Genomic DNA, 114,593 nt, shown 5'->3' on the forward strand with positions numbered 1-114,593 from the left:
CAACGAAGAACTTCAGAAGAATCCTGCTAACTCCAAGTTCTATTTCAAGTACAAGCTGCCATTGTACGCGGCCTACGGTGCTATCTGGTTTGCCCTTGTCAAAGCTATTGGTGTCAAAATCTTCAAAATCATCATTATAAAGTACATAATATTGTACCTTCCGAAGCTCAAGTATATTTATGAGAGATTTGGACTATTCAACTTCTTCGCTGACATGCTAGGTTTCGGGAACCAAGTGGGCGGAGGTAAGTTGATTATGTTCTTTGGAAAGTTTGAATTGTTTACGTGTAAAAAATACAGTCTTCTCCAAGATTTGTGGCTGAAATTCTGCATCTACTATTTGTATACTTTTCATAATTATGAATTCAATTAAAATAATCTCATCCGAAAGGCATTTTAAGTATTTAGAACATCTTGTCTGTTTTATCATAGTTGCAAGCCTTCTCGCCTTTGCAGTTTGTTGAAATCACTAATTCATTGATATTTAAAGTCCCACGAAGGCATTTAGAATATTATGCTCCAATCAGATTTATGCACGATTTCTGTAATCATAAACACACACACACATGATGATTGATTTTCTAATTTTTTCGGTTTTGTTTGAAGAGAATTACGAACAGTTAACTTCGTCTGGACCAAGCACACCTGCGGTCTTTTATTTGCAATAATAATAATATTAATTTCTAAACGCTCAAATGAGAAAGTTAAAAATATGTATTCCGCACTATTCTTTGAATAACATTAAATTAGAAAATAAATTGTGCGTTTTGTGGTCTGTACGTGTGCTGTTTGATCTTGATTTTCTATGATATAATGTAGACATAATCTGAATATTAAAAAATCATAGATTAATAGATACCTTATACATGTTCGTTTATTGAAGACAATCACAGCTGTCCGCCATTTTCTGATCATGAATTATAAATATAAACCTAGCAATATACCTATATAAGTCTAATACAAGACTAAGCCTGCAATCCATATCAAAATTTGCAAGTATATGTACCCACCAAATTTTTACATATTCAGGAATCATTGAAGGTATGTCAATGTTAACCTTAAATTAATATGTTCAATCTCCATTCCCACAGATTTGTTAATTTGACTGATTAGTTTGATTTTGAATTTTAAGTCCATTTTATGCACAGAAGACTAATCGGAACTGGACCTTCAGTTTAGAGTGGGATCCGAACTACTATATGCCTCCACTGGATATCGAATCCGGAAACCATCGATCACATGGCGACGACGTTACCACTAAGCCATCGGGGAGGCCCACAGTTTGGTTAATCTAACACTATTTGGTAGAAAGACAATGAAAATTAACGGACAGGAGAGGGGATGAATATTTTGTGGGGGGGGAGTAATATATAATAATATATCCCTTAAATATTGTTGTAAAATGCGTATTTGGACTAAAAGAGAATTTCGTTATCTAGCATTTCTTTGCTGTGCCAAGAACCTTTTGATTGGCTGGAGAACATATCTCCTACTTGTCCTCTGACCTTACTACCGACTGTAGGTTAGTAGCAACATTAAAATTACTCAGGAAAATATACACGACATCATTAAGAAAATTTTGGAAGTACAGATGTGAAAAAAGTAGAAAAGCATGCTTCACACATATTACAGGAAGAATACGTAGATAATGTTTACAAAACATGCTAAATGGTAAAAGAGGACATGTTTAGTGCTAAGTGATATACAAAGTATGCCAGTAACTGTAGCAAAACAGCCATAATGAAGCTAAAAGAGCCGCCATATTTATTACCTTGGTGCCAAATCAGAAAGTGAATGACGACTCAATATTATTTCCCACCCTTCAATCTATCTGTAAAAACAGTCTGTGCTGTGGTTGAAATACGTGAGCAGGAACAATAGCTTCTTTCCAGATACGATGTCGAATCGTTTGTTACCATTGCTCTTTGTAGTTTGTGCATGGATCACTGACGTGAAAGCCTACAGTACAATTAATGAAGTCCCGGACAGAACTTATACATCTGCTACTTCACCAAATGAACTGCTCTCAGAAAAGCTATTCGAGGAAATCATTGATAGACAACCTGTTTTCTTGAAGTTAATTCACGAAATTAAGCCACATTATGTTGTACATGTTTTACCAAAGATCATACTCATAAAGTTCATATTTTGGTCAATACTGAAAGTCATTTTCACCGTATATGCGGTATTTTATGTCCAGAAATACAAGAAGTATTGGATCAAGTATTCCATATTTCAATACTTTTTCGCAGGAGGTAAGCTATCTTTGTTTATTATTTTTCTGTTTTAAATTGTGCATCTAATGATCTTGCATTTATTTAGGTTATTTAACGTCTCATTTCTTGCACTTTTGGCTAATCGCGACGAGATGTTGCATTGAATATAGACTTCTTACTTAAATGTATTACACAATTATAGGTGTGTTTCATGTGACGTTAGGATGAGCTGAGTCGCCATATTTGCGGCCAGTTTTATTTGTCGTTCACAAGGAAATATCAACCACATAGCGTTCGTTACATCTCCACCAACTGCACGTTTGTTTTAAATCACGAATGTCTGGGTTGGTATCTCCCGCCCGCCCGCTTGAATTCCGTATGCTTACAAGAACTGGCCTCAATCATGGCTGCTCGAAGCCACAATGCAACAGTTTGTGACATAGGTGAAACACATCTATAGGAATACATGTTAGAACAGGAAGTACAACTTAACACAGTTTTCCCCATGATATTGATCAATGTCAGTCTATTCCACGAAACAGTAGAAATATTTTAATTAACTTAAAAGTATAACTAGTTTCATAACTTTTTAATCAGACATTAAGCTGAAAGTTTGTTTTTGAAAGTTCGTGCCTAGCGTTCATCTTAAAATCGCATGTGCTACGTGTCTGAGAGAATTCAAACATTATTCATGTTCCACAATGCAATTGTTTGTTTGTGTGTGTGTGTGTGTGTGTGTGTGTATATATATTAATTAATTAACTATATTTTATTTTATGGCAACATGCTATGTCATTAGATTCTTCCAGTGTAAGAAAAATATGTTGGATGATAGCACCAATAGCGAGGATTAGGAAATGAAAATGTGGAGAAGGAATGAAAAGGGATGAGAGAACGACAGGAAGAGAGAAAATGAAAGAAACTTTAAAAGGAAGAAATAAATAGAAGAGGCATCGAAGAGAAAGAATGACAGAGAGATGTGTATATCGGCCAAGACCTTGGTGATTATCTATAATTATCGACCAGCAACCAAGTTGTTTGTGTACCATTTACATTGGCGTCTGTTTTGTTTTGCTAATGTCATGCGATCATTGTGAGTAAGCCACTGCACACCATTTCCGTGCCAGACTACACATTAAGTGCAACATGTGGCTGTGGGGAACATTTAGTGGCATATCTCCAGCGTTAACGTCATCGGACACTCTTGAAGAACTACAGCCTCCTAAAATCAACGGACTAGCTGTGAGGACCTCCTACTTCTCGGGACTCCGCACCACCTTCTGGATTCTCGATGAGGTGTTGAGAAGGCAACCGGAGTTCGCCAGGATACACTTGCTTCACTTCCTGCTCCACGACATCCCCAAACTTCTGTTTCTGATCACGGCGGCTTGGGGCGTTTTCAAAATCATTGTTCTTGTGATAGTCCTCAAGCATTTCCCGAAATTTGTCAAGTACTGGAAGGTATTTCCGTACTTTGCTGGCGTTGGTGCGTATTTTCAAGGTAAGAGAGTGCGTTCTGTAGTTTAAAATACTTGATGTTGTGCTGAATGTTCAGATAATACATAAGGAACACATGTGCAAGTCTGCGTGAGTTTCCATTGGCTTTCGTTGGAGGGGATAAGCCAATCATATCAACAAATAGTGAGATGTTCTGGAATGTATGTGACTTAATAACACTGATTAGGCTAACTTTATTGTCTTTCCAAATAAGCCATTTCTTACTTCTCTTCGATGACAAGGATGCAAATAGCTTCCGTACGGACACATCTCCATTGGCTATTACATTTAACAGCAAAGAAAAATGAAATGCCATACGTTACTAAGTGTGTGTATATTTGTATTTATTATACTATTTTATTTATATGTATTTATATATACTATTTATATACTAGTATAATATAATACTATTATTTTGCGTTTGTATTCTACAGTGGATTCTTGCTAGTTTACATGTTTTTGAACTTACCGTGCGTTTCGTAAAGATCAACGTATTTTCGTGTAACATCTGAAGCAGTGGCGTGCCCAAGGGGGGGTTGGTGGGGGTTATAGCTCTCCCTTTTGGTCCAGTATTTTAAAAAAAGGAACGTCAAAGGCAGGAAAATATGTCAAAATGAGGACTGACTACTTAAAAATGTAGACATAACCCCTCCCTTTCGAAAATTCTGGGCACGCCACTGATCTGAAGGGAAACAAAAGACGTAAAACAAGTCAGCACCGAGTTTGTGCTCTGATATTAAAAGCACTCACATACTTTGTACGGTTCTTAAATGATTTATTTATAATCCCTCTAGTACTGCACGAGCCATTTTAAACTGGAGAGAAACAATTATGTGAAAGTAGACCAACTAAAAACAAAGAAGACAATAGCAAAAGCAAGATATGACATTTTTTTAAAATTATTAGTGCATTAGTTATGTACAGTTTTCTTCAAGTTGGTCACAAAAGTTGAGTAAGTGATGAAAATGTCAAACTATACAAGTAAACTTATTTCAGTGCTTTTTTCACCTCTAACTTCCTGTCAAAATCTGTTCTGTAAGATCAAACATTTCTCAACATTGCAGTTTTCTTTGTAATCATTTTTACAGTATTTTATTTTATGTCGACACTAAGTTGTGTCTTACTTTAAACATTTTAAGTTTGGTCGATTGTTAACCCTCCGCTATCCGTGTCCTCATATTAGCACAAATGTCCCGCGAGCCGGACTCAGTGCCGCCGCATCAAAACCAATATTATTTACGTAAATTTTTTATGCAAATCGACATTTAATTACACTAGCACTTACTGGAAATGAGGCAAAACATACATGAACGCAAACATGTCCATTTCGGACATTTTTATTTGCTATTATATTAAAAAGACTTTAATGAGGATATAAAAAAGATAGCATGCTGGTTTGTCTCGAAGATATATGTGCATAAAAGCATCCCTATCTGTTTCATTACTACCATGTTGAACCATACAAATAATTTCCCACCTATAGGGTATATCACCACGGAAGGAGCAAATATCCCTACATCTAAAAATTTCCACTAGAGAGCTGGATAGGATAATATTAGTTGTGCATTAATTTGCCATGCTCACTATTTCCTCCAATTCACTTGTTTCTAAATTAATTGATGAAGAAGTGTTAGTTTTAACAATTGGATTTTCAAAACAACCTTTGTCAGTAGGTCAAATGAAAGTCACGAATTAGGTCGTGAAAGAGTGACATCAATTCCTGATAATTATTTACTGTGCTACTTGAATAGAAAGACTTAAACAAACCATGCAAGTGGATGGAAATAAGGCATTAGTGTTCTGAGTGCAAGACGAAGCAATGCTTTCTTTTATTTGGTTCACAATGTATCGATATATTTTAGTATTTTACACATGTCTTTTGATTTCCAACGTAAATGGAATCAAGACTGCATACCAAGCTGAAGGAGAGACTGTATCATCTTTGAATGTCAGTGAAGGCACAATCGCTGAGCAATTTCTGAAACCGACAGTCATTGGAAGTAATATTACTGGGAAGGACAATGTTCTCCTTCAAAATCCTCTTGCGTTGACGGTCTTTGGTTTTAAACTACCTATTATTCTTAAATTAATTTCAAAGATCATACTGTACAAGTTATTCTTTGGTGGACTGATGAAGTTCTTCGTTGTTATATATGTCCTGTTATCGTTTCCAATTAAGTTCAAGATAACTTTACCTCTTCGAAGGCCTGAAAGTTACTTCCCAGGTAAGATTCTTTGGATAGTTTTCTTTTCTTTGAAGGATTGGATTGGATTGATTTAGTTTATTTTACTTCGCGTTTTGTGCCTCTTGGCTAATTTGCGAAGATGGGGATGAGTTGTGAAATGATTAAATTGATGAATGGACAATCACAAACAACCAAGCCCGAGCGGGATTCGAACCCGGGTTTTCTTAGAAGGATATGTATCATAATAATGAACACAGGTTTCTATTATTCAGTACCCAAATTTGACTTGAAGTAAGCTAGATAATTATTTTGGTTACATAATATTTTAAATGTAATTTGAAAAACGTAGTCGTGTGATTCTAATGAGTATGCAGTGTGAGGGTAGGAGACACTTGCACCAACTTAACATTAAAAGATGGTGTGAGTCCGTCATTCCAACAGACGCAGGCGCATGATAGATTTCCACTTACGGCAGATCAATTTCGTTATCGCCGACCTCCGTGTTGGAGTGGTTAATGAAGCCAGAGGTCACAGGTTCGAGTCTTGCTTAAGGCATGTGTTTGTCCCATCATCCATTTCATCATTTTATCATTCATCCTCATCGTCGCGGTTAACCTAAGAGATGGACACGCGACGTAAAATAATCGAAAGAGAAACAATTGCGTGATACAATTGTAACATACTTGGAGGAAATAACAAGTATAAAACAGAGCTCATCTCACAATATCTCAGCCATCATTGCACTCAATCAAACAAAATCTGATGGCGCTATCGTCTTTGATATGTCCAATGATTTTCCGTACATGAACGTTTGTGTGCACTCTTCAAAGAGTCCGGATGTATATGGTTATGGTCCAATTGTTGCCGTGTTTTTTCTCAGGTAATCCGGGCAAATACTGGGATACAATCGTTAACGAAAGACACGGGAACTTCCTTCTCTGACCTTGTACCTTTATTTCCATCTTTCTTTTACCTTTCTTGTCAAGATTAACTAACAGAAGATAGTAATGGAGGTTATCTCGTATTTGTATTTTGTTTACTTAGCGTCACTTTTCTGCCACTTCTGGATGCCACAATGAGGATGAGTGATGATTAGCTGAAAGCGATAAAGGCACACTCACAAAGAATACCCGTGTCCAGGCCGAGACTCGAACCGGGAACTTCGGTGGCGAGCTCAAGAGTAGACAACTGAACGTGTGGTTGTCAGATAACATTTTAACACATTTTATTATCCTATACACGTCCATTATGTGCGCTATAAACTGCAAACGTTATTTTGTTAATATTTTAGAATTAACACAGGCTACTAACTAGTTTTTACTTTTTATGCCGTGCAAGATAGCAGCACGAATAGCTTGACGTCTCTAAGGGAGATTTCAGACCGGAGCAACAAGCGACACGTGTCGCTTGGGAACGAGCCAATCAACAGCAACATTTTACAGGTAGCGGCATGGCAGGCCGCACAAGTCTGTGTTTGATTGGTGCGACACGTGTGGCGTGTCGTTTCGGTGTGAAATCTCCCGTAGACTATCATCACAATTTAAGACGTCATTACCTTGTGTAATTCTCTCATTTCTTCTATTCCCAGATGGCCAGAGATCGCTGAACGATTTGGCTCGCTCTGTTCTCGAAAGCATAGAGCAAAGGAGCAGGGACTACGATGGCTGCGGTTTCCACTGCCATCTACAAAGAATTCTAAACACGGACTCATCAACGTACAGGTTAGTCAGATAATTACATGCCACAATGGCCAATGATCTGTGTACGAGGTCCTCAAAATTCATGTAACTTGAAAATTACTGTGAGAATCTATCACTAAAAGATATCGATAATTAATCTCTTAATACAAATCGGTATGCATTATCTTTTCTGCAGACTAATCGTGAATTACCTAACTATTTAACATAATTTATTTTTGACTTCGTACGCAAACTTGATATCGTCCCTCCCACTATTAACGCCAAATCACGAATGTGCAATTTTTTACATTTTACGTAAGTGCACTTTCTGACTACTTTTTGTTGATAGATTCCTATGCTAACTTATATGACCTAATCAACAGTCATAAGAAGGTACACATTTTACCGATGGCAACATTTATTCAAATGTAAAACCTGTTTTTTTCCCCAGGAAATTGAATATTAAAATGTTTTATCTCAAAGTAAGATGTAACACATTCGTGATTTTCGCATTGGTGCGAGAATATGCATAAATAATTTATTGTGTGCTTATTACTTTATTGTGTGCTACATATGTAAACCTCACTAAATTTGTGTCCTCACAAATTCTTTCCTTTTAATATTTTTGCTAATTTTAGTAATTAATAATTTTCGTTATATTTTATTTCTGACTCTTGACAGTTGTTATTTCCATCTTGTGTTGCAAGCTTGCTATCGTATCAGCTATCTGTTGGTGATAGCTTCCCACAAGAATTTTGAGGATCTCTTATGCAGAAGTATACATGAATATACTTGATAATTCATTTCTGAATTATTAATTTTTGTTGTAGCATTACAAAATAACGAAGTTTTCATGTCTAACGTAGTCACATACAACTCTTTAATAAAGTTTATATGAGTATCAACGCCGTAATACCAAGACCACGTGTGTCTTTAGCTAGCCAATTTAACATGTACATTATTTTTTTAGTAAACTCGTTAATGTTAATCAAGGTTCTATAATTTCACAGCTCTCTTATCTTCAAATATATTTCATATTTTCTTTTGTGTCATTCCAGGTACCTACAGTCCTTACGGAGACCCAAGAGAAGCAGAAAGACTCGTTCAAGACATTAGCATCATGATAAACTATATCGAAAACTTTTATACATAAGTGTGCAATGATGTGATACGAGATATTTATTTATACTTAAATTATATTTATATTATTTATACTATGTGATATGAAATATTTATTTATATTTAAGTTACGTTATTTATACTATATTTATTAATAAAAAAATTGTGTTGTTTGTTATGAATTATATTATTACATTAGCCCTGCTTTGTGTGGTCCATTACGCAGGATAAAAACAACCATTCTGATAGTTAAGCAACACTTTTCTTACAGTTTATGTGCAATGAAATATGAAACTTAACGCTATTGATTATACATACATTATACCTTCTAACTTAAGCATGCAAAATACTTGAATGTTTATGCAAATGATAATTTTAAATTGTTTTCTCAGAAGATAGGATAAGTTACAGCATTTCATTTAATTTTAAAAATTGAGATTCAGGGTTACTTACTTTCACATGGAATGCCCCTTTCTTAAATTTTATTTTAAGCTGCTGCCAAAGTCAAGGCGCATTTTGCTAATTTTCACAACATTTTCTGAAATGGAGTTAACGCCTATTGGTGTAGCAGGGTAGAGTTAGTCACAAACACAAACAAATGAGTGATAGTTGAACAACATTTATTAGATATGTATAACTTTATTACCCTTTCTGACATTTGTAAGAGCGACGTTGTTGATAATACAGAAGCTAAACGTATCGGACTTCCAATAGGAAGAAAAAAAGCTTGCGTACAGTCACAATTCTTTACGAAACTTCAAATAAAAGAGTGCAAAAAAGAAAAATGATGATATGACAGTGATGACTCCGAGATTCAGTGTGGCATGTACTGGGGGTCAATTTCCCGTTTGTTCCGGCATCTTCCCATGTACTGGAATACATAATCTGAAAGAAAATAATAATCGAATATTAATTGACATTGCATATCTATATACTAATTTAAGTTACTAGTTAAGACGATGGCCTCGTAGTCGAGACATAGCCCTATTCATTCATTTCCCTGGCTTGGAAGGGACAAGAGGGGGTGGTTGTTAGTACAATTATTTTTACAAAAGCGAGACTTTGGTATCATATTTGAAAAATGTACTTAAAGCAAATTTACTCTACATGTTCTTCAGATATAACAAGCAGATATATAACTGATTATTTATAGATAAGTCACTTTCTCTTTAATTAAAATTATAGTATCATTGACAATGGTGAGCCTGTGTCGATTTTAGAGAGTGCGTAGCACCAAGACCAGGCGTCCTAAATGGAATTCTAGATCAAATGTTCCTTATGTTTGTGGCAGTTTATCCTCTATTCTGTAGTCATTCTTAATTCAAATAACGTAGAACAACTGTTATTTTACAAAACGATATGTCATCACCTTATAATCAAAAAGTCATTGGGTTCGTCTCGATTAGTTTATTTGACCATAAACTGGACATAAAACGACCCATTGTAATACTCTTGATGTGAATATTATATATATATATACGTATATATATAATATATGGTGTTTATAACATGCTGTAAAATCTGCACATCATATTTTCAGCGTTACATTTTCACATTCACATACTTACAGCATATTCTCTGCCCTTCCCAGAAAGAAATCTTTATCAGCCTGATTGTGGTTGAGTTGGTGTTTTAAGTCCACTTTTATGCATAGTAAGGCTAATCGAGACTGGACCTACAGTTTAAAGTGAGATCCGAAACAGTATGTGCCTCCACCGTGTATTGAACCCGGGACCCCTTGATTTCAAGGCGAAGACGCTATCACTGCGCCATCGGGGAGGCCCCAGCCTGATTGTGTATGCTGTTTATCAGTAGAGCCTTTACATACATTTTGAGGGGAAGATGGACATACTAATAGTATTTTATACATGTAATATATAGTACTCCTGAGTGGCCGACCGCTTTAAATTGTCGCCTTTAGATCTCGCCACAGAAGTTTCCTGGTTCGAGTCTTGACGAGGCATGAATGTACTTTGTGATTGTCCCTTCTCATCCTCATCGTCACCATTAGGCAAAAGTGGCAGAAAAGTGAAAGTAAATAAACAAACTACAAATACAATTCCCCTGAGGATTTGGGGAGAGGGAGGGCTCGGCGCCTATATTATTTACACCAGGGGTTTTCAAACTTTTAGCTGTCATGACTCCCCTGCGATGCCAAAATCTGCACGCGCCTCCCCTCAATAATATTACACATGATGTGACCATGAAAGATCAACACAAATTCTCTTCATGTGTTTATTTACTGTTGGTACATATACAAGTAATGAAAATGTAATGTTTGTGATTAATACAAGTGGTGAACAATTTTTCAATGTTCATAGTAAGCTGGTATCATTTCATTCAGCGATACGATATTCATGAGATAAAAAGGATAAATAATAAATGCAGACAGTAAGAAAAGGTGGATAATAGATGTTAAAAACAGGCATACAGCAATGTTTGGATTTCTTTATTGAATTGTAGTCCTGTTTCTTCTAACATGCTCAATGTACGAGAGCAATGCTTTAATCTTTCTCTTACAAAGCATCAACTTCCTTTTGAAGGCTGACACTTTGATAGTTGCAGGATACCCTTCCGCCTTGTAGGGATACATTCAGAACATTCAGTTTGTGGAAAATATCAGAAAGATATGCCACTTTCTGTACAAATGCATTAGCAATTAGGTTTTCAGCATTGGCATGGTTTTCTTCTACAGTACGAGTACAGTTTCTCAGTTCAAAAACATGGGAGATGACATTACCGATATTTTTTTATTTTGGAGGGTACAAAGTTCAATATTTGCTTGAGACGTATGTATGGACCATTCCATTTTAGAACAGGACGCATAGCTCTAATTTATAAAATAAAATGTTCATGAACTTGTGCTTCAAATAAAAAAAAAAAAATCAGAAGTTGGAATTTTAATAATATGGCTATTTTCAAAATAGTTTCTAATAGTTTTTTTTAAAAAAACAACATGTACGTACAGTTCAGGCTTTATCCCATAAATATACACTCCATTTAAGAAGCTTATACTTTCTTATAAAGTTTTTCATAGCACCCAGCTCAAGTGAGGTAACTACTGTAATACCACAGTTCAGTGCAATAGGTTGGATAGGGAGATAATTTAGTCAAGAGAAACTCTTTGCGTTTAGCTACTAAAAATGAGATTTTTTGAACAGCAGCATCTTGCGTCTGCCAAATTATTTGAAGGGGGGGGGGTACAAGGGATGCAATTCAAGCAAGTAACTGTTACTTGAAACTAGTTACTTAAAAACAATGCAATGTATAGCCCCGATGAAATCTAACAGAGAATATCGCAGAAACTAAACTTTATTTCAAAGGAAGGAACTTACTTTTTCTTTTGCACTTGTTTACGCAGTTGAGCACGCATCTACTGGCGAACCATCTGTATGTGCTGTACTCGTTCCGCGCGCAGACAGGTACGAACTCGAAGACGCAGCCGCAGGTTGGGCACCTTGCGACGGACTCCGCGTTCTGACACACCACCAGAGCTGTAACGAACACATCAATGAATCAGAACAGTCTGAAACTACATCTCAGTCAAACTATATGTTGCTATATATAAAATTAAATGCTATTGTTTTCAATTAATTAAACAAGTTTAGCCACTACGAGTACTATCTTGTTGTTTCAGTTCAATTTATGCTCAGACAGGCTAATCGAGACGGGACCTGAAGTTTAGAGTAGGATCCGAATCCTCCACCGGTTATTGAACCTGGGATCTCTTGATTACAAGGCAACGACGTTACCACTACGCCATCCGGGAGGCACTGCTTTGCTTTAATTTATTAATATACCTAGTACTCTTTCTGAATGCGCTTCTTCTTTCTTTCTTTATTTAAAACAATACTTACAGTGTGGTATACAGATAATTCCAAAGTACAGTACTTTTACACATACACTCATAATCAAATATCACAAAGTAAAAGGGAAAATGAATATAACAATAAAATAAAAAAAAAATGTTTGACAAGGACAAGATAGATATAATAATCTGAAAAGTAATATAGTCAAATCCTAAAGACAAATATAAAAAAAATCAACAAATACAAATAAAACAGGTACACATTCAGTTATTTTGGAAACATTATCTTGGGTTATTAAATTATGTAAAAATGATTTCTTCCCATTATTTTTATGTATTACTAATTATGAACACCATATACTGGAGTTTTTAGACCCAATTTCATAAGAATATTGAGGCATGATATCTTGCTGTTTACAATATTATCTACAAAGTTGATTTCAAGATTACTACTATCTGATAATGACCTGAGGTTCAATCTATGTAATATATTTTCATAGTCGTAATAGAGACGAAACAATTTAAATTGAAAATAAATCAATCAATCTAACTAGCGTTTTCTGTACACTCTCTAAGAGTTATTATGTAATTCCAATTCCAAATAACAGTTGCAAATTTTAATATTGGTTCAACTTTTAATTTGAATAACATTACAATTAGAGATATACACTTTAGATGTGACCATGAACGTATTATGTTTCTCAGAATAACTCTAGCATTTTTAACACATTGTAAAACATGCAAGTTTAAATTGAGACGAGAGTAAAATACTACTCTACATAGTCAACCTTTTCGATTTCGAAATTAGTTGTAAAATATTTGGAAAAAATCTGGTGAGATTTTCTAACGAAAGTTAAATGTTTGGATTTATCTTTGTTCAAATTTAACCCATTAAGTGATAACTAGTTATTAAATGAGTTAATATCTGATTGAAGATTTCTAAGGTCTTCATTACTTATGATTTATTTCTATAATTTTAAGTCATCTGCAAGCATTAAATAGAATAGTTAGTATCCTTATTTGTGTTACCCATGTCATTTTATAAATAAGGAATAAGATTCCTGTGGAATACCAGATTTTATCACACCATCCTTAGAAAGTCTACCATCAATCTTAACTCTAAAAGTTCGATGAGTTAAGTAATCCTCGAACCATTTACCGAAGGCCTACATGATAGCGTTGTGGTAACATTACCGCCTTGTAATCAAGAGGTCCTAGGTTAAATACTCAGTGGATGCACGTATTGGTTAGGATCCCGATTTAAACTGCAGGTCCAGTCCCGATTAGCCTTTCTGTGCATAAAGTGGATTTAAAACAAACTCAAGAAAGTGTGTGTGTGTGTGTGCGTCCATATATACGTATACCCTACATACACGCACAAACACACATTGCTGCTCGAAGCGATAGGGGAATGCTGGGGGATGGTATCCCCCACTAATACAATTTTGCAAAGCATACCCACAGCTGTCTCATTGTCACCATGTTAAACTATAGGCGCATCCCATCTCCAGAATCCCAAGGTCGAACATTCTCCACTTCAGGCGCTGCCACTGGGCTGGTGTTCACTTTCAAAAATATTATACATTTATTCAGGCTAGTGGTTAGTGAACTTCTGGAACGGCTTTGTACTCGTATAACATTTTTGCTGGTTGTACAGTCATGGTCACTAATGATCCCACTGAATGTTGTTACAACACAGAAATGTACGTGACTGTATGTACTTTTTTGTGATAGACCTACAGAGTTTAAAACACAGCACCACAGTTGGCTCATTTCTATCCTCAATGACGTGAGAAATATTATTCGTGGGGGAGGATGTTTCACATTTCCGAAGGAAGTGTCATGCCGTGAGAGCCAATGGGTTTGCCATTAACAGTTCCATCTGTCATCACGAAGATTAACCTTGTACACTTTGTGAAAAGTAAGCGAAAAAAAATGCACGTGACTGTGATCTTGATCGTGTTCTCATGGTTTTATTCCAGTCGTTTGTTTTGATATTTATTTGAAAGCAGTTTTTTAAGTAAAACAGGTGCCTGTCATGGTCGTCTAGTAAGCTTCAGTGGGGAGGGAGGAATACATGTGAGTGTCACGTGATCGTCACTGGTGGCTTGATGATGTCATTACTTAGTCGCGATACGTTTGAAAATTGGAGCTTTACCGTTATGAAAAGAAGCCAATGACTTGTGTACAGTGATTATCACACACACTCATAACACCTAACGCACCACCACTAAATTTAACTCCACACCCCTCAAAATACAGTTACACCCTTACATTTTAAAATCTGGACAAGCCTCCAAACAAATTAATCATATTTTGCTTCAAAATATGATGTTTGTGAGGATACCTTCTCTAACAGTTGAATTGTTCAGGAATATGAACTTTCACTTTTTGTAAACCGTAATGTTACTAATTACTATAGGCTTATGGCTACAGTCTCACCGAAAAGGATTTCCAATATTTCAAACTTAGGTATAGATATTACCACCATTTTTTGTGTGTAACCTCTTGTATTGTATTTAATATTTTATTTTTTATTTTATGTCTACTTGCCAGCCACCTCTGTGACCGAGAACTTTACGTAGTCGACTTTGATCTCGCCACCGAAGCTACCAGCCTAGGCATGGATGTTCTTTGTGTCACTCATCCTAATGAAGGGTTTGAACTTTGTTTTAAGTCCACTTTATGCGCAGATAAGTTAATCGGGACTGGGCCTACAGATTAAAGTGGGATCTGAACCACTGTGCCTCCACCAGGAATCCGCGAACCCATAATTACGTTATCAACGCAAACAGAGATCCACTCATTCTAATGGTCGCGATTGGTCTCGAATTTAAACTAAACAAATCTCTCAATGTGTTGTGAGTGCATTTAAAAGAAAAGTAGGCACTATTTTCTCAACATCACACGAGGAAGACCCACAGCGAAAGTGGAGGTGAGAAAGTATCTTGATTCCTCCCACCTTGGACAAAGGAAAAAAATCTTACTTAATATGCCTTCATTGCTATTAGGATATTATATAATTTTCCTTCTTTAGTTAGGGTCTTCATTTATTTCATTTTTTTATTCTCCCTTTGCTACTTTTCCCCTTGTATTTCTATACAAATATTTATTTGTATTTCCCCTCTCATTCTCATAATGTATTTTCTTATCTACTCATTGTCTTCCTCATCATTTGTTTTTCATTCTCCCCTCTCTCTTTCTCTCCCTTATTTAGTCCTTAATATGGTTATTATTCATGCCTTTTCTTCTGTTCTTTACGATTAGCCAAAACACAAAAGTGACAGAAAACTTAAAGTCAAATAAAGCAAATTAATCAATTTTCTTTCATTCGTTATTATTCCTTTCCTTCACGAATGAATATTTTAATGACTCTTGATTTGTCTGGATTTCTGGAAAAAGTTCCAATTGATTATTCTTGAAAAGGAAAACAGAACTCGGTATCCATTGTATATTTGAAACACATTTAATTATAAATAATTAAAGCAGCATCTTCGTGATTCAAACGCACGGCTCATAATGACAAGTAACGTCATGTGGATTTCAATATATCGCAGAGCAGGAGGCAACTTCGATTATCACATCCCGTGGAAAAATCTACAACGTGACTATGGCTATTACTACGTACGTATTTGAGCTGTTTGACATACTTCTATGAAATTTTAGATGTAATCAAAGTATGTGATGAGCAAACACATGCTGATTATGTATTACATGTAAACGTGTTGGATATACCAATAAATTTCAGTTTTAAGTGGCCATTTTTAAAGATCCTGCGTTTTATCACGATTTGTAGTGATAGATGAAGAAAAGTGTGTTCGTTTGTGATGATGGAAATTAAATTTGGATACACTTCTTTGTTACTTTTCTTCTTATTGTGGATTTTAAAGTTGTATCTGACGGCTAATTGCTAGATTAATTAAATAGGGGAATACTATCTTCCAATCACTGCAAAACACGTAGCTCGTTAACTTTGTTTTAGTGCTAATATAAGACGTGTTATTTGTATGTATCTGTGGGAGTGTTTCAGGCGAAAGGTTTCGGCTTGACTAGACATTGTACCTAACCGGCTCTGATTTCAAATGAATTTGGGAAGGGATAAGATTGCCATAACAATATATCATCTGCTCCTCGTGGGCAATTTGGAAAAAACAGAGTGTACCTTGTTCTCCTAAGGTAGGCGCTTATGTACCCTAGATATACAGAAATGTGTTGTGATGGCCCACAATGAAAGTAAAAACTGGATTTCAACACGAAACGCTGTATTATTTATTGTTTGGCAACGATGAGTATGAAGCAGGAAATTTATAACGTGCACAAAAGAATTCCTGGTTTACACGTAACAGCTGTCCGCGCGAATTGTAAGCTGTTAAGGTCACTCCGATGTGGAAGGAAGTGTCCCATCAAGGCAATTCTGCCAACACCTACAACACAGCGAAGCAACGCTGCATCTCAAGTAACTCCCCGCCTTGCAAGGAAGCTGACCAGCGCGAGGCTAGGCACTAGATATTTGTTTACTTTTCAAGGCACCATTATTACGTATGCTTAGTTTCAGTTTGATTGTGGATCACATAACAATTGCACACGGACAGACAGTTCGATTCTAGTGATACAAGTGCTTCTTTAATTCGTGAGTATTAACTAAAACATGTAACATCTATGTTCATTGTCGTGAGAATTGATTAAATGTTTCCATAGAACATTATATAAAAAAAAACAAATAACTATCTACATTGGTATACAAATTAACTTCTCTCACAATATCTTCTCTCACAATGTCGTTATCATTCTTTTCGGATAGATTTTGAAACGTGAAAGTGTTCATATTTTGGTGTTACGTTTTGCACACTAGGTAATATTCCTTTTTCAAGCCACTAAACAGATGCAAGGGCAAAATTAGACATAGGTTTCCACAATAACAGTCAATAAACAATGACTGTTAAGTTTTAACAACAGCTAAACAATCTAAAATAATCTCGAACTCTGTTTAAACCGTGTATGAAGTTGTCAATACTAAGTTTTCACACAGATTAACGACAGTCGGGATTAAAACTTGACACACTCGCAACCTAACCGTGCATAAGAACTTTGTTTCGTGCAACTTTAAAACGCAGTAAGTGTTTAAGGACATTGAAACAGCTTTAAAACATCACAGCACTCTCTTAACCAGCATCGTTTATACATAATGGTCGAAGTAGTAACAATTAAGAGAAAGACTTACCAATTAGACTTAAGGATATGAAAATCCGATTCATGTTGCAGCTGTTTTTTTGCCAGACGTGGACGTGGTTAGTCGCACGCACGTGCAAGCAGCACTCCGTCCTCCTCCGCGCTTCAGAACAGAATAATTAGAATGGATCCGAGCAAAACTGACTATATAGCCAATCGCGTGGACATTCCCAACGGAACATCCCGCATTTCCTCGTGTGCTTGTTAACAAAAAAGACGAGCTTGAAAAGACGAAAGAAAAAAAGACTGACTAACGAAAGCAATATTGCAATACCACGCCAGCCTTTCGCGACAGTTTTGTCTGTCCTTTTAATCTGTTTAAAGACGGGACTGCGCGATCGTTCATTGCGCATATGGCTTATTATTGTAGTGCACCCTTGGGGTCAGCGTGAGAACTCGGACACGACACATCGCCAGTTACTGGACTGTAATGAGATGCTAACGCACTGCTCCCGGAGGTGCGCCAATTCACGCTTGTCACGCGTTTATTACGACAAAGTGCGTACATATTAGCAAAGTAAGGGTCCCCGCGATCCTAATCACTGAATTTGTTTACAGTAGGGAGCTTCATGTAGCTGATGTAATGACCTAGGTGCAAGGAAGTGGGAGGTAAACTGGATTAAAATAGAATGCCGACGTCTTTCACAGACGATACACTGAACTCTCACCAACTCTTTGACTAATCGCGACGATGAGGATGAATGATGACGAGATGAAAGTGTCGAAGGGATATTTACGGAAGAATAGCTAATCTAGGATTAGAATCTGGAACCTGAAGATAATTCGTGAGTGTACTTACTACTCGAAGCGTTCGGCCACCTGAACGATGATACGAGTTTCTTTCTCGCACCTCATATTTCACATTGAAGAAACTCGCATGGCTAATTCTTTGGTCCATCTAAATTAGGCAAGATATGGGGTTTATAGGATAAAATTGTGTTTTAGAAATAGCGTACATATTACTTCGACAGTCCCACAAAAAATTGTCGAATAAATCTACCAGTAGACATGTAAATTACCTTGCTTCTTTTAGCTTTCTTTCTTTTCCTTTCTTTCTACATTTTTCTTTCTGTCAGTTCTTCCATCTTCCATCCTCCTCTCCCTTTGTATTAATTTCTATCTCTTTATTTATTGTTTCTTTTCTCTCTGAAAATTTACTGGTGTTTCTGTACGTTGCTTCCGGGAACAATCACTTTTTTTAGACATAAAGAGGGCTATTTTATTACGTGTGACCATTTATTGTTATTGTTAGTGTTAGATGACGTTTGCTTAATTTTAGAAACAGAGAAATGAGTTATTATACAAAGTGTTTTAAAAATCGTGAAACCCTAAATTTGATCGCTAAGAAAACTGTTTTCTGCAGCCTTGTACATCGAGATATTTTTAATACTTTTGATTGCCAGTTCATTCCACGCATAAAGTTATAGTAATTAATTAAGCTGGAGTATGTTTTTTAGAATGCCAATGTTAAAACAATGGATGTCCAAACATATTCGGATTCCGGAGGGAAGGTGTTTATAATAATATTGACACATTTTTTTCAGATAGAATGTGTTAACAAAGTTCTATTGTTCTTTATTTTAACTTTCGTCTTCCTCATTTTACAGATCATGTACTCTAAGGCCTGTTGTATGGCAGTATTTCAGGCACGGCAATATGTCTATAATAGTGGTATTACACTTTAGTATGAGTACTTTTTGTTTTTATTTAAATGTGTGAGATTCAGTTATAAATACGTATTTTATTACTCCCTGTGATTGCATGTCTTTGAAGGTAAAGTTATTTACTTGAACATAGTTCATTGTCGTGCTGCACTAAGTACGAAGTTTAGAAGAGTTATTTTAAAACGATTGTAAATAACCAAATTAAAATTATTATTATTATCAATCTCTCATACTGTGTCAACCATCTCTCCATCGTCCGACAAGAACCTGTGCAATCGCCAGGCAGGGCGATATAGTCCCAAACTCCCCAAAATATTGCTCATATGCACAGGAGCTTATTCAGAACTCTCTTTACTCAAATTTCTCTAGCAAGGTTGCGGCTCACAAGAATAATGGCGAGTGCTGGTGCAGACTAAATCAAAATCCGATACCCGGTTCTACTCTCCGCATTCTGGATATTAAATACTAAATACTTTAGTATTATACGGACTGGACTACCTCCAAGTAGTAAGCCATAAGAACCTAACCTAACTCAACCTAACCTTCATATCTAATTAGGTTAGGGTTCTTATGGCGTACTAATTGGAGGTAGTCCGTATAATACTAAAGTACCATTAAAAACTGTAGGTCCAGTCCCGATTAGCTTATCTGTGCACAAAGTGGACTTAAATTTAAAAAAAAACAGTAAAATAATCCGGATTTGGCCATCCACCTGTTTAAACACCGTTTAATTGGGTTATAAAAATACATAGTTAAGAAGTACATCAAGTGTTATAATGACTGATTAATTTCACATTGTATCACTTAAATCCACTGGCGTAGGCAGGATTTTTTTTCCGGAGGGGGCTGGAATTATAAAGGTAGATATTACATACCTGCGTTCTAAAGGGGGCGGCATACACTATAAAATATTTCATAATTGTCATTTTTAATTATCATCTGATAAGTTGTTCAAGGACAAAGAATTGTAATCGGGGGTCACTTTAAGGCGAGGTTTCAGTTACCACTTTCATTCGAAAATTTTAAATTTCTCAAAATTTCCGGATAGGGCTGTAGCCCCATCAGCCCCCTCCATGTACGCCAGTGCTTAAATACGTTCGAAGTTAATCGCTCAAACTTTCGCTTTAGCTCGCAGGAAGCGCAGTGTATGATGGAACCTGTGACAAGTATGTGTTTTAAACACGCAATCGTTGCTTACCTGGTCGGAACAGAATACGTCACCATCGACGCGATACCTCTTCCCGTGCTATGCGATTATTCAACAGATAATTCGAAAAGCCAGGAAATGCCTTTATTGTTGTACATTGTTGCGAAAATCACAAGGCGTTTGCGATGTCCTTTCCGTGAGCGCCAATCCGAAACGACATGCTAATGACGTGCTGAACTATCAATACAGCAACCGATGCCAGGGGCGTAGACATCCATCGTGAATGGGTAGAGTAAATAGCACCAATAACACTAATGAGATTTTAAGACAATGTTGCAAAAACTTGGTTACAGGTTTACAGTTGAATTCAACACCGATGTTTGCTTGTTTGTTTAGGTTCACTTTATGCTCAATTAGGCTAATCGGGACTGGACGTATAGTTTAAAGTGGAATCCGAATCACTGTTCAATGTGCCTTCCCTTCATTGTAATCATCATAAGGCGACAACATTGCCACTACTCCATCGGAAAGGTCCGCGTCGTTCTTAGGAAATGAGATAAAGTGTTTTTCCAGTCATTTCCCTGTTTCTGCGCGGCTCTGAGGCGCACCCAGCCTCGAGAATGGGTACCTGGGAGTAACCCTGGGGGAGTGATGCTGATCACATCATCCCAACAATGGCCGAGATCAAGAATATATGAAGCTCTATACCTCCACATCACCCCATATGCCTTTGCCCTTTGGCTTAGGAAATGAGAAGATTGTTGTATACAACTTCTATCTTTTCGCATGAAAGTTCAGGGTAAAATCAATGCTATTATTATCTGAAAAACTAAATATGCTGACCAAGGCAGAAATTTATTTTATTATAAAATATAAACTAAACGTAACGTTTCAACCTTCTAGCAAGGTCTTCTTCAGACTCTGCACCAAGTACAAATGTAACAAGGCACAAAAACAGGAAGATATATATACACACAAACATTACTCCCCTCCAGACTATTAGAAAGTTGTTCTGGAACATTCTAGCAGGTGGCTTTCCCTTGTCAACTGTACCTTTACCTAAAAGGCTAAACATATTTACTTCCATCTAGAATGTGGTTGGACTCTTTTTATCTCACGCTCTTTTTCCTTCATTCTTCTTCCTTCTTCTCTCCTCTTTCTCTCTTGTCCTTTCCACTCTTTTTAACACCTTCTTCCATTCTATGTTTATCTCCCCATTCCAGTTCATTGTGTCTTCTTCATTTTTCTTCTCTATTTCCTTGGCCTCCTTCCATTTTCTCACTAGTATTCTCTTCTCCCTTCCTATCTGCTTAGCCTCATCCCACTCTATGTCATGTCCTGATGTGTAGTAAAGTGACACAGTGTCTGGTTCTTCTCTATCTTAATTCTGTCATTCCTCTTCCTTCTCTGTCTCTTTCCGCCTGTCTTGCTTCTATACTTATTTTGCTTCTCTCTTTCCCCTCTCTCTGTTGATTTTTCCTTACTTCTCTCTCATTCTCTCGCTTTTCTATTTCTTTCTTTCTTTCTCTCTCTCTCTCTTGCTCGCTTCTCTATTTCTCTATCTTTCTTTCGCTCCCCTATTTCTCCATTTCTCTCTCTGTCACATCTTTATTACTCCTCTCACCCGACTGGGAATTTTTTTGCGGTCGCTCATGCCTATTATACTATACAACGACAACAGGAGTCCCGGGTTCGAATCCCGGCCTGGGCATTCTTTGTGAGTGTCCCTTCATCAAATCCATCATACATTCACTACATTCCTCATCATAGCAATTAGCCAAAAGTAGCAGAGAAGAGACGCTGAATAACAAAAATACACTTTCTGGTTATGAATAAGCATTAAAATGCAAAACTTACAGGTGAAGTTTTAGTTCATTCAGTTCGAACTGCATCACAATTCAGAAAAGGGAGTCGTGGCCTATTTTCTTGGCGAGACATATGTGGTTACATCTTGACAAGGATAACCAAGAAAGACAACATTCAGACCAGACGGTCAAGGTTATTACAATATACAACTTCTTGGGGGAAAAAAGATATGTTTACAAAAGAACCCCCATCTTGCTGTATTCATTAAGAGCATGACGTCTTCAACGGAGACTACCAAATTGGTTTTAATCGTTTGCAATTTTGCAATTACACTTTATAAACAACTTCCTCTTTTCTTCCTGCTCTTATTCTGTTCCTGCGTCATGGAATAATCGAGCCTTTGTAACGCCATGTTATCCAAAATCAAGGATTTTGACATAGCTATATACAAAAGCTAACCTATTGATATTTTTGTTACCAGTTCAGCTCTATGGGGTGTACGAGGTGACATTCGCTGAAGGCATCCTGAAGTCAGCCTCACTTCCACGTAGTACATCACGGTAACTGCAGTCATGCAAGCCAACGAGGCTCTGGCGTCTCAACCTACGAGCAGTATAATCCTTTGTAGGGTTGTGTGTTGTCCTGTGTCTTGTCATGTGTGCTGAGTGCCCATTTACAGCCTCAGCTTTTAACCTGGATAATGAGGGACTTGGCCTTGTATAATATGACAGGGCAAATAGCTTACTGTCGGATTAAAAATTATAGATACTCGAGTTTGGACGTCAATTAAAAATTAAATAAGTAAACCTACATAAGAACGAGTTACATGAAAATTTAGCTTATTCAATTCTGCGTTCATCTATGCTAACCAATTTATTTTTTCGAGTATGCCGTCTTTTTTTTATTGTCGTGAAAACAATAAAAGGGCCTGGTTTTTTGAGTTTTAAAAACTGATCGCCATTTTTGAAATTCTGTAAATAAATAACGGGTTATCCGATCGTTATGAAATTTTAGTAGGATGCAGGCAGAAAGGTTTCAAATCCAATTAATAATTTTCAGGTTTTCAACATTTCTCAAAAAACTTCCTTTAGCAATTTTACGAAGCAATGTTTTCTTAGTATTGGGTAGTCCTACAAATACAATATTGGTCTTGTTTTCAAGCTCTTTGCATCTATTTTTAAAATGATTTATCATTGTCATTTTCACATTGCGAGACTGATTTTATATAGATTTTTATTCAGCGGAGTAAAGCTGTACGATGAACGTGGCTACACCGGAAGGATCGACTCCCAGAGCTCGCCGGCAGGTTCAGCTGTTCAACGGACATTGTTTCCAAAACTCTAAAAACCCGGCCCTTTTTTTTGTTCTCAGGACGAAAAAAAAAAATAGAAGTCATACTCGAAAGAAAAAAATTGGTTAGCATAGATTAACGCATAAGTGAATAAGCTAAATGTTGATGTAACTCGTTCTTAATTGGAGTTCAAACTCCAGTATCTATAATTTTTAATCTGATACTAAGTGCAGACGCACCCACAATTTTCATTTCAATCAATCAATCCACTAGCGCACGCAGGATTTTTTTTTCATATTTTGATTATTTTTTTGGACGGGGCTGGCAACAGTGGATATTACATATAGTGCGTTCTAGGACGTCACACATTACAAAATATTTTGTAATTACTATTTTAACATTCGTTTTGAAAGTTTGCGAAGACAAAAATGGCAAGCAGGATCATTTTAGTCTTGGTTAACATTTACCACTTTAGTTTTTCCTGTTTTCTTTACAACTTTCATTTGAAAATTTTGATTTTCTCAAAATTCCTAGGGGGCTGTATGCCCATCATCTCCCCCTTGCGTACGTCAGTGAATCAATCATTTCAGCTCTATCAGTGTAAGTGTAAGTGTACATAAGTCGAACTTGCAATTTCTTGTTACTCCACGATTTGAAATTCACTCTTACCGTCAAAATTCCTTCCTTATTAGTATAAGAACCGCATTGACAGAATCCGTTTAAGGTACACCAAACAAGTAGAGCCTTCTTTTTTGATCACTATACTCTGTCCCAGCTAACTGTGGAGCAAGGCAGCGCATAGCGTCAGAACAGCGAGGGAAATTGAGTGGCCAGAGCGAAGGAGTACACGCTGCTGGGAAGGCAGTCTCTTTCCCCCATTCCACGCAATTCCGGTCCTCTCACGTGTTCATTGGTGGAGCCGTCTCGCGTCACTACTTGCGCAGAGACTTGGATTTCGTTTGCTTGCTCTACAGATAGCTGGGACAGAGTATAAGTTCGAACTTCCCAATTATAATTTATTGTCCACAAAAAAAGAATAAAAATAATCTTGTGTTTGGCGCAGTATTATAAATGTATTTAAACACAATTTGAAACTTGAAACTGTTTAAGGATCTTAATGCTTAATTTTTAGTAAGAAGAATAAAATAGGCATGTCTCATAAATCGAACAAAAAAATTGCTCTTTGTATTTCCAGTTGCAAAAATCGAAATCATATTCATCTTTGCTCATAGATATTAACATAGAAACGAACCATATTCTCTGTAATGTAACCAATTTTAATGAATTGGACTAAAAGTGGTAAACGTTGTAAGTGCCAAAAGCTAAAGTGTTGGGAAATCGCATCGTTCCGCACATCAGTCGTAAGAACGTGCACAGTGACCTCTTTACTCGCCCTTTGAACTACTTAGAGGGCTACCAGCCACATTTCACGTTTACCACATTATAAACCATGGCACATTTCACAGTTTAACGTGGAAAACGCTGTTTGAATTATTGTGGCACTTACAAACAAAGATTTTGGATCAGATTTCTTTTTGATATTCAGTGCTGCGTCGTGGAACATGAACACAAGGGAGGGAGGTGGTTGTTGCTTCTTTACACACACACACACACACACACACACACACACACACACACACACACACACACACTAGTCAGTGCTATAAGTTTGAAGTACGGGACATATACATATATATATATATTTTAAAGTAAGTGAAGAATGTTAATTAATTGTTGTACTTATAGTTTATAATCCGAGATTTGAAGAATGATATATCTTAAAAAGTTCCTTAAGCTTTAAACTTGTAGTAATCTTAACAAGTAAATTAGCACACCATATGCTAATGAAATATTCAGGGAGAATAACATTAATTTTTAATATTGGATATTTTTTGTGACTTTTACTTACTTGTATTTGATCTTACTGAATATTCATCTACGAAAAGTGTAGTTCTTGGTAGAAAACCTAACAGAATTTGACACTCTTTGCTTTTAATACTAGAATATTACCATCTAGCCTAGACAACATGTGTTTAGGAATTAACATTGCTTGCAAGTAGCATTATTAGAAATGATGATGCCAAACTTTGATATATCTAAAATACATATGCAAATTGACAAATTGTTTAACCTTACTATTGAAAACGAAAAGCAAATATAGTCAAAAGTAGTAATATTAATGAATGATAAATTTTATTTACAGAAATATGAAGAGAATAGAAAATCAGAGGATGAGCGTAACACGATTTAGGATGGAAGACGATGACATCTCTTGAGTGGCGATTTGTTATTTATTGCTTGACAGAGGAATTGCTAACTTTTCTTCTTAACGCGGCCTGTCCTTTGGTAGAGCATGCCCCTCTACGTCGAAAACGAAATTCTGGAACAGAAGGTACATATAATATTAATAACCTTTATAAGGTAAGAGTGTAGTTTCTAGGTTAATAAAATATTTATAATAAAACGAGTGATAGTGAATTTCGATCTCGACAAAACGCTAAATAAAATAAACCGAACCAATTATCTACGTATATTTATTCCATACTCGAAGTCTCGTTGTCGATTCATAAACGTTGGAGCCCTGCCCTTCGACTCCTGACGTCAGGCAAAATGCTTTCGTTGTTAGGTTAGGCTTAGACAGGGAAACAAAGGAACTGTCCTAGCTAAAAAGGACGTCTAGTAACTTTAGTCTCTTAGCATAGATAATAGCCCTTGCTCAAGCCTCGATAAGCTGCAGCGTATTCATGCTAAGACAACTAACCCTAACAACGAAGTAATTCACAATTACGTCAGAAGACGAAGGGCGGAGCTTGATCAAAAAGATGTTTGAGTCTTGTGCGATCAGTTATACCTGTCTACCTCTTTCCAAATATCGAGGATAGACAGAGAATTGTTTTGTCTTCATACTACCCCTACTTGAGAGAACTAACTATATACCTGGCACCAGTGTTTTTGGAAGTAACGGTCAGAAATAACGAAATTAATAGTTACTTTTCTATGCGCTCCAACTGTAATGAACATAATTATGATTCACTAAAATATAGTAATAAGATGTTCACCTTCATATATAATAGGCCTACATTATTACGAGAATTTTTTTTGTGACGTAATTTTAAAGTTCACTTTGAACTTTGTTGCATCTGCCTAAGTTAATTAAAGTTAGTGTTAATTTTAGGAAAGGAACACCATGTGTAACACATTCTACGAATTCTAGAATAAAGTTACTACAAATATAAAACTCACGTTAGTTTTTATTTTTTGCAACTGAGTTACATTTGCAAAAGAGTAACTGTAACTGAGTTATATTTCCCAAAGAGTAACTGTAACTGAGTTATATTTCCCAAAGAGTAACTGTAACTGAGTTATATTTCCCAAAGAGTAACTGTAACTGAGTTATATTTCCCAAAGAGTAACTGTAACTGAGTTATATTTCCCAAAGATTAACTGTAACTGTGTTATATTTCCCAAGAGTAACTGTAACTGAGTTATATTTAAAAAGATTAACTGTAACTTTAACAGTTAGTACATTTCCAAAAAAGTAACTGTGTTTTATTTTTAAAAAGGGTAATCGAAACTGAGTTATATTTTCCCCATAATAACTTTAACCCTATGTCACTTTTTGAGCAAAGATACTCTAACCACAACTCAAGAAGTATCCAAAGACTCACCTTCATTCTTGGCCTTGCATTGGTTATTGCATTTCATCTCACACACGCTGCTGAACGACCTCCACTCTCTCTTTGAGTTCCTCGTGCAGATTGGGTTGTACATTGGCAGACATGTGCAGAAGGGACACACTTGGGATACGACAGATTCGACCAGGAACAAGCCTAGCAAAATAACAACATATCATTAGGAAGTTTCGATGCGATTCTTAGTGAAGTGTTTTTAGAGCTTCTCATATTATTTTAGCACTATATCATTTTCTCGATACTTTCGTAAAACTGCTTTGGATCTGTTTCGAGCACGTCATGTGTAAATGTAAAATTTTGTATGAAAAAAATGTATGAACATGGCCCTTTCTTTCATATCGCAATTTTTTTTTAATTTTAATTTGAATTTAAAATTTTGGGTGCGTCAGCACTTAAGGTATTTGCACCCGTCACGTTATGCGGGGTCCAGCCCCTTACCATAACATATAACAAAACTATAGTGTCGCATAACTAAAATCTTAAAATATTCTGACCGGTTAAAAGCTGGGGCTGTAAAGAGGAACTCAGCACACATAAGGATAACAAACAGGACAACACACAGAATTATACTGGTCATGGGGTCAGTCGCCAGAGCCTCGTTAGTCTGCAAAATGCAGTCCAGGGTGTACTACGTGGAAGTGAGGTTGACAATTGTGTTTTCTATGTGGAAGAATCACCCTTTATCCCCCTGATATCGCAATGTATTATTATTTCTGTTGCCTCGATTTTAAAGATATGGAAAATATCAGATTAATTAAGAATTAACAATTTAACATAGAAATATTCTTTTACGCAATCAGATAAACATGGATGAATAATGATACCAATTAAATAATCAGTAAAAGGAGAGAAAGTCAATTATTAGTTAAGGATAACTATTGAAAATTATTTTGATAGATATATATATTAATGTTATAGTTGAGGTCATAATTGTTAATGACAGTTTATGTATATATATATATATATATATATATATATATATATATATAATATTATTGTTCTAATACTAAATTTAAGTTTTGGTAAATAAATTGTCATACAATTCTATCCAGTGAAATTTATATTCTAGTAATTAAAATACTTGATGTAGGGTGTACCACGTACCTATGGAGGCCCAGTATGTAGGTTCATAGCTATCTTTCATCGGTCAATCGGAAGGGTATATTTAATCCCAATTAAAAACAAATAATCTTAAATCCGAACCAGAGCAAGAAAGAAAGGGCTTTACCTTAACCATACCTTTCTTTCATTCGGAGAGAGAGAAACCAAAATCTTACACAGGCTATAACAATCAATTATCATAATATTAATATGTTTAAAAGAGCTTGTTCTCGTTCAATGACTCACTCAGCGCACACCCTGGACCTAGGTTGAGTGTTTAGGGTCGTTTTCCTCTAATGACATAAACATCTACTAAGAAGGGTTTTTCCAAAATTCAACCCCTAAGGGGAGAAAGGTATGTTAAACTTTTTTTTATACGTTTACAGCCCAATCCCTGCACATAGAAACAGAGTAATAATTCTATTATAAACAAAGTCCTCAATTAAAGGCGTTGTGTGTATTACACATCTCAATATGGTGGTGCTTTACGAAACAAACTAGTGAACACACCTAACATGTACGTAATACAACATGGGAAAACCCGAGTGTGAGTAGCTAGTTATATAATAATGGACTGTTTTTAGTAATACAGTTACGGCCATCACCAGTGTTCAACGAAACTATTATTCAAAAACAAATATCAGTTGTTAAATGAACAAAAATAACATAATTTTAAATCAATACAATATAATTAGCTAACAAACAATGGTCGCCGTAATGCAATAAGAAAGTATGTACAGTGGGATCCATGAGTATTACCGTGCAAATTGTACATGACTATTTTCATTAATTTTCCCCTTGCATCCTATGTGTTTTTAAGCGATGGGTTCTTATGTATGCTGGTGCAGAAGTTGTCAACAGCTTGTTTTGAGTTTTGTTTCAATGATTGAAGTTCTTATTGGGACAAATAAAGTGCACGAACATGGTGATGGACAATTTGCACGGTAATACTCTTAGATCCCACTGTACATCCCGTATTTTCGTGTAAATATAATAATAATAGTTTATTGTTACTTATGTTACTTAAAGCAGAGCACAGTAATGACCAGATACAGCACCACGTCCAATATTTCTACAATTAGTTCCTAACACATGATCTCTTAGAGTTTTTATAAATCCATCACCATTGTTACTATTGACTAAAATAAGGAAATTGCGTTAGTCCTATATTTAGGAACCTTGTAAGCAATAGGTCTCAAGAAATAGTCAGTATGAACCTTTGATGAGAGCATTTTACGTACAATTACACCTAATATTTTACTCCTTAAGTAGGATTGGTAAATTAAAGAGATTCCAACCACTCCTCATATTTAAATGTTATATAAAGAGATTTTGAGTTTTCATACACAGTAATCTGACAAATAGTTTCCGAATTGGTTCTGTTTTATGTGTGTGTGCATGTAATGACAATTATGGATCTGTCCAATCCCCTCCCGAATCTTTTTCCTGCGCATGCTCATGACCACAGCCATTGCAAGCATTGTATATTAAACAACAATGTAAAAAAATGTACTTATTTCCTATCGACTACAAGAAGTACATTTTCTGCACGTAGTGGCGGCGATTAGGGGGGCGAGAGGGGGCAGTTGCCCCCATTTCTTGCCACTTTTGCCTTCGCACTATGCTATAACTTATCTACAAAGGGAAGTATTCTGTCTTTGCCCCCCCTCCAGTTTGGGAACCTTGCCCCCACGGTTTTGGAACCCAATCGCCGCCACGTGCAGAAAGTGTAGTCCTCTATATATATGTAGTCCAGGAGCATATGTAGGCCTAATCCCGTGGGTTTTTGAATGAAGGGAATATATGACTACCTGTGATACGTTGCTAGGATGGTACACAATCATGTACTACCAGGTGTTTTGCCCGTAAATGTGGCATATGGCCTGTGTGACGTCATAAATCCAAGATGGCTGCCGCTTCATGCACTAACAAAGAAAATCGATCATAGCTCCTTTAAGAGTGGTTTCTGACAAAATGTTATAGATACAGTTTTTGTTTAGAATTGAAAAAGAAACACAATTGATTGTTACAGTTTTTTTCGTATCTCAAACTGTTATGGAAATATATACAGTGAAACTATTTTGTGTCCTTTTCTGCAAGGCTTCTAAGCGTATTTTACACTTTACTCGACATTCTGGCATATAAAGGGCAAACATTACTGGCTGTGATATTTTGTTGATGCCTGCTATCGTGGCGTATGGCTTGTGTGACGTCATACATCCAAGATGACTGCCTCTGCACTCTGCAGACATTATCAAAGAAATCAACCATATCTCTTTGTCTCCTTGAGGAGTCATTTTGACCATTTGTAAGTTTGTTGGGTTTTTGCACGAAGGGAAGACATATGTATGGAGGATGCCTTCATTTGGAGAGATGCAATCATGTTTTACTACAGGTGTTTTGTTGAAAAATGTGCCAGAGACCATACATGACGTCCAAAATCCAAGTTGGCCACCATGGAGGTTCTACACATGAAATATTGTGCATATCTTGATTTAGAGTTCTATTATCAATTTTTTCCAGAGGCATTTTATGTTAATAAATAACAAGTGAAAAATATACCACACTAGCAACGTATCGCCGGTAGTCATATATTCCCTTCATTCAAAAACCCACGGACAATAGAAATATTGAAATATGCCCCTGGACTAATAGTAGCTCACAACTGTTCTAAAAAGTGTGTTCAACTGTTTAAATTGAAGATAAAACACCTGGAACATGTACACTCACCGGAAATAAAAGTGGGACAACCTAGATCCTGAAGTACCTTTCCTGCGAGGCGTTAAGTGTGTTGCCTACTTTACGGCGGTGGTAGAAGATGCCATTGAAAATTTGCTATTAAAATCCACTTATCCCCGTAGAGTTAGACAACACACATAACACCTTGCAAGGAGCGAGTATTTCAGAATCTAGGTTCTCCCATTTTTATTGCCGATGATTGTACATACACTTTCAAAAATTTGAAGATTCACTTAAAAATTCTGCAAGCATTGGATGATGTTCAGCGAGCAACTTCCCCCACAATTCAATGCGCGAAATCACGCTCCATCGCCATATTTCGGAAAAACAGATCAGATACTGGTAAAACATGTGAATTTCCCAGGCTTGCTCCAGACCTGTTGCAGAGTTTCCACCCAAACATAAGAGTATGAAGGTCCAGGTTCATTTCGTAATCAGCACCATGATACCATGGTATCATCGGGGCAGTACGACCTTACTCTGATGATACCATATGGTATCATCGGGAGAGTAAAGGTTAACACGTGCGAATCTGTTTTCCCGACTTCATGCTGCTGTTTCCTCTCAAAGTGCACCGTGTCATGACGTCAAGTTGAATATCATCCATTCTTTAGACATGCAATTTTCTATGATTTCGAATATCGTAACAGTTATTGAATAAAATAAATATAACCCATGGCTCGACAGCACTGGAAGGGCCTTGGCCTATCTCCCGACTGCCAGTCTTCCTCCTACAATCCTACCTAGAGGTCTGGAGATCTTCAACCGTTAATGGGATGACGTGAGGTCAGCACGTCCAAACCCCAGCCGTTATAGGAGAATTCCGAGACCCCAATTTCCTCACGATGGTGGGTTGCCACCGGTCCTATACACAGGCCGAGAGCCCAGAGACTGAACCCAGGTGGACTCGAACCCATGCCGTCCGTCCCGCAGTCGGAGTCCAAAGCACAACGCATTAGACCGCACCGTCACGGAGGAGGACAACAGTTATTGAAATTAGAGAAATTTTCGAAAAGATCTTTGCTCATACAGTACAAATGGGTAGCAATACCTTATGAGAGTGACCCTGTTGCTTCTGATCTTAGCTTTAATATTCTATCACAGTAGACGAGAAGGGAAAAAAATATGAAAAGTAACATAAGTTATCTGAGCATTTGAACTCACCTGCAACCAACACTAGGAAAACCCTCATCGTATTGTGATGTGCTGCCTCAAGTCCCCTTCTCTTCTCGCAAACAATCCACCTTTCACTTCCAACTCTCGGACGATCGCCAAACGTTTTTATAACCACCTGCTTGACGCATTCGCCCAGTGGCGGGATTCCAAAGCAGCACGTATACTCGATCCGGTTTCCTGTCCTATCTCATTCTGTTCAGGAAGTGTCGTCGACGAATTTCGTAAGGAAGAGCCGAGACGAAGGAAGCGAGTGATTCAAGCATGAAACGTTTCCTCGTACGTAAGATGCATGAATCATAGCAAATATTTCCATATTAGATAAATGGAAGAAACATGTGTTGACAAATAACGAAAATGCCCCTTCAACATAGAATGAATGAATGAGGTAAAAGTTTTAGGTGCGTCGGCACCACTTATAGCGTATAGCTTCTGGTTTATAATGTTGTTCGTACAGATGAATGTCCTCCCTGAATACTGGACACCCTTCGTTATCATATTTCGCCAACTGAACACGTCCAGAGGGGTTTCATACAATGTATACAGCCTGTACGAACAAGTATGGTACATACTGTATAGACATTTGCTAAAACAGCCATCATCTCCCAACATGGATGTTAAATCGTTGGGAAGGTTGGAACACTCTCTGAGGAAAGTAATATCGAGAAGAATATGCCGCACACTTAAAACCGTAACGTAGTGTTAATACTACGTTGAGATCGAACCAGAGACCCAGAGTTGTCTCTTGGTTGGCGTAGCTATTCATCAATCATCTCCTGAAAGTTATTACTCGCTTGGCCTGAAAGTGAGATGTGCGAGAGATTTCGTTCCAAGGAATGGCAAAATATTTGACTTGAACTAGAAATGGGGTTTATACTCTCCACGACTGAATCGATATGATTGTTAGGAAAAGGATCTTACTTGCCTCCCGTTCGGGTGATGATTACTGCCACAGGTTGCAACGTACTCCAGTTGGACACTAGTCGTTACAAAGTTAGTCCGCTACTCCTTGTGTCGGGAACATGAGACTCTTTATCATTCATCAGGGCTTGCTGGGTAGAAAAGAAAGACAACACGGTATTCAAAGTGAAACGCAGTTTTATAATCACTTATCTCTCTCATAATCACTTATGTTTCCTATCGTATGTGGACTTACAAGCAAGATCAGATTTGCTTACGTTTCTGCCTTTAGAGACGTAAAGAACAATTCTATAGCATATTAAATCACATCACAATCACTAAACACACTTGCATATAGAATTAACGTTGGACAAGACAAACGTAAATACACGAAAGTTTCTGTACTTAATTATTATTTCCGAGTATAGCTAGAATGAAACGAAATTAATTACCAATTATACTATTCGGGCATTCCATTAACCGTTATTACGTTTCTGTTGATTCCTCTACCTTCGCCTATTTTTCAAATCAGTCCGTCGTCAGGAGAAAACATTCAGGCGGGTTGATACACTTCCTCAGCCGAGATAGAAAAGTGACGTCAATGCGAGCAGATTATGACGTATATATAAATATATATACAAGTTCCAAACAAAACTGTACCAATCTAACTATAGTCGTCTGTGACAGCTTGCACATTATTTGAAGTAACAGCCATTTTAAAATCTTAATAGCTTACAAATATAAAATCTTAAACGCTCAGGTTCGTTACAAGGTTGTCCTTTCAATAATGACGTTTGTCACATATCTGACCTCCCTCTCGGATTTCACTCCGCACTCCCATCACTGTCCCAAAAACTCTCTTACAGCTCTCACCTATTCCTCACCACCAACACTCCTCGACTCCCGCCTATCACCTCCACATCTACCATCCAACACCCAACGTTTACGTAATTTCTTATTAAGCATTCCTTTGTCTGCTTCCTGTTAGGTTTAGGCTAACAACAAACTTGTCAGTTTTACCCAACACCTTGGGTACGATACGAAACAGCATAGGCATATTATCATTATACTACAGGGCCATTGAATACCCAAACACCAGAAAAAAAGGGGGAAATTTACGACCACCCTAAAATTTTTGACCAAATTTGCAGCATTCTTCTTAACATGCATGTAAAATTTGGCTCGAAACACGCACATGTCTAGGACAATTGCAACTAACGCAAAATCGGTGACAGTCGCCATGACTTTTCAGAAAATGCACTTTTAAAAGTTGCAGGTAGGACAATAGCGAACAGATTGACTGACCTTGGAGGGTGACGAACTGGAATTCCCATCCCACCCATACCATTCACCCAGTGGAGCAAACACAGGGGGGCCAGGGGGGCATTGCCACCCCTCCCAACCTTGGACGGAAACCAATTCTAGCGGGGGAAAGCAGAAAAGCAAGGCTAACAGAATCTAAGAGTAGCAGGACAAAATGATACTCAAAATGGAATTAGTTTTTATATCTCTCTTGCATTTTTCTTCCAGACGGCCAAGATCACCTGCAGGGGGGCCACATAGGAGCAATTGCCCCTTTCATTTCAAATTTTATCCAAATAAAAATAAGTTTTGTAAAATTTGCTTGCTCGCTTCGCTCGGAATGCCTGCTTTATTGCAGTTTTATCAAGTTCAGAGCGGCAGGAGTCGGGCGACCCTCCGCACCAAACGATCTAAATGAAAAAAAATGCAAAAGAGATAATGCCATGGAGCCCCGTGAAATTATTTGCGGCCTGTTATATCAATATAGTTTTCAGTTTGCAAAAATTGGATCTAAACAATGTCTTGCTCGGTTCGCTCGCAATGTGGTTCTTTTCTGTAATGTATTGTAAATTACTAGAAAAAGAAGTAAGACCAAATATGTACTTCGGACTGTTGCTGTTAAACAGTTTTGTTCTAAATGTATGAACAATTATTTGGAGAAAACGGAGCAAACATATGCGAGAGACAATTGATGTTATTTTTGCTGTTGCTTTGTTATGAACTGGATGAATTGATTATGTGATGTATTTAAATTATACTGGGTGAGTCTTTTAAAAGAGGCCCCGTGGAAAATGCGCTCCTTGCATATAGGCAACCTTGGTACACAGAAGAGAAGAGCGGGTTAGAGAACAGTCCAGGATATCGGTGCCAAGCATATTCGACAACATGACAGGACATGACATATCCTGGACTGTTCTCTGCCCCGCTCTTCTCTTCAGTGTACCAGGGTTGCCTACAAGCAAGGAGCACATTTTCCACGGGGCCTCTTTTAAAAGACTCACCCAGTATATATATATATATATATATATATATATATATATATATATATATATATATATATGTGTGTGTGTGTGTGTGTGTGTGTGTGTGTGTGTGTGTGTGTATGTGTGTCTGTGTGTGTTACAGAAACATTGAATACTTGTACAATTCAGTGTTACATGTTTCTTTCTTATTTTACGTCGCTCCATGTTGCATTATGTGTAAAACATGTTCTACATGGAAGTTACACATGTCATATGTACGAAAATAATTATATTCGTCACTTTCGTCTTTCAAAAATACAGTTCGTGTGCTTGTTTTCCATTATTAGCTAATGTGAAATTGAACGTGCTGAAACAATTCCATGAAAAATTGCCAATAATAATTATAATAATGCCATTATTATTATTATTTATATTGTTATTATTATTGACACGTTTAACTTCCTGGTACTTGCCCTGTCCCCCAGACAAAAAATCGTGGCTCCGCCTCTGCCATTCACGCAATGTTGCAATCTCACTCGAAATTTAGACTATTCAGGTCGTGTATAGAATTGCATGTGCAATTTCACGGTGTATTTCCAACAAACTTGGATGAAACCTAACACTAATAATAAAACTGTATTATAATCTTATAATTGTACGCGGTCAGTTTTGACTTATCACCATGCCAAGCATGACAGCAAAAACCTTTATGCCTGCCCTGGTACGAATCACCCTCGCGCTATCAGTTTTGTCATGAAATGAATAGTCGAAACTGACAAGCCAGGCATGACTGTGTGTGCCGATCGTTGCACTGAAATGAAAGAATGTTTGTTCAGAAGTGGAAAGCAGGGAAGAAATAATAATAATATAAAGATATATGAAATAAATAAGAAGTTAAAAACAAAATTAATACAAAATACAAGATTAGAAAGATCATGTGTTTATTATATTGTGATTTTTAAGATATAGTACAAGTTTCAATATTGTGAAATTTGCAAGGAATTGATTCATGAGTCTAAGCAACGAACTGAAATTTGGGTGAGTACATTTGTAGACACATTCATCGTTGCTCTGTGGCATGCCATGGAATGTCCCCTTAAGTCCTACTCTCTCAGCTGTACTATTCCAACTCGCACTTGCCCTTGTGCAACAGCGTGTAAACTGCAAGAGAAAGAATGCATTCTGATGTTACCTAAGTGCATAAAAGCACGGTTACTTCATCGTACATTTAGGAGGAAATTTCCGTTACTAACTAAACAAAACAGACTTGAATTTATATATTTTATTCCTTTTTGGCTGAAAAAAAAGATAGTGCTAAAGATTACGAAGAAATGTTGTTTTACAGGATTAAGTTGTGTAAATATTAGCGGGATTTTATTTTAGTAAACCCCTAACAACGGCTTGTGACTGCACAAAATGCGATGGGGGAATTTTTTCACTTTCGCTTTGATTGAGTGATTGAACTAGAAGTTTGGGTGCGTCTTTAGGCCATGTTGCACCCTTCAGTGTACAGGGAGATACTCCCTTACCCAAAATTCTTACTTAAAAAGTTTAAAAAAGGGGTTTAAAAAGCTCCTTGGGAAAAATTAGAAGTGCAAGGTTGTAAAGAAACCTGCACAAGACAAACAAAAATCATTAAAAAGTAAGAATATATTAAAAGCTTCCTCACATAGAGTCATCAGCCAACAGGGATGACAGACAGCTGGAAAGAGTGATATAATAAATTCCGGGATTCTAAACCAGCAGCTGTGGCCAATGGCGTATCCAGGGGTAGGTTCAGGGGGTCCAGACCCCTCCAAATTCCTTTCTTCTTTTTGAAAATACTATGGTAGATTCCAGCATACTTCTAGTTGACACACTTGATGTAGCAGGTATTGACATTTATCTCTGTGTGCACGTTTTGTGGATTCTGAAAATAACACCCACTAAATGTGTTTTTTTAGTTGCACACTGGGTATCGATAATTTTATATCAGCTGAAAATCTGACTTCAGTGTGAAACTATTTTGGTACAGTACGTGAAGTTTGTGAAATACTAAAAACAAATATATTGCATTATGTACAAGACAGTAAAAACAAGCTATTTTCAGCATTTGAAACTCGATTTCTAGAAAAAATTATTCACTTCATGTTTTTGTTAAATTTCTTCAACCTTGTTAGTTAAGTGGGGCTGTCCGAGTGAACCAAGCAAGTGATCTTCCAGCCGCAGTTGAAAAGGGGGACTTTCTTAATTGTACACCTTATCTGTGAAAAGGTTTTCAGTTTTACTGTACAGTTGTCAAAGTATTTAGAGCCCTCATCACAATTTAGCCTCTGCTCTTTCTTACCCAATATACGTCAGAACTGTTTCAGAGACTTTGGGAGATTTCACATGAAGAAAACAGCCAAATATTTTAAACTGCTTCTGAAAAGTGGACAACAGACATTCAATTCTGAAATTACGATTAGAGGAATAACAAAACACGCACACACACACACAAAACGACAATACTAACCTCGTACTATTATAGATGGAAGACGTGCCATTGGCCTGGGGGGATGGGCACCCCTGGCTGGACCCTCCCCAAATTTTCTTTCTGAGGTCGACGACAGCGGCAGAGGGGTTTCTCTACTTGGTATAGACCAGTAGGTATGAAATTGTTGGAAGTGAGCTTTGCAGCTCCTCAAATAAAATGGTGTACGTACCTGAAACAGATAGAAACATGGGTGTCGGGAGGGGGAGGGGGGGTCGAACGGGTCGGTGGAGCCCCCTGGAAATTGACATTGTTCATTCAAAGATACAAGAAAGCCGAAAGTTTGTTACTCTTATTCTTAAGAACAGAAATATAGTTAATTTAGTTAGTATTGGAACAGAATAATCAAAGTAAAAATTCATTGGATCGAAATCATTGAGTGAAAAATACAGAAACAAGGTTATATTGTACCATTTCATCCAAAGAACAATTGGTTCCACACTTTTCAAAATTCTAATAGTTACAGTTGTAGGTGAGAGGCCACACAACAAACTTTATGAAAAAAAAATCCCCCTTCTCTTGAACGAGACGTGAAAATGTTAATGCCAAAATGCATTCAGGTACTAACTGTATAAAATGCCAAATATATAATGGAATATAGTTGTGCTCTTATTCACTCGTTTGGTGGAGCTTGTCTCTCTCCCCATTTATATAATAATGATAATAATTATTATTATTATTTGGAAAAAGAAATTATTATTGTGTTTATATTATTTATTATTGTATAATAACATTTATAACCGTGGTAATAATACTTATTATTTATCTACTATTCAAGTTTATCATTTGCCCGACCCCTCTGCAAAAATTTCTGCCGACGCCTATGGATAGAAAGGTAAAATACAAAAGAGGGGTGAATGACAGAGACAGAATGAAAAGAAAAGAGGGATATGTAAAGAGAGAAGCAAGTCTATTCGGACTTACACGCATCGACAGTACAGGCTTCGCAATTCATGGCGCATTCGTTGTGAAAATTCCTCATTATGCCGTGGTCCGTCATTCCACACACCATGTTGTCCGATGTGGTGCAGTTGCACTCTTCAACGCACTCGTCTTCACCTTCGCTCACGCTCTCTTCGGCGAAAACCGCAACACGAACCAGACGACCTGAAGACAATAAAACTTGTATCGAAGAAACTACAATCCGTCTCGGGAGTCTGTGAAGCAAGGACGCGCATAACGGCAGAGAAGGGGAGAAAGCGAGTGGGCGGAGCAAAGCAGTGCGCGCTGCTGCGAACGGCTGGTAGCTGCAGCCACGTTTCACCCTCCATACACGCGCTTCCACTGTCAAGCGTTCATTGGTCGTACCCTCTCGAGTTGCTACTTTGGGCCTCCCCGATGGCGCAGTGGTAGCGTCGTCGCCTTGTAATCAAGGGGTCCCGGGTTCGATTCCCAGTGGATGCACATAGTGGTTCGGATCCCACTTTAAACTGTAGATCCAGCCCCGATTAGCCTTACTGTGCATAAAGTGGACTTAAAACAACAAATCAACAACAAATAGAGTTGCTATTTGCGCAGAGACGTGTTCTCGTTCGCTTGCTCCATTCCTGGGATAGTGAGGTCGGGCCTCTGCTAACGTTGTCGTATCGCTGTCACTAGCCCCGTCTAATTCGTTGCACTTTTGACACTAGGTTTGGTGCAGTGTCAGGACGGTGAAAGAAAATCGTGTTAAACCAAATAGACGTTGCACGCAAGAAGAGTCAGTGTTCAAATCGAGAGGACTGAACAAATGTCTGCCTGCTGCTTTCAACGTACATTGATTGGTTGACACGTACCACGCAGGCTGCGACATCCTGGGGGGACGGGGGGATTTCCCCCTCACCATCAATCTTGGCCTCAAAAATCCCCCCCACCAAAAATTTTCCGGGGGGAGAGTTTTTGTTACAACAAACAAAAGATAAGCAATTACTTTTAATTTCAAATATACTGTACTAAAAATAATATCGAAAACTTACGCAAATTAGTGTAATTGTGAGCGTTCGCTGCTTTTTCTCTCTCAAGAGATCATTAACAAATCTCCATCAATACGCACAATAAAAGTAAAACAAGAATGCAAGAAAATAATAACTACAAAATCTAATTGATTTATATTAACAAAAAGCACAAACTTAATAAAAGTTACACATAATATAACCACTTCAACTATTTCATAATTTATTAACATCTTTAACTAGTTAGTAAAGGACGTAGTTTGCTACTTTATAATATCTGATATATTTAAAAGTAAAACAAATTTATTTATTTTTGGGTAATTAATAATAATAATATATTTTTAATTTAGTAATTGTATTTAGTATTTTTTACTTTTAATAACATTATAAATATGTATATCTTATAATTTATATGTATGTTTGTGGGGAAGGGGGTTTGCAGATTTAGATATTCCCCCCCACCAGTCTTAAATGATTTCGCACCACGACCACACTAGCGCTCCGGTAATTTGAAACGTGTTCAGTTCATTTAATAAAGAAGGTTCAGGCTAAAAATTCTCTTATAATTATCCCAATGCCGGCCCCCCGTGACGGAGTGGTTATCACATCGAGCTACGACGTCACGGTTCTCGGGTTCGAATCTCGGCCTGGGCATGGATGTTTGTAAGGTGTCCATTCATGAAGTTCGTCATATCATCCACATCTTCACAAATTAGCCAAAAGTGGCACAAAAACGATGTAAAATAAATCAAATTAAATTACCCGAAAGTTTCCTGTCCGGCCTATAAGTACTTTCTGTCGTTGGATAAGGAGTTCCATATCATCTGGACAAGGTGTCGAACCTTGGACACCGAGTTTCTTAGCGCATTACTCTCAATCAACCCTCCAATAACGGTCGGCAGATTATATACATTTAACCTGTATCCACAGTAGTCTCTCTATAATCCAATGTTTCGTATAATCCGTGTCAAAAAAAAAAGAACAAAAATTGAAATTAATAAACCAAACAAAAGAAAACAACTTCGCTGTGTTGGAATCCACCTGGTGACGAGAATTTGCACTAGCATTTTTTTGTCGACGTCCGCTCCTATACCATAACGCCACCCGTTGCTTCACATTCTGTAGTTTTTCTTGTTATATTATTTTTCTTTCACTTCTTCGGATTTTCCTATTTATTCTGTACACGTCCGTTTCTTTTTGTTTTTTTTTTGTAATATATTTTTTTTAAAATTCGAGGTAGTTTCGGTCCCGTAAGCCTCGAATTGTCAGGACGCTACTGTAATCTGTTTCATAAAACATGCTTGAATACGTAGTGCCTTGTGAGTGCATACAATACTGTCAAATCTAGGATCCATCATGACGTGACACCCACCCCCAGAAAGTTGTTTCTGTCTACGATCATGCGACTTACGTCATGAAAGTAGCCAATCAAGACGCGACGATTTAACCAATCAACATCCTGTTGACACCAAAAGATAAACAAAATATTGGAACACTGGCATGTCACTGATGATTCGTCACGTATCTGCGGTTGTTGTCTTTCCAGGACGTACTGAGAATCTGTTCATGACTCATGGAGAGGAAAGGGTACCTGTGGTACTGGAAAAATTCTTTCTCTTCCATGAAGCGAGGCTTTGAAGTGGAATAATAATAATTAGGTTCGAACTTTTGTGGTAAAAAGGCACGTGTACTTTCATCTGCCCATTGAAGACGTATTCCTGGCTTTAGGCGTCACCTGCAGCTCGACCAAGAAGCGAAAAACCCTCTGGCGCTGTCGTGGTGATGTAATCAGCTGCTTGCCATGTAATCCTGCCCCTGTGTTGCCAAAATGTGGGACAGTTTTCAACTCAATGTCGTTACCTTAATTCAGTTCCAACTGTTTATATTACCATGAAGGTGAAAACCGTACACAGCGAAAGTAGAGACGCAATGCGTGACGTTGTTGAATGTTTATGACAGCGAAACAAAGGGGGGGGGGAGTTATGAATATGGCAACACTGGAGTAATCTGGCGCAAGCGAAGGGGAAACGAAAGGAGAAAACAGATTTGTTCGCGAGTTTGCAGGTTTTTTTTTCTCATCTTGGTAGAGCTGTACGGAGGAATCTCGTAATTTTAGAATATGAAGGGTCCGATTGGATCACCAATTAGCCCATTACATTCATTGGTACTTTAGTATTATACGGACTACGTGGTTAGGTTAGGATAGGTATTAGCCCCAGTTTCAGGATCGACAAAATCATGTTTGCGAGGGGAATATAACCTAGCCTAACCTAACCTAACCTAATACTAAAGTACCCATTCATTAATGATTAATTGTTAGTTTTGGATGTCTCGGGGTGATCACGCAAATGTAGTGTTTCCGGCGTTGCTTTTAATATATATCTTGTTTGTCTCTTTAAGTACACTTTATGAAGAGATAGGCTAATCGGGACTCCACCTGCAATTTAAAGTGGGATACGAACTACTGTCTCTCCACTGGGTATCAAACCATTACTTCTCAATCTGAAAGCCTGATGGCTTGCTCCGGTCACGTGACTAAACGTCATCAACTGGAGGCGAGACAGCTGCCATGTTTGATTTGCTTCTTCGGAATCAATGTCGGACCTTTTTAGTGAATATGGAATTGTAATGCAAATTTAAGAACTGTAATCGAGTTTACATGACGTGTAAATATGCTTAAATGTGGAAGAGGTATGGTGTATAAGTCTTGTGTACTCAATTGCAGAGGCAATTACAATGAAAAAGGTAAGAGTAACATTCACATTATTTTAAAATGTTGTTAAAAATGAGAAATTTTTAGGGCAATTCCATGTGATTCAGTCACTACGAAAATATACAAGTAACAAATGTATTATACTAAGAAATAAATAATAGTAATAGTTCATGATGTAAACATTTCATGTGTCCGAAATAGGCATCAAATATACTCGTAAATGTGGACAACATGTCAACATTTTTTTAGAATTATCAAATAATTTACCCTGAATTACAAACGTTGGTTAATATTACGTCTACCAAAGCAATTTGTTAGTGTAAATTTTATGCAAGCATTCGATAAATTATTCATATTATTTACACAAATTTTCAGTTTCAAAATGTGCTTAATGAAAGAAAGCTATACAACGGGGCAAAGTTGATACATGTGTAAATTTATTCTTATTTTATCCCGCTTTATGTTTCTTTAGGCTAATCGGAGGCTAATGGAAGATATGTTGTACATTTAAATACAAAGGTGCGATGTGTAACAAGAACGTCGATGAAATATTCGTGTGTAAAACTATCCAAGAATATATATATTACTTATGTTTCAAATACAAATGTTTTCACTGTTTCATATGAACTGCTTTTTATTTTTTGTCTTTGTGAAGCTTCAATGTTCGTAACTTTGATTATTAAATCAGTGATAATGTTTATTGTTTCATAATTTATTAACATTCTTCACGACTTTTCTAACGGAATGTAAAAAACAGTGTAAGGAAATATTCCAAATTTTTATTTCCCAAGTGAACGTTAAAATGGAAATATTAATCTGCTTCTTTTCTCAATGAAACTCTTAAGTTATTGCCACAAATCTTACTAACGACAATGAAAAGATTCAATTTGTTTATTATCTTTTGTTCAATAAAGTCAATAGGATCGAAATTACAATGTGACAAATTATTTACGTTTAGTCTTCATACACAGAAATGTAACATTGCCCTTGCACCAATTTCTTTCGCTTTTGCTGCAAGAATATAGAAATTAAGGTTTTGTATTGAGATTGTATAGCTACACAAAATATCTGCATTATGTGGTTGATTAATTTTGGGTAAACTTAAAGACAATTTAATTGATTAGGTAACTTGGAAAGTTTACGGTCAACCTAACATGTTTTTTATTTAATCAATTGATTTTACATACAAAAGTTCATACAAAAGCGGTTACGAGTTTTACTGTAGCTGACCAATATTCCCGATAATATTTTTCAAAGATATACAATGTTTAAATATTTCCGACAGGAAGTTTCTAACGGTTTTCAACTCTTTCTTTGTGCTATGGTAGGAATTTTTGTGGTGGCCATAGTGACTTCCTGAATGAAAATTTTGGTGTAAATATTCAATATTATACATTTTTCTTCTAACTATATTCGTCGGGAGGGTAAATGTCAAAATTTAACTTCATAAGATAAATAAATATACCTTAATTATCTACGGTAAAATTACGTCAAGGAGTTTACAGCGTTAAGACGATCGCCTCCAGATGATGACGTCTTGACTGAGCGCTGTGGCCTGAACCTCAAGATGGTCTTGATCAAACCCGGGACCCCTTGATTACAAGAACTGCCGGATTAAGGTGGGTGCTATTGATTCTGCAGCATTAGGCCCATTCCTGAAATAGGCACAGATGAAAACAGACGAGAATTTTCCGAAAGCTGAACAGTTTCCTTTTGCTACATTAACCTGAAAAGAAATCTTTGAATGAAATTTGGAGCCCCCAATTACGGACGCCTAGACACAGCGTTACTTACAGTTACTATTATTCTTTGCGCTGTGACGTAACTATAACGTCGTTGTGTTTATTGTTCACCGAAGATTTCAAGTTAATGCTATCAATTTTACGTTAAACAGTTTACTTAGTAAATTAGCTGCGTTTTTTGCAATATCTTGGCGATTGCTGCCACTTTATTATTGTTCGGTAAGTGCGACGTAGTAAATTTTTCACCTTGAAAGCTAGTTGTACAGAAAAAATCGACGGTATTTCATTGTTAGGCTTTGACGTGACCTCACATTGTTATATTGTTCATACTGTTTCGCGCACGCTCAACATGGCGTCTCAACTCAGTGGGTGGGATAAAGCCAAAAAGAAAAGGAAACAAGCCGCAGAACAAGAAAAGCTTTTGCCGAAAATATCAAAATTGAGTTCATACTTCAGAGTACGAACATCTTCGTCTCAATCGTCTGCGTCGGATGCGATTGCGAGTTCGAGTGCTCCTGAAGGCCAGGCCAAGGAAGATGGACCTGTCGAGGCAAGAGAGAATAAAGAGCGGGAAAGTTCAGGGGAGAGAGAAGAGGTGAAAGGAGACGCTATCGCTGAAGCACTAGCGCCGACGCTGGAGGATTTCACCAATGATTTGGGACAGTGGGGTGAAATCAACGATGACACTCGAGAATACTGGGCCAAGAAAAGTCCAAAAGACTGCCAACACACTGAATCCAAGTTTGAAGAAAGTGCCAGACGATACCCAGACGAGTCGTAATATAAGTAAGCATCACTAGTGTACCTCACATAATCATTTCATGGTACATTATCATAATCACAATAATAAGAATAAAAAAAACCATTAAAATAGAAAAGCAAAAAATATATATGTTAACCCTGCAGAATCAGGCCCAATTTCGTCTTAATCCGGCCCTGATTACAAGCCGACGACGCTAGCACCAATGCCACCTGCGAGGCCCACTTCTTTTAATGGTCGCGAGTATTGTCGGATTGAAAATTATGGATACTCAAATTCGGAATCCAATTAAAAATTAACCAGTAGACCTACCCGGTAGAGGCACATAGTGGTTCGGATCCCACTTTAAATTGCAGGTGAAGTCCCGATTAGCCTTTCTGTGCATAAAGTGCACTTAGAAATAAGCTGGAACAAAATTAAATTTAAAATGAATTTCCTTCATTCTTTGGTGGCTGGTGCCTACTTGCACTGCTTTGAAATTGTTATATATATATATATATATATATATATTCGACTGTTAGGGAGTGGGGGTTCCCAGACATCCCGTAAAACAGGGATTTGTCCACTCATATTCTACTAACCCCTCTCAAAATTTTTGTGATACTCCCCTAAAACTGTTTTGCAAACATTCGACTTATGGTTACCGTCATTGGGTGCTAAAATTATCACTACACGACCGCTGTATTCGCCCTTAGATTCTCCTGATTGTAAATTCTTACAAACCCCTACCGTAAAGTCCCATTTTTCATTAGGGTGTCCCTTTGCTGAGACAAGAAATTCTCGGGAACATGTTCTTGTTCAGTGTTTCGAGGTTTGAGATTGTTGAGCCAGAGATAGTTTGTCCAGAAATATTTAAATTTAATGTATTGTATATTACAACTAGGGCATGAATTTTTAGGTGCTAAAAACATGCATAATATTTATGTATTTATGTGCTGAAATAGTGAAAATACGCACTTATAAAACAAGAATATGTTACTTTTTTTTTTAAAAAAAAAGGAAGGAAAAATTGTCTTACCTTTACAAGGTTGCATTGCAGTGAGTGGTGAATATCATCCTTAGGTTGTCAGTTGTAAAAGAGTGATGATTGTCCCGGAACAAGGTTTTGTAACGCGAAAAGTTGCGTTCCACATCACAGGTTGCCAACTTTGCATATTTAAACGAAGCCAATTGTTTCACTGTGAATCCCTCTGGAAGCGATGCAGATGTGTCACAGTTCAAAGCAGCAGCTACAGTACGCATAGTTTGGAAAACGTGGTTTCCTTCAAATACGGAACGAATTTTTTGTATAATTGTGTCGGCCTTCTTCCCGTCTACCTTTCCGAATGCTTCGAGGATATTATCAACCTCATTTACTGCATCAGTCAAAGGCAAATCAGAGGTTTCTAAAGTGTTGATTACTTATACCAGAAATGTAAAATTTGATTTTATGTACAGCAACTGATTACAAACTCGTATTGGAATGCAAAACCTGCAAAATTTGGATATAAGAGGGATCCTCTGCTGTACAACAGTAAAAAACAGCTCGGAATTGTCAGCAATATTCAGCTGCACTTAACGTATCTAACCATGTCGTGAAAAAGTTGAATTCTGGATGGTGCTTTAACAAAAGCTTTTTACCCGTCGGAAATCAGTGTATCAACATTGGGAAACACAATCCGTATTTTCTCACAAACACGATGCAACATATGAACCATGCAGACTACGTGAATCATTTTAAAGCAGTGGTTCCCAACCTTTTTTTGCTCACGGCGCACTATGCTATGTAGTGAGATCCCGCGGCACTGACGTTCTCCAGTTATAAAGTTGCCGAAATAGTAGCGAAAAAAATTGCAGCCACACGCTATCGCAGATGTAATTTTACCTGCCTGCAAAGAAATTGTGAAATCGATGTTAGGTGACAGCGCCGAGAAGGAAATATCCTTAGTTCCTTTGTCAAACAATACTATATACCGGCGGATTGATAACACGTCTTCAGATATCCTGAAATGTTTTTCGTTAAGGCTTTAGCTTAGCTGTTAGCAAATACATCACCTGTAAAATAGGTTAATTTCTTGAATATTATTCAAATTTATATCGAATATTATTGACTTGTTCTTTGCGTAACAATAAATATTGTTTTATCGAGTGAAATTATTCTAATAATTTTTACCAGCAATATCACAAAGTCTACGAAGTATTGCTGCACACCTGGAGATTCTCGCGGCACACAAGTTGGGAACCACTGTTTTAGAGTATCTACTATGAAGTCCCGTGGCCGCTTTTTGACATACGCGGCCCCATGAATTAAAGGCAGAAGAACACTATCGTAGCGAATACCATTCGGCCACAATAATTTCATGGATTTTTTCTGAAGTCGAGCAATGGACGAATGGTTAACAGTTTTCTTAATAGGAGTGGTGGAGAATTTGTCCCCATCCTCTGTCAATGTAGCAATAAAAGGGATAATATGTACTAAACATCCTCTATCGTTAAGTAGCTATTTGATTTTATGTAAAAACAACAAAAATATGTAATTTTATGTCAGGAGTTCCCAAAACATATGGTCGGTGCACATACAAATTCTCTGAGGTCTGCTAGGCGTTTTAAAAAAAATATATGTAAATACATAGAAATCCATGTCCTAATTATAACAGTTCTATTTCTTGTGGATTTTAAAGGAACATTGTGTAAAAGATATGGAGACTTGAATGCCCTTTACGTGCATAACTTAACACTATACATAATGCATTTGTTGTACAAAATACCTAAAATATTTTCTAAAATTATTAATTTGTACTTGAAATTGAACAAGCCTTTTGTATTTTTGTTATTCAGCATCGCCACCTAAAATTTAATAAATGCTGGAATTCTTGGAAGGGGGTGTTGAAGCCCAGTGGTCTCCTTTTAGACTACTCCTACTGCTTCAACACACCACCACACTAACCATCCGTGGCAGTAGGCATGTATCCAGGAATTCCTTTCGGAGGGGGCTGTACACCATCTCTTTAAGGGGTATAGATAGAACCTCACAATTGTATGCTTAAGGCCAGTTCAAAAATGGGGAAGGAGGGGTGCAAGGAAAGCTTACTTATCTTGGTAGACAAGGCTTAGCATTAAGATGCCATAGTGTGGAGGCAAACAAAAAAAATGGGAGCAACTTATCTCCTAAATCGTTGTCACTGTTTAAGGCTGCCATTTTAATCAGAACATGAAATCGGAACCTTTTTTAACACTCGACTATCGGCACGAAACAAAGGAAAGTCTTGTCGAAAACAGCTGAATCGCGAAACAATTAATGCACAGTGAACCATGAAATTCTCGGACTGCATACACGAAATTTGGTCCTGGCACAACTAAATCATCACTCAAAACTTTGATTTTCAGTTGATCTGTGCAGCTTATTTATTTTTTAATAAACAGCTCCAATACCCGGTACTGTTGAAATATTCGCTTTAGAGAGAGACCTTCGATCTCTTCGGCCCTCGACCCGAACTAGACTACACTGAGGGTCCGGAAGTTCCGCTGTCGTCAATGACTTCAGCTTTGGACCCGAACTGGAACTAGTAGAAGACTTCGTTACTTTACGGTGTTTAGTTATTTTCATTTTCCAATCACTAGATCTTATAAAGCTACCAATGGACACTGACAGATCGCTAATCGAATGTATGAACTGTAACATTTAACTCTGAAGTCTCATTAACCGATTCTGTTGTACAGATCAACCGGGAAATTGAAGCCGCGTATTTATCAGACCCGTTGCCAGGCAGGGGCCAGGAGGGGCTCGCCCCCCCCCCCCGACAGGGTCGCCAGCTCCCATGGCACTGGTAAAACTATTTTGAACTCTAATTTGTTTGAGGTGAAGAGTGAAAATTTAGACGGAATATATTATTTTGTTCACAACTTCGTTCGTTCATCTTGTTTATGAGCAGAAGTCTAAGCAGCGGCAAGTGTTTAGAAGATTCTCTAGACTTTAGAAAGTTCTTTCATATGGAGTCTTCTTTATCTGTACCTTCCCTCCCCATGTTGCAGCCTCTTGTTTGACAGAAATCTGTGACTTTGATGTTATTATCCACATTCCTTCCGCACCTGCGTCAAATGTCAACAGATCCCAAGTTTAATTGCTTTGGCCGGGGGTGGAATGTACGGTAGGCACTGTGATTGAAGTGAATATTGTACATTTTAACATGTATGATATAAATATCTGTATCACCAAAAATAGTATGGAGGGATGGTGTCAGTAGCAGTCATTGGCACTTCAAGAGATGTTTTAGAAGATATAAAAAAACAACCTGTAGTATTTGTATGATATTTCTAAATTTTATATTTTATATTAACATAATGACTCCGACACACATAATTTACCTTCATTTAATACTATTAAACTTTTGAAAAATGGACTTGGTTTAAAAAGCACCCCCTGATTACCTGTGACCCCCCCCCTCCCCCCCGGAGGTCAGTTCTAGCTACGGGCCTGGTATTTATATCCTCATTATATTCTAGAACGTTTCGCAGATAAAACGATGCGTTAATATTGCCAGTAGTTTGACTCCTTCTCTTATTCAATAAGGTTCCCTCTCGCGCTTCCCAGAGATTAAAAATTACAAGAAATTGTCCTACTTGTGGCGCTCTCTTTGTTGTGCAGCCTTCAAATGCTGACAAGTCTTTACGTAGTGCTCTAGTTCGCTGTGACAGCACCGAAAGTGCAAGAAAATCTTACGTGCAATATTATCAACAACAAAGCTATAGAACATTCTCCGCCTTGCTTTGATAATTATTTCTCTCCTTAAATTATCGACACATTACTCGAGAAGACAAAAACCTAATTTTATCTAGTGTAAACTGAAAAACTTCCTTAAGAGAAGGGGGGCTCCAGCCCCCTGATCCCCACCTTGGATACGTAAATAACAAGGTTATGGAACATTCTCCGTCTTGCTTCGATAATTATTTATCTCCTTAAATTATCTTCACATTATTCAAGAAGCCAAAAACCTAATTTTATCTAGTGTAAAGTGAAAAATTCTTGGAAGGGGGATCGAGCTCCCTGTACCCCACCATCGATACATGTTATTATCAATAACAGGATTACAGAACATTCTCCGTCTTGCCTCGATAATTATTTATCTCCTTAAATGATCATGACTTTATTTTATTTCACACCATAAGAAACCAAAAACCTAATTTTATCTAGTGTAAACCGAAAACTTGAATCCGTGCCTGCATGGCAGAGTGGTTAGCGTAGCGCATTATTGACTCAGGAGTCCTAGTTTGAGCTTCGAATATGTGTAAAACATGGACGTTACATTGTTTCTTTTTTTTTTTTTTATCTATTTCATCAATGTATCGTTCATCGTTAAGGTGCAGATTACTTAGAGATTTTAAGAAACTTGTTAGTGAAAAAATACAAATGCTATGATTCTACTGTCTACTATATTTCGTTTTTTTGGTAATTTTTCAAGCAAGTCTGTTCCCATCAACGAGACTCCACAGATCTTTCTATATCATTTTTATAAGTATGCATTCGTGGTGCCAAGAGAATGGTTTTACTGAACTTAAGTGTTCTGTATTTAGTCTTAATAATGTAATTCTGCCCTTAGCCTTATGCGACATACTCGAAAAGCGAGAACAAAGTTCTTTATATTGACGAAAGATGGTGCTGCAGTTGCAACTGTCTTTGTAGCCATCTACTGGCAGAAACTAGAATCATTTGCGGTTCAAAGTTGTCTCAGGCCTCCCGCACTGGTGCAAAAATCCGAATAAGGTTAATTTCGGAATTCATTTGTTCGTGCATGAATTAACCAGCTACCAGTCGGCACCACCATCGATGCTAAATCCTAATTTTCTCATTAAAAATTTAGTTTATGTATCTATTAATCAATGATGATCACTTGTACGTGATTTTGTATTTTATTAAATGCCTTTCCCTTCTTAAACATGTATAAGAAAAATCGTATTTTTAAAGTCACTACTTCTACATGACGTAACATCGTTCCATATGATCTGTCATGGACGTACACTAACTATTTTAATAAGGATGTAGAAGAACAAACAATAAAAACAATGGCTTATTGTGCAAATTTTTATTGTATAAACTGTCAGAAGAGGAACCTATTTCTAATCTGTGCCCAGAGCTGTCTTTTTTTCGTGTTCCGTCAAATCCTGAAAGGTTAGTTATTTATGAATTATGTTCGCTCTTTATGTAAAAATAATTCCATAAAGTTAATTTCCACGGAGAATAATTCCTAGCATGTCTTCGTATTCTGTATTTTGCTTCATTTAAGTAAAAGGCCATGTGTTAAAAAAACGTCTGAAAGGGTAAAGGTTCGATTTTGTAACTTAATGCTATTTATAAGTTACACAGGAGGATAGGAAGCCAACGAGAATAGTGGGAATGACTTGAAGTTTGTTTGAAGTTCAGAAAAGCTCATTTGTGCATGTTATAATGTAGAAAGTTGCAAGTTATCGCGCTCCTATTCGCTTCTGCATGAAGTTTATTTCGTCTAGCATATAAAACTTTGTCAACATGTACAGGAGATGAAAAAAAGCGTGTAAATATTAAAGCGATGAAACCTAAGGTAACTGTTCCTATCGTTCTATGATTTTTTTAAAAATTCTCTTAGCAGGAAGACTGACTGATTATCGTAGAATATTAGCAATCATTGTCACACGAAATTTGAACCTTTCTTAAAGTAATTAGCACTCTTTGGATTTTTTTTTTAAAAAAATATTTATTTTGAAAAAACAACTTAAAAATTACCTTACGCAAGCTTGCACGCTTCTCAAGGACAATGTATTTTCCATTGACAAGGGACTGTAAGTATTGTAGACTAGTGGGAATTAATGTAGAAGTAACTCGGAACCTAAGTAAAATGAATTTAGGGAATTTATTTTTAATGCTAAGAGAACCAAACCTGGCCTGCCTAACCTAACTACGAAGCATACATTGAACCAAATCATAAGTAATCACTAGTTTTGGAAACGAAATGAGTTTAACTAACCTACATGTGCAATATATGCAAAATCATCTAATTATACCTGTAGTTAATATTATTGCTGTAATAGCCCTTGTTGCTGGTCATGGGCTTTGATCTACTAGATGGTATGGGTGAATTTGATTTGTTGACATATTTCCTGTCCTGGTATCTTCTTCAGAAATATGTTGTGTCGTAACATTTTTCTTGAAAACACTCCCGGGAGTAGATTCCATGATCCATTCAGTGACAAAAATTGCATTGTTAGCCAGTTGTAGGTTAGGCAGTAAGCTTGAGGGACTCTTTCTAAAAGATAATGTGGTAAAACTTTGCTTCATATGTTAGGAAGTTTAGTGAAATATCTATAATATTTTTTTATTTGTATTGCCACACACTGTATAGTGCCATAAGAATTTGTTACGATGAGAAATAATGTGAAAATTGAGTAAAAATGAATGAATTGAATGGTGAAAAGCTCATAAGATTTTCCGCAATAGTTGAAGGAGCTATCATAGAATGGACCCTTATACATTGACACTATTATTCAACACATACAGATAGTGATCTACATATTCATTTTCAGTAACTTTTCTTTGTGATGACACGCTTTGACCTTAACTCACAAACAACTCTTGCATCATGGAATTTATCTTTCTTGAGTGACATAAAATGCAGAATGCTTTGTCTTGCATAGTTATATGTTTCTAAAATAATTTTTCATCTCTTATTTTTCTCGTAGAGCTGAGATATGGTTGGAGAAAATATGGCGAAAGGACTTGAGGCACAAAACGTACAAAAGTTACAGAGTTTGTGGAGACAATTTTTCAGAGAATATGTTTATGAATTCTAATAGAAATAAGTTAGTGCATGATGCATACCCAGATGTAGAACCAAGTAAGTATATTTATTGCATTTCTTATGGAATAACATTGTCATCAGTTATGTGGCTCATGCTTAAGAAATTGTATTTTCCCTTTTCTGCATTAAAAAAATATATGCTTTAGAGATAAATTTTGCTTAAAGTACATAACACCTAACAACACAATACATTGCTTGAGGATGTTAGAAACAAATGTATTTAATGTTTCGCTAAATATTCCAAGCAGGGTGGATAAAAAGCACACATTTTTCTGTTTGAGACTGTACATATGTGAACCTACTATGGAAATGTTTGTTGAGTGTGTTAATGATGCTTTAATAATTTCAGTAACTTCTATTCCAGTGAAAGTCTGTAGGACCTCAAAGAGATTATCATACCTTATGCAAAATATATTAATTACTAGTGATTTAATAAATATATATATACCTGGATAACAATGTGTTTGTTTATTTTCCCTTACATTTGTTATTAGCAATAGAATATAATGTTTTACATTTCCACAGTATGAGTACTAAATCATTAAGAGTAATGTACTTACTCTGAAACTGTTCTCTTCTTCTGGAGTATTTCAACATGTAAATTCATTCTTGGTGAAGTATAACATGTCACCATAGTGAGTGTCCGACCAAGAAACCTATCAGTATGACTATGAATGGTTTGTCTAATGGAATTTCATTAACAATATTATAATAATATTCAATACAGTGGAAATTATTTGATGTAGGGTTTTAAGGATTTCTTATAGTCTTTTACTCTATATTCCATATGTTTAATGCTAACAATATAATTTATATATGTAATTGGAAGTAAGATGCTTGAAATACATTTTGGGACTTGTAGGCATACTGACCATATTGGGCCATTCAATGTATGTGAGGAAGAATCATCTTGAGTTTGAACTGTTCTTTTAGGTCTACTTTATGCACAGAAAGGCTAATTGGGTTGAGCCTACAGTTTAAAGGGGGGTCCGAAATACTATGGGTCTCCACCGGGTATCGAACCCATACCTGAGTTAAAAAATGGGTGTGAAGAGCCCCTTGAGAAAGGTTGAAAGTTAAATGTTATAAATACTTGCAAAGGACATACACAAAACTACGAACTTCCTCAGAGACAGTATAAGAGCCCCGCTCTTCTCAAAAAGGTAATGCAATTTATTAAAGTGCTGTCATTATCTCAAAACCTCTGGTCAATAATTGGTAAGATCAAAAGTTTGAGGAAAGTATAATCTACACATTAGGTAGGAATAAGCCAATCACTTAACATTTAGACATGACACATTGGATGGTCTAGCCCTTGCAGCAAATCATCATGAGTGAGACACCTATGTTCGATACGAAGCCAAGTTAAATTTACTTCTTGATGGAAGGGATGGTATGAGAAACATCATGCACCAATGATCGACCTGATAGTGTGAAGCTTGAAAGAATGATTATTTATTAATTCTTTATGTTCACTTTATGATGCATTGCCAGAGACAATTACAATTATAGCATCCATGAAAATCTTCGAGGAATCTATGCAGAAGATGATGGAAGTGCCAGGGGAAAAGGGGTCAGCTGTTGCGGAAAAGTGCAAACGGGTAGTGAGTGCAAATGAGGACTTGAAACAATTGAAAACAATTTGTGATATTCTTAAAGGTGAAAATGCTGTTACCATAATGAGTCCAGCTACATTAGCTTGTTTTATGTATGCTCCAATAACTTCTGTCGAAGTAGAAAGATCATTTTCTATTATGAAAAACATTCTCTCTGACAGACGACTATCAATGAACGTTGAAAACTTAAAAAAGCACCTTGTAGTTATGTGCAATCAAGACGGAGAAAATTGAAATGCTCTTCCCAATTTAGATTTTAACATTTTGCCAGAAATTATAGATAAAAGTAAGCGACTTCCAAATGTGCCTTTTTTCGGTTTATTTTGCCTTTTTTCATTTTAGTGCCTATTTTCCACATTATAAATGCCTTTTTGCCTGCCTATTTTAACGAAAGTAAATGCCTGAACTTCCGGGCTCTACTTATGAGTGATATTTTGTCAAAATAGCCTAGGAATACTTCATGGACAATGAACAAAGAATTGGTTTTCCGTGTGTGTTTTAAATCATTCCTAATAAGACGTTCATTTTAATCCAAACATGCAGTGGCGGCGATTAGGAGGAGCGGGAAGTGGGGGATGCAGTTCCCAAACCAAAATTTGCCAATTTTTTCTCCCGCACTATGGACTCTTTATGCTAAGCCTTTTCTACAAAGAAAAATATATTGTCCTTGCCCCTCAAATGTTGGTACCCAATCGCCGCTACTACAAACATTCACATAGATTTGTCAGATTTGTCCCCAAAGGAGTAACAAAAACTCTTTCAGTCAAAAATTCATACAATGAAAGTACTATGCTCAGGAACATGTCTTCAATTACGAGAAACTTCAGGATTGTCTACCATCGCACTTTCTATCACTGTCGCTCCGGCTCCCGTGGCAGAGTGGTTAGCACATCGCGCTACGACGCCAGGGGTTCTGGGTTCGAATCCCGGCCTGGGCATGGATGTTTGTGAGTGAGTGTTCATTCATCAATTTCACCATGTCATCACTCATCCCCATCTTCGCAAATTAGCCAAAAGTGGCACAAAAAGCGAAGTAAAATATAGCAAATCAATCAACCAATCAAATCTATCTATCACTGTCGCCGAATACATAAAATCAAGTATGTGCCTTGTATTTGCAAAACAAGCTTAAACCAAATTCACGCGTTAGGGTTGGCGTGAACACTGTATTAACATGCATGAAATAATGTGGTTAGAATGTATGGCTGCACAGGCTAAACACTTCCTTTAAATAATTGTGTCCATCAGAGACAAAGCGAAAGGAAATGGAACAAGATGGGAGGATAGATTAGAAAAAAAAATGAGGAAAACAGGATAAGGAAAGGGAAAGGGAAAAGAAGTAAGAGGAGAATCGGGAGTGTAAGAGAGAGGGGGAATACATACGTCTTACATACTCATATATACTATATATGGTCTTACATGTATACTGCCCACCCTAATCTATCAATATGGCACTTCTGCGCACCCAGTCGAAAATTTCTGGCGCCGTCCCTGCAGATGAATGGAATTTTCTACGTTGGTAAATCAGAAGTGTCTACATCTTGCGATTGAATATGGTAGGCCTACACAAGAGAGAAACTTACAGTGACGGCACCAGAAACAGTTGCTGATATTAAATGTGCTGTATCCTGCAGATTGCCACCCACGTTAAACTGTGCAGCAATTGTTATGAAGAGAAAGATACAATTTGGGAAATGTTGCAACATGGCTCGAGTGCCCTTTAGAACACTTTGGGTAGCGCAATGATCCGCTCACCCCACCCTTCCATTCCTGCTTTTATTTTCTGCTAATAATTCGGGACATATCTCGTAAGGTCGTAGTATTTATTTTATTTAAGTGCATAAAAATGTTCTACAATGATAAATACCATTGTTCAGTTAATACAGGTGTCATGGGTTCGAATCCCTGTTAGAGCTTTCTTTGTGTCATCAATTTATCATAACATCGTCGCGATTAGCCTAAAATTGGAAAAATGCGACGCTAAATAAACAACGACGAGGGAGGGGTAAAACGCATTGATCAACGAACAAAGTAATCGCCGTAGAGTTTACACAAGATAAAATCGCGATTTGCCCAAAATGTCAGAAAAAGCAACGCATAATAGGGAGAATACGAAATAAAAATACTTATTACAACAGATAATACACGGACCATTTTTCATGCACAACGGAATGATTTACGTGCTGGAATTTCAGGAACTTGAAATTATTTTCCTATGTTGTGCTTCTGGGCTACTAATTCTGCATATCTCGTAACTTAGATGTAGAAATCATTCAAACGTAACATGCATTAACTGAACAATGGTATTTATCCTTGTAGAACATTTTTATGCACTTAAATAAAATAATTAATTCCACCTTACGAGATATGTCCCGAATTATTAGCAGAAAATAAAAGCAGGAATGGAAGGGTGGGGTGAGCGGATCATTGCGCTGAGACGCATTCAACTGTCACTGCCAAGAGTAAGATATGATTGGCGGAGAGGTTGCTATGGCAACGTTTTACGTTTCGAAACAGCCGTAGGGTGGCTCCACATGTCCGGTTTGGTATACGCACAGATTACAAAGGAGAGATAGGAAGTAAGCGATCTTATTAATCTGTGGTTGTCTGGTTGGAATGGAACTTGCTGCATTCATATGTTTTTTAATGAATTTATTTCATGAAGTAACTAGCAGAGAAAGGTCTTTGCTAGTTGAACCAATTTGAGCGGTCCGACCAGTGACGACATAAAAAGGGGACGAGGTGAGTGTGTTGCGCACCAGTCGATCAATCTTCTATCCTGCTGTTTATACAGAAGGGTAAATTTATAGCCAAAATGTCCATATATCAGGTCTATGTGAAAAATTTTATGGGGTGTTGTGAAAATTTTGGGGTAGTGTTAGTAAGGTGTTGGGGACCTGTGAATAAATTACTGCTATGATCCAACCAAAAAGTACAAACGCTCTTCTAACCAGTGATCGACGGAAAGGGCACAGAAATATGTGAGTACATGAGTACGTTGTTAACAAGGAGTACAGTAGCCTCACAAAGCACATTTTCTGACAAGCTACAGTTGACAGAAGTTGATTTTAATAATATAAGGCATTTTTTGGCCCACATTATCAACAAGAGTCCGCATTTCCCATTAGAAATATTATTAGTTTTTTTTAATAAAAGTTTTGTCATATTTTCAATTTAGTAATTTTTGCGTAAGAGGTTTCAGTACATCTAAATTTCCAAAATAAGCAAATAAACACACACAAACACACACACACACACATACATACATATATAATAGAGTCTGTATATGAGATTTTTTCAAGTAAACTTTGAACCTGAAACGAAATGTTTCTGCAGCACTGCTCGGTGGATTGGGCCTGTGGATGCCACTCCCGCTACAAGATGCAATAATTTGCGTGCGACATGCCTTATTTGTTTTATTTATACCATGTTGCATGCAAGAAGGTAGTCAGCGTGACTGCCTAAATCGAAAATCTATGGAGCCCTGTATTAATGCTTCACATGGCATGGAGTAAAAGCGTGGTTGTATGTGGCAATTTCTATTAAACTTTGTGTAGAGGGGATTTAAAGCTTTCAAAGATGTCAAGTAAGTATTTACAAGTACAAAATATACATAGGGTACCACTAATTAAAGAAATCACGGTAACAGATTATAAAATATATATCTTACTTGTTAGTATCACCACTATTGGCATCCACTTCATTTCAGAAACGTTTATAACTTTTGCATCAGTGATAAACCATATTTGGCTTTATAATATTCAAGATTAACCTTACACAATGACCAAGGATTATCTATTATCCTTCGATGACAATGAATCCAAGATTTATTTAAAACGAAAAAGTACCTAGGGTCTGCTAAAACGCAGTCATTGGTCGATTCAGCGACGTCATTCTGGGAAACATTCACTTCATGTTTCACTAAGACAATAAGCTGCTTTTGTTTTTATATTTCTACTACTACAACATATTGCAATATATGTACAGTGATCATGACCAATAATAAAGTATAAAAATTAATAAATTAAAATTGCTGCAAAAATATTATATCCTATGCAACATTAGAGAAGGATGATCAAATTATATAATCACAGAAAATTCGAGTCCATCAGTTTGATATAATTTTAATTTAATATTTTTGTTGATTTTATTTTTTCTATAGAGCCACGCATATTATATTCCAATTCCATGCATCAGGTAGCAATCAAATAATAGTCAATTACAGTTTCTTACCACCACATAGCCACAATTCTTGCGTGCGGAACTTGATTAAACAAATTGCTTTATAAAAATTATTGTAATATTCCTTACAGTTTAACATAATGATCAGTTGTGTATTATTTGTAAATTATAGTTTCTGTATTTTATGAAAGAGAATTGGCATTGAGAATTTTGTGTGACATAGGAATCTGTTCCAACCACATTAGAATTCCTCACAAAATGATGTCACTGTATTAAAAAATAGAAAGTTGTGTTCCTAGAATGTGAAAGTTACCTATTGTTTTTGAGGGTAAATTGGATATCCAGAATATTTAAACTCTACAGTAATAGATCCATTAACAGGAGGATATGTGGAAACGTCAGGGCCTTGAGGTTCGCTAACTTGGTATCTGGAATCTTGTTGATCTTCAAGATGGCTGCTCGTGGTAAATGAAGTTTCACCGTTCACAAAATCGGTACTTTGAGTTTCAGGATCGGTTACGGCATTATCTACAATGTTAAGATTTGAAGATTCAGTACCTTGAGAACCGGTACTTCCCGGTTCAGTGCTTAGAGTAACATTTTTGTTGTCAGGGTACTGATTGTTTGGCATACTCTTCAGTTCCAAACTCTTCTTATCCGTGTACTGATTTTCTGTCAATCCCAGCTTCTGAGGTTCCACACTTTCGAAATTAGGCATTGTGGTTGTTTCTGGTCCCTGCTTTTCAAATCCTTCAGTAGTAGGATATGGAGTCGTATTATTTACTGTTTCTAGATTTGGATAGTCAGTGCTCTGAGGAGTATGTGGTTCCTCACTTGGTGTTCCAAGATTTGCAATCTCCTGAGTATCTTCTGGAATTTGAGCATTCAGCAACCCTAAAGTCTGGTTCACCGAATACTGATTCTCTGTATTTGGTAGTGGTTGGTTACTTTGAGTTTCTAAGTTTTGTGGTTGATTCGTTACTTGAAACTGGGTTTGAGTAGTGTAGGATATGGTGCTTTCGCTGTCAGGGAACTGGGTTACATACTCTGAAGTCTCAAGGTTTTGTGATATATCTGTAACTTGATACTGCACGTTGGTAATCTGGAGTGTAGCATTTTCAGTTTCGTTTTCGGGGTGTTGGTTTTCAGTAACTAAAATATCGAGGTTCTGTGGTTGATCGGTAAGTTCATATTGCATCGTTGATGGAATCTGTGGTGTTGTGTTTTCAAAATCAGGGTTCTGAGTTCCTTGTTCTGCAGTATCAAGGTTTTGTAGCAAATCAGTAAGTTGATGCTTACTTATTTGTGTAACGTCCACGGTAATGTTGTCGTTGTTAGGGACAATAGTTTCATTATTTGTAACATTGAGGTTTGGTGATTGGTCAGTAAGTTCATATTGCATCGTTGATGGAATCTGTGGTGTTGTGTTTTCAAAATCAGGGTTCTGAGTTCCTTGTTCTGCAGTATCAAGGTTTTGTAGCAAATCAGTCAGTTGATGCTTACTTATTTGTGTAACGTCCACGGTAATGTTGTCGTTGTTAGGGACAATAGTTTCATTATTTGTAATATTGAGGTTTGGTGATTGGTCAATAAGTTCATATTGCATCGTTGATGGAACCTGTGGTGTTGTGTTTTCAAAATCAGGGTCCTGAGTTCCTTGATTTGCAGTATCGAGGTTTTGTAGCAAATCAGTAAGTTGATGCTGTACTTGTGCAACTTGTGGGATAGTATTTTCGTTGTTAGGGAGAATGGTTTCACTACTTGTAATGTTGAGGTCCTGTGCTTGATCAATAATTTGATATTCCATTGGTGCAAGCTGTGGTATTGTACTTTCAAAATCAGGATTCTGGGTTACTGGATCTGCAGTACCAATGTTTTGTGGTACATCAGTAAAATTATACTGCATATCTGTAACCGGTTGAATAGGGTTTTGAGTTTCGTTATCTAATGTGTCGAGATTCTGTAGTTGATTTGGAATCTGATGCTGCATTTGTGAGGCACTGTTTACGTTACCAGGATACAAAGTTCCATTATCTGAATTTTCAAGGTTTTGTAGTTCGTTATCCCGTGATCCGGGGATTTGAGTATCAAGAAGGTTTACAACTTGTGGATACTGAGATTGATTTGAAAAATACCCGAGTAAAGGTTCTATGAGGTTTGGTGCATAAGGTTGACCGAATTCAGGTATGTCTGGTTCCGATTCTACAACCTGATACTGCGTATCAACGAGCGGTTCTCCTTCTTGGATACCTAGAATTCCGGCAGGTTCCGCTTGTGGATTCTGTGAGTCGATTGGCTGATATTGCATCTGCACAGGAGATATGTCCAATGGAGATGATTCTTGAGGTTGACCTAGCTGCGGAGTATTTTGAACGTCGTTTGAAGAGACACCAGCAACATCCATGTTACCATTAGACCCTGTATTTCCGTAAGATGCTTCAGCAGCATGATTGCAATCTCCCTCAAATGACTTGATCCATTCTGAAAACAAGAAACATAAGAGATTAATCGTATCAATGGCAGGGAGATAACATAAAGTGAGAATGTTACGAAGTGTTCATAGTCAATTGACGTAAAGGATAAGATGAGACTAATAAATTAGAAACGAATGGAGATACAAACAAACAGGTGGCAATGATAGATAGATAAACTAAAAGGGTTTTATGCCCTGTATCAGCACACTTCTATATGCGCTCCTTTTGTCGCACGGAGAATGTCAAGACGATAATTGATTTCTACCCACGTTCGGGTCAGCATGCCGACATCAACGGTCGCTATTATGTTGTTTATTCTGGTTTTCAGTTCATCACATTTGCTTAAAAACAATGTCTGCCACATATCCCTAGAGAAAAAAAATCCAAATGGGTTGTGCCGTGTGAACTTCGGGGCAAAGGAATTGGACCACCACATCCAATCCATCTTCCCGGATAAGCATTCGTTCAAAACACGACGAACAACAATGACGAAACCTCACATTATTAATAATTGAAATGTGTCAGATACTTTGTGTACACCCTATATATTTAAAAAAAACGGGGAGGATCGTGTGTAAATTATATATGAAATGTCTTTAAACTTGTAACAAGGTTCATATTGATGATTTATTCTGTGTCTATACATACTTATAGGCTCTAAGGCGCTGGGCCTGAGTATAGGACCGGTGGCAACCTACCATTGTGAGAAAATTGGGGAGCTAGAGTGAGTAGCGTTTCGGTCTCGAAACACTCCTCTAACGGTTCGACGTGCTGACCACACGTAACCCCATTATTGGATGAATATCTCCACACCTCTAGGTAGGAGTGTGGGAGGGAGACTGGCAGTCGGGAAATAGGCCAAGGCCCTTCAAGGGCTGTCGAGTCACGGGTTATTATTATTATTATTAGATACTTTGTTAATATAAACTTCATCACAGTGTAAAATAGGGCAAGTTGAGAGTTTAGAGGACATTTGAAGGGTCAGGGGAGCATATGCTGAACCTCGCTCGGTGAATAAAAATATATTATTATTATTATTATTATTATTATTATTATTATTATTATGCTTACCGAGACTGCCATCAGAACAGGAGACACAATCGAATTCGCATTTGCTTTGGAACGTGGCGTTTCTGCCATCTTCTAACACCCCGCAAAATGGCACCTGACTCTCCTCGGCGCAATCGCACATACACCTTTTCGGGCAGAACTTGTGCCATATTTTTTGAGTTTTCTTCTTCCAACCTTGAAAATGATGATAAAAAAGGTCAACTTGCATGTCCGCTTGAAATTCGCTAACAAATTGTAATGACAAATTCAGGCATTTCACAGACATTCTTGGATGTACGGTACATGATAATATACAATAGAAATATGTGGCATAAGGAAATACAATACGAGGGTCACTATTTATATTTTGAGCCTTGGCAACACTGATTGAAGTTAGGCGCGATTTGACGTTTGCACGGAATCGTCTGGCATTATTGACCATAACGTACTTCAAATGTTTTGTCAATAGCTTCATTTGTGTTGTTTATGTTGCCTTGGAAATTGCGCGACAACAATAAAATGGAATTAACTCGTGAACATTTTCGTGCGATGATTTTTTACGATTTTCGACGTGGATTATCAAGACAAGAGTGCATCGATCAACTTACAGTACTTCCACATTTGGCGATGAAGCCCCATCCTTTGCCACTGTGAAACGCTGGTATAACGAATTTAATCGTGGCCGCCATTCGCTCACCGACGAGATTCGCGAAGGTCGTCCAAAATCAGTTGTTGTTCAAGAAAACATTGATGCTGTGCAAAACCTAATACTGCAAGATCGTCATGTGACATACTGTGAGATTGAGGTAACAATAGGCATTAGTTCCACCAGCATATATAAAATATTACATGATCATTTAGCTGTGAGAAAGGTATGTTCTCGTTGGATCCCACACAATTTGACAAAAACTCAAAAAGACGCTCGCGTCAATTGGTGCAAACAAATGCTCAATAAATACAATCGTGGTGCTTCAAAAGACGTATATAAGATTGTAACAGGTGACGAATCATGGATATATGCATATGAGCCGGAACGTAAACAGCCGTCGTCTGTATGGGTGTTTCAAGATGAACCCAATCCAGCAAAAGTTGTTCGCGCTCGAAGCACATGGAAACAAATGGTCGCTTGTTTTTTCGGGAAAACTGGTCATGTGGCAACTGTGCCTTTAGAGGAACGTAGAACGGTCAACTCTGAATGGTACACAACAATTTGTTTGCCAGAGGTCTTCGGTCAAATACGGAAATCAAACAAACGCCGTCGGATCATTCTTCATCAAGACAATGCCAGCTGTCACACATCTCGTCTAACAACCGACTTTATGAACAGTCAAAAAATCGAATTGATAGGTCATCCGCCATACAGTCCTGATTTGGCACCCAATGACTTCGTCTTGTTCCCGAATGTCAAGAATAAATTGCGTGGACAACGATTTTCGTCGGCGGAAGACGCCGTTGATGCGTTCAAAAACCATATTATGGAGGTGTCTCAAGAAAACTGCTTTGACAAATAGTTCGAACGAATGCAAAAGTGTATTGACCATAAAGGAGAATACTTCGAAAAACAATAAAGCAATTTTCAATGCCAAATTCCTGTTTATCATTGTTAGGCTCAAAATATAAATAGTGACCCTCGTAGTACGTAAATTATGTGGGTGGTTATTAGCTATCTGAGAAAACAACGTGTCCGCCTTAATTCTTAATTTCATCCGCCCTCTCACACTCTTTCTCTCTCTCTCTCTTTGTATGTACACACACACACACACACACACACACACACACACTATATATATATATCTATATAAATAAAAACAAACATAGGGGCAGAAAAATTCAGGGCGCCCGGTCGCCATGACGCCTGAAAATCTAAACCTGGCGCCCTAATTTTGAAATTATTCAGCTCTATTTTTTTTTAAATATTTGCTTTTGGAAACTTCCATTGCCTTTTTTTAATAATACGTAGGTACAGTATGATTTTTTGATAATATTTGTTTGTTTCTGTTTGTTTTCACGTATCAATATATCAGAATAATAAACATGCCATTATAAATTTTTACATTATTATACCGAATTTTAAAATCTGCATCGATATGGTAGAGTTAGCCATATATTAGAATGTATGGCCTCGTTGCTCATACTGTTACGGGTAGATCTTTATGTAGGAAGGCCAATCCGGTGCAAGAATGAATTACTTTTAACTCAGTCTTGTATTAATTAAAAATTAAATGCTTTATATTCCAATAAGTGTGGCCTTCTTAGTGGATATTCGAAAAGAAAAAGCCTGACGTTAGTTTTTTTTCAAACAATACAGTAATTTTTGCACTGAATTATGTGTTACGTACCCGCACATGTAAACCAGATGGCCAATGATTGAAATAAGGAATCATAGATGGCAGCACGCGGAAGAAATATTAGGATCGCAGATTATAGTAACAATGCACACGCGAATCGAACGAAAGTGTTTGGTAGAACTGAAATTAATTGTGCTTACATAAATTTATGAACTGAGATAAACAATGGAGATGGATAAAGGCGAGATAAAGAAATGATCGACACATGCAGCATATGTGATTGTATGTAAAGACTAGTGAAGTTAAAAAGCGATTACAATTTTATATTTCTACTGTCTTAGTGGGAAGGAGTTTTCCCACTAGACCTTTTTGGTTGTTTTCCCTGGTGCGGCGCCAACTCAGTGGCGGCCCCCAAGCACTTCCGTTGCGGCGCATATATTGCTGATCCGGATCGAGGTCGAGAGCGGGACAAGCAACGCCCCTCGATTAACCCCTTTTCTCTGCTTGTATTAAGCCGTTGTGCAGAAAAATATTGTTTTGAATTATTGTTGTATCTTTGACAAAGCCCAAAAAGAAGGGAATAAAGCAGGGAAGATACGGGAATGAATCCAATGTTTAATAAATGAAGGGCTTTGGAATGGGAGCTTTGGTAAATAAATGATATATTTACTAAAAGAATAAATCATATGAAAAACATATGATTTCATCGATATAAGAAGAAGTATATTAAATAATAGAAGAAGAAGAAGAAGTATATTGATTAGTAGAAGAAGAAGTCTACTAACGAATAGAGGAATAAAGTATATTGATTAGCTGAAAAAGAAGTATATTAAATAATAGAAAAAGAAGAAGTATATTGATTAGTAGAAGAAGAGGTCTACTAACGAATAGAAGAATAAAGCATATTGATTAGCAGAAGAAGAAGTTTATAGAAGAATAAGTATATTGATTAGTAGAAGAAGTCTACTAACGAATAGAAGAATAAAGTATATTGATTAGCAGAAGAAGAAGATTATCGACTAGTAGAAGAAGAAGTCTAGTAATCAATGCTAGAATAAGTATATTGAAGAAGTACTATAAGAAGAATTCTATTAATCAATGGAAGGATAAGCCTATTGATAAATAGAAGAAGAAGCGCATTAGATAATAGAACAAGAAGTTTATAGAAGAATAAGTATATTGATTAGTAGAAGAAGAAGTCTACTAACGAATAGAAGAATAAGTATATTGATTAGTAGAAGAAGAAGACTACCGACTAGTAGAAGAAGAAGTATATTAACCTATCAACGATGGAAGAAGAAGCCTATTAACCAATCGATAGAAGAAGTCTATTAAACGATTGATAGAAGAAGAAGAAGTCAATTAACCAATACATGAAGAAGTCCATTAACCAATAGAGAGGGAAGCTTATTAGTGAATAGAAGAAGAAGCCTATTAAATAATAGAAGAAGAAGAAGCCCATCACGTATCCATAAAAAGAAGAAGAAGAAGCTTTCCAGTAAATGAAATATGTTTAATAGAGATATATGTGACCAAGAAACAAAGAGACAGCCTTAAATACAATCCTGTATATAAATTTGATGTAATATGAAAATTAAGAATATACGGTGCTTTGTACCTTCCGTAGTAGGTTAAACAAGTTCTTTCCTTTCGTTGTTTTTTCCTCAAATAAGTTATCATTCAGTTTTGGTAGCCCTGAGTATCTCATGCTTTACCCTGGCCTAAGCCGAACTGGTGTCACCCTCTCCGGGGCGTGGCATATGTCAATATATTTTCAGATACCTCAGTTAGTTGTAACTTCGGTTTAATATTAATCCAAATTGGAAATATTCATAAAGACTATTACAAGATAAACAATTATTGCGAGAAAACATCCCCCCGGACAAATAATTTTTTAAAATAAAAAAAACTATTTGGGAAAGCGCATAATTGCAGACGTAAAAATGGAAAGAAAGGTTTAACTAAGGAAATATAGAAAATGAGGAAAGTTTGTAAACAAAGTTTCAAACATAAAATAATGTAGGACATTAGTTACAGAAAAGAAACAAAAACGTTTGAAAACATATCATAATTTTCAAACTTCTGGGTACTTTAATTCTATAAAACAAAGATAGTACTTACATCCCTCTCCGATTTTCTGTGAAGTACTGCAGAATTTCAAGACAGTTGAAGCTAGAATAAATGAAACCATTGATTTTTTTTAGTTTTAAGAATCACTAATTCATTTAAATTATGTAATACGTTATCTGTACGTGAATAAAATTGGGTTAAACACTCACTATCTGGCCACCGAAGACTTCAAGTTCGATGCCTGGCCTAGTCATGGATGTTCCTTTGGAAAGTAACTTCATCAATTTCATCTTTCATCCTAATTGTCGTGATTAGCCAAAATAAGTACAAAACGACGTAATATTAAACACAATACAAAAACATAAGATCAAACTGACGTAACCTTATTATTTCCTTGTGAACAATTGACAATGAAATATATAAAATAAATACATATAATCTCGTGTACTGTATCTAATATTGCATGCTTTGCAAGAATTTTGAGTTTCTTGTTTTAAAATCAAGTTAAACTCGCTGATTTGTATATTGATAATAATTTTTGAAGAATGTGCAATACCATATCGCATAGATCGCACAGAGAGATAATGCTAAATACTTTATGCACATAAAATAAACTATTTCAAACTTTAAATAGCCCCATTTTGTTATTTGAATTCCACACTACCTCTATTTCTTATAACTCTAATTTAATTTCAGTTTTGAAATCTCTTTTAAGTTATTGCTTTAAGCATATAACGTGTTATACTTTATTGTTATTTACGATAATATTCACAGGACTACAAAAAGTAAATATTGATTATAAATTGCAAATAGTGGACATCTCTCTCTTACTTTTTAATAAATTAATTGATATATGATGATCTGGTTTTTCAAATATCTATCTTAAAGAAGAAAATATTTCCCAAGAACTTCCACAGTGTAAAATAAATATGATTATTACTAAATTTCACCTAAACTGAGTATGGGCTGGATTTCCTACGCGATTGCTATTAACAAATATTTCAATTTTGTTAAACATCAAATATAATCCAGCTCATTACATGCACCAAATAATTTATATTAACTTTGCAAACAGTTTGTACTTTATTTTTAATCGTTGTATGTAGCATCAACGTATTATTATGTGTCATGAACTATTTTTATCCACTTAAGTGAGCTAGTACATACTAAAAATCACGGTGGCACAAAAAGGTCTTATCTAATCTCTGGTGAGACACAGTTGTTTCTACACGGTGGTTTGTTTGACTGTTTTATAAATTTTATAAGTTCATCCGTAAGCCTTTTCATCACAACAGTTCGGAGAGGTAGAAAGGTTAAGAACTAAAATACAATTCAGACACATAGTAAAACAATTTGTTGATAAATTATTTTGAAGTTAATGTTAATGCCAGAATAACAGAGAGTTTAACAAAGTTTTTTGGATAAGCATGTGTTATATGTGAATAGATGCATCCTACTAAATTATCAAAGTTCCCTTATGATAACTTCCCGTATGTTGTAATATGATAGCAATTACAAATGGATCCTTTTTTGTACTAAGTACATCAAACCATGTCTTGAAATTTTATATACAAATTAAACATCACGATGAAAAGCATCAGAGGGCAGTCAGAAGAAAATAATTCTACCTTGATTTCTGGCTGAAAACCCTTGAACAGGAAGAAGGTTTTCAAAAGAAATGTACAGTACAATTGTGAAGATAAGTAATTGAAGTGAAATCTCGTGCAAAACAAACCTGTTACCTAGAACAATATAGAATAGCTTCATCTTGTTCCGCATTGGTTGAACCTGTCCTGTTTTTAATTACAAAACATAATGCCATTGCTAGATCTTCCTATAGAAGAAACAAAATCAAAAAGTATAAGAGATAACAACGAGACAAGCAGCGACTGAATATAAACCAGCAATAAAAGAAACTGGGAACGTGTTCCGAAGCTGTTCAGGCAGAGGGAAAAGAATGATAAGAAACAACTGTTTATTGCTTTGTTGCGTTTTTATTGACCTTCTTCAGCCTTACTTTAATATCAACTCAGGAAACACGTTGAAGTTCTTCTTGATGGAGCGTGCATTCAATCTACGAAATGTGCTATAACTCTTGTACAACCAAAGTGAGTGACATTCCAATTCGTTTGTTACCCTACCTACTCCATCAAACGTGGTCAAACATTTTAAGTACAACATAAAACTCAAGGATTCTGTATTGAGTGGAAGGATGCCGGGTGATATGGAATGAGTATAAATTTCGTGACAGCAGTAAAAAGTAAGGAGAGACTGATATCTAGGAAAGCGATTTTAAGGTGCAAAATTATGGTCAGAAAAGGAAATAAAAAGTTCTGAAAATGTTTTATAAAAGGTGCTGATAAAATGTCTTTATTCAATGCTCTCTTTTCCTGCGCCTTCTGTATATAATGAGCGCGGACCGCAGAGAGAACTGTGGTTTTGCCGGAAAGGTTTTGTTGAAGTTTGTGTTTTCCCTCGCGGGTTTTGCTACATTATCTTGAGAACTATTGGGGCTGCAAAGATTATATTATACCATTTTATAGCTCTCGTTCTGCTCTACAAAATGAAACTATGGGATTTTATGTAGCTGCTCAAGAAGAGTAAAAATCATTTATTTTTCTGTCCAATTGTTTAACAAAACATGAAAGAAAAGGTAGGAAAATGGTGCTGAAGCATCAAAGAGGAGTTAAAAATGGGGATAAATGTGCTAATCTCACACGAAAAGGCGCAAGAAGGTGCAACAAAGTGTGTTCACTTTACTTGATTTCATGTCCAAAAATACATAACTCAAACGATCAGTATGAAAACAGCTATATGTTTGGAATGGTTCTGCACCTTAACATCCGTTCCCAACTGATGTCTATCCGTACAACTGAATCGCTGTATCGTGATAAAGTCGTGTCGGATCACTGTGCCGATTGTTGAAAACTGCAGCTACTACACGATAGCTCCGTTCTGCAGATATAAGGATGATTGTCCAATGTACAGTCATATGCAATAAAAAAAAAATCGACGGCGATAAGTAGATTTTTAATAGTAAATTTTCAATGGCAACTTCTACAACCGCCGTAGAGTTAGGCAACACACATAACGTCTTTCAGGCTTGCAGGGAAGAGAGTATTTCAGTATCTAGGTGTTCCATTTTTATAACCGGTGACTATACATAGATATGTATTCATCGTCAATAACTTTGCATAAAAATGTAAATAATTTTCAAGTTGATGATTTCGTTTTTGTTGAGTAAAAATTCCTAAAGTGGAGATGGAGTGTAAACATATGGATTAGCTGTTTAGCCCCACTACCCCCCCCCCCCGGGCTGTGACGGATTAAGGTGGGTGCTATTGGTGCTGCAGCATTAGGCCCATTCCTGAAATAGGCCCAGATGAAAACAGACGATAATTTTCCGAAAGCTGAACAGTTTTCTTTTGCTATATTAACTAAAAATAAATCTTAGAATGAAATTTGGAGCCCCAATTTCGTTGCAGCATCAGGCCTGCCACCGGGGAAATCTGTAATTCGCACACTGAAACTGTGACGAGATTGGCTTTCGATGTGTCACGTGAAAACGTTCTTAGTTTTATATAGAAGCACTACTTACTTCTTTCACCAGGATAAAGAAAAGGAAAGCATTTCACTCGGGGAATCACCACAAAACTCTAGACTCGATCGTCACACCTGCTGAACGTCTTGACCTTGTAAAATATCCGTAACCACACCATGAAAAAATACTAATAGAAGGGAACGAAAAGATGTGTAGACTCTTTGTGGATGAGATGATGATGCAAGTTTCTTTGATAACGTGAAGAATGGTTTTAAGCTGACCTTCATTTATTTTTCTGGCGAGACAAATCGATCCAATCGAGAGAAAACGAGAAGAAAATTTGAAACAGATTTCTTCCAACGCCTATTTCTCTTCCCACCGTGGAAAGTTTCACAATTAATTTTCAAAATACATTTATCTGGGCCAGCTCTGTAACTGGATACTTTGGCGCCCTAGGCAGGATTGTGGTTTGGCGCCCCTCTCCCTTCCTCGCGAACTTCGATATTTTCTTTTGTCATGGTTTGTGATATTTACATCCCATAAACTTTGAAATGAGGAAACAAAGAAAAATTCATTAAAAAATAATATAGTTTACATTTAAAGATTCGTAGTTTGCATATCTGATTGTTAAAAAGTTTAGCATATTTAAGCATATTTCGGATATGTCTTAGTGTCTGAAGAGTATATTTAAATACTTAGTGGAAGTGTACCAAATGTGGGCCCCCATTTTGTTTTTGCCGTATATCAAGGAAACCATCAAGCCAAAATAAATTGTACTTAAGCCTGAAATAGTACGTTATGTACTTACTTAGTATGTCGCCTCACATAGAGAGAGAAAAATGACTTCATTGTGAAAATCCTATTTTTTCGAAGATATTCAATTTTCAACATTGAAAAGAAACGTTCTTAAAGTGGGCCCACCTTAAATTTAGTACAATTAAGAACAGAAACAGCATAAATTTTAGTGATATAAGCTGAAATACAACATATGGAAGGTTGTGGGATAAAATAAAATGTTTTCTGAATGTTAAGCACACTGTATCACAAGAAACTTAAAAAAGGTAACCTGAACGAAAGAGAAGAATGGAGTCCTCAAAGAATACTCTCAAAGAAAGAAGGGCATGTTACACACAGTAATCACAAATCCAAATGTCTTTGTCAGCCCCTGCACAATCTACATGAGGCCAAAGAGAGCACAGAACACGCTGGAACGATATGGGGATCCACTTTAGGACCACACGTGATTATTTTTTCAATGCTAATTATTTCTCACGCATTCCCGTTCATTACTTTCGAATTACTAACAAAGATAATACAGAAGAGTTGACGCATTTACCTGTCAAATGACCGAAGTACGACAATTAAACGTAGAAGTAATAAAACTTTCCACTTGGCCAAAATTACTCACGAGATGATTGGAGAGCAACAGACGCAGTAATCAACATGGCCGAAAGCTCTACAAACGACAATAAACGTAAACTTCCAGCGCCATGTATTTCCGCCAGGCTACAGCATCATCCAGAGCAAAAACGCAGTGTGGAAGGGCGGGGCCCGCATTTGTTTACATTTGCCCTACTATTACTGCTACATTGGGAAACTGAAAATTCGAGCAGTGTATTACCAGAATATACCTCTGCCTAGTGCATATTTCTTCGTTGCATATTCTGACATTATTGCAGGGGTTTATTCAGAATTTTTCGAGAAGTAAGTTCGTATTTATGTGGTGTCAACATTGGAGCCAACATCGCCATAAATTGGGATTTGTAAAAAACATTAGGGATCATTGAGAAAATTTTGGGGGGATGTTACGGATGTGTTGATAAATCACTACTTTGTTGTTTTTCTGTGATATTAAAATATTTATCTCCTGAAAAGGGTTACGAACGCATAGTATTTATGTTTGTTTTAATAACGCAAGATACATAACTTCATAACAAGGGTACGGAATTGCTTGTGGAAGAAAATAACCAATGCTTTGATGTTTTGCTTTAACCAATGAACTCTGGCGATGGATAATTCAATTGCTGTCAACACGTAGCAAAGGGTCGTAACAAAAAATTGAATTTTTATGCATCATCGATGCTCAACAAACAGAGATACAATTGTAACTCGCAGAACTCACCGGCGGTAGAAAGATAATGTTAAGTGTAGTACATGTATTCACTTATCGCGAGCGTTCAAGTATAGTTGTAGTGTCTAATAAATATTGCTAGTTTGTAATACCAAAAGGAGTTAAATATGAAACTTGCATGGATCTGTGTTACTGGTGAGATAAAATTGCAGTTTTTGTTAATTTGTGTTCGGTTTCAGTGGGGTTTTTGTGATAGAATTTTCAAATATAAGAATTCTAAAATCAACAATTGTACACAATCAACTTGTTTGGATGCTTTTGAATTCTTGTACTTTTTTTCATTAATTGATTTGAGAGTTAAACTTTATTGCACCTGTCAAAATATTTGGGGAAATTTCCTCATCTAATCTTACCTAAGATTAAAAAGTGAATGGTATGTATAGTGGTATGCACGAGTATTGCAAACTCGTCACCATCCCTACAAAATTTCTATTAAGTTATTTAATAATGGGTCCGATACCCGGTGGAGGAACATAATGGTTCGCATTCCACTTTAGCCTTCATGTGTATGAAGGGGAATTAAGAACAAACTTAACACTTAAATAATGAACAAGGTGGCCGGGAGCTTATCTTTGAGGATCATTGCCCACCCTTGGCACCCCCTTGAAGAAGAGTGAAAGGTGTGTGTCGTTATGCAAGTAGGTATTAGACCGCCTAGACAGCAGAGCGGGTAGATCGCTGAACTATACTTCTAGCACGATGGAGCTCCTCCTCATTATAGTGCATGTGTTTGCCAAAGACTTACAGAAAAAATATACCATTTTTTTCACAGCTATAGCCATCGTAGCATGTCAAGTGGTTGAAACCATGCAGTGCCAGTGTGACTGCCCCTCGAGACCAATGCCTGTGTGTGGGGTCAACGATATGGGAGAGCTCCAGCAGTTCCTCAACTACTGCTTCCTCAGTTGCACCACGAATTGTCCACCAAGTAAGTTTTCCTGTGGCTTCCAAAGTATCAACCAACCAAGATAAGTCAATGAACAAGAACAGAAACTTAAAAACTGTTAGAAGAATATCTTGATACGCTTCATCGAATAGTAACATTAAAACCCTAAATATTTGCTTCATTTATCACGACTTATTTCTGACAATGTCCTCTTCTGAACATAATACACCAGATAGCACGGAATCTTGTGACAAGCTGGAGGTAGCTTGCCTGTAGCTTGTGAGAGTCAGTTTGATATAAGTGTGATGCAAGCTTGTTTCAAGTATGCAGATTTCTGTAACAAGCTTGGTGCAGTTTTGTCACACCGTAACTAGTTGACTTGATTCAAGCCTGATGGAAGCTTACAGCCTGCCAATATATGCTTGCGACAAGGTTGTTCACTTTACATGAAAAACTTTGTTTCAAGCTTGCAGCAAGCTTACTGTGTTATCTGGGATAGCTACTAATACATTTAGGACAGATTCTGATATTTCGTGAATCATTGAAGCATGACAAGCAAATGTATTCATATATTAAATTTGAAATATTCAAATAAAGAATTCGAGTAGGTGTATTGTGACTATATTACTTTTAAAGTCAGAAACATTCAAGAGATTATAATGAATTGTAGTCTGGAATTTCACGGACCAACTTTAAAAACAACAAATGCATAAAGCAAAGTCTAATGTACATTTAAAAATAGTAACAAACATCATTCGGCATATTGACTGAAATATAAAATTACAAGAAAATATAAATTGCACAGAAGATAGAGGTATATAAACTTAGGCGCAAAGACATCAAGGTGACAGATGTCAGATAATGAAAGGAACTGTACAGTCAGTGCTTGTAAGTGTGTGTTTCCAGGTGTCGTTGATGGGAACGAGGCAAGTGGCACTTTTTGCATAAAACTTGAGTCAATTGTTTCGAACCTGCCTGGAGATGCTATACATACAACCTTATCTGACTCTTCGTTTAATAATTTTATAACCTTTTCGCTTCATATAAGCAAATTAAGATACAACAATTTATGCGTGCATAGGTTTAAGGGAAAGGAAAACGAAATCTTCCAATGAACTGGATTAGAACTTCGGTGTTTGAAAGGAACGCCGAGGTATCCAATCGGTCTTCTTTGTCATTCATAAGAACAAATAGTAAATAGGAAGTTCATTTAGATAAATCCTCATAGCTATCATATTTTTGTATTTATTTCTAGGGTACATTCTGAAGAGGCCTGGAATGTGTTGAAGAAATACAGTATCTTTGAGTTCGACACTTGCGATGACTCATGGATTGTAAAGGAAAACGCAACATATAGTAATCCTTATTCAAGTAATCCTTATTCAGTAGAAACCAAGTTTTTTTTGGGCTGCAAAGAACGAATAAATACAAAAAAACTTTCAGTTTTGCAATCCTGTAATTTGTTATCCAGAGGTTCTCACATAATAATGTTACTTGTTTTGCAGTTTACTCATTAGTGATAAAATAATAAAATAAATTTGCATCGAAAATTATTAAATTACAGGCCAAAAGGAAAAATACTTTAGGAAGACCATATCGAGGATGGAGTGATCAATTTTTGTAGTCGCAGAGCGGGCTTTGGTTGCCCAGACCTGCAAGAGGAAGACGAAGAAGAATGAGTGGACAAACAAAATAAAACTTCTATGACTTACCCAGGATTCGAACGTAAATAATGTAGTTTGTAGCAAGCTACACAAGGGAAACTGTAGGAATATACTACCCTCTTCTGTATGTTGTCAGTACTATTTTATTTGATGAACGGTGATTGGATGATATTGATGAAAGAACGCTCACAATGAAGCACCCATGAGCAACACCAAGACTCGAACCTGGCACCTTCTGTTGACGAGTCCTGCTCTTGGCAAGACGACATTATTCCTTAAAAGGAGGATGGGTGGGTAATATATTATAAATATTTTCTAATGGTAATGTGCATAAAGAAAATAATGGACAAAGTGTAAACTTCACTGGTAGCGAGACCATGTTAATAATATACAATAGTCCTGTTGTTTAAGTGCATTTCATGTGCATTCACACTGTAAAACATTTTGGTGTGAAAGTAACTGAGTGGAATGTTGTAAAATGGATAGTGTTATAACAGTAATTCAGAGGTCCCGGGTTCGAATCCTGGACTGGGCATGGGTATTCTTTGTGTGTTCCTTCATAAATTTCATCATATCTTCAATCACTCATCCTTATCATCACGATCAGCCAAAAGTGGCAAAAAGAGAAGCTAAATAAACTAAATCAATCAATCAAACAACAATATTCATTGCCTGTGAGAGAGGAACAAGGGAAGGAAATTATTGCTAGGGCGAAAGAGAAACAAAGAGATCAAAAAGAAAAGAAAGAAATAGAAAGAGAGAACGACAGCAAGAAAACCACAAGAGGAGAGAAAGAGATAAACAAAGATATCGAGAAGAAAAGAAAGAATGAAGAAAACAACATAGGAAGAAAGAGGGAAAGGACACGGGGAACGAAAGAAAGAGAGAGGGAGAGAAATATAGCCAAAGGAAGAAACAAGAAGGCAGGAATAGACCGATTAACGGAGGAAAAAGAAAGAAGAACAGAGGAAGAAACATGAATAAACAAAAAGAGAACGAACGAGATAATCTTAGCAGTCATGGTCATCGAATCAGAGACCACCTGAATGAACAGGGTGGACCATAAGTCACGAAGGGGTTTCAACATAGCGTATAAAGTCTAAATATTAGGGGATCGTTGATAGGCTATGACCGCCTTTAGCCACTCGCTTGCTAAGCGAGAGGAACGTTGTAAGAGATAGGGGGTAGCTCTGAAGAGCTACGTCTACACTTAACAAAGCAAGGGGGGCTAGCCCCTTGAAATAAGAACTACACTCACGATTAACTTTAAACACTACAATTGACTGGTCTGGCAGGGGTGTGAGAGAATGATAGACAAGGATTTTAGGAACGTTCGTTACCTGTATATCTCGAAGTGACGATCGACTCGCTGGTTCGCAGATAAAACTCTTCTGAAATAAAAACTCCTTTCCCATAGCGCACTACTCCTCGCTGTAACTCCTTTAGTAACGTTCGGTAATCCGACTATAAGTCGGAAGCAACAACTATTCACACCATAACTTTCTTAGTTCAACAACTTGTATAATTCCGACGCACCGACTGTGCACGCGATAGATTTCAGATACCGACTGTTTGAAGAAATATTCTCCAGAGCTATTTAAACGAAATTCGAACTTCGGCCGTTGAGAGACCGCGTCCCTCAATAACGGTGCTTTCAGCGTAAAGCTGTGTTTGCAGTATCTTTCCTGCGATTCCGGAAGAATTCCTACCAGCGGATTTTTACATCCGCTGAAGATCGCAGGTGGCATTTGCTTGAAAGAGGCTCTTTCCAGCTTCTTTCATACTCGGGCCCTTTTTATGAAATAATTAGACTATCGGACGATGGCGCCCGGGGTCCCGGATTCGAGTCATGCCTTCGGCGTGATACGATAGCATACCTTTGCCGCATGATAGAGTAATTTATTGATTTCCTGGTATTATGTACAGTACATATGGGTGATTTCTTTCATCTATGTGCGAACAATTATTTCACGTAAATGTCCACCATTATTGACTCTTCGCACGAAGGAGCTCTTGCCACAATTCCACGTGTCAATGTTGCTTGCCTAGTCTGAGGTTGCTGGCGTTATGACTAGTATTTCTGAATGGTTGTTCTCCTTGAGCTGCTGTACAGATGTATTGCCTGGGATTAGCTAACACGAACCTGTTCTTTGAGATATCCCGAAAGAAAAAAGTATGCTGATGACAAATCTGTCGAACGTGAAGGCCAATGAATGTCTGCATTTCGTGAAATGAATCGGTTCCCAAAAATAATCCGAACGAGCGCCATCCTGTCCCTGGCTGTGTGTGTTGTGGCTCGGTTTTGCTGAATGGCGGTCAAAATATTTTCCCGTGCGTCTAGCTACTTTCTAGATAAGAAACAAATGATATATTCCCATAATTGATTGATTCGTGTTCTAAGTCCACTTTATGCACAGTAAGGCTAATCGGGACTGGACCTACAGTTTAAAGTGGGATCCGAACCACTATGTGCCTCCAACGGGTATATCGAACCCGGACCCCTTCATTACAAGGCAACGACGCTACCACTGCACCATCGGGGAGGCTCCCCATAATTAACATGGTAATTATTCAGTATTAATGCAACCTCTTCGTCAATTATGGCAACCCACCCACACTTGAGCCCTCCCGAAAGCAACTGTCAAGCGACAATCTCCTCTCCTATGACATCTTAAAATATATTGCCTCCTCCTTGGTGTCTAAAATTAAGTAATAACTCACTAATGCGGCTCCGGGGCACACCCAGCCTAAAGACAAGTTTACATTGGTCAAGTAGACAGGAGAGTAGCTGGACCGAGTAGGGTAAAGCGACCTACTCTCCTCGTGTAAACAACTGGGTAGAGTACTGGAGCCAGTAATCGCCCCAGTAGTCAGGACATTCGAGTGGCTGTCCAAGGAGGACAACGACTCGATCGAGTTGCTTCCTCCACCATCGATTTTTTCACTCGCACGTAAAGTCGACAGACACTCGATCAATGTAAACGCTTTTTGAGGAGAGTATAGAGGCTCTGTCCGAAAGGTACAAGGTACGGACTTGAAGTATGATCTAAGCGGAAGTGACGTCACCTAGTACAGTTCCAAAGCGCCAAGAACAGAAGTACGCAAGTGCACAGCTTGCAGTAGAGACGGGAGCTGACTAGGTCACGTGATTTCCACACTCGTTATTCGTTTGTTTCAAATCACGGAGGTAGAAAGCCAGCAACACAGGTTAAATATACGTTATGGGCCAGCAAGTTGTTGGTTAAAGTTCTTATAATGTGTAGAAATGTATGTGTACGAACATTTGAAAAGGCTATGTGATTTCTATGGTGGAAAGCAAGTGTTTAAACCGTGGGGAAAACAACGAGTACTAAGTTTTATCTACTGATCGTATTTGGCGCTGCAGTCGAAGTGCAATTCGAAAGACATTCACTTCCAGTCCACGACTTGAAGACCGCACTCCAAGACCATACTCGGAGGATGATCGCTTCAAGAACGGTCTTGCACCTTTCGGACACGGCCATAGAGTCTGTGCTGTCGTAGAGTGTTGTGAATTTTCTCTTATTGTTAAAAAGTCAAACCTGAATAGGTGCTCCAAGAGTGTTCAAGGAAAAGAAACTACGGGCGTATGAGGCCATAAGTACAGGAGATGAGACTTGATGTATTTCGCGTAGGATAAGAAAAATTGAAAAAAAAAACTTTCTACTTATAACCCAGAACAATTGAAAATAGAAAAATCAAGGAAATTAATTTTCTTTCTATACACTTCCTCGTGCACTGATGCATTCATTTCACGTAAGAAAAAGCGTGTAAACTGTTTCAGAGCTTATATTTTTTAATCGCCAACGACATCCATGGGTTCATTCTGTCAAAATAGCACCAAACATCTGCAACCACTATCCCACTTTGCTAGTCGAGTAGAAAGTGTGTTAACAGCTACTTGCCATAGAAGGTCGAGTCGAGCAGACAGGCCAATAACTCTCCCGTTTACTCGACCAATGCAAACCAGCCTTTAAATCAATAGGTACAGTGGTATCCATGAGTATCACCGTGCAAATTGCCCATCACCATGTTCGTGCACTTTATTTGACCCAATAAGAGCTTCAAGAATTAAAAGAAAACTCAAAACAAGCTGTTGACAACATCTGCACCAGCATACATAAACATTCATCGCTTAAAACATAGGATGTAAGAGAAAAATCAATGAAAATAGTCATGTACAATTTGCACTGTAATACTCATGGATCCCACTGTACCAGGAGGCATCCCTGGGCGGCATAGGCTTCCAGACCGTGGTGCTGATCTCATCACCTCCTAAATGGCCGAGATCGTGAATGTGTGGGCCCCATATCTCTTAAATATGCCTTTAATGCAAGGCGCTATATGCAAGGGAACTTCATATTCACCTCACTGCACTGGAGGAACAATATATGGTATGATTTGTGACGTCACGCACGTCTTTGGCGCTTTTGGGTCTCGCTCATCGCACGAAAGTCAGGCACCTTCGTGTTCTGACGGAAAAGCGGAATGCCTTCGTTGTTAGGTTAGGCTTGTTAGGTTTGGTTCTCTTAGCATTAATAACACAAGCTCCGAAAAATTACCGTCTATTTGTAATAAGAGAAGTAAACCTGAAGCAACGAAGGTTATGCAGTGACATCATAAAAGGATGGTGTTCATCTTCCGTGCGATGAGTAGGACACCCCAGCCAGCGGTAATGGTTGGGTCTCCCTTATCGCACAACAGTTGAGCAACCTTGCGTTCTGACGTAATGGGCCGAGTAATGATTTTAATTTTAGGTTAGCTAGGTTTATTTAGTTCTCTTAGCATAATAATAATAAATATATATAAATAAAAAAAAAATCAGTGTATGGTAGTAGAACCAAACCCACGTAGGCACCCTTCGTCTGACATCAGAACAAAAGGTTTCTCAAGTGTTGTGCGATAAGGGAGACCCGTAATCAAAGAGAATGGATGGGTTAACGAAAGAGAATAGTGGGCACACGTTGAGGTTGATCGTGTATGATCAATTTAAATACGGTTCTGGAACCGTCTTTCCGGATCAATGTAAATTCAGTGCAGGAACTTTTTTCAATGAAATAATAAGCAACTTGGACCGAATTGAAATTGTTCGAGAAAAAATGTTCCTGTCCTGCAGCGAAACCCAATAGAACCCATTAGAATTTATGGGCTCCTGGACTTTTCACAACCCTGATCAGGGCACCACCAGAATGAAGTAAGATTTCATAAAGAGCATTTGAATACGTGAAAGTTTGACCCGATCAACTATCGAACTCAGACACATCCGCCACAATAAAGTCGCCACAAAATCTAGATCATATTTTAAATTACACCCAGTTGCTTACAAGAAAGTAAGGAGAGTGTAGCTAATTTAGTATAAAAATTTGTGGTTATCCTGTATGCAGACGATGTGGGAATTTTCCTCTCTTCAAGAAGAAATGCTTCGTAACGGAAGATCGTCGTAAACCTGAAGGAATTGACAGTAGCAACAATGCTGTATTGTTAGTTAACCACACTTCAAGTTTAAGCGTATTCAAGAGCAAGCGAACCACTGAGCCACTACAAGGAAAATTAGCAAACCTAATTGTTGCACTCGGCTGCTCGGTTGTCCTTCCGGTTTTGCTTGACCCCACGTGGGAGACAAGTTTAAGGACACAGTGTGGTTACGAGGAAGACCTACCTACCTCGTTACGTCATTCACAAAAAAATTCACGAAGAAAAAGAACACCTTTTATTCTCGAGTTCGCTGAAGGCGAGACAGGATATATTCGCACGGCGATTTAAAGACTGGAGCAACGTTTCACGGACTCACTGTTGCCAGGTACATCCAGGTGAAGATATCACAGAGGGAAAACATGAAGCTGCTTTTTGCATTCGGTGAGTATCGTGTTTTATTTTTTCTTATTCTAAGATGTTGATTGATTTGCCTTATTGACTTTTGTGCCACTTTCGGCTACTTTCGAAGATGGGGATGAGTGATCATATGATGAAATTGATGAATGGACACTCACAAACAGCCATGTCCAGGATCCGGGACCCCTGGCGTCATAGCGCAATGTGCTACCCACTACGCTACCGGGCTCGGCTTTATTCTAAGATATATATGTAAAGTTGTGCGAAGGGGAGGTGAAAAAAATCCTAACTTACTTTTGAAAGACTCGATCTCGTTCGAGAATTTGATAAAACCTTTCAAAGGTCACTTAAACGAAATTTATTTTAATGATTGATTGATTTGATTTATTTTACTTCGCTATTCGGCCACTTTTGGCTAATCGCGAAGATGAGGATTCAGGAGGACGATATGATGAAATTGGTGAAGGGAAAGTCGCAGAGAACAACCATGCCCAGTCTGGGATTCGAACCTGAAACCCCTCACGTCTATGCGCGCTGTGCTAACCACTCCGCCACGGAGATCGGCCCATGGTTTCTATACGCTGGGAAAGTTTGTGATTCGCAAAAGACATTGACGACGTAGAAAGTTGTGTGGTAAACAGCTGTGATGTTTACGATACACCATAGGCCAAAAGTCACGATCGGATACTATTTATAGTGCTAGAATCAGTGGCGGCGATTGGGGGAGCGAGGGGTGCAGTTGCCCCCCACTTTTCGCCACTTTTGCCCCCCCCCCACTATGTTAAATCTTGTCTACAAAGGGCAATATACTAGAACTGAAGAATTTTGTTGTATTCTGCAGTAAATTTAAAAACTCCACGTACCTTTTTTTACCGTATCACCTCGACAGTCCTTGCCCCCCTAGTTTTGGCACCTTGCCCCCACCCCCCGGTTTTTGGACCCAATCACCGCCACTTGCTAGAACGTATTATTCACAAGCGAAGTTAACGTTAAAAGTTGTCGTAGGTTGAGCAAAAAGTAAAGTGCCCCCCTGTGCTTTGCACCACGCCATGAAGGGGGGTGTGGGGTTAGGGCCACACACTTTCTTGATCTCGGCCGAGCTGGAGGTGATGTGATCAGCACCACGACCCTGGCCGCCTTTACCCCTCAGCGTTTCCTCCAGGTGCCCACTTTATACGACGCTGGGTGGGCGCCGGAGCAGCTTTAACAGGTTGAAAAGTCCCGGGTCTCTCGCATGGTAGTTGTAGGTTGAGGGAAACGTTTATCCCCATCACATACGTTTTGTGGTGATAGAGGTCGCTCAGTCAGAAACGTTACTTCAGAAAAGGCGTTGTTGCTTGCTTGAAACAATAGCATATTAAAAGAAACGTTCTACAATGCAAGAATTACATTCCTACAAGAAGAAATATAAAATTCTAATTAATAATCTGTGTTTTCTCACAGAGCTTGCTTGTAATTCTCTCGAAACCTCCGTAGCGGAGTGGTTAACAGCGCTCTACGACGACAAGCCTGAGAGTATCCCTTCCTCACTTCACCATATCATCACTCATCCTCATGATCGCTATCAGATTAGCCAAAAGTGGCAGAAAATCGACGCTAAATAACGAATATCAAAATCAAAAAAACAATTACCCTACATTCTGGAAAACTATAGAATTCAGGATGATTTTCCTCTGGGATGTTAAGTTCTTTCAATATTTACGATAGCTTCGTGACATCATAAACATGTTTTCTATCACAGGCATCTAGACAAGGGCGAATATCACATTCCACACGGTTTCTCCTGGATGCCTTAGGTGGGATTAAATCTTTTTTCTTCTTCAGCATTTAGAATATTAATGTCATTTTCTCAAAGTTGGAATTTTAGGAGAAGAAAAACGTTCCTGACATAAGCGTAAGCTGAGCTCCAGGTACTACAAATACATGCCACATACAGAGGTGCTGTGCAGCACCACACTTCTGTTACATTCACACCAAGAATATATTATAGGCTCGGTTACATCATATCTTAGAAGGCTGGGCGAGCTCGAGAGCTGTGTGGACTAAATAACTTCATAATTGCGGGTTCTTGGGAAAAAAAGCAAAATTATCCATTTACAATTATATAGAGACAAGTGTAAAAAAAAACAAAAAAAAAAAACAAACAAACAATGCATCATCCGTTCCCGGGATCATAATTCTTATTTTTTGCCCACTCCAGGATGTGCTTATCTGCCAAATTTAAAACGCCCTTCTTTGTTTTGAATTGTACAGTGGGAACCATGAGCATGTCCATCACCATGTTCGTGCACTTTATTTGATGCAATAACAGCTTTAAGAATTAAAAGAAAACTCCAAACAAGCTGTTGACAACTTCTGCACCAGCATACATAAAAATCCATCGCTTAAGAACACAAAGGATGTAAGAGAAAAATTAATGAAAATAGTCATGGACAATTTGCACGGTAATACTCATGGATCCCATTGTACACCCAACGGCGAAAGAAACAGTAGGCAAATTGTCCACCACCGTTTTCATTCGGTATGAATTACACAATGTGATGACAATGAATTGAAATAATGACGTCATTAAGCAGAGAACAATGCCTGCTTGGAACCAACATAGTTTCATTCCTTAAAACAAGACGGGATGTAGAATAAAGAAAAGTAATGATAATAGCGGTGGACAATTTGCCTACCATTGTCCTTGCGGTTGACTGTACTTCTCAACTTCTTATTTGACCGCCCCGAAAGAATTCTAAGTCCGAAAATCGTAAACTTAGCAACATTGCACTTCAGCGCCAGCTGAGAGTAGCCAACTTTGAGTTCGTCATTCAACTAGACGAAAAACGCTGCGGTGAAAGGATTCCAATTTCGCACATTCCATGAACTTATAAACTATCAATCGCTAATATAATACACACTGAAACTGAAATAGTAAATTGAAATAAGAATAAGAATGAGAATCGTGCGAAATTGTAACAATTCTGCGTGCTCGACTTGATATCACATAGGTTTGAAACACTGAACAGGGGTTTTCTCCACCTGGAGTAAATCGCCATCAAGTTTGAGTAGAAAGAGGCAAATTTCTGAGGAGTTTATGCGACATTTTATTTACAATGCCCTGCACAATATCGAACAGATCTAAAAGAAATCATTTATTTCACGACTTGTGGAGAAAACATGCTGGAACACAGGAAGATCGATTTTATCATAAACATCTACGTGTTTGTAAGGGAATGTTGTCATTAAGTTAACGTAGAGCAGTTGGTTAGACGCTGGTATCCATATTTTTCAACATACTTGAAAGGTCGCGGGTTCAAATCCCACCCACTATTTTTTTTTTTTTTTGTGTGTGTGTGCTAAACAGAGACAATTGATATTTCAACACTGTAAAATATCCGATGCACACTTCAAGGGATGTCTCTTCTGCACATTTTCTCCCTAAGAAGGTTAATGCTTATTCAGTTGCTTGCCAGGATTTAAGGTTAAAACTTTTTGTATTTTAGCTATTCGTCATAAGCTGAGTTAACACACATTATGACTAATTTACATATAATATATATGCATTCAGGATGCTGTAGGTAATGGTATTTAATCCTGGGTTCGAATCCTGGTCAGGCATGGGTGTTCTTTGTAAGTGTTCCTTCATCAATTTCATCATCCCATCACCCATTCTCATCTTCGCGATGAACCAAAAACGTCACAAAGGCGAAGTAAATTAAACCAAATCATCAATCAAGTAATGGAATTTAAGATAAGTATTGTGTACGCTCTTCACTCCACAACTAAAATATTAATTATTTCAAAATACTAACACACACAATTATAATAGGAAATAATCCACTACATTGATGTATTGAATTTTTGTAACGAACGGGAGAGTTTAATGTATTCAATTCGCTAAGATTGGTTATGTGATGTCGTTTATTTAGTAATGACTGTTCTTGTTCCCCTCACTTCGATCTTCCAATGCATCTAAATCTAATAATAAATCCCCAATAAACGTAAGTAAATACCTTTTGCGACCGAGGCCGATGCGATAAAAATCTACTAATAACTATTTATATATTACGTGACATCTAATAAATGCAAAACTTGAGAATGATCATTAATTCGGCACTGCTTTATATCCAAAATACTTGTCTAATTTCAACAAAATAATACTGTTATTTCAACAGAAAGTATATCTAACGAACTTTCCACCAAATTCGCAATATTCAAAACAGCCACCCTCAGACTTGCTTATACGTTACTTGATTCTGCCATTCCACGTGGCACGTGATTCAGTAATATAATTGAAATGGTTTCCGAAAATTCTAAACGCTTCATCATTACTGCCACCTCCTGATATACACAGAGAGATCATCCAAGAACAGTATATATATATTTTACGTCCGATGCCATACTCCTTCCGAAAATAAAATTCGGCAGCATGAGGAATCGCAGTTACGACCACGCTTGCCAGTAACAAGCACGTTATCCGTCATCCCTTCAATCCCTGAAGATAAAAGAGCTCTCGAAACCTCGGAAGCCTATCCAGAAATAACCTCGTTGATATCCCGGTAAATCCTCTTCATCAAAGTTCGCATGAGTTTAGGCAAAATTTGAGCTAAAATACACTGCAAAATACCGGGCATTTGTGTAGAGAGGAACTTATCCACAATCTGTGGCAAAGAAATGTTTGGAGCACTGGCAGGTGGTTGTTGCCGCAACCATGTTAGGAAACTTTTTGTCTATTTCCTTGTAGAACAGTTGGTAAGACGTGTATTTTTTTTTTATCTAAAATGAAAGATCACAGGTTCAAATCCTAGCCGCTCAATTTCTTTTCTGTTGAAGTGAACACAGAAGTACGATATTTACTGAATACAAAAAATTTGAAATAATTAACCTTGAATATAACAGATTACTCTATGAAAAACAAATCGCATGATTACAACTCTAGAGTTTCAAGAGTATTCCTTACGCATACTTTCATTCGACGTCTTGTGTATATTTCTATAATAACATGAGGTTTTATATAAAGCAATGTGTCCCCAAAACTGTTTATTGTTCAATTTCCAACATGAACATTGAAACTTGAATGTTTCGGTGATGTTGCATTAAGACCCGAAGGAATCAATTTTATGAGTGGAATAGATTTATTATGTGAATAAATATGATGTTGCAATTATTGTTTTGGGGAGAAGATCGTTTAATTATTGTTTTTATTGTTTTTTTGTGGACGAAAAAATTGTGACAAAAACTTTACTAAGTATTACATAAAAAAAAAACGTGAAAGCTGAGCCGGGTTTGAACCAATACCTCAAAGAGAAAAGATGAACGTAAGAAGATGTATGCTTGTCTGAAACGTTACAACTACGCTACAGATGTTCCGAACGTGTGTGCGTGTTTAGTAATACCAAATACTTTTACACATGGATGTAAAGAGCACTCGTTGTAGCACATTTGTCATAATTATTCTTTATTTATTTGTTAAATGAAAGTAATGTAATTGTAAATAATGGTTAAATTTATTTTATTATTCTTGACATCCTTTTCTGGTATGAATTCGTACGAAACTTTTCATGGCTGAATGTAATTGGAAGTCGTCTTTGAACCAACTGCAGCATCACGTGATTAACTATACCAATAAAAGACCTTATTTCCTTTGAACTACGCTCTAAACAGAGGCATGCAACATTTCTTTCTTCAACCTCGCGAAGACTGGAGCACTACAACAAATCCACAAGAGAAAGAGTGATCGGTTTGATCGAGGGAGCTGGATTGTCACCTGGTTTAGCTGGCGAGCAGTATGGCGTTCCAGCACGGACAGCAAGGAGGTGGTGGGCTCGATACGAAGAAACTGGTGAGGCATCACGGAAAAGACGCGAGAGCTGGGGCCGTGTTTCGACACCAGTGCAAGACGATCGGCTGATAGCGGAGTGTGAAGCCAATCCATTCCAGTCAGCCACTCAACTCAAGGCAAGGGCCGATTTTCCTGGTTGCCCACAGACAGTTCGGCGGAGGCTGGCTGCTTCTGGTTTACGGGCACGAAGGGCAGCAAAGAAGGAGGTCTTGACGGATGCACACAGAACTGATAGGCTAGCATTTGCTGAAGAAAATATTGATAGGATTTGGGATAGAGTAATCTTCTCAGACGAGAAAGTATTTTCTACTGCAAATGATGGTCCGGTTCTGGTCTACCGGCGTCAAGGACAACGATTTGATCCCCATTTTTTTGCTAACTCACGTCGGCGTGGACGCGTGAGCGTGCCTGTCTGGGGTTGGATATCTCTCGGTGGCGGAGGTGACCTACACCGCATAGAAGGACGTCTCAACGGGATACAGTATGTGCACATTTTGGAGCATGTTATGGTTCCTGGCGTGCGAGCTTTGTATCCCGAGGGAAATATTGACTTCCAGCAAGACCACTCCTCCATCAGCCATCGTTCAGCGTTGGTTTTCTGAACGAAACGACATACATCTAATTAACTGGCCACCCATGGGATGCGACATCAACCCAATTGAAAATATGTGGGCCGAGGTCGTTCGATGTTTGAAAGAAAGCTGGCCCGATCCACCACCTCGCAGAAGTGATGAACTATTTGACCACGTCAACAATGCCTGGAATGAAGTGTGCACTTCGCACAGGTATATTCGACATCTTGTGCAATCCGTTCCTCGACGCCTGAGACATGTCATAGATGCAGGTGGCTACTGGACAAGATATTAAATAAATGTTCAATTTTCCCAAACAGTCCTTTTCAGGACTAACAAATTAAAAAAAAAATACACTCGTGTAAGAAATAATTTGGAACCTTTCATATATTATTGTCTTACAGGCCTCAATATAAATAAAAATATCCAGATGAAGTGAGGCTCGAACCCTAATCAAAGACACAAGTGGAACTGGAAATGGGTGCCTTTACCGGATGTGCCACAAAGCTACAACAGAATGAACTCCACAGCTAATACAATATCTTAATTTTTGTTTTCTATTCATGCATACACCTATTCTATCTGGAAAACGGTTTTCTTTTAAAGATTTAGATCACCTATTTTTAACCCTAAAGATATTAAAGCATAACCATTCATTAGTTATTTCCTTGCTTTGTTGGGGATTTTCCTGTAACGAAGGCACTGATTTGCAGCTAAAATCGAGCTTCCCTTACCTGCTGATCTTACCGAATTTAACACATGTTCGTTTATCGTTTGTGCAACAATGGCCTTCTTAAATTATGTTACATTGCACCTCTGAGTGAGAGAGAGAGAGAGAGAGAGAGAGAGAGAGAGAGAGAGAGAGAGAGAGAGGAAGAAGTTGTGTAGCTTGTGGAAAGCAGGCTAGAATTATATTCAACACTTCATAGAAAATATATTGAGAAACTGGAAACTATGGAACGATGTTTTCGCGAAAGGAAAACTTATGTAAGAGGAAAGCGAACATGCAGATAGAGTAATTTTAATCACAATGCCGAGCTGGACACAGTAACGACGTTACAAGAAAACAACCTCTAGTTACCTTCAGTACAGAAACGTCTTGTCAATTTCTTAACTTATTATTATTGACTCATAATGTGTGTTAACACAACTTATGACGCACAGCTGAATGAATTTGATTGAATTTCTGACGAGTATTGACGAGCATATAGGGCCTTGGCCTATCTCCCGACTGCCAGTCTCCTTCCCACAATTCTACCTAGAGGTGTGAGTTCTTCAACTGGTATGAGGTGACGTGGGGTCAGCACGTCGAGCCCTCAGCCGTTATAGAAGATTTTTATGACCGGGTTACGCTACTCACTCGTAACTTCCAAGCAAAGAACATTCTATTTGTATCAGTGGTGTATGCTGGTTCTAACGAGTGGGTAATCTCCGACCTTTTGATCCTCAAACTCCAAAAGTTTCCGTGCAATTTATGTCAAGCTCCATATTGGATTTAGGAATATTGTGTCGGAATATTTGTCTTATTGCTACGATCACAATCAATTAATTCTCGTTATTGCAGTTTACTATACGTGTAGAATTTCAAATAATAAAACAAGACAGTATTATAAAGCTATAAAAAACAACCTGTGAAATATAAAATGAAAGACGTGCACTAGTGAAATAAAAACCCGCAATATTAATTTAAGTGCAAAATTCAACTTACTCCAGGACCCGATCACTTGTGCCGTACCACATCCAAAGCACGCTGTTTGTCCAGTTCACGTCAATACGTGTCTTTGCGAAAGATTGCAGCTTAACAAAGGAAGTTATGTGACTTTTGGATTTTTCATGTTTGACACAAGTGTTGCAAAGATTACAGTATCAGCCACGCGTCCATACATTCTTTTCAGCCCCGAAAAGTAAGCACGGCCAAAAAAAATGCAAAGCTTATTAACACTTATACTTCCTGTCAACCATGGTGTTTTGTCATAATTTGCTTGCGAATATGCCTCACATATTCCCGATTTTTGTCTTTGTGTGTAGAAATAAGTTCAAGCGATGACACTGGCCTACCTGTATTAACAATTTGCAACTTCTCCTGAAAAGATCTTGTTCCAAAAGGTTTCACCAGCAAATCTTGTATCACATCCATTACCCTTTAACACAGCACTATCACGACAAACACTAACACCTTAATAAATAATAAACACGAAGCCAACGACTACACGCATTCAGTTTCACGCGCCAAACTTCTGTTGTTGTGCTCCTGGCTCAGAAAGAAATTCCCTATGAATGATAAAAAAAAATCCCTTTCCGAGCTCGAAATGACAGGTTTTTAAAAGTTCGAATCATTGCAGGTCAGAGCCAGAATTTTATTTCGGGATGGGGATCATCCCTTATTAGCAACCGCCACATAAAGTTGAAACAGTGGGGTTAGAAGTCCTGAAGATGAATCTCAGATTATTACAACGTATTATGCAAAGTGTTTAATCCTGCTAATGAAGTAAAATTAATTATCACTATACACTTTTTAAATTAGATATTTGTAGGATTTCGGGGAGGGGGGTTTCAGCCCCCCCGAGTCCTCCACCTGGTTACGTGCCTGATGTGTTTTTTTCGTTTATGTTTAATTCGTTCATCTTCATCACTATTAATCTAAACAGGCGGAATATAGCAAATTAAATTAACTAATATATATAATTTATTTTTCATATCTTTCCCTTTAAAAAATATTCAGTTCCGTGAAAGAAGTATTCTCGCTGCTTTTGAAGATTAGAGAGGAGAAACAATCACTATTTTTGTAAATACAAGGATTGGGGGGAGTCAGCAAATAGGTGCTTTAATTTCTTAAGCTTTGAATTTTAATTCAGTTTGCTTCATCTTCAATATTTAAGTTTTTCCCTTTTGATAAATTTATGTTCAAGTAACAGAAATCAGCAAGACAGAAGCAAATGTAAAGTGAAAATTAGCGTAGAATTGGTTTGCCCATGTTATTCAGTTTTCCTGTTCTTCGCACTCTACCGGGTATGTTTTCCCTATTCAGCGGAGGGAATGGAGAGGCTCTGAAGGTTGAGAGTGCGACCGGTGGACTCTCACAAGAAGGAGCTTACCCTGGGCACGGAATCACCGCGCCTGAAAAGCAATGTTTCCTCCCCCTCTTTCCTTTCTCCTCCCTCCTCGCCAAGGGTTGCAAGGGAAGCGGGAGGAATGACGTCAGGGTGAGATTCCCTGTAGACATTCCACCGGCTGGAGAAAGGTTCCCGGACATTCGGCGGCAAACGATTGGAAGTATTCGCGCGCTGGAAGCAAGGAAATGTATGCATCGAAATTGGTTTGGAAGAAAATTGGGAAGAAATGTGTATATATATAATTTTTTTTTTTTAAAAAAAAAGAAATACAGCCGGTTCATCTGCTATTACCTAGATGACCCAGAGTATACGCCGCTGATTTGTATATGTTTCTCTATTGTTGTTTTAAGTCTACTTGCTGCACAGACAGACTATTCGGTACTGGATCTATATTTTAAACTAGAATCCGAAGCAACGTGCCTCCACCGGGTGTTGAGCCCGGGACCCCTTGATTACAACATCCTGTTTAAGAACAGATATTAATGACATATAAGTTCTTAAATACGCGTATGTGTTAACATAACTTATGACAGCTGAATGAAAGGATAAGTTTTTCCTACATCCTGCCAATCACTGAAAGTTTAAGAACATTAGTAGAAATATTACTTGAGGCATGCACAGTGGCAACGATTAGACGGGGGGGGGGGGGGGTAGAGGAACAGTTGCCCTCCCACTATGTTAAACCTTATCTCCCAAGGGAAACCCCCAGTTTTGACACCTTGCCCCATCAGTTTTGGAACTCAATCGCCGCCACTGAGTATGCATCGCATAAATATTTACAGTAATATCATATAATCTTATATTACGTTATTACAACACTTCGTATTCGGTAAATAAAAAAGAAAACATAATCAGGAAGGGGTGGGATTTGAACCTACGATGTTTCGATCTTGACGAAAACAGTAAAAAATGAAAAGTGTTGTCATCTAACCAACTACTCCAGGAGATTTCTAACGAAAACCTCAGTAAAGCACGTTGATCTCAGTTGAAGAAACCTTGTGCCGGAGTTTCGAACCATTTTTCGCCAATAACCAAGGAAAAGACACACTTTGCAGAATCGTTTGGTGTTGTGCAAGGTATCTTTCATAAAAATTTCGTATAAAATCATCATGAATTTGCCTCCTTGCATTCAAATGTGACGGCAATTCTTTCCAAGTGGATGAGAACTTGTTCAGTGTTTCAAAATGCACATAAATTTACCTCTTTTCAAATTCAGAGCGAGGAATCTTGAAATATTTTCAACATTCGTATTTCTACTTAACATTTTTTTGTCTACTCATGTATTTTATTAGTGCTTTAGGGTATCTTTACTTTATGGAATGTGAAAGAATGAAAAAAAAATTCACGAGCGTTTTCATTCAGGAAGAAGAAATGTTGCAAAGTTGGCTACTCTTAGTTGGCTCTGAAGCGCTATGCTGCCAAATTTACGAATTCCGGACTTTGAAATTTTTCAGGGCGGTCAAATAAGAAGTTGCGAAGTGTACACGAGCTCTTGGGGGAATTATCGTAGTTAATTGTTTCGGTCATTATGACGCTACACACAGACATTAGGATCGTGACTCAGTTTGCGTAAGATAGAAAATTAATTGAATTAATTGGCCGTTCCTAAGACAGGATCTGTTTCTTTTTAATGATGAGTTAAAACTTTGGTGAGAAAACTAACATAAGAAACTAGATATTTCTATCCCTTGCAAATTCAAAAGTAATGCTTTCGAGTTTCATTTTCATGTATGTGTTATTGTTCATTGATTTGATTTACTTTACGCCTGTTTTTAGGTCTCACCACGGTCAGTAGCGAAACTTGTGGGTGGTGGGGAGAATATGAACCTCACGTGCCAGGTGGTTAACAAAAATACCCTTGTAAATAAGTAGAGATTAATAGCAAATTTTCAATGGCAACTTCTACGTAGAGTTATGCAATACACATAACGCCTTACGGGGAAATGAGCATTTTAGGATCTGTGACCCACTTTCATTGCCTGTACATCCACTGGGTATCGAACACGGTGTGACCGATTGTTAAGTTGTCAGAAGAGACTAAAGTAAAGAACTATAAACACCCCTCCTGAAAGTGGACTATGTTTCGCGGGAAACAGAAGTGCCAGTTACTTTTTGGCGCTAAGAACAGTAGTGAGCGAGCGTGGGAAGTTTTCGGAAGGCCGCGCAGTTTTCTTCGTGTTAAGTCGAAAAATGTAGTCTTGTCGACTGAACGGTAGTTCGCGATCACGTTAAGAAGAGATCAAAACTCTGAATCGGTGACTGTCCGTTGTTAGTTTTCGATATCCACGAAAATAGTTGGTTCCAAGTTGGTCGGCCCGGAAGCAGCAGTGAGGAAGATGGAAACGTGTGCCTGCCAGAAGCATGGGTCTGATCTGATGACGTGATCATGTCAAAGAGATTTTGTCAACTGTTCAAGAGTTTTCTTCAAATTGTATCCAAGCTTGCAGAAAGGAAAGTGGAGTGAAAAACTTAGTGCTAAAGTGAAACGTGATTACTTTGTTTGTAGCTAATCAGTGGTGGTTTATTCATTCTAGTTTTTTGGACTTTTAACCACTGTTATTTTTTAAAGATACCGGCCGCGGTGGCTCAGTCGGTAACGCGTCTGACTACCATGCTAAAGGTCCCGGGTTCGATCCCCGGCCGGTTCAAATCGTGGAACTTTTCTAACGATGGAAGCGGCCCCGGCGCCCACCCAGCGTCGAATAACATGGGTACCTGGGGGAAACCCTGGGGGGTAAAGGCGGTCAGGGGCGTGATGCTGATCACATCACCCCCACTCACGACCGGATCAAGAAAGTGTTGCGCGTTACCCTCAAACCCCCTATACGCCTTCATGGCGTTGTGCTAAGCACAGGGGAGCACTTTTACGTTTCGGAGGCAGATTCAGCCTCCGAAACGTAGGTATCTTTAAAAAATAACAGTGGTTAAAAGTCCAAAAAAGTAGAGTGATTACTTTGATATAAAGAGAGCTCTCGTATTCAGTGATTAAAGTGGATGTTACAAAAGGGTGAAGGAAAAGCGCTATTCAGAGCAAAGGTAGAGATCTCAAAACAGGCTAGCCGTTGGTTATATAAGTAAATGTAGTAATATTCAGTAATTATTTTGAACTCAATTATTATAAGAGTGTGTAGCTACAGAAATTTATTTTGTTTTTTCAATACAATCCAAAGTGTCGCTTTAATCCTTAAATTTTATAATTGTTTACTAAAGGTTATTCTTTAATAAATTTATTTTTTTATTGGAAACGCAACTTGAGAGTATTAATAAAACCTGAAAAGGAATTGTTTTCCGCTGAACGAAAGCTAGAAACGACGCAAAATCCAGCTTTAACGTTATAACGGGAACCCTTGATTACAAGGCATCGACGTTCCCACTGCGCCATCTGGGAGGGCTCTGCTGCTCATAAAGTAGACTGAAAACAAATATTCTTTCATTTATTCATTAATTCTGAACGAGATTTTCCTCTCGAGAGCGAGACCGTAACGAGACGAGACGTCTGTTTATAAATCGAGACGAAAGAGATATTTACAAGTCGACACAAAAACGGAGGCACGGTCAAATCTCGTCCCGTGTCTCTGCCATCCCAGAAATTTTGCACCGTGCGATCATATTTTCATGTGTTTGTTCTTTTCCAGCTCTGTTGCTGTTGGTGTTCTCTGTTGCCCTGGCACAGAACTGCCCCACCTGCGTCTGCACGTACGAGTACAGTCCAGTGTGTGGAATCGACGCCAACAGGAGGACTCAAGTCTTCTCCAACAAGTGCGAACTGGAATGCACCAGAAAATGCCCACCACGTGAGTATCGATAACACAATATACAGGGTGTTTCTAAAGGTCGTTTACAACGCTTGGGAGGTGATTCCTCACACGAAAACAAGCAAAAAGTCTAAGTTCCATTTTTACGACTGAGGCTTCGTTTCCGAGATAGGAGCCTCGCAAAAGGTGACAAAGTGAACGTCACACCTAACTGGGACGAATACTATCACAGATAGAGAGGCGGTTCCAAGGGAATCATAAAGGAATCGTATGTGCTCAGTCTGGAAGTCACTATGAAAAGTTCACTGCACGCATGCGCAATGGAGTCCTCAAAGGAATTGAGGATTTCCAGCAAGAACAATGCATGGAAAAGGTATGTAACGCAGCAAGAAGGACCGTGACAATGAGAAATGCGTTCAAGACAACACATCCCGACCTCAAACATCAAAACATGAGCACCGAACACAAAATCCGAAAAGTTGAGCACGGTTGCATACCCCAGTTACACGCGAGGAATGAACGAATCATGTCATGTGGCATACGAGAGACACATTACTCCACCAGGAGGAGGGAAAGAAAAACACAGTATCAGATGATTGCGACAACGTGAATTTTTACACGCGACAACTACGTAATATCCCCCCCCCCCACACACACAACAAACAACAAATACTACAATGTCTTATGCACAGACAGTCCGTGTCACTGTACACCAACTGAAGATGTCACTTTCACCACACAAAGGGGGTGGGGAGCAATACCAAAAGTGTTCGCACGCGATCATTGTGACGTAAAAGAGACCAGTTTTGGAAGCGCTGCGCAGGCAAGTCTGGCTCTCCTAGTCTACGTTTGACCAGTGATGCCAAAAGCAGGGAAATTTTCCTCGGCACAGGGAAATTTGAGGGTGAAAAGGGAAAAGGGAAATTTAATGAAAAATACCTAAAAAACAGGGAAATTTAAACTCACGTTTTCGTTTCATTCTTTTAAAAAGTTTGAAAATATTTTTTTTTCAGCGTGTACTTTTTCCAAATGAATAGTTAGCAACAGTGACACTTTTCAGCAAGCTTTCTTCTCCCTGTTATAGATGACCTTGACCGGTCAGTCTTATATTGTTGCGTTTCCTAGAATGGCCTCAAGGCACGAGCCGCGCTGCACCTGGAAAGAATTTTGGGACGCGATATTCAACATCTTTCCTTGTTCCATTCATCATTTCAGAACGTTTCTTAGTGGCTGTGTGTGTGACTTTGTGTGTCCTGTGTTGTTGCAAGGAGAATGGAAGAGGTGACTGATAGGAAGCTACCTGCATCTCCCAAAAAGGTTAGAAAACGTCGTGGGGATTTATCTGCGGATGAAAAGATATCTGGGAAACATGTGCAAAAAAATTTCGTATTGAGTGGCTGCCCATTACTTCACACTTTTATGATTTTCATAAATATTTAATAATAATAATAATAAAGTTTGTTCCTCAGGCAAAACAGGCGTCAAAAGAAAAATATTAACAGCAGGCCCCTAGCTAAGCTTTGACAATGGGTGGGTTTCAAAGTCCGACAATCATTGCGCCGCATACGATTTTTTTTTTTTGGTTTGGTGATTTTTTCAATACATTAGTGTTTTATTTTAATATTCAAATGTTTATTTTAGGATAATTATATTATGAAACTATGATCAGTTCCTAGTATTTTATTCAATGGTGGGTTTGAACCCACTAAACCCCCTTATATACGGTTCTGATTAACAGGTATAGTAATACAAAGATACAGCTTCAGATGTGTTTTGAAAATCGAGGGAAATTTAGGTCGAAAAAGGGAAATTTTACACTGGTAAAAGGGAAATCCTGCATTCGGAGATTGGCAACACTGCGTTTGACCTTCATGACTGCTGTACCCGCGAGAGGAGCTCGAAGGGTTGGTTCTCTCCGGCAGTCGTTCCAGTCGTGTTGCAGGTGCTGGGATATGATCAGCAGTTCGCTCTAGGTTGTCATACGCATTGAAGAGTACTAGTATGTTGTATTGAAAGAAGTTGACGTGGTGGAGTGGGCAAGTCAAGTATCGCAACAATTGGTCTGTGGTGTTCGTACGGTGATACGGCCAATTTGTGCAGTGTGTCAGTGTTAAACAAAAACAATACTTTGCAGTTCCAGCTCCCTATTACATAGATGGCTGCGTTTACGACCCAGCAGCTAGCAGACATGCATCTCATGTATGGGGAGGCACGTGGTAATAGCCGTGAGGCAAGGCGTCTTTATGGAGAACGCTTTCCACATAGACGTTTACCGTCTCACACCTTCTTTCAGGAGGTGGACAGTCGACTGCGTGAAACAGGGTCAGTGTTACCACCGCGGCAAGAAGTTAGAAGACCCCGAAGTGTACGTACATATGAGTTTGCAGAAGATGTGTTAATAGCGGTCGCAGAACATCCTGGCACCAGTACGCGAGTGCTCGCTCGGGCACGAAACACGTCTCATGTGAATGTTTGGCGAGTGTTGTCAGAGGAAGGAATGCACCCTTTTAAACTGCAGAAAGTACAAGAACTGTTACCTCGTGACTTTCGCCTTCGTATGGAGTTTTGCCAATGGTTGTTGCATCAGCTGGACACAAACCCTCACTTCGGGGCAAACGTATTGTGGACAGATGAAGCCATTTTCACCAGGATGGATGTCTTCAATAGTAGAAACAGTCATGTATGGGACTTTGACAACCCACATGCACTTTTTGTGGCCCATCACCACCACAGGTTTTCAGTGAATGTGTGGTGCGGGATAGTACATGATAATTTAATTGGACCATACATTCTCCCTGTTCGCCTGAATGGTCGCACGTATCATGCATTTCTTAGTGAGGTTCTGCCTGAACTGTTGGAGACCGTACCTTTGGCACTGCGGCAAGAAATGTGGTACCAACACGATGGTGCACCAGCTCATTTCGATTGTAATGTACGACATTTCCTGCATGACGTGTTTCGCAATAGGTTCATTGGTAGGGATGAGCCTGTGCCTTGGCCACCGAGGTCGCCAGATCTCAACTCGATTTTTTCTTCTGGGGAGAAATGAAAACCCTCGTATACGACACACCTGTCACATCAGCTGAGGACCTCGTTGCTCGCATCAACGTCGCCGCCGCAACGGTAGCAGATACACCTGGCTTGTTTGCTCGTACTCGATATTCCTTGATTCGTCGCTGTCATCTCTGCGTAGAAGTAAACGGCAGACATTTTGAAAACCGTCTGTGATTATTGCCCTCGGCAAATCTCAGTGAGAACACTCTTGGTATTGCTCCCCACCCCCTTTGTGTGGTGAAAGTGACATCTTCAGTTGGTGTACAGTGACACGGACTGTCTGTGCGTAAGATATTGTAGCATTTGTTGTTTGTTGTGTGTGTGTGGGGGGGGGGATATTACGTAGTTGTCGCGTGTAAAAATACACGTTGTCGCAATCATCTGATATTGTGTTTTTCTTTCCCTCCTCCTGGTGGAGTAATGTGTCTCTCGTATGCCACATGACATGATTCGTTCATTCCTCGCGTGTAACTGGGGTATGCAACCGTACTCAACTTTTCGGATTTTGTGTTCGGTGCTCATGTTTTGATGTTTGAGGTCGGGATGTGTTGTCTTGAATGCATTTCTCATTGTCACGGTCCTTCTTGCTGTGTTACATACCTTTTCCATGCATTGTTCTTGCTGGAAATCCCCAATTCCTTTAAGGACTCCATTGCGCATGCGTGCAGTGAACTTTTTATAGTGACTTCCGGACTGAGCACATACGATTCCTTTATGATTCCCTTGGAACCGCCTCTCTATCTGTTATATTATTCGTCCCAGTTAGGTGTGACGTTCACTTTGTCACCTTTTGCGGGGCTCCTATCTCGGAAACGAAGCCTCAGTCGTAAAAATGGAACTTAGACTTTTTGCTTGTTTTCGTGTGAGGAATCACCTCCCAAGCGTTGTAAACGACCTTTAGAAACACCCTGTATATGTATTCCAGTTTAATTAGGGATGAGCAGACACCACTTTGAACCGATTTCCATACCGAAACCGAAGCTTGAAAATTATAGTAATTAAAATTTCGCTCAGCATATTGATTAAATATTAGTGAGTGAGCATTCCACTACAATTATAAACATCCAATTACCAAAGTTTTGCTTAAAAACGTTAAAAAATTACATGATGATACAAGAATATCTGTTATGTAATCTGACAGGGGCACGGATTTTGATGACGTAAAAATCTTTGAAAAATGACCTTTAAAATGACAACAAAAATCCTGTAAAATGACCTAAAATCTTTGAAAAATTACCCAAAAATTCGTACAAGACTCAATCTGCAAATGACCTGAAAATGACGCAAAGTTTAAAAAATTACCTAAAAATGACGCAAAATTTTAAAAAATGACTTAAAAATAGTAAAAAAAAATTGACCAAAAAATTACATTTCTTCAACCTGAGGAGGGTGTTCAGGATTTCTGTACTAGTTAGTAATGTCTACGTTGCACCAGTTAAAAGATGAAATGTCATCAAAATCCGGTCCTGCTTCACGAAATATTGGTACAGTCACGGCCACTTCTAGGTTGTAACAATCCCATTGATTTTCACTGGAATTATTACAACACAGAAGTGTCCGCGGCTGTACAAAATTTATGGAAACTTAGAATTTTGCATAACTTCCAGGATAATTAGACTGTAAGTGTTGCGAGGCATTTTTCCGGACCTCGCAAACGTTCAAATCTCCGGAAGAGTATCGGTCAGTATCGGTAAAAAAAATCCGAAAGTTACTTTCCGATACCAATATATCAGTATCGGCTCAACCCTACACAATGTACTGTTTTAGTGTATCCTTACCTTTTCAATGTGTTGTATTGTCCTGCGCATGCCCCTTTCCAACCTTGCACTTTTTTCCTTCTCAAGGGGCATTTACCCCCTTTTGTATCTCTTAGGTACGGATTTTAGATAAGGGGATATTTCCCCGCATGCATTGAAGGGTGCATATGTGCCGACGCGTCCAAGGATTTTATTTAATTCATTCATTCATATAAAATGAACACAAGTTGGTTACAGATAGATATCCCAAGCATTCTCGTCGCCAGAAATTTTTGTGGGGGAGCTCCACAGGTAATATAAAAATGAATATTATTATTAATAATAATGTTACTATTTCTACTGTGGAACATTTATCAATGGCTTGAAGCCCCCTGCAAACATTTCTGACTAGGCCCACGGTGGGAAGATTATATACTACGAACGTAAACTATAACTAAAATTTCTCAGTTGAGTATTGAAAGAATAAAAAAACTAGAGTTAAGATGTCACTGCATCTTTATCCTGAGTCAGAAAATACTTTTTGGAAAATGTCTCCCCTTTCGAACATCTGCTGTGATATTAAAATTCTGAAGAAAATCACATCTGTTAAGAATTTCCGGCATTCAAGTCAATCTTTGTGTAGTTTGCTTTCAATGTTGTCTACCTACTTAATAGTCAAGTCTATAGTTTTATCTATAGTTAAGTACAGTAGTTACAAAATAAAGAGTACTTTTATTAGAATCGAATTTTGTTTGGCCAAATACACATTGCAGTATTTTCAACTTAACTGGAACAGACAGTAATTCTCAAATTTAAACAAGAAATATAAATTTGATTATGTTCAAGTTTTTAAATTGTCAAATACTAATTTTCCCAACTCAATATTGTATTTTGAGTAACATATGTTTACATGGGAAGAAATCAGCATACATAGAAAATAATATACATTTTAATGACATGTACTAATATACTATCTTCATGTATTTTGCAGAGTTCACGTTCTTGAAACAAGGCAATTGTTAGAATACATGAATTAAGGGCGACAATGATGCTAACGCTGATGGAATATCTACTTAATACAAACAAAATGGTATTGGATAAACACCAATTTAAATGTTTTTGCCTTAGTGACTTGAAATGTATCTTGTCTTAGTGCAATTTTGAGTTTCTTGTTACATGTACTTACAATAAAGTAATTTCATTACATACTGTGATAGTTTTCAAATGGTTGCCCAATCAGTGACGTAGGATACATTGTACCCTGTCAAATATTTGGGTGGTTGCAGTCAGTGATGTGCGTCTACGCGTAAACAACGATAGTCTACATTCTACACGTAGACTATTTTATACACGTAGATTACGGAATCTATGTAAACAACATGGCAAAAGGTGATAAATTAGCAAAGGGCGCCGTGGAAGTAAAACAAAATTATACTGCGTATCAGTTGCTGATGTGTGAAGAGAACTTTTCATACTCTTTCTTCCAATTCGAAAAATTTCTCGTCTAGGAAGAAACCTAATATACGAAATATTCTAGTGTTTTATGGGGAAAAGACCACTCTTGGCTCACGACTGCCATCTGTTGTTGTTTTTTGCATACTATTTATCTTCTTGCATAGTTGATGATAGAAGAGAAGAGAAATTTTGTTGTAAATAGGATTCTTTTCATTTCGTTAGGAACCAATATAGTTGAAAATGTCACTTTCATTTCATGAAACCCTTTAAAATTAATTTTAATGCACTTGAGATTGTCTACGTAGTCTATGTAAACTACAACCCAATGTAATCTACGCGTAGATTACGTGTAGACAACGCATGTAGACGTAAACTTATAGTCTACGGTACATCACTGGTTGCAGTACAGTAATTCTATTCTCTATATCAGGGTGATCAAATCTGTAATCATCATGCTATAAGTAAACAAAACTACGAATATGGACTTTAATATTTATGTAGTACTGTATAATTGAACATCTTGGAAAACATGCGTTCGTACGTATGTATGAATGCATGCATGCATGTATGACACTTCATGTTTTCACACGATGTTGACATACATGTTCAATACCAGCTGACCACCTTCTCTCTAGACCAGTGCTTCGATCCCAATATTTTTGCTCTTAAATAGCTTTCTGTTTTGTTTTTTCAATTTATACATAAATCAATATGTACCCTTAAAACGTAATATTAATACATAAAGTATGGCATAATCACAGAGTATTAATTCGTTTATGTCTAGGTATGTTGACAAATATAAAATTTGGTTTAACTTAGTTGACAAAAACTGGATCTAATGGAATCTTTCAGTTTACTCTGGCCAATATCATTAAATTTATTTGGCAAAACGTTAAAATTCAAATTTGCAATTTGCACCCTCTCAGCGGCTTTGATTTCTCATCAGCATTGGCGAGAAAGAATTTCCTCATATCGCTGGTGAATCCGGAACGAAAGGTCATCTTACCAGGTCGTAGCCAGCTTGGGCTGCCAGGTGCAAAGTTCAGGAGAACCTTTCGCGGCCCGGTATAATTGACGATAGGACCCGGTACCGCGCCGCGGCCCGGCGGTTGACGAACACTGCTCTAGACAGGTGTACCGTGCGCTACCCCTACCCCTGTCAGTGTACGTACATAGAATGTTTGCCACTGTTTGAAAAAATGTAGTGAGGACTGATACTTGGGGGTTATTAATTCTCACAATATCAGTAACTCCACCCTTGGGGGTTGCTTTGAACTTTCATCGGCTTCAAAATACTTAATTTTCTTTACAATAGCGTTATTTTTATAAAAGAGTGTCGTACTAAAGGCAATTTTGTGGTAATTTTTCGATAACAGATGGCAGCACCGTTTGCCATGGCAACCGAAGGCCAGGTTGCCAGATCTCCGCGTAAATATAACGAAAGTAGATACATACAGGTTGGTCGATTAGGGTACTCGATGTGAGATGACGCCATATTGGTTAGAGATGAGTTAGTGGATTAAAAAATAGTAGTAAATCAGGGAAATTGATAACGACGATAAGATTTCTCTAACTAAATTTCTAAGTCAAAGTATAATAATATAGATACATGGACGTCCGGAAATGTGAGGGCATTAGAAAGCGAATGTCAAACTAAAAGTACATATTTCACATGCATAATTTGATTTCAATCACAGTAATTTACATCAATTATTGTAATGGGAATGCAGGAACGTGACAATTTCAAATTCAAGTGGTGATTTTAAGGGAGCAACACTATTATCGTAGATAACAATATGCCTCGTTTACCGTCTGGAACAAAATACCTTGCTTGCCCCTCCGTGGAAAAACTCTGCAGACGCCCATGGTTAGAGGGTAATTGCCCCCCCCCCCCCCGTGCGCACGGCTATGGATCAGTGTTTGAAAATCTTGAGAGATTCTCGCATAAAAATCTACTTATTTGCTGAATATTTTCCGTCCCGATTCGGGGCCTCGAACACACATAAATATCCAGTCAGTGCCATGGACATCCGCAGGATTTTTTCCAGGGAGGGGCAAGCAAGGTAATTTTTTTTACAGGGGGGGCAAAGGACACATATTTTCCTCCAAAATAGTGATGCCCTCTCAAAAAACACTATTTCAGTCGGAAATTATCATGTTTCTTCAACGAATGTATAATAATTAACATAAATTACTGTGATTGAAAACAAATTAGGTGTGAAATATATACTTTTTACGTACACATTCATTTTCCAGGGGGGGGGGGCCGTGGCCCCCCTTCCGGACGCCCATGGTCAGTGCCGTGTCCAGGATTTTCGAAAGGAAGGGGCGGGATATGTATGGAGGAATGGTGCCTAATATGCGATAGTTCCATATTTTAGTATGAGGCACCTAGATTCTGGCCAAGGTAAGTGCTGGACTCTGTCGGAGACTAAGTGAACCATGTCGTCAGCCGTTATGCTACGATCAGAAAGAAGCCAGTTAGCAGCTCTGGTGTGGGTAGAGAGTGGTTTTAAAATACGTCGATTGCGAGTTTTCTACAGCATTTGCAACACAAATGAGGGAGACGGGGAAACCTTCAAAACGGAAAATTCAGGAAGAGTCGTCGTCTGAAAAGTATGAAGTTTGCTTGATTTTCTCTGACGCAATACTCATCACCAGAGAAAGGATTTTAAGGTGCAAAATTAAGGTCAGGAAAGAAAAAAAAGGTTCTGAAAATTCTTTCAAAAAGGTGCTGATAAAATGCCTTTATTCAATGCTCTCTTTTTCTGCGCCTTCTGTATATAATGAGCGCGGACCGCATAGAGAACTGTGGTTCTGCCGAATAGGTTTTGTTGAAATTTGCTGTTTCTCTCACGGGTTTTGCTACATTATCTTCGAAAATATTAGAGCTGCAATACCATTTTAAAGCTCTCGTTCTGCTCTACAAAATGAGACTATAGGATTTTATGTAGCTGCTCAAGAAGAGTGAAAATCATTTATTTCTCTGTCCAATTTTTTAACAAAACATTTTCTTTCTTTCCTCTCCTCAGACAGAGAGAGGGAGAATGTGGACATCTTTCTACCTGTCCCATTCTCTTCTCTCTTTCTCTCTCTTTCCTTCTTCCTCTCTGTCTTCCTCACCCTCTCTCACTTTCCTCATTCTCTCCTTCTTTACGAAAGAGAGAAAGGAGAGAAGAAAGAAGGAGAAGAGGAAGAGAACGAGAGAGAGAAAGAGAAAGAGAAACAGAAAGAGAGAAAGAAGGAAAGAAGAAGAAGAGAGAGAGGGGGTTCCCTCCGAAGTGTCCGTCCCCCACTTCATTTCTCTCTGCATAGAGAGAGAGAGAGAGAGAGAGAGAGAGAGAGAGAGAGAGAGAGAGGGAGAGAGAGAGAGAAAGAGAGAGAGAGAGGAAAGGAAGAAAGACCACACCCCATTCTCTCTCTATTTTTTATCTTTCTCTCTCTTCTAGAGAGAGTGGGGAAAGGAGAGAGAGAGAGAGAGAGAGAGAGAGAGAGATCTCTCCTCTTTCACGAAAAGAAAGGAAAGCTGAACGAAAGAAAGAAAGAAAGACTCATTCTTTCTTTCTTTTTCTCTGTTCTGCTTTCCTTTTCTCTTTCTGTGGCAAGAGAGAGAGAGGGGGGAGAGAGAGAAAGAAAGAGAGAGAGGGAGAAAGGTATCTCTTTCTCTTTCTCTCTCTCTCTCTCTCTCTCTCTTTTTCTTTCTTATTTCCTTTTTTCTCTTTCAGAGAGAGAGAGAGGAAAGGAGAGAGAGAGATAGAGAGAGGAGAGAATTAGAGAAAGGAGAAGGAAGGGAAAAGGTTCTGATGCATCAAAGAGGGGGTAAAAAGGAGATACATGTGCAAATCTCACAAAAAGGTGCAACAAAGTCTGTTCATTTTACTTGATTTCATGTAAAGTACATATCACAAACGATCGGTATGAGAACAGCTATATTTTTGAAAAGGTGTTGCACCTTAAAATCCTTTCCCTACTCATAACAAATATGAGTTCCTGTGTTATTTGCGCAAAGAGACAAAACTGTCTTCATTTTCTACCGACAAATTTCTGAAATATAGTGCGCTTAGTTTTCAAATAAGTCACCAAGATTCTAGCTACGGCCCTGAATTGAAGCAAACTAATTTCCTCTCATTAAAGATGTTACGTGGGTTAAAAAAAAAGATAACGCCTGTTCTTGAATAATGATGCAGTTGAGAGAGTGTCTTCCCCGTTGGAGCTAATGGTAAAAAAAAAAAGAAGAAAGAATGAAAGAAAAAAGTCCAATTGTTACACTCCGATGCGTGTTCGCCTTGAGGTGTTCTTTGTCCACTTTGGGGGGGGGGGGCTGAACCTAAAGGACAAAGGAAGGAAAAATGTGCTTCATTACATAATCTAAGCAAAGGAGGAAGTGTCGTTGTAATCTTCGGGTTGTTAAAGGCGAGTTGGAAGCTATATTCAACCATTGCTGCTAGAATCGTCCGCGTGGAAAACACCTCTGATAAGAAACATGAAGCTGCTCATTGGATTGGGTGAGTACCTCCTTGCTTGTTTGTTAGTTAGAATTTTAAGTCCACTTTATGCACAGACGTTAATAGGGACTCTGTAGTCGACGTACTAGCTACGTTAACTACCGGTTGGCTTTGAAGTCCACGGAGCGCGCCCACCAGCTCCAACAATCATATTCAACGCAAAGTGTTGCCACACATCTACTCTACGCAGTCCACGGAGCGCGCCCACCAGCTCCAACAATCACATTCAACGCAAAGTGTTGCCACACATCTACTCTACGCCACCTTGTCCCTCCGCGCACAAGTACCTTCCCACGGTCTCCGCATTGAAGTTGCAAAGTGCGGCAACAGCGTATCCGCAGTCATGTGACTGAGACTTCACGTGGAGTAGACGAGCAGAATGACAGCTGCGCCCATTGGCTGAAGGTTGAGTGCGATTGGACGAGAACAACTCGCCCGCTATTTATCCCCACCCACGTTCGTGGCGGCGGCATTCTTCAGTTCTTTGATGTTAACAAAGTAAACCCGTGGACTATACCTACAGTTTAAAGTGAGATTCGAACCACTATTTACTTCCATCGGGTATCGAACCCAAAGTCCCTTGATTACAAGGCAACCAGGGAGGGCCGATTACCTTCAGGCATTTCATTCTTTTGGATTGGATGAATGAGTTAAATTTTGGAGTGCTTCGGCACCTTTGCACCTTTCAAAGTATACGAGGAAAAATCCTCTTAAGGAAACCTGCACGGGACAAGCACAACACATTTGAATGACAAGGACAGTCTAAAAACTTCATCAGAAGAGACGTGAGAGAAGAATATAAAAAAATGCATGTGTTATAATATTGTCTTCATCTCCCAGAATGGATGATAAGCAGTAGAGAAAGTTAAAACTTTGTCTGAGGGAAGTAAAATCTGTGCATTCAATAAGAATATGCCGAACACTTAAAATAACATTATTTTGTAAATGGCCTTATTGACAAACAGGGGCGGTTGTACGAGTTAATGTTTTACGTTCATGACCGTTTAACATATCTTCTCTACAGTAGCGAACGACTGGGTGCCAATACTGTTGCAAGCACAGTTTTTTACTTTCTCCGTACAGCGGAAGTAAAAGTGGCAAAAAAGTGTGTGTGGGGAGGGGGGCAACCGCCCCCAAGCCCCCTAATCACCCCCACTGTATCTCTACACACTCGTTGGAACATTCATGCCTTCCCCAGGAGTCGAAGTCGGGACACCAGTTTCTCTTTTCTATATTGGATATTTTACGTCACTTTTCTGACACTTGGATTAACCACGACGATGAGGATGAATGATGATAGGAAAACACGATGATACATCCATGCCTCGACCATGGTTAGAACCTACACCCTCTATCCTTGAATCTTGTTACAATAGCCATTGTGTCAGAATGATGGGAAATTACCATTCCTATTTTCAAAATATTAATAACAATAATAATAGACATGGTTAAAGTAAGCAAACAAAACTAAAGGTATTTTCGTAATTTCAATACGGAGTATTACATGAACAAAAAAGGACATTTTTCTTAAATCTTCGTATATATTCACATTTTGAGAATAAGTCGTCTGTTGTAAACTAATGGGTTTATAGCTATTTCGTGAACATTTTTTTATTCGTTATAGTTTTTAATATGTACGCGTAATAAAAAGAAGTTTGGGTGTGATACCATGATTGATTTCGTAATTTGTAACCTATTTTCCAACATAAAATTATATACTCAATAACGAATATCCAGAATTCTACTGTAATCCACAGAAAAATAACAATAATATTACAAAATATTAAGAATGCAGTAATTCAGACACCTCTTCCATCTATTTTCTACATCTGAAACTTAATTCGTTATTGCCCTTCTTCTTTTTGTATGTCTGGACATTATTGTTATTTGAATTAACCAAGTCATAGTTGAATTGTATAAGTTGACCTTGAGTATAGAGAATATCCGTACGATACGTAACAGAATTTCGCTCATTAAGAAAATTGTTAAGCTGGTTGGAAAACGGAAGTATCTGGTACTAATTGTAAGCAAGCTATTAAACAATTTGCAATTTTTTCAACGTTCATGAGAAATCGCTTCAGTTGTGATGGAAGTATTAATTACTTTTGGTAACTATTTACTTACTATTTTGCAGTAGCTTAAAATAGTTACTCATCCGCCACAGGAGTTGGTCAGGACATCTAGACTCGAGTGAATGTGGCATTAATTACTTGTAACTACAAGCGCAGAAAGAATAACTTGGCAGTGACGTCATCTCCAATCTTTACCTCTCCTCCCAGAAGCGAAGGCTCATTCGCGGACGACAAGGTGACGTGCAAACCAATCGAAATCATTCCAAGAAGGGTGATGCGTGCAAACCCCCACACTGCTACATTAGTATTTCGAAACAAACCGCAGCTATGAGCGAGTGATTGCAGGCTATTTTGTTTTCTTTGTCACAGAGTTTTTTTTTGGCAGTGAGCAGTGGCGTAAAGAAAGGTAAGTTCTTGCACAGCGATGCAAGGGAAATAGTTTTCAATGTGTATAAGTACTTTGATTGCGATGAAAACAAAACAACAGCTGTTCACAGAACGTCCGTGGCGACAGGTGTCAGTGAAAGATCTGTGTGGAGAATTTTGAAGGAGAAAGACAAAAGTGTTGTGAGTGCGAGCGGGAAACCTTTTTCAACGCCGGGCAAAAACCGACCGAATGCCCAGCAATGTGTCACAAATCTGGATTCTTTTGATGAAGCAGTCGTGTGCCGAACAATCCATGAAGGAACTGCAAGAAAATATTAATTTCAAGGGTTCGCGTTGGTCGTTGCGTATGATCGTAAGAAAATTACGGTTCAGATTTAAAAAGCACAGCGTAGGTAGCAGGAAGCTACTGCTTGAACGGAACAGCATCGTTGCTCTGCGGCGATCATTTTTGCGTGAAGTTTTTTGCACTTGCTTGTTTTGACTTTCCTTACGCAATAATATATAACATGTTCTTTCAGCAATTGTTTAAATAATTAATGTTAATGTTTCTATTATTATTTACTTATTTATCATTTTATTATTATTATGACGATTTAATCTAGCAGTGCTAACATTAAATTGAAGATTGGTAGTTAGCACCGCGATCTTTACTGCTCGTACTCTTACTCATGCCATGATTCCTTTCATAGCAGTTGGCAACGCTGACTTAGCAGGGAGTGACGTCACTGCCAGGTTATTCCTTGCTTCAAAACACTGGATAAACCTCATTTTTATGTTTTAGTCCTTCTCCTGGCGATGTGCTCAGTGGCTCTCGCCCAATGCAACTGCGTGTGCACGGCTATTTACTCTCCAGTGTGCGGCGTGAACTCGAGAGGGAACACTAAGACCTTCGGCAACAAGTGCGCGCTGGAATGCACCAACAGATGCCCACCACGTAAGTACGGGTGCAGGAGCTGGAATTAATTTAATTAAGCTGTATTGTAATTTTCATTTTGGATTTCGCTGCATGCAACTTTTGTAGTGTGCTAACAATATGTGTTCGTGATTGCCTCTCCATGTAGGTGGTGGAGGAGCTCTAGGCTGAACCTCGCTCAGTAGAAAATAAAAAGACTATTCTATTCTATTCTATACTTCATCTTTATACCATCCACCCTCATCTTAGCAATTAGCCAAAAGTGGCAGAAACGGGACGAAACATAGTTCATTCATTCAAGGAGCGGACGATATATTTTCAAGTAGGTTCTGGATCGATGGTAATGAATATGAAGTTTCTCACTTTTACCTAATCTTCTCTTTGTTTCCATTCCTACTTTTTCATAATATTCTCTCTCTTTCTTCTCTTGATTATTTCATTATATTCCTCTGTTTCTCTTTCTTTCTTTCCTCTATTGGTTTTCTCACTCTCTCTCTCTCCCACTCGTGTTTCATTTTACTCTTTCTTCTTGTTTATCTGAGTTTCTCTTTTCTTCCTTCTGTGTATCCCTTTCCTTCTCTCTGTTTCTTTCTTTGTTCTGTACTTTGCTTCTCTATTTTTCTCTGTTTATCTGTCGTTCTCTGTTCTTTTTTCTGTTTATCACTCCTTTCTTCCTCCTATTCTCTTTTTCATTCGTCTCTTTCTCTCTCGTCCATGTTTATCTTTCTTGTTTCTCTCTTTCTTCTTTTGTATTTTCCCTCTCTCATACCTATTTCGCTCTTTATACCTTATTCTCTTTCTTTCATCCTTTGATCATCCATCTACTCCTCTCATTCTTGCTTCCTTTGTTCGTTTTCCTTTCTGTTTATCTTTCTATCTTCTTCCTTCCTTTGTTCTCTCTCTCATTTCCATTTCACTTCTTATTTATTCGTCTCTCTTTTATCTGTTCCTTTTTCCTTCCTTTGTCTCTATCTTTTTTGTTTCCTTTGTTTGTTTTTCTTTCTATCTTCTTCCTTCTTTGTTCTCCCTTTCTCACTCTCTCATTGCTCTTTCACTTCTTCTTTCTTCATCTCTCATTTATCTGTTTCTTCCATCCTTTGTTTCTCTTATTGTTGTTTCCTCTGGTTCTATTTTGAGCCCCACTTTCGCCCACCTTCTGGCAACGTCACCGAACCCTCGTGTGTCTGTTTCATTTACGTTATTATTAGAACCAAGGAGAACAATTGTGGCTGTTGCCTCCTCTTACGTGTTCTCATTTACTTTCAGGTTACACATACAGGTCTCAAGGACAGTGCTAGGGAACAACAACTGGAGGCAATCGACAATGGATTGACCCTGATGATGACAAAACGGAAACCCTATGGTATGAAGCAAAAATGCACCAGTATATGGCTATGTTTGCTGCACTTACCTATGTTTTAGTAACTCGTGTTTACTGTGGCAAATTTGTACTTTCTGTATAATAAAAAGTTGCAGTAACATTGGTAAATTGATTTTCCGATTCATTACTTTTGTATTGTGACAAAGAATTTCCGACTTGTAGTACGTTTCAGTAGCCTACCTGTTTACATGCTTATTTCTGCTATTTATGCCTACGTGGATAGGTTAGGCAGGTCAGGTTTGGTGTTGTTACCATGTAATTTCAAGTTGCGAATGCTGTCCCTAGCCGCTCATGTTATCAAGATGTTTAGTTTCTGTAAATGCCAATAGATAGCGCAGTTGTGGTATTACGTCACCCACTCACTTCACTTCCAGCTGCCCTACGCCTTGTTGCCAGTTAAAATGGACACCCGACGTGACGAGCGAGTTCAACAGGGGATAGGATTTGACCGCACGTAGTGGTGACGGTTTGATTTATGTTAAGTATAATAGTTGCTGGTTTGACACTATACTAAGTGTGTTTTGTAAGTAGTACTAGTAATTACACATCGTGTTGAGCTTCATCCGAATGATCGTAATATCAGACACAAGACATTATTTCGGAATTAATAATAGATAATTACCATTAGAAGAGCAAATCGAGGTTATTAATTGAACCCAACGAATTAATTAACAGCAAAGAGCTGTGTTGAAATAATGTCATTAATAATAATAATAATAATATCATCTTTATTAGAGCGGGCATATTTCGGCTAAGGCCGTTCTTACAACATACCCTTGTCTGGGAGATTAATACAATACAATAGAATAATGGGTATACATTGAAAAAATTAAAACATGAAAAGGATTACAAATCAATACAAATAAGAACAATTATATGTACATACATGTATATGTACGTATATATAATGGGAAAAAAGTTTACCTATAAATTATTGAACATAGGTATCTAATGTTTGTTGCTTTTGTCTTTAGTACATACATACATATATATATATATATATATATATATAGTAATCTGAAACAATGAATAACATAACAATAATAATAATGAAGTGAAATAAAAAAATGAAGTTATAAGATTAATATGCACACAGTTGCTAAATATTACAGTGGGTATTTTTATGATTGAAAAGTTGCTCGTGATTAAGTATTTCGCTGCCTTGCCAGTAGAAACTGCTTAAGATTCTTTTTAAATAGCTTATGGAAGTTAGCGAGTTAATGGAAGTTAGGGAGGTTGGGAGGGAATTCCATTCTTTAGTGGCAGTTACGGTAAATGATTTTCCGTAGGTGATCGTATTATGTACTGGGACTGACAATATTTTTTTCGTCCTGTTACATGTTCATGGCTGCTCGAATTTGTCTTTAGTTTATCAAGGAGATATGCAGGCTGCTTGTTGCTTAGTACTTTGTGTTAACATTATTATTAATGCTAGTTGGCTATCACTGTTAATCATAAAATGAATCTAAATTATTCAACTTCGGTGACAGTTTGTTTCATCATTGTTGTTGAAATTAAAGTAATTAGGATTCTTAATAAACTATCGCCAATTATCCATTGCTTTTTCATACCTTTGATGAAAATAATCATTACTTACTAACAATTCCACGAGCCTTTGGGGGTCCAAGTTTGCAGGTTAATAACCATCGTTTCTCTTGTGTTCCGGAGGGGTGTAGACAATCCAATTAAAATCTTGTAACGCATTTCCAAGCCAGAAATAAGAACGAAGGAGCTGTACCAGGATTCTCGCAAGAGAAGAGTTTAAACCCACTTAATGCACAGAAAGGCTAATCGGGAATGAATATACAGCTTAAATTTTGATCAGAACCACTACGTCCTTCCATCGTGTATCGAAACCAAGACTTCTTGATTAGAATGTAAATACATATTTATGTATGAAGCTGAAATCAGTTATATTTTGTATTATCTTTGCGCATTATGGCATGTAGACTCCCATCAATTCAGATTTCATTTTCCATATTTGTACATATATTAGGTTTTGGATAAAATTTTCATATTTTAGTTATTTTTATATATAACGGTCAAATATTGAGTGACAAGTAATTAATCTAATTGCCCGTTAGTAGGAATTAATTGCAATTGGTAATATTAATATCCGTCGCGAATACAGGTGTCTAGCGAACTGTCTTAGCCAGCACTAGCTTGCTCAACCACCGTTTTCGCCCGAATTCGGATTTACATGTATTCTTATGGGAATATCATGAAAAATGCAACTTCTAAACCAATGGACCGAATTGGATGAGATTTTAACCAGCGGAAGAACACATCATGAAAGTACTGATTCCAAGATTTGAGCCTAATCAGAACAGAAATACGGGAGTTATGATTTATTAAAGATTCATCGCTGGATTGAATAGAAGACGGAACCCTACTGAGTTGGCCTCTCTGAACGTGTCGAATACAAAAGAGGAAGAGTTAGCCTAATCTCTGCGCGAGGGGTTGCTACCAGGGATTAAGGACCGGAGTGAGCATTGACCAGGATAGGAGGACAACGGTCAAAGCACCAGAAACAATAAACAAGCACCTGATCATAGAGGGTAGCGCGTCACTACGTTCAAATCTGGAATAAAAGGGATGATTTGGAATAGCGAGACACAGTTTTGACACAGTTTTGCCTCCAATCGCCACCGGAGTGTGAGCTACGCGCGACCGAGCTGCGAGTTGCAAGCAGACTCGAGGTCTGGATTTGTTTTTCCTCGAGTGAGTGTTTCAGAGCCATGGAGTAGAGCAGAATAGAACTAGGGGGTCCTTCTCCCCCTCGTCATCAACGCATCCGTGCACATACGTGTGGTTATGTGAGAATAACGCCAGACACGTCCACCCGTGTCAATCGTCCGAAACAACGTCCAAAGTAGTGAAAGTTAATAACAATTGATATCCATGTGAAACCGCGAATGGCTCATCGCGTATGTTCGTCTCACCGCCCAAGTCACGAATCTGTACTTACGAGTGACCGCGAAGAACTGACCTATTATTGCGCAAGTTGTCGTATGGAGTCGACAGTGAACGTGTACCGTCCGGGACGTCCCTGCGAAGTGCACGAGTGAAGCCAGGATCCGATGATGCCAGATGGAGCCGCCGACTGATCCACTTTCGCCAACCAGGATAACCGTGAGGTGCAACACTGGAGTGTGGAGGCCTTCCAGAACTGTAGGACCACTTTCACCCAACCCAGGTCAGAGGGAATGCAGCGAAGGTAAGATCCAACCATGTGCGTGTGTGAGAGAGATGACGCCTATCTACCGCGAATCTGCGTGAATCAAATCATTGCATAACTTAAATCAGTGCTATGGCATCCCTAGACATCTGTTTTCCGGCGGAGTAATCAAATGTTAAAGATGAGAGTTTATGTTAACAGCAAACAATAGTTCATTGAATATATTTATACCTTCAGAAAAGATAGAATGGGTTCGCACAAGGAACAATTATTCACTTTATACTTAAAATCCTAAACGATAAATTGTAATAGGCAATGTAGCCAAGACATAGCAAGAGTATGGTCAAAGTAGTAAATAATCTAACCTTTGTATTTGTCATATTGTCGCAATATGCCATAGAATGAGAGAATGAATGTGAGATCGAGTGAAAGAGGGCAAGATGTAATGTCTATTTATCTGTGCTTTAATATATGTGTATATTCAGAAACACCGTAGTATTATGTAACGTCATTTCAGGTATTTAAAATCAAATCCTCCTAGGTTTATTCTCGGTAACTCCGACTGTTAGGCACTTATCCTGACCGTATTATATTTCATGTAATGTTTAATTCGCCCAGCAGGTGAGGCGAGCGATTCTTCGTTGTTGCATTCCTAAGCTCAGTTCAGTTGAGTTACTTGAGTTAATTAGTTATTAAATTAGCAGCCCGTAACATATATATTATTTCTATATTTCACAAACATTTCTCAACATATACTCCACATTCTTGGAATGACTACATGCTCCCCGTGTGACCAAAAGAGTTGGGTGTTTTGCGAATAAGGGCCGAAGCAATGTTAAACAAACGAATGTTTACTACCTTCTTTATACCTTCCAATAGCGTTAATTACAAGTTTTCTGTCATCCCAACAATAATGTTTTTTTTCTTTTTTCAATTTTACACCTCCAAACTGCTTTGCCATTGTAAAATACTTGAAATTCCTGATTATTTACAATTGTTATCAACAATAAATAATAAAGGCTGAAGCATCGGCTCCTGGTTGTTACAAACGTTAGGAGAGAGTCTCAAGTCGAACAGCCCATTGCTAACGTTAACCTCGCTACTATGGATGTAGTTGCTCGCCCGACAGCAGCGCCAGAAGCAACGATTTTGTGGCACACGAACGAGACTCGCTCCTAATTAGTTTTTCGCCAAGACAGTCACGGTAATAGTTACAATGCGGAGATTGTATTTTATGTAACTCGTGTAGTGTCTAATTTTAATAAAAAGGTAAATTTTTACAATTTTAAGTCCACATTTAACTCCATATTTTGGTGAAAATAACTAAATATGTATTTACACATTTTTACAACATACAAATTCGTTCCCTGGTGATGACGTTACAACTACACCATCGTGAAGGCTTCCGTAACGGAAGAGAGATAAACGTAATACAGGAGAGGTACGCCTTCTCTGTTTAGTAATCAACCCTATATTTTTCCTGCATTTGAGATGTTGTTTTGTAATCGCACTTTGCTGTTTTTTTATTTTGGTTGTCCCTACCGCTTTCTGTGCGTGCGTGCCAGTAGACATGCATTTGTCGTTGCTTTAGTGAACATTTGGCCTTCATCACTCATATTCTTTTGTTGTTGTTACTGGGTGAAGAATAAACTTATTTATCGGCAATGCCTACAAAATAATAATTAAGCTTGGACTTTTAGCAATGAAAGCGTAAACATTAACATAATTTGGTAGATAATTCGTATAACTTAAAAAATAGAAGTCTAACCTGAACCAAAAATTTAATGTAAAAAGAGACTATTGGTTTGAAGAATTGGAATTACCAGAATTGCATCAAGTCAATACTTACATTCTTAGAACTTACAGAAAAATACTTTATTCGACAACTGGAGCTTAATCCGAATAGTAAGAACAAC

The 114,593-nt window shown here is 37.9% G+C and overlaps 3 protein-coding genes and 4 long non-coding RNA genes across 9 annotated transcripts; 3 read left to right on the forward strand and 4 right to left on the reverse strand.

Annotated features, from left to right (window-relative positions):
• Nucleotides 1-9,300: 9,300 nt before the first annotated feature.
• LOC146003941 (uncharacterized) lies at nucleotides 9,301-18,006 on the reverse strand. The gene is made up of 3 exons (XR_014443876.1): nucleotides 17,727-18,006; nucleotides 12,033-12,191; nucleotides 9,301-9,582 (listed from the first exon to the last, which is right to left on the reverse strand). It is a non-coding gene; the product is annotated as an uncharacterized LOC146003941 (long non-coding RNA).
• Nucleotides 18,007-25,703: 7,697 nt separating this feature from the next.
• Nucleotides 25,704-33,806, reverse strand: LOC146003940 (uncharacterized). 2 transcript variants are annotated; one of them, XR_014443875.1, is made up of 3 exons: nucleotides 33,700-33,806; nucleotides 27,311-27,472; nucleotides 25,704-26,022 (listed from the first exon to the last, which is right to left on the reverse strand). It is a non-coding gene; the product is annotated as an uncharacterized LOC146003940 (long non-coding RNA). The 2 variants fall into 2 exon arrangements; XR_014443874.1 differs by lacking the exon at nucleotides 33,700-33,806 and adding an exon at nucleotides 32,339-32,520.
• A 2,648-nt stretch (nucleotides 33,807-36,454) lies between these two features.
• Nucleotides 36,455-58,534, reverse strand: LOC146003942 (uncharacterized). 2 transcript variants are annotated; one of them, XR_014443877.1, is made up of 3 exons: nucleotides 58,264-58,534; nucleotides 38,948-39,130; nucleotides 36,455-36,672 (listed from the first exon to the last, which is right to left on the reverse strand). It is a non-coding gene; the product is annotated as an uncharacterized LOC146003942 (long non-coding RNA). The 2 variants fall into 2 exon arrangements; XR_014443878.1 differs by lacking the exon at nucleotides 58,264-58,534 and adding an exon at nucleotides 46,188-46,259.
• A 167-nt stretch (nucleotides 58,535-58,701) lies between these two features.
• On the reverse strand, nucleotides 58,702-68,559 carry LOC146004035 (uncharacterized). Its single transcript, XM_083142613.1, has 4 exons — nucleotides 68,400-68,559; nucleotides 66,709-66,759; nucleotides 62,321-62,494; nucleotides 58,702-61,256 (listed from the first exon to the last, which is right to left on the reverse strand). Exons 1-4 carry the CDS (start codon nucleotides 68,434-68,436, stop codon nucleotides 59,089-59,091), a joined length of 2,430 nt encoding a protein of 809 aa, XP_082998739.1. The 5' UTR covers nucleotides 68,437-68,559; the 3' UTR covers nucleotides 58,702-59,088.
• A 3,741-nt stretch (nucleotides 68,560-72,300) lies between these two features.
• Nucleotides 72,301-74,657, forward strand: LOC146004047 (uncharacterized). The gene is made up of 3 exons (XR_014443883.1): nucleotides 72,301-72,464; nucleotides 73,102-73,257; nucleotides 74,471-74,657. It is a non-coding gene; the product is annotated as an uncharacterized LOC146004047 (long non-coding RNA).
• A 5,768-nt stretch (nucleotides 74,658-80,425) lies between these two features.
• Nucleotides 80,426-99,994, forward strand: LOC146004230 (uncharacterized). The gene is made up of 3 exons (XM_083142906.1): nucleotides 80,426-80,753; nucleotides 93,877-94,035; nucleotides 99,778-99,994. Exons 1-3 carry the CDS (start codon nucleotides 80,732-80,734, stop codon nucleotides 99,807-99,809), a joined length of 213 nt encoding a protein of 70 aa, XP_082999032.1. The 5' UTR covers nucleotides 80,426-80,731; the 3' UTR covers nucleotides 99,810-99,994.
• Nucleotides 99,995-104,592: 4,598 nt separating this feature from the next.
• LOC146003965 (vasotab-like) lies at nucleotides 104,593-109,586 on the forward strand. Its single transcript, XM_083142487.1, has 3 exons — nucleotides 104,593-104,746; nucleotides 107,987-108,139; nucleotides 109,385-109,586. Exons 1-3 carry the CDS (start codon nucleotides 104,725-104,727, stop codon nucleotides 109,414-109,416), a joined length of 207 nt encoding a protein of 68 aa, XP_082998613.1. The 5' UTR covers nucleotides 104,593-104,724; the 3' UTR covers nucleotides 109,417-109,586.
• The last annotated feature ends 5,007 nt before the right edge of the window (nucleotides 109,587-114,593 follow it).

Source organism: Lepisma saccharinum, chromosome 21 (genome assembly GCF_977018435.1).
Source record: "Lepisma saccharinum chromosome 21, izLepSacc3.1, whole genome shotgun sequence".
Lineage (NCBI taxonomy): Eukaryota > Metazoa > Arthropoda > Insecta > Zygentoma > Lepismatidae > Lepisma > Lepisma saccharinum.

What these genes read in the sequence shown, in the direction of transcription:
- LOC146004035 (XM_083142613.1), bottom strand. Translation starts at nt 68,436, where the DNA reads ATGCGGAACAAGATGAAGCTATTCTATATTGTTCTAG. An exon ending in ACAGAAAATCGGAGAGGGAT is followed by an intron (nt 62,495 to 66,708) that starts GTAAGTACTATC and finishes ATCATTTTCAAG; the next exon opens with GTTGGAAGAAGAAAACTCAA. An exon ending in CTGTTCTGATGGCAGTCTCG is followed by an intron (nt 61,257 to 62,320) that starts GTAAGCATAATA and finishes TCTTGTTTTCAG; the next exon opens with AATGGATCAAGTCATTTGAG.
- LOC146004230 (XM_083142906.1), top strand. Translation starts at nt 80,732, where the DNA reads ATGAAGCTGCTTTTTGCATTCG. An exon ending in GAAGCTGCTTTTTGCATTCG is followed by an intron (nt 80,754 to 93,876) that starts GTGAGTATCGTG and finishes GTTCTTTTCCAG; the next exon opens with CTCTGTTGCTGTTGGTGTTC. An exon ending in CACCAGAAAATGCCCACCAC is followed by an intron (nt 94,036 to 99,777) that starts GTGAGTATCGAT and finishes TGTATTTTGCAG; the next exon opens with AGTTCACGTTCTTGAAACAA.
- LOC146003965 (XM_083142487.1), top strand. Translation starts at nt 104,725, where the DNA reads ATGAAGCTGCTCATTGGATTGG. An exon ending in GAAGCTGCTCATTGGATTGG is followed by an intron (nt 104,747 to 107,986) that starts GTGAGTACCTCC and finishes TTTATGTTTTAG; the next exon opens with TCCTTCTCCTGGCGATGTGC. An exon ending in CACCAACAGATGCCCACCAC is followed by an intron (nt 108,140 to 109,384) that starts GTAAGTACGGGT and finishes ATTTACTTTCAG; the next exon opens with GTTACACATACAGGTCTCAA.